At 41.5% G+C, this 144,179-nt stretch overlaps 2 long non-coding RNA genes across 2 annotated transcripts; both read left to right on the forward strand.

Annotated features, from left to right (window-relative positions):
* The first annotated feature begins 13,190 nt into the window (after window positions 1-13,190).
* Window positions 13,191-18,331, forward strand: LOC132593754 (uncharacterized). Its single transcript, XR_009559561.1, has 5 exons — window positions 13,191-13,367; window positions 13,451-13,544; window positions 14,791-14,876; window positions 15,262-15,526; window positions 18,233-18,331. It is a non-coding gene; the product is annotated as an uncharacterized lncRNA (long non-coding RNA).
* A 994-nt stretch (window positions 18,332-19,325) lies between these two features.
* LOC132593792 (uncharacterized) lies at window positions 19,326-77,532 on the forward strand. Its single transcript, XR_009559645.1, has 3 exons — window positions 19,326-19,402; window positions 20,965-21,222; window positions 76,864-77,532. It is a non-coding gene; the product is annotated as an uncharacterized lncRNA (long non-coding RNA).
* Window positions 77,533-144,179: the final 66,647 nt, after the last annotated feature.

Here is a 144,179-nt window from a genome sequence, read left to right on the forward strand (position 1 = left end):
TCTGTCATTTTCAAGATGACTTCACCCACAGATTATCACAGGGGCTTTCTCATAAAACCCAGCTTAGTGAGTTAATCAACCTGCGGGAGGTATTAGAGGACAGAATGGATGTACATTTCAAAGGAGCTTTAGCCCTAAATCGTCCCAAATCACATGTCTGAACAGTTTTCTTCTCCATCGCAGTTAACCTGTTGGTCACAATTTATTGAACAGCTGTTACCTACTTCGGTTCTGGAATAATCCTTGCCATCCATCTCTCGTCAGTTTAACAAATGCTTCCCTCTCTTCCTAAGGTTGTCTGTGAAAGGGAAGGGACTTCATTTCACTTGTAAAGATTTAAGTGTTTGAATGGTGGTTATCTTCCAGAATTTAAAAGAAATCCCATTCTTTGAAAAAAGAATCAAGAAGTATCAATATGTATCATGGGTAAATTTTATCTGGCATCAAAATAGTATAATAATAGCTAATAATTATTGAGTTCTTCCTGTTTGCCAAGCACTGCTATGTGCTTTACACAGAGAAATCATAATTGCCCTGTGAGTTTCTGTCTAGTGGTATCCTTTTCATTTAAAGTTTATTTTTATGAGGTGACATTGGTTACAGCATAAGTTCCACGTGCACAACATCATTTTTCTACTTCTGTACATGCTACAGCATGCTCACCACCAAAATTTTTGTTCCCATCAAAAGCACCATATGGGGCTTCCCTGGTGGCGCAGTGGTTGAGAGTCCGCCTGCCGATGCAGGGGACACGGGTTCGTGCCCCGGTCCGGGAAGATCCCGCATGCCGTGGAGCGGCTGGGCCCGTGAGCCATGGCCGCTGAGCCTGCGCGTCCAGAGCCTGTGCTCCGCAGCGGGAGAGGCCACAACAGTGAGAGGCCCGCGTACCTCAAAAAAAAAAAAAAAAAAAAAGCACCATATGGTACACCCCTTTACCTGTTTCACCTCCTCCTTAACCCTTTCACTTCTGGTAACCACTACTCTGTTCTCTGCATCTATGTGTTTGCTTTTGTTTGGTTTGGTTTGTTCGTTTATTTAGTTTTGTTGTTGTTGCTTATATTCCACACATGAGAGAAGCAAAATTTCATCTTTCTTTATGGCTGAGTAGTATTCCACTATATATAAATATATGTTATCCTTTTATCCATTGATGGGCACTTAGGTTGTTCGCAAATCTTGGCTATTGTAAATAATGCTGCAATGAACTTAGAGGTGCATATATCTTTTTGAATTAGTGTTTTCATATCCTTGGGATAGATACACAGAAGTGGGATATCTGAATCATATGGTAGTTCTATTCTTAATTTTTTTGAGGAATCTCCATAATGTTTTCCGTAGTCATTGACCAATTTATATTCCCACCAACAGTTTGTAAGGGCTCCCTTCTCTCCACACCCTCACCAAGACTTGTCATTTTCTGCCTTTTTGATCATATCCATCCTAACAGGTGTGAGGTGATATCCCACTATGGTTTTTTTGGGTTTTTTTTGCGGTACGCGGGCCTCTCACTGTTGTGGCCTCTCCCGTTGCGTAGCACAGGCTCTGGACGCACAGGCTCAGCGGCCATGGCTCATGGGCCCAGCCGCTCCGCGGCATGTGGGATCCTCCCAGACCTGGGCCCCTACATCGGCAGGTGGACTCTCAATCACTGCGCCACCAGGGAAGCCCCCCACTATGGTTTTGATTTGCATCTCCCTGATTATTAGTGATGTTGAACATCTTTGCGTGTGCCTGTGGGCCATCTGTATGTCTTCTTTGAAGACATGTCCATTCTGCTCCTCTGCCCACTTTTTATCTTCTTTTTAAAACTGTGGAAAGAGTTCAGTGGGTTTGGGCAACCCCCCTAAGATCTTTTAGCTGGTAAGTGAAGAGGTGATATTCAAAACCAGATTGGCTGACTCTGTAGTTTGCACTTTAATCCCTGTGTACACTTCGGTCCCAAATGTAAGAGATGCTCCATGATGGAAGCAGAGGAAACAGCCAAATCCAGTCCAGGTGCCTGGGCTGCATCATCAGACTTGGACTATATATAACGAATCATATATCAATACATAGTAAGATACACATTACATTATATTATATATACTGAGATACACATATATCTCACTATGCTATAACTTTTTCATCTTAAGAAATGAATAGAAGATACTGAATGATTGGTGCATCTCTGAACTCTTGAGTATAAGGTGACTGCTGGATTTTTTAGAGGAAGCACACAATTTATAGGTAATTCATTAGCTGTAAGTTCTTTCTTGGTTGCCTACTTTCAAGTATTTTTCAAGTGTCTTTTCTTACTGCAGTATAAACTCATGAAGGCTAAAATTTTGGGTCTGTTTTATTTGCTTATTTGTCACTGTGCTAAAATAGTGCTCTGTATGCGTTCAGTAAATATTTGCTGACTAAATAAATACATTGTCTCGAGCTCTTCCTGTTTGTAGCATCTGCTAACTGTCCCACTTAGTGGTTGCTGTTCTCTTGTGGTTTTTCATTTCTGACTATGAGCTCACTTTCAGTGGGTGTTAAGTCTGTTGGAGAATTATCTGGGCCCCCATTTGCGGAGCATTCATTTAGACAGATTTGTGTCTATATCTGCTTCAGAGAATTGGGAGAGTATGATTTCATTGATCCTAGAGCAGTTTTAAAATACTTATTTATTTAATATGCAGACCATATACTCTTACAGGGCGGGCCTGAGTTTTGCGTATCAGGCATGACTGTATGCTTTCTCCCTTCTTTCTTTGGCCAGCGGATAGAGTTTCTGTTCTGTTTCACATAAAGACTGGGCATTCGTACTTTTCTCTAACAGGTAGCTCTCATGTGCACAGGAACCCTGGCTGGTACTTCATGACCTTTTCTGATGCTAAAGATCTCTCCCCCAGGCATGGAATTGCAGATTTGGTCCTGATTCTCCCATAAATCCTTTAGGTTTGTCATCTCATTGCCAATGTGTTTGCTCTTCATCCCTTTATTGGATTAACCTCACTTTATGTATGAAAAAATAATAAATTTTGGTTAGGTTTTATCCAGCATTCTATTTGTTTTAGCTTGGAGATAGAGAATTCTTATGTCAGCTCAGTCTGTTATATTGAATAGAAATCCTCAGCAGCACTGTGCATAATGAAAGTCTTGCTGGGGATAATAGTATTAAAATTGTCAGTTTTCTTATTAGTTCCCACCTCAGTTCAACGCTGTTCTCATGATGGCTGGGGCTGTGTTCTACCCCTGGAGCACAGCACTGCACTCAGCACATTATAGGTCACAGGAAGTGTTGACAATTGGGTGAATCAGCATTCATGCATTCATTTTCTTTCATTCTTTACCCATTTTCTGATTCCCTGCGCCTCCCTCCATTATGGCTTTAGTACCTGCTGCCCCTCCCCCGTCCCAGCAGACTCCGGGATATGACCCAAGGCCTTGAGTATTTTTATTCAACTTTTTCTGTTTTTCCCCCAAACTAATATTCAAGGTACCATCTACTCCTGCTGCACCATGAGTGTACCTCCCCACAACTTTTGTTCTTTTCTAGAATAACCTGTGGCTTGGAATGACCTCCAAGCAAACTGGATTCTGAATTAGAGCGGGGTGCAGAGAATACAGTGTCTAGGTTGTATGGGATATAAAGGGTGAATGGCAAAAGGTGAGTCCAGACAACAGTTAGGAATAGACAAACCATGCCTAGGATGGAAATTCTAAGGGTAAGGTATTAGATGTATCTTGAGGGCACTGGGAATTTGGGGCTTATGCACAGAGAAGGAAACTAGAGTCTAGTTATTAGGACTGGGGTATAGAGTTAAAGCTAATGTGGCAGAAAATGAGTTGACAACAGAGGTAACTAGTGTGTGTGTGTACACATGTGTGCATGTACACATCCTGCTTGAGGCAAGAAGTTAAAACACACACACACGTATACATATATAAATACATATATTTTTTCTTTTTTTTTTTTGCGGTACGCGGGCCTCTCACTGTTGTGGCCTCTCCTGTTGTGGAGCACAGGCTCCGGACGCGCAGGCTCAGCGGCCATGGCTCACGGGCCCAGCCGCTCCGTGGCATGTGCGATCTTCCCGGACCAGGGCATGAACCCGTGTCCCCTGCATCGGCAGGCGGACTCTCAACCACTGCGCCACCAGGGAAGCCCTATTTTTTCTTTTAAGATTTTGAGATTTTGATGGTTAGGCCTTCAGGTACGTCAGACTCACTAGTGGGAGTAGAAGGATGTAAAACCTGGGAACCAGGTGGTCCTATTTGCACTACGTGCCATGAAGAATTCAGCCATGCGAAAGCATGGTTCCTTCCCTTCTCACCTCCAATCGAAGGTAGTTAGAACCACTTATGTGTGATCAGAGGAGGCCCTGGCTGGAAACAAGGAGGAATTGCCTTTATATGTGGGCTGAAAAGAAGAAATTGAGGGGGTATTTTTCTTTCCCACCTGCCCTGATTTTGCTGGGGAAACCTTATTAGGTTGTTATAGTCTCAGCAGATAAATCTGAGAATTCATTTTTATTTATATGTGTTTTCTCGGCATTTCCTCTGATAGACTTGAGTTGTAAAGAGAGTTATAAATGCTGTTTCTGCGGGCTCTTTTTACTGCACTGTATCTGTGTTATTTCAGAGGGGCCCACTGAGACTTGATTCCAGAAAGTCTGGTTGTTGGATAGAGGTCTGCTCCGTGTTAGCTGCAGCGCAGAGAGTTCTTGACTGGCGTTCTGGAGCAGCTCCAATCACCCAGAGCGGCCAGGGAAAGCAGCACACTGTGGACACAGCTCAGCTCAGTCACTTCTACGCACTCAGTATCTGTGGAGTTGTTCATTCATTCATGTATTTAATAGGAGTATGAATACAAATCTAAATAGAAACATATTGTATATGTCTGCCTATATACACATAATATACTTATATACACACACACATACACATACATGTCATATTATGATATGACCCAAACTGTTTCACGATCCAAACTGTTTTAAACATGTGGGACACAATACAGAACACAAACAAATAAAAACACTCTCTCCTCGTGGAGCTTACATTATTATAGAAGTTGGGTGTAGAAGTAATACACTATCATAATTATATCAATTGATCGATACATAATATAATTGCAGATAGAGATGATTGCAATAAGAAATAATGCAGAGTGGTGGCTTGAAGAGTGATGATGAGGAGAGAGAGGTGGAGGGGGCAGGAGGCTGTTTAGGTTGGAGCAGCCAGAGTAGGCTTCCCTGAGGACCTGAAATTTTCCCGGAAACCCGGGAACTGAGAGCAAGCTGTGCAAAAGAATGTTCTAAGCAGAAGGGAGAACCAGTAGAAAGGCTCTGGTGTGGGAACTGGCTTGATGTTTTTTCATCGCAACAAGATGGCCACCATGGCAATAGTGCAGTGACCACCAGGTGGGTCGTAGGAGGAGAGCAGGGGGAGACAGGCAGGGACAAGGTTATGTAGGATGTTGTAAGACCTTGTAACAAATTTTATGGGTTTTGAGTTTTATTCTAATGGTAAATGTTCTGAGCAGGAAAATGACATGAAAACATTTATGATTTTAAAGAATGCTCCGGAACTTGGCTGTAGGGGAGAAAAGTGCCGGCAAGGAACCAATTCAGAAGCTATGACGTTGATGCAGGTGAGAGATGAGGGCAGTCTGGGGCCAGGTTAGCAGCAATGGGAGTGATGAGTACTTTTTGTTTTTTGGATGAGGAAAATTAAGCTTAAGTTCTCGACCCAAGATCATAAGGTGGAAAGTTGGTGGAACAGGATGCAAAGCCAGGTCTATCAGACTATTTTGTTTCCACTGCAGCGTCCCTGAAACCTAAGTTTTACGACACAGGAATATGCTTATATGAGCAAAGACCAAGCATCCTAGTCAGTTTGAGCTGCTACAGCAAAGCATCACAGATCAGGTGTCTTATAAACAACAGAACTTTATTTTTCACAGGCTTGGGGCTGGAAATCTGAGATCAAGGTGCCATCACCATGAGGTTCTAGTGGGGTCTCTTTTCCAGTTTGCAGACCACCAGCTTCTCCCTACATTCTCACGTGGTGGAAAGAGCAGAGAGAGAGTGCTCAGGGGTCCCTTTTTTAAGGGCACTGATTCCATTCATGAGGGTTCCACCCTTGTGACCTACTTACCTCCCAAAGACCCCACCTCTTAATACCAGCACATGGGGTGTTAGGATTTCAACCTATGAATTTTGGGGAGCAAACAAACCCATTCAGTCTGTATGCCAAGGATGATATTCTTTATATATATCATTTCATATCTCATTCTTCCTAAAGGCTTAACGATCACCTATGGACTGATTGAGCTGACAGTGACACAGGTCAGTGTGGGTACTTTTGATTTTTTAAATTGCCTTGACAGAATTTTATTCATTTCCTCTCCTTTCCTCCGTCTCTCTCCCTCCCTCTTTCCCTCTCTCTCATGAAGAAATAGTGCCATGTTTTGTCTGAAAAACCTCTTCCACTTTAGCTTTAACTCTGCGTCTCAGGAATGGAGCCCTCAGAGTTGGCAGGCAGATCCTTGCCCCTTTGGCCGACGTGGCTCCTCAGTGTTGTGCACATTGGCAAAGCTGTAGCTTAACGGTTCCTCACGGTGCATGGTGCCGACAGCTCACAGATCAAGTGCTCCCTGAACAGTAGTGTTCCCTGACATGGTGGATCATTATAGTTTCATTACAGTCTTTTGAGTCAATGACGTGGGAAGAATGGGCTATCCTTTTCCGCCCCTTGGGAAGAGAGCTATTTTGGCTCCCAGTGGAACCACCTGACATTTTATCCATGTCCACCATTTTAGAGTTTCTCTGTCAGGCTCTAGTACCTGCACTGGGCTCTCGTATACAAGGAGCCACATTTTTTATGATTTTCAGTGATATAACAATTACCTTAGCATTTTCCAGTGCATTTATGGTGTGAGGAAAGAGCACCAAACTGATAAATCAGAATAGCTAGCAGCTGGTTGGGAGTCTGGTCATGCCATTTGCTCTGTGATTTTAGAAGAGTAACTATTTAATATTGTTATTAAAGTTATTCCTGCTCCCTCTAAATTCTGATTTAGAAAAATTCTACAAGCATTGATGTTAATATTTTTATCTGTGTTCTGTCATTTAGCAAAAGAGGGATGCTGAAATCCCTGTATTTGACTGTAGATTTGTCTATATGTCCCTTTAGTTCTGTCAATTTTTGCCTTGTAAAACTTTTTGAAGCTCCATTATTGGTTTAATACAGAGTATGATCATTACACCATCTTGATTAATGTAATCTTTAACCATTGTTAAATGCATTTGCTTAGTAATGTTCTTTCCTTTTGAAGTATACTTTGAAGACTATTAATAGAGTCACATTTTTTTCTGTCAAAGTTTTTACAATGTATTTTTTTCTATCCTTTTATCATCAGCCTGTTTGAAGTTTCTTGCTAATAACCGGTAACCAGGTCTTGCTTTGTATCCAATTTTACAACTTCTGCCTTTTAATTGGTTTGCTTAGTCTCTTTATTTTTAATATAAAGATATATGTTTGGGCTCAATTCTACTGTATTTCCTATTTGTTTTCTATTTATCCCATTTACTTTTTGTTTCTCTGCATCTCAGTCCTTTCTTCTATTTTTGAATGTTTAGTATTTAGTATCTTTAAGTTCTTGAATTTACCTCATTGACTTGTTATAGCTCACATTTTTCAGTGGTTGCTCTAGATATTATAACATGCACGCTAACATTTCACATTTTTCTTCAAACAGAATTATACAACCACATGAAAAAGGTAAGATTCCTATAATAGTATATTTACATTTTACCTCTCCCACTCCGAGTCAGGACGAAGGTGAAGTGAGTGAGGTGCAGACGTGACCCTGAGGGTGAGCGCCTCCTTCAGTTTTGCGTCCTAGGTGCCTCACTCCCCTCGCCCTGGTCTCAGCCCTCCTCTCGCCCTGACTGTCTGATAGTTTATGCTACGGGCCTACAAATTGCTATTATATTAATTTTAAACACTCAATGGTCTTTAAAGAAATTATAAAAACACAAAATTGTCTGTGTGTGTGTGCAAATAAACAGGTACATTGGCCCTTTTGTTACTTTTTAGTATTTCCTGAGATCTGACTTTCATATGGTATCTTTTAGCATTTTTGTGGTTTAGGTCAGGTGTAGAGAAATATTCTCACCTTTCATCCATCTGAAAGTGTCTTTACTTTGCTTTCCTTTTTTTTTTTTTTTTTTGCGGTACGCCGTCCTCTCACTGTTGCGGCCTCTTCCCTTGCGGAGCACAGGCTCCGGACGCGCAGGCTCAGTGGCCATGGCTCATGGGCCCAGCCGCTCCGCGGCATGTGGGATCTTCCCGGACCGGGGCACGAACCCGTGTCCCCTGCATCGGCAGGCGGACTCTCAACCACTGCGCCACCAGGGAAGCCCCTGATTTCCTTTTTGAAGAGTAATTTCGCTATATAAAAAATTCTGAGTTGATATTTTTTTTCTTCCAGCACTTTAAAGATCTCACAGTTTGACTATAAAATATGTATGTGTGATTTCCTTTGTATTTATATTGTTTGTGATTTGCTGAGCTTCTTGGTTCTGTGAGTTGATTTTTTTTCAAAAATTTTGAAAAATTATTGGAAACTCTCCAATTCTCTATCTTCTTTCCTCTGATACACCAATTACATGTGTTATATTATTAATTTTGTTCCAAAGGTCTTGGATGCTAGAACTCATTTTTACTGAATCTCTTTTTCTCTTTGTGTTTTATGTTGAGAAATGTCTATTGACCTGTCTTCTGGTTCAGTGATCCTGTCCTTGATGTACTCAGATTGTTTTGAAGCCCATGAAATAATATCATATTTTTTATTTCTAGCATTTCACTTAATCCTTTTATTAATTTCACCTCCCTCCTGAAATTCTCCATCAGTTCATACATGTGAACTTTTCCCACTAGATCTTTTAATATATTTTTTCATACTTATTTTGAAATCATAATGTGCTAATTCCAACATTAGAGCCAACACAGACCTGCTTCTATTGACTAATTTCTCTCTAGGTCATGAGTCATATGTTCTTACATTTTTCATATGTTCCTAATTTTTAATCACTTGCCAGACATTCTGTGCAAAATACAGCAGCTAAGGAAATAGATGATATTTACCTCCAGAAGAGGGCACACCCTTTCTTCCATCAGGCCACTCATGAGCTGGCCTGAGTCAGACTACTCTGAAGTTGAACTGAGTTTGGCTGCTGTGTGGAGAATGAAGTTAGGATTGCAGGAGCATGAGAGTGGCATCAGGAAGGCCATGTGGAAGGCTTTTCTGTTCCCCAGAAAAAGAGCGAATGGTGGCTGAAACCAGGGTGTTAGCAGTGGAGAGGACAGTGGTCCAATTTTAGGCATGAACAAGTGTGGGCAGAAATGAGGGCACACTGTGAGTACAAAGCATCCCTAACCTGGGACAGAACAGATGCGCAAGTGAGAAGGATGGAAGGACTGAGGAATGATGACCTCAGGGTTTACCGGCTGGCTCTGCCTCTTCAGGACTGATCACATGGCAAACACATCACCCATTTCTCCCACAAGCCCAAACACAAAAGATGGCACATAGTAGGTGTACACAAAAAAAAAGCCTACTGAATCACACAAATTCCGCCTGATCTGCCATATCTTTCAAGCCTACCTCAGTGGTCCCTGAGCTCTCTTTGACTAGCCCCATCTACCAGTAGCTTGCTGTAAATAAAAGATGTAAAATTATTTCAGGGGCAGCAGAGTGATTTTAATATCCTGTGATATTAATATCCTGTCAAAGACGCTGCCACCCAGTGAAACTCTATGGCTTGCTTTACTGAATTCTGTAAGAAGAAAAGCCACAGTGGCCTTGATGAATCCTCACCTGTAGTTCTGAGACGTGTAAATATTTCAAACCCCTTGTGCACACCATAATCCTGCCCAGTAAGTAGCAAATAGTTCTCAGTATTTTCTTTGTTCAAACTGCATTATACATTTCTGGACTTACAGATCATAACTCTGCTACCTATGCATGACAGGCAGGAAGATTAGCACAGAAAGGAACTGATAAAAATGTTTGCAGAGAGACATGTTCATTCTTAGCAAGACAGAGGGCGTTTGGGTCATGGTTATGAGTGTCCAAAGATGGGGGGTGGGGAGCAGGTGGAAACTAGATTGAGCGTACAGGGTCTGGAATTACTGAGCTGCTTTAAGTTACAATATATCCTCGGCTTTCCTCCGTTTACTGTCTCCTTACTAGGCAGGCTCTCTGTGAATGCCTCAAGCCACAGGGCTTTCCCTCCTCATTTTCTTTCCAAGTATTAGCAGATTACCCAAGGAAGGGCAGTTACTGGGCTCATGACAAAACTCCTTTAAAACCAGCCAAGCCACACTCTGCAGGAACTGCCACCTCTCTTACAATCAAAACCAGCGTCTTCAAAGCTATCCATGCGAAGCATCATTATTTGGGAGGTCTAGCTTCTGTCTGTCTCTGCTTCCACACTGGCCTCGGGGCAGGGTCATTGTTGCTTTTTTGAGCCTCTAGACCAGGAATGCACATTCAGTATAACCACTTATGTAGTGGAACAAGGCTGACACATGTAAGTGAGGGTTTACTAAAGGCTTGGTGTGAATCACAACATGAACACCGAAAGTCATGTACCACTCAACAATCTGGTTTTCGAGGTGTGGCTTGCTTCCTAGGGCTTACGGGCTATGTTTTTCTCACCATTCACAGACTCCCTCTCATGTGGTAGGTGTTATTTCTACACTGTCTCCCCAGAGCCTAAATACCTAAGGTCCTGGCAGTCTGGACCTAAAAGATGAGGGCACAAATCCAAAGAGAGAGGCAGGATCTTTGTCTCCCATCTGCTGAAGGATTCTTTTCTGAAGCCAGGGTTATATCGTGCAGTTCTGTCCTCATTTGTGCAAACTATTCTCATTCTTCACCAAAATTAGGTTCTTTCAACGCAAGGTTATCCAGAAAAACACAGTGGAAACCCAAAATTTTCCCTAGAGCTACCACAGATGCTGCAAGGACCAGGATTGAGAGTGAGTCTGGACCCCCTAAGAGTGGTTCCCTTTAATGAAATCTGCCCACATATTCATAACTCCCCACAGTGACTAATATCTAATGAGTACCAGTGATGGAGTCCATGTCCTCCAGATGAAGACACACTGGTGTCTAATGATGCTGGATTTGTGAGTTACTGAAAGAAGGGTACCACACACCTTAGGGAACCGTGGGACCTTCAGTAAGATGGTGTTAGGAGGCACTAGTTACAGGATTTGGACTTGTGTTAGGTGATTTGGGGAAAGTTCAAGGGATTTTCTCTGTTGTGTCTTGCTGTCAGGAGCTTGGAGTAATACAATGATTGGATGCCAATAATTTTTAATCTAGGCAGTAGGAGGAATGGAGTGGCTCACAGCGAAAAGCTAAGAGCTGTCACAACTACACAACTACTCCTTTTTTTTTTTTTAGTCCCCTCTTTTGGATGACGGTAGATCAGATCAGGCTGTAGGCATTTATTCAGGGTATCCAGATCTTCATCGTTGCCATCTTCTGCTGATCATGAATGTTTTATTGGTAATTGGGCTGGAATTCATTCCTCCTGTTTCTTGGTTGCAAGATAAATCATTGAATCATCTGGTATAAAAATGGCTTTGCAGTTGCATGTAAGGGTCTGAACAAGAGGCACTGGCCAATCGTAACACAAGGGATTACCAGAAACAAAATGGCTATCTGTTCTTGTAGGAGATCCTAAAGCCAGGAGCTTAGATTACCAAACCCAGGCTACGAGAACACGTCTCAAATCCCAGCTAGGGTTGTTCTAGAGCGCCAGACGGCTTTTTCTTTTCTCTTAGCCACAGACTGTTCTACTTGCCTGGCTATATTCATACAGGTGCAGCAAGACGTGTCTCTAGGTCAGACTCCTCCTTGGCTCGCTGCAAGAGCACGTGGCTGCATGGTCCTTCACCACAGCTTTTGCTTGTCAAGTCTTCAGGGAAGCTGCTGTGTCATGGATGACTTTTGGCTAGCTGCAAGAGCACGTGGCTGCATGGTCCTTCACCACAGCTTTTGCTTGTCAAGTCTTCAGGGAAGCTGCTGTGCCATGGATGACTTTTGCGTGGGTCAGAGATGACTTCTGAATTTTTTCCCAGCTGTAGTATTATTCCTGTCATAGGAACTCAAGCTCGTTATCAATTAGAGCTCAAGGTGGATCCGTTTTGGTCCATGATGTGGTCATGAAGAGGACCAGTTAAGTTAGCTATATCAACATGAGTGATCTTATCCAAGAAATCTCTCTAGACTTTTCTGTAATTCCAGTCTGTGCTTGTAGAAACACTTTTCCTTTAAAAACGCACACCTGTCACTCGGCACAAGCCACAGGACTGGTTGATCTTGAAAAAGCTATAAACGTGAGTTGGCACCCAACCAAAACCCTTCTGTTGCCTCTTTAGAGAGACAGGAAAGCATAAAACAATGCATTTCATTTTGAAAGAAAGGAAAGAGAATGGACTGTTTGAACACCTACTCCGTGCTACCTGCTAAGATAATTTGAATCATTTATTTTAATTCTCCCAACAACTTTATGAGGCTCAAGTGCTAGATTTTCAGGAAAAAGTAGGCAGAATGGACTCTGCTCCTTGTGTCTGCCCTGTAAATTATGCCTCTGTCGTTTGGAAGCAGCACTCATAATAATTCCCTTTGGGAAATTAACCTTCTCCTTGTCCATGGGATTCTGATGGAGTTCATGTCACCCGTTACTGCTAAGGGTGGGTGTACAGTCTAGAACTGACCCATCAGAGTGGCTGGTTTGATGTGGCACATGAGACCCAATTTGGTCTAATCAGAGTGAATCTTGGAAATGTCTTTTCAAGCAAGTTAGACAGGACTTTTTCCTTGTGGAATTCTAGGCAATAGGGATAATGTACATGTGGAGATACCAGAGGTCACCATCTCAGAAGCCCTCTGGAGAAAAACAAAGGAGCACAAAGCAGTGATGGAGAAAGTGTGGCACTAAATCATCTGAATATGTGTGAATATGAAGACAGCTGTGCTTGAAGCCATTTTCCACCTGACTTCTCAGTCCTGCAAGCCAGTGACACTTTTGTTTTCCCTTCAGCAATTTGGGTCAGGTCTTTTTCTCACTGAAAACCTGTAACCACGGAGTTGTTATAGGGGGTGGTGAGGAGGGTTGACATGGTGCAATTTCTTGCCTAAATTGAAGCTACTATTAGGACAACTAGAGTCTGACAAATTAGGTTGACTCAGAGGTCCATGCTCTGCCCATGCCTGGCGACACAGAGAGTGGAGTGGGTGCTCGGAAAATGCAGGTGAAAAGGAAGCGTCATGAAGAAGACATGAAGGATTGGTAAAGCTTTGATAAACTATGGTGAGTAGAATGTCCTTTGGCATTTTTTATTGTGCTACACTGTCCCTGGTGATCACAATCAAACTTGTCTCTCTCTGTGGCAGGAACACCATTCTAAGGATAAAGGCAAGCATCATCAGTAAACTGGGAGGCAAGCCACACTGCTCACGCGTTTTGCAATCCCTGGATTTTGAGATGGTCAGGCCTATTCAAGAGTCACTTTCTTTTTTTTTAAAAAATTATTTATTTATTTATGGCTGTGCTGGGTCTTCGTTTCTGGGCGAGGGCTTTCTCTAGTTGTGGCAAGCGGGGCCCACACTTCATCGCGGTGCACGGGCCTCTCACTATCGCGGCCTCTCTTGTTGCGGAGCACAGGCTCCAGACGCGCAGGCTCAGTAGTTGTGGCTCACGGGCCTAGTTGCTCCGCGGCATGTGGGATCTTCCCGGACCAGGGCTCGAACCCGTGTCTCCTGCACTGGCAGGCAGATTCTCAACCACTGCACCACCAGGGAAGCCCAAGAGTCACTTTTTTTAAGAAAAATTTGAATCATCTCAAGGGGAAATACAGTTATCACAGACTGACAAGCTCCCCACTAATTATGTTAATCTTACTCTATATCCCTAGTATTTAGCATGGTGCCTGATATATAGAAGATCCTCAATAAATATTTGTTTAGTGAATGTATAGGTAATTAATTCTACCTGGGGCATAACCTCCAAAGACCTCTTGCTCAGCTGTTTGCTCTCAATTTCCTGAGTCCAGCAGCTCCTTTCACTGATAAATGGTCTCATTGTTCCTTCAACTGTAGATCAAAGAACATCTGTCCTACAGGAAAGCAAAGTCAGTCTCCTAACAGTCTGGGTTTCCATTATGCTCCCAAGAGCAAGTTTGGATCACTCCCCAAAATGCTATGGATAACAATATGCTCTCCCTTCATGATGCGAACGGGGAGGGCAGCAGACAAAATATAAATAACGACCTGAAAGCCAGGTAATTTAGAATTATTTCATAGCTGATGAGCCATTATTCCTCCCTATCATCAATGCCTCTAAAACAGGCTCTCCTATCACCTTGTCCAACCTCCATCATAAAATTAATTACCTCTGGATAGACCCCATTTAATTGTTCATAAAATTGATCTTACTTCTCAGATTTTATGGCAACTAGTATGTCATCAACAAAAGTGCCTAGAATAAATGGGATGCTCGTTATCTCCCTTGAAATAAAATAAAATAAACCCATGATGGATGCAGGCGCATTTGACACCTGTGTCTCTTGTACTGTAATGGATAATTGCACAGCACCCCAGAGATCTCTGCTGGAAGGCTTCTTCACTTTCAGAAAATAGTAAAAAGGCATGTTCTTTCAATTAGAAAATTCAACGCATTTCATTTTTAAAAAGTGCTCTCGTTAATGCATTTGTTTGTCTCTCTGTTTATTCAGTTATTCAATCCAGAAGGAGTGTGGTTACAGAAAGAACGTGCAACTTGGAATGAGAAGAACCTGGATTCCAATCTTACTTCCTCCGTGTAATAACCATTTACCTCAGAAAAATTACCTTTTCTCAACTATAGGTTTATCCTCGGCAGATTAAGCATCATGATATTTATTTCATAGGCTGTTGTTAGGTTTAAGGGAGATGATGAATACAGAACACCTAATAAAGCCCCTGGTCCAAAGAAGACATTTAGTCAATGTTAGATGCTATTATATGACTATCATTGCTATTAATAAACCAACCAGGAAGCAAACATGCATTCAGTGAGGCAGCATGATAGAAAGAGGATGGATTTCGGTAGATCAGTGCTTAGATTCTGTGATTTATAATCTATATATCCTTAAGTGAGTTACTTAATCTCTCTTATCATCCACATCCTAAAATGTTAAGTGGGAATTTTAACATTTAACTTGCAGGATCAGAAGAGATGGTGGATGAGAGTGAGTCCAGAGCAGTGCTTGTTGTAGAGACCCTGCATGTACAGTAGCCCTGGCTTCGGCCTCATACTTCTCCTCCTGTGTCCATTCTGAGTGGCGTTGCTGAGGCTCCTAATATGCACCTGGAGTTTACTTAACTTGCTGAAGGTCTGGGCAGAAGGGCAGGACTCTGACCCGCGGCAAAGATCCGCGATGCCTGCAGCTGAACGGAGCTCGTGAATCTGATGTTTCCTCTGCATTCTTGGTAAGAACTGGTCCAGGAGGCTGGCCTGGTCAAGCGTCCACCCCTAGGTTGCTGGCCCAGGGAACATTTTCTTCCCTTTTGTCTGAAGCCTCACACCCTGTTTCTCAGCTCCTCAAACTACATGTTTCAGTTAATGGAAGTTATTTCTGTTCTAAGATCACCTTCTCTCTTTTAGCTCAAACTCTTACCCATGTGGTTCCATCTGTCTGGAACACAACGCTCTGCTTCCATTTCTATGGCCTTTCACGTAGATGTTCCTGTTCACCCCGTAGTTTAGAGTATGTGCTGTTTCCTCTAAACTTGGATCTTCTCCTAACCCCCAGGTCTAGGTTAGATGCCCTTCTTTATCTGCTTGTTATTCCCTTCCCATAATGCTTGCTGTGCTGCCTGTTCGTCTAGCTTTAATTTATAAACAAACTGTGTGAACGTACATGTCTCTCCTATTCATCCCTCTATGTTCAGTGTGGGCTTCCAGTAAAGACGTGTTGAAATGTTGGATAAACTATAGGCCAATATGGGAAGTTCTTAGGTCAGAGACCAGGTGATGAATCTTTGAAGGGTACCTCACTCAGCTCAGCCCAAACCAGATAATCCAAAAGCCTTGGTCAAGTGAGTCAAGGGAAATATCCCAGCTAAAGAGCCAGAGGTCAGAGAAGCTAAAGAGAGGTAGAGCAGGAAAAGCAATGGAAGCACCCGGGAGAAAAGACTTAGGCGGGATGTGGACCTCTGCTACTCATATTACAGAGTCTCCTGTTGGTTGTGGTGAGGGGCAGATAGGGCAAGTCTTAGAGGTTTTACATCAAGGGCTTGAACAAGGGGCTGAGAAGGAGAAAGAAATAGCTTCCTGTTGGCATTTTCCACATATTTCCACAGGAAGTAAATACACAGTATATTTTATCAAGGACATTCATTACAGAGAAAAGATGGTTTTGTGACTGAGTTTGGAATTTTCATTATGAGTTAAGCCATGTTAACTATAATATTGCCAGACATCTTAGAATCTTTACAATGCTAACATGAATTTCTAAGCTTAGACCATTTTCCAAACTACACAACCATATCATCTTTTTTTTAAAGGATAATTTCATTGAGCTTGTATCCCACGAGGCATTGGTTTAGAAAACACAGCTTTTTACCATTCTTCGCGGTTTGTATTATTTTTACGGCTTCTGTCATTTCAGGTGTTTATTTATACTTGCCTTGTTTTTAGAAAAGATCTAAAGCAATCAGTACACTAATGATCATTACAGTTTTGCTTTGTTGGGGGCTTTTTACACTAATGGTTTTGTTTGACCTGGAATTTAAATCCTCCTTCATGAATTCTACTGACTGAATCAGAGGTTATTACTTCCCTCTGGCAAAGAGAAGTAGCGAGAGCTACCTTCAGAAGGTGGAGAGATGAATGAGCATTTGCGGAATCTAGTCTGGGAGCTTTTGATCTAGGATGCCACAGACCCATGGAGACTCAGGGCAGGGCCAGGAAGGAGAATGGACATGACGTGGGAGATTTTGAGTCGCAGTGACTCAAAAACTTGCTTAACCTTCTGGGGTCTCAATTGTATTGAGTGCATGGCTTCAGATAACAATATCTATATTAAAAGGTTGTTGAGAAGATTAAACGAAGTGAAGTTTATGGACGCCCTAGCACAGAGCAGCTCTGTGAGTGCTGGGTGTGATGATGATTTGTTAATGGACAGAGGCTCATCTCTAAGGTTTCCTTCCATCAGAGTTTTGTGGCTCCTTTCTATTTGGGTCAATCTCTTATTCTTCCCTGAATATTCTCTTTCTCCATTTGCTAGTATAAGGTTTCCTACCTTTTCTCCGAGATGTCCCCAAAACCCTGAGGAAAAGTATAAATTTTGTCTGTACCTGTTCTGCTAAGGTAGTGTTCCTAATTCTTCAGCTAAGACAAGCTAAGTGCGGGGACAGGGATTTAACAAAGCTGCGCCCCCCCCCCCCCCCAGGGAACACCTGTACAATGTGCTGATGGATAGAGACAGCTTTGTGTCTGATTCCTGGCGTGGCGGGAAGAGGGAGGAAGGGGAAGGGACTAGCAGTTTTCTGCATAGAAATAAAAGTAAAATAAAATAGTACATTCTTCCTATGAGCTGCACACACCCAACTGGTCTCAAGCCAGTCACAGAAAGACAAATAGTGCATAATTCTACTTAAATGAGATATCTAAAATGGTCAGACTCAGAGAAGCAATGAATAGAATGGTGGTTGCCATGGGCTAGGAGGAGGGAGAAATGGGGAATTGCTTTTCAGTGGATATAAAGTTTTGTTACACAAGATAAATTCCAGACATCTGCTGTACGGCGCAGTACCTATGGTTAATGATAGGGTATTGTGCACTTCAAACTGTGTTAACCGGGTGGATCTCTTGTTAACGTATTCTTACCAAAGGGGGCAAAACACACAAAAGAGTGCAAGGACATTTTTGGAGGTAATGGATATGTTTAGTACCTTAGCTGTGGTGAGAGTATGCATATACCCAAACTCATCGAAATTTATACATTAAATGTGTACTATTTTTGTATATTTCAACAAAGCTTTAAAAACCCCACAGATATGCTCACATTTGTTCTAATGAAAAAATAATATTCCCTCTTCTATATTTCTTGCTAGTGAGGTTGTCTTCCCACTATTTGAGTAAAAATGTTGATCCAGGAAATTCTGACTTTGCATATCTCCCACACTCCACAGAGTTTTCTGCATTAACCCCCACGTGGAAACACGGACCCACCCACTGGAGGACTGTGAAGAGAAGATGTGAAGAGGTCTTAGCAGAGCATCTGGTATATAGTAGGTGCAAAAGAAATGGCAAGTGTTGCTGTTACAAAATGTGTTATAATATAGGATATTATTTTGTATCACATCGGGAGTAGGAAGGTATAGAAGCTATCTGTGCATGGAAAAGAGAAAGAAACAGGGAAATGGTCCCGTGGTACCCAGTCTGTGTAACTCAGTGTACCTAGGGCTTTACTTCTATTACCAGAAAGTTGAATTTGTAGGACTTGTGGAGTCTAATGAAAACCGCTTCATTGTTCTGCATCTAACTATCTCTCTTTAACCTATTTAGTATTGGCGATCCTTCCTCTGCCCTTGGATGGAAACTCAGTTTCCCGACTTTGTTGGGTATACCTAAAATCCAGTCTCAAGATAGCAACTGAAAATGTCTAGTCCCAGTGGATTATAACTCGGAAAGTTGAAATATGAGTGCTCACTCATATTCAGCGCTCTCCTTCCTGGGCACATAGGAAGACAGCATTTTCCAGCTTCCAGTGCAATTATGCTTGCTACCATGTTGATGAATTCTGGCCATTGGGAGATGGAGAAAAGCCACTTATGCCATGTATACCGTTCCGGGTCACTTTATAAAAGCCCATGTACAACACTCCAGCTCTCTCTTGCTGTGCTTCAGAAGCCCTGGAAGTCATTTGTTGAGGTAGTAACGATGAGATGGAATCTCAGTCAGTGAGGTTCCCTATGTGAATATGTGAAAGCGCACCTCCGCCCCCCAAACCCAGGCATACGCACACCCGCTGTTATAACTGAGACGTGCGGATGAGAAGAAATAAAAAAAATTGTGGTGTGAATTAATTGGAATTGTAGGTTTATTTGTTACCTCCTTATAGCCTCTCCTATCCTGACCAATTTTCTGAACTTTATTTATTTATTTATTTTTTTTTGCGGTACGCAGGCCTCTAACTGCTGTGGCCTCTCCCATTGCGGAGCACAGGCTCCGGACGCGCAGGCTCAGCGGCCATGACTCACGGGCCCAGCCGCTCCGCGGCATGTGGGATCTTCCCGGACCGGGCACGGACGCGCGTCCCCTGCATCGGCAGGCGGACTCTCAACCACTGTGCCACCAGGGTAAGCCCAGAACTTGATTTAGTTTTAAATCTTCTGCTCTCTACATGCTGCCAATGGGTTTATGCTGCTCATTTAAAACAAAAGAGGTTGGTATAATCCTCGTACTCTCTTTTCTACCTGGAATTTCTCCTCCTCCAGACTCATGAAGTAGTTTTCTGACCCCACCAAGCAAAGGGTAGGGAGGCTAGGGGAATGAGCAAGTTCTTACCTAGTGTTGTCCTAAGATTTTCTTATTTGGCAGATGACGAGAGTTGCCCTTTCCTTTGTGAGTGCCATGGTGAGTTCTTCAGAATCTCCCCTGCTGAGACCCCGCGCCCCTGCAATTCCTATGACGTGACTTCCTTCCCATATCTCCTCTGGGCTTCTGTCTTAGCAGAAAACTCCACATCTCATTACTGCTGAGTCTCATCAGCCTGGAAGGTGGCCCTTTGGGGCAGGAGTCCTTTGGAAATTACTCCAAGCTTCCATCCCTACCTCATTTGGTCCCAAAGCCCCACGCCTGTTTGATTGACTCTCAGAAGGAGTGCAATTACTTCCAAGATGTTACTCTCCATCCTTGAAGCCCAAGGTTACTATAACTTTCTCGGGTATAGATCAGCACCCATCCCTGGTTACATATCAAATCTGACTGTGCTCATAAAGCCCTCTTATCAGGCTCCTCCCCCTTCACATTCTCATTGGCCCCAAGGCCTTTCCCCAAAGCCCCTGTTGCAGAGTCCTCCTGGATCACTCCTCCACCTACTTTTTTATATCCACATTTTATGATAGTCATATAACCAATTATTTTTTCCATGGTGTTCTGTCTCCAATTCACTTTGGAATGTAACATCTGTTGAATTCATGCCTCATGAAGCATGAAGAGCACCATTTTAACATTCCTTTACACATACGTTGTCTCATTTAAACTCGATACGTGCCTTGTGAGTTATATTGACCCTTACTTCATAAGTGAGAAACAGAACTTTCAGGCAGGTTAATCAGGTCACATATGTAATTAGCCAGAGCGTAGGTGCCATGAGGGAAAGGAATCTGTCTTGTTCACTTTTGCATCACTGAATATAGAACAGTACCTGGCACATGGTAAATGCTTAAGAATTTGTCCCATATGAATACATGATATCAGGGATTTACAGATCTGTTGCTATTTACTCTATACCAGGTTACTCAATCTTGGCACTGCTGATATATGGGGAGAGTTAATTTTTGTTGCGGGGCAGGGGGAGGGCTGTCCGGTGTATTGTAGGGTACTCAGCAGTATCCCTGGCCTCTACCCATGAGATGTCAGTAGTGGCCCTCGCCCTACTTGTGACCACCAAAAGAGCCTTCAGACATTGACAAATGTCACCTGGGAAGTAGTCACAGGGTTGAGCACTGAAACTACACTGGTGTTTTTCCCACGTATGTCTGAGGTCCACGGTGGGTAGGAGGGTATTCTTGGACTTAACTGTATTTTTCAGGTTCCTTGCAATTAGGCATATCCCTGGGACCAGTAAGGAAATTTCTTCAAAGCCTCGTACCTGGGGACTCCTTATGCACGATTCCTCATTCTCTTTTACCCACAGGTTGGCTTATACTGAGATGAACACCAGGTGATTTTGTAAGTTGTATGTTGAAGGCCACTGAGATACAAGTTGGAAGAAATTGGATCCTGAATCAGTGCATAGGAGCCAGTTGCACAAGAGAGTTTCCTGGAGAATATCCATCTTTGGAATGTTTCACAGGAAGAGATGAACTTTTATTCTAAGCCAATGAGATTTGAGGATTCGTCACTTACAGCAGCTGGTGTCACCATAACTAATACACTCTTCACAGAGATTTACGTAAGTAAAAATATGAGTAGATAAAAAGAAAAAATACTTATTTAATTATATCTCAGGTGATCCTTGGAGGTGGCAAAACTTGAAAGTGATCCAGTAACGGATCAGTTAGACTCGACAGAGACGAGGATGTGACCACGACCATCGCACCTACCAGGGGTCCTTTTCTACTGAAGACTGTCCTGGTTGACTTCAGAAAACAAGGGAAAATATAATAAAACTCTTTTCTTTGACAGGACCTTAGGGATATAGTTTTGCCATAAAATAATTGAAATCCGTGTCATGCAGGTAGCTGTATTCCATTTTATATTGCAACATAACAGAGTACCACGAATTAGCAACTTGACATGTCTTCATTACCTCACAATTTCTGTAGGTCAGAAGTCTTGGTATAACTTAACTATACCCTCGGCTCAGGGTCTCCCAAGGCTGAAATCCAGGTGTCAGCCAGGCTGTGTCCTCACCTGGAGGCGCAACTAGAGTAGAATCTACTTCCAAACTCCATCAGGATGTTGGCAGCCTCATTTCCTTGTGTCTGTAGAATTCATGTCAGCTTGTGTCTTCAGAGCCAACAGTAGAAAGACACTAACATCTAGACCCCTGTATAAAGGATCCACGTGATTAGGTCCTTCTCACCCAGGATAAAATCCCCTTTGATTAACTTAAAGTCAATTGATTAGCGACTTTAATAATTACATCTGCAAAATTCCTTCACTTTGCCAAATAGCATAAATCCCAGTCCAATGTGGGTTAGCAAGAGAACTCTGCATTGTTAAAGGTATTTGGGAACCAAACTCTTTCCGTTTTTGGCTCCAGTTACATCCAACTTCTTCAAAATTTCTACATTAAGCCAACAGATGGAAACAGAATTGAAAATTATCTATGGACAATTTATATTTTAATGGCTCAGACCTAAAAGTATAAGTAAATTACTTCAATTCATATTCCACTGGCTAATTGCTGGGAGGGTGAAAAATGTAGTCTAGTTTGGGGCCCAAGGAGAAGAGAAAACGTGGAATGGTTTTCAGTTTACCCTTCTGGTCACTGCCCAGAAATCTGTTTCGTTCTTCTGTCACACAGAAAAGCTCTCATACCCTCCGCAGTAGAGCCAAGCCAGGTTTCTTCTGTCCCACTGCATTCAGCTCAAAGTCGGGTAGATGCTTAGCGCCCCAGTGGTTCCCCATGGATATGTCTCCTCATGGTTCAGTAATTTACAAATAAAAAGGAAGTTGTCTGTTTCCCCATCCTCCTCCTATGCAAAGACATTCTCAGTCAGAAAATGGTAGAATGGGAGGCTACAGCAGCCACTGGTCTGTGTCTTCGAAGTCCTGCAGGGCAGGCTTTAAGAAGGTCCTCTAACTTGAAAATTGGTGATGTTTCTTAGTTAAATCCTCCTCTGATGTTTGGGAGAATACTCATTGCCCCTCGTTCCCCATGGATTTTTTGCTCTATTCTCTGGGGGTTCTATTCTTGTTCATTATCCTCCAGGGTGCATTATTATAGGTCTGCAAAGTTTCTGTAACCCTGTAAAGCCCACTTCTGCAGGTGCAAGTATGGTATGGAGTCTCAAAGGCCCTTTTAGGTCTCAAAGAGTCAGAGAACCTTTGGTAGTGTTTTGACAATGTAATTTACCCCCAAACTTAGGAAGCTTCTGATCTGTTTCTCTCCAGTCAGTTACACGTGGCCAGTCATCACAACCTAGACACAATTCTGAAGCTTGATACACTTTGCTGCTTCCTTTTTTATGTCTCCTATCCTTCACTTAATGGGTTGACAGTATGAGGCACCTTGTGTAAAGCTTCTCAGAAGGTCTTGTGATGACTGGGCCCCTGACACCCACAGGAGTGGCCAATATTCTTAATTTGGATTTTCCTCCTTCCCTGCATGGCTTTCCTAGTCTTTCATTCTTTTTCAGATAAGACACGTGGACATACAACATTGTCTTGGGCTCTGTTTTCAAGACAACTAGGCTGAGACACTACTACTTTATGCAGAATGGCTGAGTCTCTGTGTGTCTTTGTCAATCCAAGCTTTTCCAACCTTGTTTCCTACTGTTGAGAGCCTAGAATACTCATTGTGCCAACTTTTTGATGTCTCAGACTTCTGAACTGTCTCTTTTCTCTTTCTTTTTCCTCTTACATAAAAGCCAACCATTGACCAAGCTCTTCACTTTTTTTTAATCCTTTCCTAATGTCAGCCACTCACACTGACCCCTTCTAGCTACTTTCTCTAGGGCTTGTGGGCTCAGCCATCCCATGGTCTGCCCCGAGTTAGAGCAAGTAGTATTTTTCCTTGAAAGCTTTATTGAGATAATTGTAGATTCGCATATAATTGTAATAAAAATCAATACTACATAGATATCCCTTGACTACTTTTCCCAGTTTCTCTCTGTAGCAAAATTTTGCCAAACTGTATTAAATATCATAGGGCAATGACTTTAATACAATCCTCTGATCTCATCCCAATTTTCCCAGTTCTCCTTTACACATGTATGTGTATGTTGAGATCTATACAGTTTTATCATCTTTGTAGGTTCCTGTATCCACCACGACAGTCAAGATATTGAATAGTTCTAACTACTGCTTCATGTTGGATCTCGCATGTTGCATTTTATAACTATCCCCATCTCCTACCATGGCCACCCCACTTGGCTCTGGAATGAAGTCCTGACCACTAGAAAGCTGTCCCTTTCTAAAATCTGGTCATTTAAAAATGTTCTATAAATGGAATAATACAAAATGTAACCTTTTGGAATTGACTCTTTTCACTCAGCATAATTCCCTGGAGACTTAACCAAGTTGTTGATTCCTTTTTATTGATGAGCAGTATTCCGTGAAACTTAGGTAACACACGTTGCTAACCGTTCACCTGCGGAAGCACAGCCAGGCTGATTCCAGTTTCTCGCCGTTGCTAATGAGGCTACTATGAATTCTCATGTACAGGTTTTCACGTGAACATAAATTTTTCTTACTCTGGGATAAATGCCCAGGTATGAAATGGCCTGGTCATATGGTAATTTTATATTTAGTTTTACAAGAAGCCAATAACCATTTTAATGAGTGCCTATACTGTTTTACATTTCCAGCAGCAATGTGTGAGTGATTCATTTTCTTTGCATTTTCTTTGGTATTTTTTGTTTTTAACTTCATCCATTCTGATAGGTATGTAGTGATAGCAGATTGTGGTTTGAATTTGCATTTCTCTGATGGTTAATAATGTTGAATACCTTTTTCATGTACTATCTGTTATGTGTATATCTTCAGTGAAATGTCTCATTTTTTTTTTTTAACTGTTGAGTTTAGAGAGTTCATTATATATTCTAAATACTGATTTTTGGACAGATATGAGGTTTGAAAATATTTTCTCCCAGTCTGTAAATTGTCTTTTCTTCCTCTTCACATGGACTGTCAAAATACAAACTTCTTAAAATTTTTATGAGGTCCAGTTTATCAATTTTCCCTTTATTGCAACATATTTTTAATGTCAAGTTGAAGAACTCTCAGATTAGCCCTAGATCCCGAAGACTTTCTCCTCTGTTGCTGTTGTTTTTGTGGAAAGTTTTATATTTTTATATTTGTCTATGATCAATGGTGAGTTAATTTTTATATAGTGTGTTGAGAGTAGGTTAGGATAACTTTCTTTCCTTGCCTGTGGGTGCCCAAATGCTCCAGTACTGTGTGTTTAAAAAGCTACCCTTCCTCCATTGAATTACCTTTCTACCCTTGTCAGAAATCAGTTGAGCACATTTATGTGAGTCTCTCAGTAGGAGCTCTATTTTGTTCCATTGACATGTGTTCCATTGATCTGTGTGTCAATCACACAGTCTTGATCGACAAGTCATTTCTACTTTACTGTTTGAGTTCATCCAGTGAGACTTTCCTGTTACTGCATTTTTTAGTTTCTTAACTTCCATTTGGTTCTTTATATAAAACTTTTATTCTTTTGCTGTAATTTCTATTTTTTCTTTTGTTTCAGGAGAATCTATAATTGAATTTCGAAGCATTTTTTACAACTACTGCCTTAACATCCTTCTCTTACAACGATATAATTCCCACGTCTGATTCGCCCTTGTACACCATCACTTGATTGTCGTCTCTCATTGAAGTTGTGATTTTCTTGGTTCTTGGTATCCTAGGTGATTTTCAGTTGCGTCCTGGACAGCGTCTGTATGTTAGAATGCTTTGGGTCCTAGTAAAATCTCTTCTTTTAGCAAGTCACCAAGTTTAGGTTTAGAATGCAGGCTTTGGCTGACTTTGTGGAGTATGGTTCTAGTGGCAGTTTAATCCTCAGAATGTGTGCAGCGTGGTTTTCATCTGCTTGGTTTGATGCTGCTGGGCCTTCCCTGTCCTGGCTAGTGCTGCGGAGGGTACAGAAGGCATTTCCCCAAGTCTGCTGTCGGATGCCTTCCACTGGTGAGGGGCGTGGTTTGGGTCCACCTACTGGACCCCAGTCCCACCCCCTCTGCTCCCCAGGTGTCTTTGAGTGGGAAGGGGGAATCTCAGTTAAGCCTGTGAGGAAAGAGAGGCTTCCTGGACACAGCCACTGGTTTTCTTGTCTTTTTCTTGTTTTATCCCTGACCCCTCAGAACCTTTCAGCAGAAAGAGGGAGTCTCAGGCCCAGTGGGGGAAGAGTTCTTTGTTTATCCTCTGGTTATTCATGGTGTCTGAGTGAGTAACCTGATGTATCCAGAGAGACTCTTGTTTGATCCGGGGCCAGAATGCGTCTGCCTGCATGTTATTCTGTTGGTGGGTCGGGGATTGGTGAACGCCAGGCCTGGGTGACCTTCTTCTGTTGGGCGAGAGAAGACAAGATGCTCTGCCCCTGAGCTGTTCTTCCAGTCTTGGAGCCCGAGCCTGCTGGCCTTCTTACACCTCTCAGAGTTCTCCTTGGTTGTCTCCTGCACCCGTTCTAGGGTTTATGGTGATGCTGAGTGAGGAGGGACAAGGAAAAACATATCTATGCCACTCTGTTCAGACCAGAAGACCGAGCAACATTTATTCCAAGATATCTCACAATCAGACCTTCGTTTCCCTATTTTATCATTAATTCCTCCCACATATGCACCTTATAGAATTACTGAACTTAACTGACTTTCTTGCCTTTGTTTGTTTAAATTGTTCCCTCAACCTGGAATGCGCTGTCGTCTCCACTTCTTTACAAATGCTCGTGGGATTTTGCGGAGTGTTTTCAATGATTGGGGAAGTCAGGGCCGACTCATTAAGGGTAGTGGATGCTAAGGTAAGGTATTTGGACTGTAGGCTACAGGTAAAAAGGATTCCCTTGCTGGCCTCAATCCTCTGAGAACCCTTATTAGTGGTTATTGAGGCTGTACTCTTCTGGGTTACTTGATTTGTAAAGAGGGAAGCACACCTCACTGCTTTGTGGTAGAAGTCGGTTGACATTCAGTTATTAGACTAATTCAAACTGTGTTTTCCAATGAATGTCTCAAGGGAGGGCTTCCGAGTCACTTTGGCTACTTAAGGTAGTCATCAGAGTAAATTAAGGGCTCAGCTCTCAGGCAGTGGATGCCTCTAAAATAACACCTGTTGGCCTCTCTTGATGAACAGAACACTCCTGTTTGCAGTCTGGTTTTGCTGCATAACCATAGAGACAGTGGTTCTTTTGTAAGAAAATAACAAGCCATCCAAAAAAACCTGCGATGCATTTAGGTACCTATTATATTTGAAACTAGAAGCTAGGAAGTGTATGAGAATGCTCACCAAAAAAAGCTCCTGTGTGCAGCACGTGTAAAATGTTTACTCATTCACGCACGTGTTTACTTATCCAGTCACCTCTGCGCTTATTGTTTCAATATACAGTTATATGCCAGTGATTTGGCTAAGTAGTGGTATCATAATAAACAAGACAGACATGACATCCCTTGGGAAGCTAACCACCAAATCAGAAGACAGGCTTCTAAAGAGATTCTTACAAAACCACGTGATCGAGATACACCAGAAATACATCTACGCGTGGAACAACTCCTACGGAGCACCTACTGAACGCTGGCAGAAGACCTCAGACCTCCCAAAAGGCAAGGAACCCCCCACGTACCTGGGTAGGGCAAAAGAAAAAACTAAACAGAGACAAAAGGATAGGGACGGGTCCTGCACCAGCGGGAGAGAGCTGTGAAGGAGGAAAAGTGTCCACACACTAGGAGCCCCTTCGCGGGCGGAGACTTCGGGTGGCAGAGTGGGGGAGCTTGGGAGCCGCGGAGGAGAGCACAGCCACAGGGGTGCGGAGGGCAAAGCGGCAAGATTCCCGCACAGAGGCTCAGGGCCGACCGGCACTCGCCAGCCGAGAGGCTTGTCTGCTCCCCCACCGGGGCAGGCGGGGCGGGGAGCTGAGGCTCCGGCTTCGGTCAGAGCAAAGGGAGAGGCCTGGGGTTGGCGGTGTGAACACAGCCTGCAGGGCGTTAGTGCACCACGGCTACCCGGGAGGGAGTCCGGGGAAAAGTCTGGAGCTGCCGAATAGGCAAGAGACTTTTTCTTACCTCTTTGTTTCCTGGTGCACGAGGAGAGGGGATTAGGAACGCTGCTTGAGAGAGCTCTGGAGACGGGCGCAAGCCGCGGCTGAAAGTGCGGAGCCCAGAGACAGACATGAGACGCTAGGGCCGCTGCTGCCGCCACCAAGAAGCCTGTGTGCGGGCACAGGTCACTATCCACACTCCCTTCCGGGGAGCCTGTGCAGCCCGCCACTGCCGGGGTCCCGGGATCCAGGGACAACTCCCCCGGGAGAACGCACGGCGCGCCTCAGGCTAGCAACGTCACGTCGGCCTCTGCCGCCGCAGGTCCGCCCCACACTCCGTGCCCCTCCCTCTCCACGGCCTGAGTGAGCCAGAGCCCCCGTATCAGCGGCTCCTTTAACCCTGTCCCGTCTGAGCAAAGAACAGACGCCCTCCGGCGACCTACACGCACAGGCGGGGCCAAATCCAAAGCTGAGCCCCTGGGAGTTGTGAGAACAAAGAAGAGAAAGGGAAATCTCTCCCAGCAGCCTCAGGAGCACCGGATTAAATCTCCACAATCAACTTGATGTACCTGCATCTGTGGAATACCTGAATAGACAACGAATCATCCCAAATTAAGGAGCCGTGTGGATGAAAGGCTCTTGGTGCTGCAGCCAGGAGTCAGTGCTGTGCCTCTGAGGTGGGAGAGCCAACTTTAGGACACTGGTCCACAAGAGGCCTCCCAGCTGCACATAATATCATCAAACAGCGAAAATCTCCCAGAGATCTCCATCTCAACGCCAGCACCCAGCTTCACTCATCGACCAGCAAGCTACAGTGCTGGACATCCTATGCCAAACAACTAGCAAGACAGGAACACAACCCCACCCATTGGCAGAGAGGCTGCCCAAAATCATAATAAGTCTACAGACACCCCAAAACAAACACACCACCAGGCGTGGACTTGCCCACCAGAAAGACAAGATCCAGCCTCATCCACCAGAACACAGGAACTAGTACCCTCCACCAGGAAGCCTACACAACCCACTGAACCAACCTTAGCCACTGAGGACAGACACAAAAAACAACAGGAACTACGAACCTTCAGCCTGCAAAAAGGAGACCCCAAACACAGTAAGATAAGCACAATGAAAAGACAGAAAAACACACAGCAGATGAAGGAGCAAGATAAAAACCCACCAGACCTAACAAATGAAGAGGAAATAGGCAGTCTACCTGAAAAAGAATTCAGAATAATGATAGTAAAGATGATCCAAAATCTTGGAAATAGAATAGACAAAATGCAAGAATCAGTTAACAAGGACCTAGAAGAACTAAAGATGAAACAAGCAATGATGAACAACACAATAAATGAAATGAAAAATACTCTAGATGGGTTCAATAGCAGAATAACTGAGGCAGAAGAACGGATAAGTGACCTGGAAGATAAAATAGTGGAAATAACTACTGCAGAGCAGAATAAAGAAAAAAGAATGAAAAGAACTGAGGACAGTCTCAGAAACCTCTGGGACAACATTAAACGCACCAACATTCGAATTATAAGGGTTCCAGAAGAAGAAGAGAAAAAGAAAGAGACTGAGAAAATATTTGAAGAGATTATAGTTGAAAACTTCCCTAATATGGGAAAGGAAATAGTTAATCAAGTCCAGGAAGCACAGAGAGTCCCATGCAGGATAAATCCAAGGAGAAATACGCCAAGACACATATTAATCAAACTGTCAAAAATTAAATACAAAGAAAACATATTAAAAGCAGCAAGGGAAAAACAACAAATAACACACAAGGGAATCCCCATAAGGTTAACAGCTGATCTTTCAGCAGAAACTCTGCAAGCCAGAAGGGAGTGGCAGGACATATTGAAAGTGTTGAAGGAGAAAAACCTGCGACCAAGATGACTCTACCCAGCAAGGATCTCATTCAGATATGATGGAGAAATTAAAACCTTTACAGACAAGCAAAAGCTGAGAGAGTTCAGCACCACCAAACCAGCTCTACAACAACTGCTAAAGGAACTTCTCTAGGCAAGAAACATAAGAGAAGGAAAAGACCTACAATAACAAACCCAAAACAATTAAGAAAATGGGAATGGGAACACACATATCGATAATTACCTTAAATGTAAATGGACTAAATGCTCCCACCAAAAGACACAGATTGGCTGAATGGATACAAAAACAAGACGCATATATTTGCTGTCTACAAGAGACCCACTTCAGACCTAGAGACACATACAGACTGAAAGTAAGGGGATGGAAAAAGGTATTTCATGCAAATAGAAACCAAAAGAAAGCTGGAGTAGCAATTCTCATATCAGACAAAATAGACTTTAAAACAAAGACTGTTAGAAGAGACAAGGACACTACATAATGATCAAGGGATCGATCCAAGAAGAAGATATAACAATTATTGTAAATATTTATGCACCCAACATAGGAGCACCTCAATACATAAGGCAAATACTGACAGCCATAAAAGGGGAAATCGACAGTAACACATTCATAGTAGGGGACTTTAACACCCCACTTTCACCAATGGACAGATCAACCAAAATGAAAATAAATAAGGAAACACAAGCTTTAAATGATACATTAAACGAGATGGAGTTAATTGATATTTATAGGACATTCCATCCAAAAACAAACAACAGAATACACATTTTTCTCAAGTGCTCATGGAACATTCTCCAGGATAGATCATATCTTGGGTCACAAATCAAGCCTTGGTAAATTTAAGAAAATTGAAATTGTATCAAGTATCTTTTCCGACCACAACGCTGTGAGACTCGATATCAATTACAGGAAAAGATCTGTAAAAAATACAAACACATGGAGGCTAAACAATACACTACTTAATAACGAAGTGATCACTGAAGAAATCAAAGAGGAAATCAAAAAATACCTAGAAACAAATGACAATGGAGACACGACGACTCAAAATCTATGGGATGCAGCAAAAGCAGTTCTAAGAGGGAGGTTTATAGCAATACAATCCTACCTTAAGAAGCAGGAAACATCTCGAATAAACAACCTAACCTTGCACCTAAAGCAATTAGAGAAAGAAGAACAAAAAACCCCCAAAGTTAGCAGGAGGAAAGAAATCATAAAAATCAGATCAGAAATAAATGAAAAAGAAATGAAGGAAACGATAGCAAAGATCAATAAAACTAAAAGCTGGTTCTTTGAAAGGATAAACAAAATTGATAAACCATTAGCCAGACTCATCAAGAAAAAAAGGGAGAAGACTCAAATCAATAGAATTAGAAATGAAAAAGGAGAAGTAACAACTGATACTGAAGAAATACAAAAGATCATGAGAGATTACTACAAGCAACTATATGCCAATAAAATGGACAACCTGGAAGAAATGGACAAATTCTTAGAAAGGCACAACCTGCCAAGACTGAATCAGGAAGAAATAGAAAATATGAACAGACCAATCACAAGCACTGAAATTGAAACTGTGATTAAAAATCTTCCAACAAGCAAAAGCCCAGGACCAGATGGCTTCACAGGCAAATTCTATCAAACATTTAGAGAAGAGCTATCACCTATCCTTCTCAGACTCTTCCAAAATATAGCAGAGGGAGGAACACTCCCCAACTCATTCTACAAGGCCACCATCACCCTGATACCAAAACCAGACAAGGATGTCCCAAAGAAAGAAAACTACAGGCCAATATCACTGATGAACATAGATGCAAAAATCCTCAACAAAATACTAGCAAACAGAATCCAACAGCACATTAAACGGATCATACACCATGATGAAGTGGGGTTTATTCCAGGAATGCAGGATTCTTCAATATACGCAAATCAATCAACGTGATACACCATATTAACAAATTGAAGGAGAAAAACCATATGATCATCTCAATAGAGGCAGAGAAAGCTTTTGACAAAATTCAACACCCATTTATGATAAAAACCCTGCAGAAAGTAGGCATAGAGGGAACTTTCCTCAACATAATAAAGGCCATATATGACAAACCCACAGCCAACATCGTCCTCAATGGTGAAAAACTGAAAGCATTTCCACTAAGATCAGGAACAAGACAAGGTTGCCCACTCTCACCACTCTTATTCAACATAGTTTTGGAAGTTTTAGCCACAGCAATCAGAGAAGAAAAGGAAATAAAAGGAATCCAAATTGGAAAAGAAGAAGTAAAGCTGTCACTGTTTGCAGATGACATGATACTATACATAGAGAATCCTAAAGATGCTACCAGAAAACTACTAGAGCTAATCAATGAATTTGGTAAAGTTGCAGGATACAAAATTAATGCACAGAAATCTCTGGCATTCCTATACACTAAGGATGAAAAATCTGAAAGTGAAATCAAGAAAACACTCCCATTTACCATTGCAACAAAAAGAATAAAATATCTAGGAATAAACCTACCTAAGGAGACAAAAGACCTGTATGCAGAAAATTATAAGACACTGATGAAAGAAATTAAAGATGATACAAATAGATGGAGAGATATACCATGTTCTTGGATTGGAAGAATCAACATTGTGAAAATGACTCTACTACCCAAAGCAATCTACAGATTCAATGCAATCCCTATCAAACTACCACTGGCATTTTTCACAGCACTAGAACAAAAAATTTCACAATTTGTATGGAAACACAAAAGACCCCGAATAGCCAAAGTAATCTTGAGAACGAAAAACGGAGCTGGAGGAATCAGGCTTCCTGACTTCAGACTATACTACAAAGCTACAGTAATCAAGACAGTATGGTACTGGCACAAAAACAGAAATATAGATCAATGGAACAGGATAGAAAGCCCAGAGATAAACCCACGCACATATGGTCACCTTATCTTTGACAAAGGAGGCAGGAATGTACAGTGGAGAAAGGACAGCCTATTCAATAAGTGGTGCTGGGAAAACTGGACAGGTACATGTAAAAGAATGAAATTAGAACACTCCCTAACACCATACACAAAAATAAGCTCAAAATGGATTAAAGACCTAAATGTAAGGCCAGAAACTATCAAACTCTTAGAGGAAGACATAGGCAGGACACTCTATGACATAAATCACAACAAGGTCCTTTTTGACCCACCTCCTAGAGAAATGGAAATAAAAACAAAAGTAAACAAATGGGACCTAATGAAACTTAAAAGCTTTTATGCAGCAAAGGAAACCATAAAGAAGACCAAAAGACAACCCTCAGAATGGGAGAAAATATTTGCAAATGAAGCAACTGACAAAGGATTAATCTCCAAAATTTATAAGCAGCTCATGCAGCTTAATAACAAAAAAACAAACAACCCAATCCAAAAATGGGCAGAGGACCTAAATAGACATTTCTCCAAAGAAGATACACAGAGTGCCAACAAACACATGAAAGAATGCTCCACATCACTAATCATTAGAGAAATGCAAATCAAAACTACAATGAGATATCATCTCACACCCGTCAGAATGGCCATCATCAAAAAATCTAGAAACAATAAATGCTGGAGAGGGTGTGGAGAAAAGGGAACCCTCTTACACTGTTGGTGGGAATGTAAATTGATGCAACCACTGTGGAGAACAGTATGGAGGTTCCTTAAAAAACTACAAATAGAACTACCATATGACCCAGCAATCCCACTACTGGGCATATACTCTGAGAAAACCATAATTCAAAAAGAGTCATGTACCAAAATGTTCATTGCAGCTCTATTTACAATAGCCCAGAGATGGAAACAACCTAAGTGTCCATCATCGATGAATGGATAAAGAAGATGTGGCACATATATACAATGGAATATTACTCAGCCATAAAAAGAAACAAAATTAAGCTATTTGTAATGAGGTGGATGGACCTAGAGTATGTCATACAGAGTGAAGTAAGTCAGAAAGAGAGAGACAAATACCGTATGCTAACACATATATATGGAATTTAAGAAAAAAAAAATGTCATGAAAAACCTAGGGGTGAAACAGAAATAAAGACACAGACTTACTAGAGGATGGACTTGAGGCTATGGGGAGGGGGAAGGGTAAACGGTGACAAAGCGAGAAAAGAGGCATGGACATATATACGCTACCAAACGTAAGGTAGATAGCTAGTGGGAAGCAGCCGCATAGCACAGGGAGATCAGCTCGGTGCTTTGTGACCGCCTGGAGGGGTGGGATAGGGAGGGTGGGAGGGAGGGAGACGCAAGCGGGAAGAGATATGGGAACATATGTATATATATAACTGATTCATTTTGTTGTGAAGCTGAAACTAATATACCATTGTAAAGCAATTATACTCCAATAAAGATGTTAAAATGAAAAAAAACCAAAACCACGTGATCAGGGCAGTGGCTTACTGTCCCTCCCCTTGCCCCCAGTCACCAGAGGCCCATGGAACCCCACAAAAATGTAGAGGAGATACCTACCTCAAAATGCAGGAAAACGGGGCATCATGGAAGTCCTAGAGGAAGTTTTAAAGGGTGAGTAGGAATGAAGGCAGAGAGGAAAGCACTCAGGGCAGAAGGAAAGAGAGACACCAAGTATGTTCTAGGTACTGCATAGTAGATGCCTCTGGGTGGGGGGGGAAGAGTTATTGACAAACCTTAATGGCTCTGATTTGCATAGTGTTTTACTGTTTACAACTTGCATGGTTTGATTATCACACAAAAATCCTTGATAATTAATTCCACTCAGGAGTCCCAATACACAAGGGTAATATGAGGCTCTGTTAAATTGAGTGCCTACCTAACTGCCTTCTTTCCTTCCCTCTTTTTTCATTGCATTTCCCTCTCATTTGTCCGTTAGTTTATTTGTTCCTCCCTCCTTCTCTCTCTCTTTCAACCTCCTTCTCTTCCCTCCCACCCACCCTGCTTTCCTTCCTTCCTTCCTCATTTCCTTATTGTCACTGTTGTTTTTCCCAAACAAATATTTATTGATTACCTGCTAAGTACCATGAATAATGTTAGGTAATGAGGACAAACCTGAACAACAACAACAATGATAAAAGAAACCAATATCTGACTTTATAAATTTTGCATTTTAGTCTAGAAAAAACATATTCAAGCCAACAGGCACGTACTTATACGTTTAAAAAGCATTGTGAACTAAAATACATGTTATGAAGGAAAAAATAGAGGTTGAAATAGTGTCCAAAAGAGTGGGTTTTACTTTGTTAAGTCTGCATAAGGAAACCTCTCCAAGAAAGTGACATTTAAACTGACACTCAAAGGAAGAAAGGGAGCCCCCCGGGACATGGCTGTAGAGGGAACAGTGTGTTCTGAACGTCAGCATGTAGAGCAAGATGGTCTGAGTGAGACTGGTGCAAACAAAGACGAAAGTGGCAAACAGAAGGCTGACCCTCAAGTTCATAATATTATTCTGCAAACTGTAAACCCAGGTCTATTGATGGCGCAGTCCTGGCTATTGGTTTTGTCTCAGATTAACCATCTGATACTGAGTCTCTCCTGGACACTCAAGAAGCTTCGGTATAGTCATGAACCAACAATTCAATTTATCCTAATCTCAACTACACTGGAGGAAGAAATCCCTCAGAATTCCCTCTCTCTCTCTTTCACACACACACACACACACACACACACACACACACACACACACACACACACACACACACACACACACACACACACACACGGGCGGGGAAGGGGAGAGGGGGGCAGAGAGAGAGAGGTAAAAAGCATAGGCGCGCTTATTCAGTTGGATTGTAGCTGGAGCGCTAGTAGGTACCAGCTTAGCTAAGTCAATCATTTTGTCAGATTTCCTTGGATAAGCATCGGTTTTACAAGAGGGTAGGTAGCAGGAAGGGCAGAAACCCTAGTCTGGAAGAGACATATGGAGGCACGAATCAGCATGATGTGCTGAGATGCTTGGCGTTAGAGTTTAAAGTTGCAGACGATGCAGCAAAGACTGTGTTTACATACAGTGCACAGAGTCACTCAGTTAGTGGCAGATGGGAGATTTGAATTCAGCTCGCTCAGTGACTCTAAGTCCAGGGACTTCGCCTCTATGGATCTTTTCTTGTCTTCAGTTTTCTTACAGGAATGAGGATGAAAATTTATCCTCCCTTTCTCGGGAGTATGACTTGACTATCAATTCTTTTTAAAAATGTGGCTACTCAAAAAAATAGGAAGCGCACGTGTGGCTCCCATTCTGTTTCTGTCTTGTGGTGCTGCACTGGCTTGTTTGCTCTAAGACAAAATCTGTCCACTGAAAATCTGAACCCTGGCACGTGCTCCGCTCAAAGCGAGTCCTGACACCACGGGGGTCGGGGCAAAGGTTATCAGAGAGTCTGGAACTCAAGCCCCTGCCCAGCTCTCTGGTGGCTCTCAGACCCTGGGCTCTGTTTCCTCATCTGTAAAATTCAGGTTGCTGTGAAGAATAAATAAAAATTTCGTAAAAGCCACTAGACTAGTACTTGCTATGGTGTGTGTTAGCTCCTGATATGAACAAGCTGTGGGACCTTAAGGAAGTGATGTAAGGTCCCCTGGTCTTTATAAAGAGCCCAGGGTGGGCAGGGGTGCAGCTCTGTCTACCATCCTGGCAGGAGGACAGGTTAGCTTTCCTCTGGGTCAGTGAGCCCAAGCTAGTTGTGTGAACTTGGGCAAATTATGTAATTACTCTCTCCTTTATTTTTCTCATCTAAATACGTGGGTGATAAAACCTCCTGGTTGTTGGAGAATTCAGTAAGGTTCTGAGCAAGCGTTTATCACTGTGCCAGGCAGACAGCAAGCACTGAGTAGATGTTTATGATGATGATGATGATGACGGTGATGACAATGATGACGATGATGATGATATCAAAAAGAGCTTAAAAGGAGCACAATTGCATTTGTTCCTCCGCCTCTTGATCACAACAGTGATGCAGCAGCATATGGCAGGTGTGACTGTGAAGCCCAACCAGCATGGCAGGCCCCAGGCTGAGCAGAGAGCCTCCTGCCCAGCGCAGAGCTGCTCGTGAGGCTGCTGGGAAGTGACAGGGCGTTTGCTAAGCGGGGGTCAACACCTGGTGACAGCTCACACATTAGCGCCTCTCCACAGCTTGGGATGCTGTCACCTTGTGGCAGTGTTTACGGGAACAGCTATGACTGGAGAAACTGGATGACCTGAGGAATCAGGACCGAGGCTAAGAGACTCTTCACCTCCTCCACAGACTGCACCACGCACGTGAACATCACCACTCTGGACACCTACGCCGCCTGGCTGCGGGTCACAGGTGCTGTCTTTGTACGGAAGGTCGGTGAGCACCGTGTTCATCTTTGCAGCCCGTCTCTGTAGCCGTCCTGACTCAGGCCCTCCTGCCTTTGACGTGTCAGCGCCTGTACAATGTCACCCTCACCACCTGCACCAGCCTCCTATTGTTCGGGAATGATGAGGAGATAGGGGACCCCAGAGGAAAACTAAAATAGCATTTTGATGAAAGTCTGACCGAGAGACAGGAAGATTTTATAAGTCCTCATTTCATCTATTCTCCCTCTACCTACCCCTGCTGATTTTCCAAATGTATGTGCTGCCCCTCTCCCTGCTACTGAATCTGTGCTAGCCACACTGGCCTTCTTGCTTGTTCCCCCAGCAAGCCAAGCACATTCCTGCCTCAGAGACTTTCCACTTAGTCTTACTGCCTGAAATCCTCCCTCCCCAGACGTCCTCATGTCCTGCTTTCGCGTTCTAGTCACTGTGTTCAGTATTATCTCATCAGTGAGCACTTACCTGACCTCCTTGCGGTGTATAACAGCAGCCCCCAGGCACCGTACTTAGCCCTTGTTTTCTTCCACTATAGTAGAACTTTGTGCAGGCAGTGACTTTGATTTTCTCAGTCACTGTGCCTCCGGAGCCAAGATCGATTTCACAAAATACGCGCATGATGACTATCTGTAAAATAAGTGGATAGAATGAATGAGGGCCCCTGGAGCAACGTCTTAGGGGGTTTCTCTACCTTGGGTGACATCTATATCCTGTCTACCCACCATGTGTTTTTTTAAAGCAGATCTTACTATATCAGTCCCCACTTAAGTGCCTTCAGTGGCTTCCCATTACACAGGAATGATGGCAAGATTGGGGACATCAGAGTAATAGAACTACTACTCTATAGTCTATATTTTTACCAAGTGGCATAGTAGTATTCAAATCTCCCTTTACCCCATCACTCTTTTCCCTGTGAAGTCCTGAGATGGGCACACATGGAGAAGAAAACAAAGAAAATTACCCTCTGTGTTAGCCCCTGACTTCAATGCAAAAACCATCAGCAAAGGACTAATATACAAGGCTGAACCTATGGAAAACTTCATTTTGCTAAAACTAAACATTTTTACCAAGACTAAGGCCAATTCTGCCTATTTCCCCATCTGTTTCCCAATCCCTTTTCTAACACCCAATCTGATGTCTTAGATTTTCTAACCATAATGTGAGGAAATAGTAACCCAGTGAGCACCCACCGATGTCACGGAAGAAGGAGCTAGAACCGTAAAGTGGTGATCCGTGTAGGAAGCTGCTCCTAGGTCTGACCTTTCCCCAGAACCAGCTAATGCATCCCACTTGGGGTTCGCCAAATATATCATACTCTTGTGGTTCAGACTGTTAAGTACTTTAGACACTTCACTTCTAGTTAAAGTGGCCCTCCAGAAATGTCCTCAATCTTAAACCCTATGTGAATCTAAAAGGCCAGAGTTGGGGGTGGGATGTGGTAAGAATGAGCGCTTTCTAGAAGTCACCATGTCTTTGAGTTTTTGTTTTCCTGTTAACCCCCTGGTCTTGATAGTGAGGTCTCTGGTTGATTGGTCAGGGTTGGCAACAGAAGTGTGTTTTCTCATTCTAGTTCTGGAGGCTAGAAGGCTGAGATCAAGATGGCGGCAGGGTTGGTTTCTTATGAGGCCTCTTTCTCTGGTTTGTAGATGGCTGTGTTCCTCAAGTGTCTCTGTATGATCTTCCCTCTGGGTCTGTCTGTATCTTAATCTCCTCTTTATATAAAGACATCAGCAGCACTGGACTAGGGCCCCACCCCAGTGACCTGATTTAACCTTAATTACCTCTTTAAAGGCACAGTCCTAAAAACAGTCATGTTCTGTGGTCCTGGGTGTTAGGGCTTCAACATATGAATTTGGGGGCTGGGACCCAATTCAGCCATCGAGGGATTCCCTGTGTCAGAACTGCAAGGTAAATAAGGGTAATATTGGCACCACGAATGCCTGAAATGTGAACAATATTAAATCACCCATTAGTGATATTTCATAGTAAGAGTAAACTCTCCAAACAGAAAAGCTCCATTCTTTTCAGAGAAGTTGAACTTTCCAAATCTCTTGTTCTTCATGTGCTCTCAGCTCCGGGTGGTAGAGTCTTACCCAGATGCCTGCGTGGAGTCTGGGCTCCATTTTCAACATCTGAAGCCATTACTACACCATTTCCACAGAAATGACGGATCCATTGATGTTCCTTCATTAAATCTTGGTTATTCCAAACTCGGGCTTCTCTGCCTCTTAAAACAGAAGTCATTTAAGATGGCAGATGAGTCCCTCCATTATCCAATCATTCCTCTCTCCACCCTTCCCTCCTTCATTCCTTATTGCTTCTTATTTTCAGGTTCTCTTTGCTTGTCACCTGGATCTTTACAGAAATCTCCTCTGTCTGCCATCACTCAGTCCATCTTTCCGGTGCAGCCAGAAGGGTCTTTCAAAAATATAGACAACATGTCCTTGCTTTAAAGACTTTCTTTAATTCTTCTTTACCTTTAGAATAAATTTCAAACATTTTACTGTAAGAGGCTCTTCATTCTCTAATGCCTGTCAATGTCTGCAGCCTCATTTCCTGCCAACCCCTCCTCAAAACATACATTCCAGCAATTTTGAGCTACTTCCCTTTTCCCAAATAGTCTACATTTTCCTCCTCATGTTCCCCATTTCACTGAAGAAATTGACAATATTCCAGGTTGTTCCAAATGAAATTCTGGAAGCAATATTAGATTTCTACTTTTCTTTCTTACCCCCCTCCACATACAAGAGCTTTCTAAGACCTCTAGATTTTATCAGAAGTCTGTCTTCATGTTTTCTGCCTTCTCCCGGTTTACAACCTCGTTATTTACTTTTATGAATTGTTGAAACAAGAGCAAAGTCAGACCCCATCTTTCCATTGTTGGTATTGCCACCAGAGAAACCAGTTTATACATCTGCATTGAGTGAGTCCCCATCGCCTTTGGTTAAACAGGTACTGACCTACGGTGGGGCCTGGGGTGAGCCTAAGCAGCTGATTCTCCTAACTAGAGAACCCACTGATGCAAGTCTGGGCACTTGGGTGGACAGGTGGGGCTGGCCTGCCATAGCCTCTTTGTGTGAGCCTTGAGTAACCTACTGAGAAAGAAAGAACTGCTGAAAAGAAGGCATGCAATGAACTTGATCTGGTAAGATGGCCTTAGCCATCAAAAGGAAGGCTGATTCTGAGGCCAGCATGGTGGCGGTCCGTGACCAGACCAGACCTACACCTCCTCTGTCTTCATCTCTCACCCCGCCCCCATATACACTCGGAATCACACACATACACACTCTTCATCCATGCTCTGGTGTCTTTCTGTTCTTCAAGGTCAAGTAATACTACTCTGTCTCCAATGTCGTATTATATGCAAAAAGTGCTCTCTGCAGGCCCTCTCTGCCCGTTTTCAAACCCAACTTTGCAACTGAGCCTCCACAGATTCTGCTTACCATTGAGAATCAATGTGTCCCCATTCTCTGGGGCAAGACGGATGGAAGGCAGGGAGGGAGGAAGGAACATACTCTGATTATTTGTCATATATCAAATTCATTGTCTACATGATTGTATTTAATGCTCAAAAGCATGCTGTACAGCTGTAATTCTTTCCCCCATTTTCAAGATGATCAAGCTGAGAGTGAGATATTGAATTGCTAATCTACTTACACGGCCAGTAGGTAGAAGAACAGGAATAAAATCTAGTCTTTTCACAACCAAAGCTGATGCTACTCTCTTCACATCTTGCATCCAGCTATAAGCTGGACATGAGTTCTTTCTGTGTTTGTGGAAAGCAGTGGAGCAGACATTGATGGTAGCTAACTCAACATCTGTTCCACACAGCCTGCTTTTCCTTTCTCCCCAGAGTTCTGATTTTGCTTCAACACCTACCTCTACCCCTTCTAGTGGATGGTGACTCCACGACCTGCCCCAGAGTTTAGATTCTGATTTCCCTAAACCAATCAGTGTATGACGTTCCCCTGTGATTGCTGGGACTCGGGGAAATGCCTTAATTATCACAAGATAACTGAAGGATATGTCCAACCACTCATGACTGAGGGAGGGATTTCTGGGCTGTCCCCCTGAACATGAACAAGGCAGCATGCATAGAAGCCATGTTACCTCTGGAAGCCCTCTTGGTTCTACAAGGGATGCCAGGATCCGATTCAGGAGGAATCTGGAGCTGAGGCTAGGAGAGAGGGATAGAGTGAGAGAGAGAGGGAGAGACTGATCGAAGGAATCCGAGTCTATGTTACATTACGCATGTGCTTCTGCTAGAGGCTGCCCGACTTCTGGGTTTCCAGTTATATGAGATAATACATTTCTTTATTGTTCATACTCGAGTTTGTCCAAGATTTCTGTTATTTGCCTCAAAAGCATTGAGTGCCGTGGGTCATCACGGGTCTTATTTGTCTACTTCTCTACACACAGCCACCAGCACTGTGACAGAGGACACAGGTGCTTCTCCTAACTAGAGAACCCACCTTGTCAGCTGGTTCCCTCCACCTCGTCCTCATGTCCTTTCCTAAATATCACTTCCTAAGGGAGACGCCTGCTGACATTCAGGCTGGATGAGAGCCCCTGATTATACATTCTTTTCACAGTCTGTATTTTTCCTCCTTGTATTTATCAAATCTTGACTGATTATTTGCGTGATTATTTACTGCGTGGGTCACTCACTAGATTATGAGCTTCCTCGAGGCAGGGCAACGTTGGGTAAGCTCTACCCTGTTTCTATAGCACCCAGCATGTTTCTGGGCACACAAAACATTTGTAGATCGAGTGATGAATGAATAAATAAATGAAGAGCCAGCCTTTAATAAATGTGTGCTGAATTGGAATTGAGGTTCAATATATCTGTACATAATGTGGCCTCAGCAGTGACACTGCCAATTAATATACACTGAGCACCTCGGATGTCTCCTGTGAATCTAATATATTGGTTTCACTCTGGTGTCTTTGAAGGTGGTGGCTGGAGTTCATTTGAAATGGTGTATTTGCCAATTTCACTTTATTTCCTCAGCCTGGATTTCAGAGGCAAGCAGCATGCCTTTCATTTATCCAACTTACCCAGAGCCTATTCAGTAGAACAATCAACTCCCAGTGTGTTCCACACTTGCTGCTTGTCAAAGCCTCTTACAGTCATGGGATGTAAGTAATCAGTGCAGTGTACTTGGCAACACACGGACTGAGAGGTTCAGAATTTTAATTTTGTTCTTCCTTTAAGAACGAGTCTCTATCTGGGCCAGCCAGAGTGGCCTTTCTGCTTTCATCTGTTCAATGATGAGAGAGCGTGGGGTCAGCCTCTAAGTGAAGCTTCCCTCTGCACTTCCCTCGTACCCTTCCCTTCCCTTCCTTTACTTCTCACTACCAGATGTTACGATGCTCAGTGATGAAGCCTTTGACTTATTCACCTCGGTCCCCAGTACCCCAGACAGGGGTTACAGTTCAACTCAGTTCCATATAACAATGTTTCCTGGAGGCTTCTTATGGACCAGACACCGTGGGTGGTGAAAACACAACAGGGCACATACACCCTGCAGCAGTGGTGATCAGAGAGGCTTCATGAAGGAAATGCCTGAGGGAATGAGTGAGAGTTATGCCCAAGACAATGTAGAGAACCCAAGAGATACGTGTGCTGTGGTGTGAATCAAGAAATGAATTAGATGGATGAAAGGACAGAGGATTATGAATATTAAAGTACTTCGAACAAAAATGAGTCGTCTGTCAAGTCACAGCATATGTCATATTTAAAAGAAACACCAGTCTGACATCTAAAAAGATACAGAAGTAATTAAGAATTTACCAGGTCTCTTAGTATAATGGAAAAGGAAGATCTGGCATAATCTTATATACAGTCTACCTATCTTGTCAAAATCCAGCATATAGTACGGTTATGACGCCCACTCAAGCCCTGCATTCTCAGTCTAACCAAATATGCTTTTGTCTTTGTTGCTCCCAAACTCTCCTTGGCCTTTGTCTGTTGTGGCCCTCATGTATCCCCTCCCCCTTCCCATAAATCCTGGATTAATTTGTTTCTTCCAGGAGTGGCTTGATGGTCTTTCTCATTAAACAAATGTAACCCTTTCTATTAGCTTCTGAAATATTTGTTCTTTATGTATTTTTTGACAGCATAATAAAAGACCTCTGTATCTAACTGGCAAACACAGAGTATTCTTCAAAAAGATGGAAAAGAGCAAAAGACTTGGTTACCTTTTGTCCCAGTGATGCCAGAGAGAAGATTAGGTTTGGAGCCCGAAATTCATTTCTCTTAACTCAGTAGTTAATTGCTGTGTCATCTGGTACCAGTTATTTTTGGTTTCCTTTAGATCTCATTTTTCTCATCTGAAAAATGGAACAGTGGGAAATGGCGTTGGGAGTAGTCCAGAATATGTCAAAAGTTCTTTCCTAATTCTTCTATTTGTTACTTGCAAAAGGTCAGTTAAAGTTGGAGATTCATAATGAAGAGTTCTAAGCCGAAAATCACCCTTTCAGATGATGACCTTGACGGCATCAACCGGAATCTGCAAAGGAGTGATTGGATAAATAGTTCTCTTGTTACCCAACAAAGGGTTGCCTCCAGCACACCCAGCTCCTGTGCTCCGGAGGTGATGACAACAGCACTGAAATCCCCTGCGGACAGGAAACGCATCGGTAACGAGAAGGGGTGGGCTTCACAATACGGCTTCCAGTCTCTGGAAAATACAGCTGGAGAGAATTGAGGTATTTGAAAGAGCATTTCATCTGGACTCAGGCAGACCTGGCTTGATTCCCACATCAGCTGGTTATTAGCTGTGTATCCTTGGGCAAGTTACTAAGCTTCTCTGAGGCCAAATATCCTCTCTGTAAAAGGAGAACAGTTGCTTGCCTCATGGTATCTTTACAAGGATTAAACAAGGTAACTTGGTTGGATATCCTGCTATGATACCTGGCTTATGAGTAGGTAGTTAAATATGAACAGAATGACAGATTAAAGTTACTTTAGTCTCAGTTTCATATAGGTCCTAATATAACAGATGTTAACTTTTAAAAGGAGAAGCAAGAGAGGACTGTGCTGTGCCTATAAAAGAAGGGAGCAGAGCGTGGCCCTTGCCTCTAGCCCAGAGTTCACCAGCTTTTTCTGTGAAGCACATGATGGTAAATGGCGTAGGTTTGTGGACCACTTGGACTCTGGTGCATCTATTCAGCTCTGCTGTTGAAAAGCAGACACAGCCTCAGACAATACATCAATATGAATGAGCCTGGCTGTGTTGCAATAAAACTTTATTACAACAGGTAGCGGGCAGGATTTGGCTGGAAGGCCATAATTTACTGACCCCTGCTCTGAACTATGAAAGATGTTGGAGCAGCTGAAAAAATGTTGGTGGTTAGAAGAGGGTTTTGGGATAAGGCCTCTCATCTACCTTAATATCTCACTCCATCCTCTCCACAACCAGGCTCAGTGTGGGTGGCGTGGGAAGCATTCTCCTTCCACCTCAGGTGAAAGAGGGGGGTTGAAGGGATCACTGAGAGAAGGGCTGTCAGTGAACTAGTGTCTGACTCACACCTGAGACTTTTAAATGGCAAGGGACTAGCTGACTCACGTCTCTAGGGAAGGAGAAAGTGGCTGAATTGGGACTGACGACTGACTTGAACTCTCGGAATTTCTAAAGACAAAGATTATGTCGTGGTCTCCCTTAGACCCACGTGGGCTCCTTGCAAGAGAGTTGCCTTAGATCTTGCTTGAGCGGGGCGAGTGCACTTGCGTAGAAGGAAACCAGAGGCATACCACAGGTGGCTTAAGACTAAAAGAGAAGCCCTGTGTGATCAGCTGAAATAGAGACGCATTGATGGACCTGGAGGGAAGGGCAAGGAGGGAAGGGAAAGCCACAGAGAAGAAGGAGCTTATCTGAGAAATTCACAGCTGGTTCCTGAAAGAGAGAGGTGTGCTTAAACACTCGCCAACCCCAAGGAGGACCTCAGTCCTCCCTCCACAGTTCAGTCAAGTGAGACATTTCCTACCTTTTTCCTCCTCTCCTTCTCCCCCATCCCTATTCCTGAGCCCTGGAGCGGTCTGGACTCAGGACTAGGAAGGTAGGATAATAAAAGAGCAATGTGGAGAAAGGAAAAGGGAGTCAACCATGAATCTTCCCCAAGTACAGGTGGCCAGCTGGCAGTAAGTCAGTTCCAGGAAAGAGAAGTATTAGCTACAACTTGAATGAAATTTAAAGTCTTGCTTATTTCACTGGAACAGACAAGTTGCTTCTTGATTACCTGTATGTTAATTACTCATACATGACCAGAAGGAGTATAAGACTGACCCTAAATGTAATCCAGGAGCACAGAGTAACCTCTGTAACCTCACAGAGTATATGCAGAGAGACAACAGAAGACTAACAATAAAGTTACTTTATGATTTATCCCACAAGTACGTTTTTTCAGTGAAATGCATACAAATTTTAGTATCCTCTTTATATCCAAGAATGTGCAACTTAGTCAAAACTGAGCCAGTAACTCTATACTGCATCATGGGTATTGAACTTTCATCCACTGAAAGAAGCATTTCAATGGAAATCTCCATTCCTCAAACACCATTATTAGATTATAAAAGCAGATTGTCAAACAGATTGGGAATCTAAGCTTAAGGATAAAACTTAGTTCCTTACCTTCAACACAGTAAATTTCCATGCTCTGGACTGAATCTATAAATGTACATTATGGCACGTTAACGTCTTAGAATGGCATTATTATGGTGCTGTAAAACCACAGAAGTCTTATTTCTTAGGATAGAGTTTATTAGAAACATAACCTCAAGATGCCCTAGAATCTAAGTTTAAAGCCTCTTAAGATCTTAGCATCACAGAAGCTTAGAAAAGTAGTCTTAGATTTAAAGAACCTTAGGATAATATATAGAATACCAGGAATTTAGAATTGTAGCTTCTTAGAATCACAACACATAATATCTTTTAGATCTTATAATCTAGGGATCATAGACTTGTTAAAGGTCAGAATCCTAGCACGTTAAACACCTGAATAATAGAATTTTTGAGAAATGCAATTCAAACTTGGTGGGATCTTAAGTGTTTCCTATTTTAACTTCTAAGATTAACAGAGATTCTTCTATGAGGGCGTTTCTCAAATAGCATTGCAATTGACATTTTGGACTAGATAATTCTTTGTTAGGGTGGGAAGGAGGGGTTACCGTCCTGTGCACCATAGTACGTTTAGCAGCATTTCTAGCCTTTACCCAGCAGTTTGCTGTAGCACCGCCTCCGTCGTAACAATGAAAATTATCTTCATCCACTGCCAAGTGTCCCAAGCACTGCTTTATGACACCTGCTGGATGACCATCCCTGAGGGAGGGAATTATCTTCTGAGGATTTCCCCAGCACTTAAAATTTAGTGTGCACTCTCTGCTAGGTTTGATCTCATTTGAACCTCACAGTTATTATCTTTCCACTTTACAAGCGAGAAGGCAAAGGTTTAGAGGAGTTGAGTTCCTGGGAGTCACACAGCTGATAAGGGGTTGGGGAAAGATTTGAAGTCACATATTGGACATTTCTCTAAATGCTGAAACTTCCCCACCTTTAGTGTTGGCAGTTCTCACTGTAGGAAAGCATTTCTTTTGTTGAACTGATTCCTACTTCTTTTTCTGGTCTTATTCATAACATAATTATCATATGGTTATGGATTTTCTACTAAAGGGCAATATTGTCAGAGGCAGACTGTAGAGGCAGACGCTCTTGAGTCCAGCCTGAGATCCACAACGTGTCATCAGTGTGGTCTCGGAAGGTCTTCACATTTTCTGCCTCTGTTTCTTCAAGTGGTATTTGGGTTCTTTACTGCTGTGTGCAAACTCTTCCAAAACTGTTGTCTTAAATCCACATCTATTTTAATATATTGCATAATTTTGTGGGTCAGAAACACAGGCAGAACTTGGCTGAGTTATACTTCTGTTCTACATGGTGTCAAAGGAGTCACTTGATGGTATTCAGTTGGCAGATGGCTGGTCCCGAGGATCCCAGACGAGTTTGCTGGCGTGTCTGGCACTTTGGCAGGAGTAATGAGGAGGCTGGGTGTATATGGAACTGTTGACCGAAAGGAAGGCACCAGTTTCCCGGCATGGCGGTCTCGGAGTGGTCAGACACCTTCCACGGTGGTTCTGGACTCCAAGAGTGAGACTTCCGACAATCAAGGTGGACTCAGTGTGGCCTTTGTATGACACGTTTCTGGAGCCACTGAGCACCTTGTGTGTCATTTCTCTATCGGCCAACACAGTCAGAGCCCACCCAGATTTGAGGGAAAGAGACATAGACCCTACCTCACCTTGGAAGGACTGTCTAAGAATTCACAGCCATGTTTAAAAACCACTGCACTTGTAAAAAGAGACAAGAATAATTCTTATCTCATTGAGTTGTGTGAGTCTTAGAAAAGCTATACTGTAAAATGCTCAGCATATAATGAATAATCTAACACGTGAGCTGTTTTTATTTACACGTGGCCTCTAATTACAGGATTATCTCTGTGCTTGCAAAATCACCGAATCCTTCTCCCTTTCCCAGAGCAGTGGAAACCTTGAGTGTTGCATGTGAGCCAGGGCGCTTAAGGACACCGAGTTAATTTAGACACAGCTCCCGCGACAGGGGCTGTGAGATAAAAACATTTCCATTTTAGAGGGCGAAGAGCTGCTTCCATAAGTGATTGAGGCAGAAGGGCTGGCCTGGATTTATTCATGTCCGTATTGGAAGTGACGGCACATGTGTGCTGCCCTTACGTAGCTACTGTGCTGGGCACAAGCAACAAATACACTTATGAGGCGAAATAATAAATCATTAGCAACTGTGAGCCTCTCCTTGCAATGAACCATAAGGGGGGAGGATCGCCCAAGCAATTCAAACTCAATTACTCTGCTCACAGGGTGTTTGAAATGGAAACAAATGAAGAAGGCAACCTCAGAGGCAGGGGGCATTCATCAGTGCGGCTGAATGGGCCACTGGTTAGATTTTGTTAAATGAAAACAGGAGGAAAAATAATAAGAGGAACCCCTCACATTTGTAGAGCGTGTCTGAGTTAGCAAATTGATTTGCTGTCCGTCATCCCCTTGAGCTGTCCTGGAAGGCTCAAAGGGCTAACTCCACTTTACCAGTGAGGTGACTAAAGTTTATATGCAACAGTGGCCTTGCCCAGCATTACAGGCTACGACTCCCAATCCCTCGGGTCCTTGCCTGGGCTTATTTCCAGTGTTCTGGGGTGGGTAGGATATAGTTATAGAGCAGGTGAGGCATTTCGTCTGCTGGAGACTCTGTCTTCTCTTTCCTCTAAGTGCCCTCTATTCTGCAGGGTCTCTTGAGGCCTGGGTCTGGAGGAGGGTTATTCCCCTGTAGTTGTGGCCCGTGGAGTTCCAGAGCTTATGACACAGCGACCGTGTTATTTGTTAGGACTGCCATAACACAGTACCAAAGACTGTGTGGCTGAAACAACAGGGGTTTATTTTCTCACAGCTCTGCAGGGCTGGAATCCCAAGACCAAGGTGTCAGCAGCGTTGGCTCTGCAGCCTCTATCTTTGGCTTGTGAACGACCATCCTTCTGTGGCTTCACGTGGTCTCCCCTCTGTGTTGTCTGTGTTCTCATCACTTCTTATAAGGACACTGGTCACAGGAGATTACAGCCTTCCTTAATGACCTCATTTTAACTTAATCACCTCTTCAAAGATGCTGTCTCCAAATACAGTCACGTTATGAGGTACTAGAGGTGAGGACGTCAACATATGAATTTTGTGGGACACAATTCAGCCTATAACAGTGACCTTCAGAGTGGACTTACCCACCTGTCTCCACACCCATCTGAGCACATTCATTCATGTGTAGCGTCCTGGTCCTAAAGTGATCAGTCTCTGCGTTAGGTAGGGCCTCACAGACAGCAGGGTACAACGAAACCACTAGCTCCACTTTAGAATCTCACTATGTGAATAATAGGCAGCTCTTTTTTTCCAGTTTGTAAACCAGCCTTTAGAATCTACACCTCTAAAATGATATAGTAGGAAAAGTCTATTCAGTACATAGTGAGAGAATGGCTCAGCTTCTGCTCTTCTTTTCATAGAGGAGAACAATCTAATTATGAGGACAGTCTCAGAGAGCACAGAGCCTAGGGTCCCAGAGACAGCAATCACTCCTTCTGGAAGGCTAGCTCAGAGGTGTCAGTTGTAACTGCTTCAGACCTACTTGTGACCAGAGGTCACCTGAAGAGACACAATGGGACAAGTCCAGTGTGACTCTGATTGCGTCTTTAGGATCAGGTGTTAGAAAAATCCTTGGTCAGTATCTGAGCTAAGCTCAAGTCTGCGGGAGGGCTCTCTGGTTGAGTTCAGCCTTCAGTGATAAGAAATGGAAATTGTGGACCATGGGCCTTATCTGAGACCATATCTAGAAGGGAATCATGAAACAGTCATTGAAGGCAGAAGAGAAGGGACTTGTGAAACCAAGTCAAAGGCAACCCCATTGTTTGGCTTGAACGATTGATATCTTACTGAAATGAGATGAGAGATGAGAGGAGAGAGGGTTTTAGAGAGGGGAAGATTAAGAATGGTATTCAGGTCCTTGAGTTACTCATTAGACATCCATATAGAGATGCCTCATGGGCAGCTGGGTATAAGAGTCCGGACTTCTAGGGAGAGGTCAGAGCTGGGAGCTCTAGATTAGGGAACCACTGGTGTCACAATGGTGCTTAAAGCCGTGGGCTGCTGAGATCATCTGAGGAGAGTGTACGGAAAGATTGAAAAATGTAGGATGGGGCAGTCCAGATCCTATGCTGACACTCTCACAGGCAGAGCTGGAATGGAGAAAGAACCAGTGAAGAGGCTGAATAAAAAGTGACCAGAAATACGATATGTAAACAGGAGAGGGTGGAGCTCTGGAAGTAACAACACAAAAGAGTGTTTTGAGGCAGAAGGAGGATTTACTATATTTAATGCCGCCATAACCTAATAAAAGAACAGAAAAGCAACTGTTGGGTTTAGCAAAACAGAGGACATTGTGTCCTTGATAACAACAGATTTAGTGGAGAAGTAGAGCCAAAATCCTGAATGACGTTACTTGAAAGGAGAAGGGAGGTAAGCAAGTAGAAATGGGGACTATGGTCGATGCTTTCGGTACTATTTTTGAATGAATGGGACTCATTTCAAATAACTATGAACTTGGCCGCTGCAGCATCACGCTGCCATTTCGCAGCTTTGCGTCCAAGGAGGGACGGCACTAGCCCTTAATTCACGTTCCCAGGTCCAATTCAAAACCTTCTCGCTGGGACCCCACCTTGGGATAATGAATCACGGCCAAGGACTCTGAAAGAACGTGGCAGCTTCCAGATACATCTCAATTGGGGATGGACGGGAAAGATGCAGGTAGGCAAGAGGAAGAGGGCTGTTCCCAAAATGGGGAGGAACGGTGCTGGTAGACAAAGCATAATGTAAGTTAGCTCATCGCGTCTACATGGCAGCCGCGTGAGGCGGACGGAGGTGTCACTCCCAGCGTACAAAGGATGGAGCCTCGGGCTCCTCCAGCTCATCAGTACAGAGTGTGAATTCACACTCACATCTCACGGGCTCCCAAGAGCTCGCGCTCATTCCAAATAATTATATGATGCCATACAGTGAAAGTCAACACTTAAATACTGAAGCAGTAGAAGCAGCTGTTTCTGGAAACTCTCCTGGCCCCTTTATGGTCGTGCCACGTGGGCACTACCTACTCTGCCCACACATAAAGGCCACCTAAGGGTCAGAAGAAGTGACATTCTTTTCTAGGAATATCAGAAGAGTTCTTTGGGTCCCTGGATTCTCATATGCCTCTATTAAAAATGCTAAACCTTGAGAAGTGATTTTTGGCTTAAAGAAACTTTTTTCAGCTTCTATTGGGTTGGCCATTCTCCCCTTCTGTTAATTTAGCAAACAGCATGAGATGATAAGTCTTCCTGACTTGGTCAGGCATAGGTTCTTCTCTACGCACTGGGGGAAAAAGGGAAAAGGGAAAAACCTGTTGGTAGGTTCTGTTTCATTATTAAGTGTCTGTGAGTGTCTGTGTGTATGGGTGTGTGTGTGGGGTCTGTTTCTTTAGGCAGCAGTATTATAATGCAATCACTTACACACAAGGGTAAACCTGTGACAGTGGCAGTACTATTATAAAAAGGACCATAATGACGAAAGTGATTATGTGTTATTTGGAGCCAATTTATTTTTATGTGACATAATAAAACGTGGACTCGATTTTGATAACCTACTCCTTTACATGTGCAGAATTGCTAAAATGTCAGGCCTTCTTCTGTATTTGTCCTACCCCGGTAATTTAAGGTAATGCTGATTTCTGTGGGTAGACTGGTAGGGGTGAAACAATTATAAAAGCGTTGGATTTGTTTCTTACTTAGTAAACGTTCAGCCTTCTGGGCTACAGTATAGTTGAGCTAAACCCTCTAATTCTCTATGGAAGGCTAACTCTTTCTCCAACACCAGCCTGTATTTTGGTTCTTGAAAAATGGGATTGGTCAGACCAAGTGCTGGGCTTTTACAGTGACTGCTGTGCTGGTCCATGGTTGTCTCTGGTCAGTATGGCATGAAGAAAGCCTAGTGTAGCACAAAGAAGATAGAGTTTGGATTCCAAGTTTGGAATAAATCAGGGCTGCTGCTGTGACTTACTAGATCTTTGATTCGGGGCAGATCATGGCCAATTTTGGACACGTTTTCTTATTGCTAAAGCTGGAATGATAGTACATAGGTTTAAGGGTCATTGCAAACTTTAAATAAATTGTGATACACAGTTATTCACAATAGCCAACATACAGAAACAATCCAGGTGTCCGTCAATGGATAAATGGGTAAAGAGGATGTGATATGTATTATATATATATACTTATATATGTATATATGTGCGTGTGTGTGTGTGTGTGTGTTTCTACATCCATCCCAATATCATGGATCTACTCCCCAAATTAGGCATTTCATTCTGGCTCTTGAGGCACTGACTCATACTTTAAAAATAAAACTCCATCACTCATCTCTTTCGCAGGATATGCCTTCTCATCAAAACTTTCCCCATCAGCTTCTGCTCATCACTTGGCTTGCCAGGGGCACAAGAAATGATAATATGATAACCTAACTACTATGTTCTCATTAGAACCAACAAGAGATAGGTAAATAAAGATCGTTCATTGACCTGTAAATCTGATTTTCAAGATGACCTTGAAAACTGTCAACCCAGATCTTCAGTCTCTCTGGGTTTCTGGCCGCTTGCTTTTAAACTACTGCTTGCTTTTAATCTACTTTGTGATTAGAGCCATTTACAGAGGTGCATAGTTTACAAATGAGAGAGTGTTCCATTACCCAGTCATTTGGTTCCCATTTACTTAGGAAATTCTGGAGTAAGTTTTCCTGTCATTTCTTCGGGCCTGATTAAATGCCTTTATATTCATTATACACATCTGTACACTAAGAATAGAATAAATAGCACTAAGTTTGTATTAAGGAGACCTTCATTCAAATCCTGGCTGTCACATCTGCTTGTGTGTGATCTTAATCGGGTCACTTCATATCTCTAAAATTGTGTTTCCTCAACTGGCAGTGAGCAGGTTGAGAGGATTCAGTGAGATGATTGACACGAAGGTGACTAAGAATGGCCATCACAAAGTAGCTATTAATAAATACAAATTGAACTTGAAACTCAGATTTATCTCTCTTCGTTCCCACTCCCTATTCTACTAATATGCTCATGATTTAAGGCAATGCCCTATGTCATCATTTTGGTTAATATATCCTATGGGTCAAACAAAGTACTGACCCATAATAACTGACTTTAAAGAAATCTAGTGTTTTAAATCTAAGGTCTGAGTTGGACTGGAAGACAAATGTCTGTGTTCAGATATCATTGCTGCCCATTCATTGCCTCGGATGAATTATCTGTAGGCCATGAAGGATCTCCGAATACAGGTCTTTCAGAGTTCGGAATATGCAACTGTCATTTCCTGTATTTTGTAAATGGTGAACTTGTTTCTTTTCATCGTAAGGCTGCTTCTCTAGATATTCCATAGGTGGGATGCAGTGTAACATTAACAGTGGTCTCCAGTTCTGGTAGACCATTAGAATTGTTTGAGAATAACCTTTCTTAAGTAAATATTTTCTGGGTCTATTTCCCATAATTACAAACATAACTCCTTATGTACGGGTTGGAGCTGAGAACCCACTGTTGGCAGTGCTCTCTCCGGCTGATGTGGATGACTGGCTAAGTCTGAAAACTGCTTAGTCAAGTGACCTTTATGATTTTCTACTGAACACACAAGCTTGAACAGCTATTCCTCAGCTTCCTCCATCTTCAAGCTGCCAATAAACCCACCCCTTTTTACTTTCAGCAGAAAATCTTACCTTTACTTAACTGAGAAAATTAGGTCCATCTCAAAAGAACTATTCCATCTTTCTTCCACCAAACTGACAGCAGGTACCGATATGGTCTCACCTCCCTCCTGCTGCAAGGATGCACTGTACCTACGTTGTCTGTTTCGCTCACTCAGATACTGCACGTATGATTATCCCTTCTTCCAAAACAAGAAATTCTTTTTTTCTTCTGGATCAATTCTTCTCACATACGAATATACTGTGATATCTTTTATCTTAAACATTTTTTAAATAAACCTTGTTAGACCCCTTATTACTCATTTTCAGTTTCTTTTTATAGCAAAACTACTAACATTTAAAATGTCAATTACTTTTGATTATCCTATACCTTCTGTTCTTTCCTTAAATCTTCCTCACTTGGCTTTTATAGTCTAGAATTTCTATAATTATGCTCCAAAGACCTCTAAAGACCTCTATCCTACCAGTTCTCTCATTCTCAGCTTTTAGGCTGTCAGATATCTCAGCAGTACATGATATCATAGGACTTTCCTTCTATTTGAAACATTTTTTTCCCATTGATTTTCTGAGATGCCACACCTTCTGGATTTCCTTCCATTTTATTGGCCAGTCCTGCTCAGCCTCTCTTTTGTTTCCTATTATGATTCCAAACACACCACATAACAGCTCCATGTGATGGCTTAACCATTTTCTAACATCCTTTGCTCTTATATTTGGCCCAAATTCTCATGGGTTCTCAGGTCCTGAATAGCCCTACCTATCAGACAGACAAACACGTTCTTTGCAATAGGTCAATAAGAGTGGAAGATACTGGGTTATGGGCCAAGACTGGGGGTTAGGAGGAGATAATAATTCCACAAACATCTATGAATCCATAGACTGTCTGAAGCTGACATTCCAAAGTTTTCCTTATCATTGTTTTTCTTTATTAAAGAAACAAATACAAGCTTTAGACGCATGCAGTCAGGCCACTCTTTTCCCTCCCAAATGTCTATTTTATACATTGTTTTATGCAAGAGAGGTGGAATTTCCTTGCTGAAGTTGTACAGAGAATGGCGGAAAAGCCAACCCATTTCCACTACTGGGGTTCAGACATACAGAGATCTACCTGGAAGACTTGGAGCAGACGAGAAAGCCTGAGAAGTGATTTACCCTGAGGAGCACTGAGGCGATCCGATTGGCACCAGAGATTCAGAGAGGAAAGCTGGGACCAGAAGAGGAGTTGGTGCTGGTATTGAAGTCTTCTCCAGGCTAGCACAAGAGAAGATGATTGTCCCAGAGGAGAAATAAGAAGAATATGCAAATCAAAGTCAATCACTTATTCATTCAGTCAACAAACGTACACTAGGAATTGCAAGGTGGGCTTCCCTGGTGGTGCAGTGGTTGAGAGTCCGCCTGCCGATGCAGGGGACACGGGTTCGTGCCCCGGTCCGGGAAGATCCCACATGCCGCGGAGCGGCTGGGCCTGTGAGCCATGGCCACTGAGCCTGCGCGTCCAGAGCCTGTGCTCCGCAATGGGAGAGGCCACAACAGTGAGAGGCCCGCGTACCGCATAAAAAACCAAAAAACCAAAAAAACAAAGAATTGCAAGGTGCACTTGTGGTATGTCAATGAATAAAACAAATAAAATGCTTGTCCTCATGCAGCTTATATTGTAGCAAAAGAAGACAGACATATGACACATAATAATTAGGTAAATTATTATACAATGATAAATGATATGGATTTTTTTTTTCAAACAGAATAGCATAAGGAGAATGGGGGCAAGTTGCAGTTTTTTTTTTTTTTTTTAAACATCTTTTTGGAGTATAATTGCTTTACAATGGTGTTAGTTTCTGCTTCATAACAAAGTGAATCAACTATACATATATATATATATCCCCATATCTCCTCCATCTATGTCTCCCTCCCACCCCCCCATCCCACCCCCTAGGTGGTCACAAAGCACCGAGCTGATCTCCCTGTTCTATGTGGCTGCTTCCCCCTAGCTATCTAGTTTACATTTTGTAGTGTATATACGTCCATGCCACTCTCTTACTTTGTCCCAGATTACCCTTCCCCAGCCCTGTGTCCTCACGTCCTTCTCTGTCTGCGTCATTATTCCCGTCCTGCCCCTATGTTCTTCAGAACCATTTTTTTTTACATTCCATGTATACATGTTAGCATATGGTATTTGTTTTCCTCTTTCTGACTTACTTCACTCAGTATGACAGACTCTAGGTCCATCCACCTCACTACAAATAACTCAATTTCGTTTCTTTTTATGGCTGAGTAATATTCCACTGTATATATGTGCCACATCTTCTTTATCCGTTCATCTGTCAGTGGACACTTAGGTTGCTTCCATGTCCTGGCTACTGTAAATAGAGCTGCAATGAACATTGTGGTACATAACTCTTTTTGAATTATGGTTTTCTCAGGGTATATGACCAGTAGTGGGATTGCTGGGTCGTATGGTAGTTCTATTTGTAGTTTTTTCAGGAACCTCCATACTGTTTTCCATAGTGGCTGTATCAATTTACATTCCCACCAACAGTGCAAAAGGGTTCCCTTTTCTCCACACCCTCTCCAGCATTTATTGTTCGTAGATTTTTTAATGATGGCCATTCTGACCAGTGTGAGATGATATCGCATTGTAGTTTTGATTTGCATTTCCTAATGATTAATGATGTTGAGCATTCTTTCATGTGTTTGTTGGCAGTCTGTATATCTTCTTTGGAGAAATGTCTATTTAGATCTTCTGCCCATTTTTGGATTGGGTTGTTTGGTTTTTTGATATTGAGCTGCATGAGCTCCTTGTATACTTTGGAGATTAATCGTTTGTCAGTTGCTTCATTTTCAAATATTTTCTCCCATTCTGAGGGTTGTCTTTTTGTCTTGTTTATGTTTTCCTTTGCTGTGAAAAGTTTTTAAGTTTCATTAGGTCCCATTTGTTTATTTTTGTTTTCATTTCCATTTCTCTAGGAGATGGGTCAAAAAGGATCTTGCTGTGATTTATGTCATAGAGTGTTCTGCCTATGTTTTCCTCTAAAAGTTTTATAGTGTCTGGCCTTCCATTTAGGTCTTTAATCCATTTTGAGTTTATTTTTCTGTGTGGTGTTAGGGAGTGTTCTAATTTCATTCTTTTACATGTAGCTGTCCAGTTTTCCCAGCACCACTATTGAAGAAGCTGTCTTTTCTCCATTATATATTCTTGCCTCCTTTATCAAAAATAAGGTGACCATATGTGTGTGGGTTTATCTCTGGGCTTTCTATCCTGTTCCACTGATCTATATTTCTGTTTTTGTGCCAGTGCCATACTGTCTTGATTACTGTAGCTTTGTAGTATAGTCTGAAGACTGGGAGCCTGATTCCTCCAGCTTCGTTTTTCTTTCTCAAGATTGCTTTGGCTATTCGGGGTCTTTTGTGTTTCCATCCAGATTGTGAAATTTTTTGTTCTAGTTCTGTGGAAAATGCCACTGGTAGTTTGATAGGGATTGCATTGAATCTGTAGATTGATTTGGGTAGTAGAGTCATTTTCACAATGTTGATTCTTCCAATCCAAGAACATGGTATATCTCTCCATCTGTTTCTATCATCTGTAATTTCTTTCATCAGTGTCTTATAGTTTTCTGCATACAGGTCTTTTGTCTCCTTAGGTAGGTTTATTCCTAGGTATTTTATCCTTTTTGTTGCAATGGTAAATGGGAGTGTTTCTTTAATTTCTCTTTCAGATTTTTCATCATTACTGTATAGGAATGCAAGAGATTTCTGTGCATTAATTTTGTATCCTGCTACTTTACCAGATTCATTGATTAGCTCTAGTAGTTTTCTGGTAGCATCTTTAGGATTCTCTATGTATACTCTCATGTCATCTGCAAATGTGACAGCTTTACTTCTTCTCTTCTGATTTGGATTCCTTTTATTTCTTTTTCCTCTCTGATTGCTGTGGCTAAAACTTCCAAAACTATGTTGAATAAGAGTGGTGAGAGTGGACAACCTTGTCTTGTTCCTGAGCTTAGAGGAAATGGTTTCAGTTTTTCACCACTGAGAACAATGTTGGCTGTGGGTTTGTCATATATGGCCTTTATTATGTTGAGGTAAGTTCCCTCTATGCCTACTTTCTGGAGGGTTTTTATCATAAATGGATGTTGAATTTTGTTGAAAGCTTTTTCTGCTTCTATTGAGATGATCATATGGTTTTTCTCCTTCAATTTGTTAATATGGTTTGTCACATTGATTGATTTGCGTATATGGAAGAATCCTTGCATTCCTGGGATAAACACCACTTGATCCAGGTTGCAGTTTTAAATAAGATAATTAGATGGGCGTTCATGTTAGTAATCTTTGAGATATTACCTCATCATTCAGGTCTAGGGAACAAGAGAAGAATTGTTTTGCTACAAGCGTATACTTTTTCACATAGGCTTTAAGGGAGGGTCAAATATCTCTCTCCAATATTCCAAGACAAGGATGATTAAGTGAAGATATACACCTAGACTCAGCGATATCGTGAGGAGCAACCAAACTTGCTGTGGGACCAGCTGAAGAGAATTCTCCCCTGAGGAGAAGGAACTGTCCCCTCTGTCTTGCAGCGTTCTGTTTATTTGTTATGACACATGAGGAGTGAAAGCGTCAGTGGCCTAAGTTATCAGCTGGGAAGTAAGGGGAAGTCTTAGCTTGTCAAGGTAGCAGGATAAATGCGATTCCAGCTTGAGTTCAGCAACCTCATCTCTGGCTTAGAAGAGAATTCACTCAGCACAACAACTGGAGTTGGATCAGCAAACCCAGCTCTTAGCACATCCTCAGAAGATGACAGCCATATCAATGCTTTTGGGAAATGATAGGGAATGGGGGCATATATGCTATTTTCTCTGTAGAGAATATCAAGTAAGGGGAAGAATAGGTTCATGAAGACTCTGAATAGTGTGAATTTGATCTGGCTAAAATTGTGTTTAACTTTAATATAACATAATTTTTTCTCAAGGTCTAATGTGGCTTAATGACACCTTGTTTATGGATACATAAATACACACACAAAACAGAAGTAACATGCTTCTTCGGGCTCTGGATTTAAATATCTGGAAAGAATTCCTAGTGATATATTTATCATTTAACAAATTATATACTGAGTAGCTTCTATATGCCACTTATTAAGCAAACTGAGGTTTAAGAAACGTTTATCATTTTTAGTGTTTCAGCACCCAAGATTCTTCTAACATCGTGCAGCTTTGCTTTTGGAAAACAGCGTTTCTCCAACTATGTGTAGTCTTGGTGACAGAAAAATGTCTACCTTTCCCTGTCCATGTCTTTGGGAGACAGCCCCCTTCTCCTCACACTGGTGAAGCCAAAACTCTGCTGTGACGGTGACCCCGTGTCACTTAAAATGATGTTCTCTCCAGAGTGTTAGAAATTCAAGCCACTGATGGACGGACATAGGGACTTACGCAGTGACAGCAACAGTGTAGACACTTCCTGCTTCACAACCAACTCTGCGGTTCCCAAGAACTCACTCTGTACACTTTTGTTCCTCTAGCTCCTCAACACCTTGGGGAGGTATGGACACCTGCCTACAAGGGGCTCAAAGGCTTTGCCTAGTGTTGTCTAATTTTCATCATCCGGTAGCATGTTCTCAAAATATTTATTCAGTAAGTATTTTAAGGACCTACTTAGTGTCAAGCAACGTGTCAGGCCCTATTGGATGCATTGAACCTCTTATGGCATCACTTCCCACCCTCGGGAAGCATACAGTCTAAGCAGATAGATTATATATTTGCAAAAACAATAACCATAACAGTCACATGTTAAAAAAAAAAAAGAGATGCTTAGGAACAGGAGAAAGTACTGTGGAAAGCCATAGGCATAAATAAAATGTCCAGATGGGAGGGTCAGGGGAAACTGCGGTGTAGGTTTTTGAGATGCAAGTGGAGTGATTTCATCCTGTGACACTGGGAGCAGGTGCCACAAGCGACAAGAGGAAGACAGGCCATATTTTACTGGCGTGTCAGGCCACCCCTCTTGGGAACACAAGCGTTGTTCTCTGCACGCAGTGTTGTTTTTCAATCGAGGGCCTTGAGAAAAGCTTTCCTATAACTTTAACTGGATCATAATATATATTGTTTCTAAAGTCACAAAGGCTGTCCCTTATTTTAAAACTTATAGCAGTACCTTGAAAGTAAATCCAAGAGTAACACAAGGTTGTAACTTTTCCAAAAGGCATAGATTCAGGCAGCCAAAGTAAGTGATTAGTTAAAACAATCAGGCAAAATAAAGAAAAGCTCCTGACTCTCTCTAAAGGGGAGGGTCCTTTATACAGGGAGGTAAATACAGAGCACCAACTTTAACTACCACGGAAGACACCTGGAACCAAAGTTTAGAAGGATGTTAGGGGAAATGTTGAATTAACTTTAAGAACTTGAAGTTGGACCTATTCTCCCAAGGCATATAACTTCTTTGCTCTCTTTATTTTGGGGAAAACAGAAACAATTAATATTCCACGACTGTGAGCTATTTTTCTTACATAAGTCATACTAAGATATGGGTGCCATTGCCTAGAAGATAAATTATACACTTCACAGTAAGAGAAGATAACGGGTAATGTTTGCAACATATCTATGGATGCACTTTCTACACCAGAAATTAGATTTGCCTGTTTCAATTAGAGGGTATAGAAAAATCTATCACTTAGTGTTCAAGAGGTAAAAGAATTATGAATAGAGGTTTCTGTGGTACATCATTTCTGCTCCCTATGAGGAAAGGAAGCCATCAGAATGGTTTCCCTTTTGTAGGCAGTTGCTTATTTGAACCCATGGAGTTTGGATGAGGGTTATAGGCAAACGCTTTAATATTCATTCATTTATACAAGTAGGTAAAGCCAGGCAAGGACCTGGTACATCTCCCATGTTTCAAATAATTTCCTCTTTGCCAGAGTGATGAACTGGATGTAGGCAATATCTGAGCGTCGCTTAGCAGTATGTTGCATAAAGCAAAGGAACAGTAACCACCATCTGACTGCTTCTTACACCTTAGCATCCCATGACTCTCCCTCATTGCATTTAAAATAATTTTTTAAAATGAGGCCTTATCCAGAGAAGGAGGTCTTCTCTACTTTAGGGAAAGTTCCGTAGTTATCAGCTCTTGTGTCAGGGTGGTGGGACAGGGTTCTGTAGAACCACATGGATTCTTCTCCAACATCCTGAGCAATGGTTTGCCCTCAGTGAAGTTCTACAGGTGAGTTCAGGGTGACTCAGGAGGGCGTGAACAGCACAGCACCTATTCAGAAAAGCCAAGGTCACTTACACAAAGGATCCTCTCTAGCAGTAAGTCATTCATGAATACGCACTGGGCAGGGTGTCTCCTGAGGTCCTTCTTCTGTGTAGGACCTTAGTCCATTCTGCTTGTAAATGACAAACCCAATGAGAAGTTGTCCTGTGGTGTGTCATAATCTTCCCTTTATTTTCTTTCTGGATGAAATAATGGGATTGCCAATTTGTGAACTGAATAACTGAAGAACGTTGGCAGCTCATGAGTCAGAAAACCTCCCTTTAGAAATGATTCTTTAGGGTGAACAATAGAGGCTTTCACTTCTTCCTCATCACCTGTCCTCCCATTGAATTGGGAACGTTTGGGAAATTCCCTGAGGCCCTGCTCCCTTCGGGGGGGTCCTAAACCAATCAGAGACTACCTCTTTTCTAGACATCAGAATGAAAAAAGGTTATTGTTCTATTATTATTATTTTTAAATTTAATTGATACTTTTTTTTTTTTTTTTTTTGCGGTACGCCGGCCTATCACTGTTGTGGCCTCTCCCGTTGCGGAGCACAGGCTCCGGACACGCAGGCTCAGCGGCCGTGGCTCACAGGGCCTAGCCACTCCGCGGCATGTGGGATCTTCCCGGACCGGGGAACGAACCCGCGTCCCCTGCATCGGCAGGCGGACGCTCAACCACTGCGCCACCAGGGAAGCCCTATTGTTCTATTATTGAAAAGCAGATAACTTCAAATATTTATGATTATTCTTTGTAGAAAATATTATAAATATCTCTCCAACCACAGACTAGAGACCATAATCTAAGTTTTTGGAATATAAGGGGAGGCTAGCTTTTCAGAGAGAGGAAAAATCAAGCAGAAATAATAGTAATTTACACCTCTACGGGAATTATAGTTCACACTGTGATGTCACATGTATTTTTTGATCTTTCTCACCAGTACTGGGTAAGGCAATCCAAGATTATTGTTTCAGTTTTACTGCTACAACTCAGAGAGGTTAACAGATTTCTATAAGGTCACATAGTCAGCTGGCAGTGAAACTAGAACAGAAGAAAAACATCTTCTGGTCTGAAACCCTGTGATTTTCCTACTATCGCCCCAAAATAGTGAAAGAAGTGGAACACTGTTTTGTTTTTACTGTTGTTCTGTGTGTGCCATCATGAAAAAAGAGAGTTTGGACATTTTCTAAGGAATTCAGTATTACTTAGAGGTAATTTATATGCTGGGTAGGTTTTTGGGTTTTGATATCAGAATTCTTGGATTTAAATTTCAAATTCTATTATTCATTAGCTATGGAAACTTGAGCAATTAAAAAAAATTCATTATCTTTATTTACCTTAGCTATAAAATGAGAATAACCATAGTACCTACCTCATAGGACCACTGTACATTCAATTAAATAAAAATACATATAAGACACACAGCAGTCTTGAGTAAAAGGTGACAGAGGGGTAATGGTAATGGTGGTGGTGTTGATGGTAATGGTGGTGGTGTTGGTGGTGATGGTGGTGGTGTTGGTGGTGATGGTGATGGCACTAGTAGTAGCATCAGTAGCAGCAGAAGCAATACTCAGTATTTAGTCAATATATCAATATAGTCAATATAGTCAATATGTCGGTGTAGAAACTGATATATTAAGAGGAGACTTGACTAATATAATTTTAAGTTTAGCAGAATATTGTGGCCCCTAGTGTAGTTTTTCCTGCTCTGGGAACCAGAACCTCTGGAAAGATGGACCCTAAAATTATGGGGTCAGGAAGAAAGAATTTTCCAATTCTTGTTGGGCCATTACCCTTGTGAAGGGCTATTGTTTTTTATTCTGTTCTTGGCATTAGCAAGTGGAGGTAATTTCATGGGTTTGCACTTAGTCCTTCCTACTATAATAGCTCTTGGGTGAACAGACGATGTTTTCTTTTTACCAACTGATAAGTATGTCCACACTGATTTTATATATATATATATATATATTTTTTTTTTTTGTGGTACGTGGGCCTCGCATTGTTGTGGCCTCTCCCGTTGCGGAGCACAGGCTCCAGATGCACAGGCTCAGCGGCCATGGCTCACGGGCCCAGCCGCTCCGCGGCATGTGGGATCTTCCTGGACCGGGGCACGAACCCGTGTCCCCTGCATCGGCAGGCGGACTCTTAACCACTGGGCCACCAGGGAAGCCCCACACTGATTATATTTTTGAGAACTAGGGAAAGTACTACTGGGAGGGTTTGTGGTTTTAGTGAACTCACTGTGGTAGATATATTATTGTTCACCAAGTCTCCCAGTTCCTTCCCTGTAATGCTTCTTCTTATGGGATGATTTTCCTTCCCCATCTTATTGGTGCTATCATGCCTATGAGATGCGCATTGGCCAATGAAATGTGAGCAGAAGTGATATGTGTTCCTTTTGCCTGTGTCTCTCCCTCCCCGCCCCCCCCAAAAAGCAGCGATTTCTCAGATAGACACCTTCTCGCCAGCTTTATCCTATATGTAAGACTGTGAAGCAGAGGTGAGGCTGAACTATGATGTGTATATAGCATGACTGAGAATAAATCTTTGTTGATTTTGAAGTTATATGTGCAGTATAATTTAATCTGACAGATATATCTCACTAGATAAATGAGATACTAGGGTGCAGACCACATTTTAATTGTCTTTAAATACTTATTATCTACGTTAGTTCCTAGAATATAGTAGGTACTCAATAAAGCTATTGTTTAATGACAAATAGAAGTGTATCTACTAATATTGCCTTAGTGTGCAAACCCATAGATATTTCTGAATTTTGAAAGATTATGAAGTTTTATCTTTCAGTTATTTGTAAATAATGTGAATAACCTAAGATCTTATGCACAACAGACATCCAATACATACTTATTGATTTTCTAGAGCCAGCTATGCCTTAACCTTCCTGCCTTCTGTGGCATTTGATTACGTATTGCAAGAGACTCTGAATTCCTCACAGACAAGAACCTTGTTATGCTCATATTTATTTCCCCGTAACCTAGATCATCCTTATCACGTTTGTCACAACTGTGCAACCGGCATTTAATACATACTTGCTAAACGACTGACTGAGTGATTATAAAGAAATGTATTTCCCACGGGTATATTTTAAGTTGACAGGCATGATATTATTTAGAAAACGGGTGGGACATTTCCATCTCAAATAGTATCAGTTTACTCTCTTTAACTAAGAACTAGCCAGTGATCAGAGATTGACCTTATAGAGTCAGTCGTGTTCATGATATTGAGTGTCAGATTGTCTGTGGTTTTATTGATTAAAGGTACCTTGTGGAATATAGACTAGTTAGATAATTTTGGATAAAGAATTTTGTCACTATTGTTGTTGGTGTGTATGTGACTATGTGTGTTTCTACCTAATGGATAAACACTCCCTACAATGGGGAATTGCAATTGGTATATATATATATATATATATATTATATATATATATATATATATATATATATATATATATATATATATAATATATATATATATAATTTTTGCGGTACGCGGGCCTCTCACTGTTGTGGCCTCTCCCGTTGTGGAGCACAGGCTCCGGACGCGCAGGCTCAGCGGCCATGGCTCATGGGCCCAGCCGCTCCGCGGCATGTGGGATCTTCCTGGACCGGGGCACGAACCCGTGTCCCCTGCATCGGCAGGCGGACTCTCAACCACTGCGCCACCAGGGAAGCCCGCAATTGGTATATTTTTGATGACTAATCTCTGCTAAATTTAATTGTAGGAAATACAAGTTGAGAGTGAATTTACTCACATTTATAAAATTTGTGGGGTCCATATGGGTGAACAGATTGCTTTATTCACAGGTTGTCCCATGTAGGGGTTAGAGCCAGAGATAAACATCCCTCTCTCTCTGCCCTTGATGTCAGAAAGAATCAGTTTGCAGCAGCCGGTGCTCATGGTAATTTGGGGCTAACCACATGGGCATCAATTACGAAGATGTACCTGTGCCTGGACGACTGGAATGGCCTCTAACCTGTCTCCTTGCTTCCTGCCTCCCTAATCTAATTTCTTCTTCATTGTACTGCCAGATTCAGTTTCCTAAATCACCATTTTTATCAGGTTATTTCCAGTCTTCAATGGCTTCATTTTGTCCACAGAATAAAACCCAAGCACCTTGCATTGATATTCAAGGCTTTCTGCTAATCTTGCTTCAACTACTCTTCCTGGGCTACTTCTCATCTCTCACCTACACAAACTCCAAGTTGCAGCTGAAATGATCACTCAGTATCTCCTTCTGCACCTTATCTGTCTCCTCTTCTCGATCATGTCATTACTTCTGTCTAGAAAACACTTCCCATCCTCTTCACAGTCATTTAGTTGATAAATATCGAGTACTGAGCTATGGGTCTGGCCCTGTTCTAGCCACCAGGGATACAGCAATTAACAAGACAGCCAGGGCCTTGTTCTCTTGCAGCTTATAAAGAAATCTATTCTAATTTTTAATTAAAAAAATTTGTTTTTTGCTGTGTTGTGTCTTCGTTTCTGTGCGAGGGCTTTCTCTAGTTGTGGCAAGTGGGGGCCACTCTTCATCGCGGTGCGTGGGCCTCTCACTATCGCGGCCTCTCTTGTTGCAGAGCACAGGCTCCTGACGCGCAGGCTCAGCGGCCACGGTTCACGGGCACAGCCGCTCTGCGGCATGTGGGATCCTCCCAGACCAGGGCTCGAACCTGTGTCCCCCGCGTTAGCAGGCAGACTCTCAACCACTGCGCCACCAGGGAAGCCCTATGCTAATTTTTAAAATAACCTCAAATCTTTCCACTAGGGAGTCTCCTATGGTTTGTTCAACTGGAACGGTTCTTTCTTCTTACAAAAAAATTTTAGCATCTATTATATGACTCAATGGTATGTTTGTCTTATCTCTACAATTTGGAAAGCTCCTACAAAGGAAAATCATAAACATACCTGTATATTTCCACAAACATATTTTCTAGAACACGGCACTTCTCAAAAGTATTTATCATTATTTAAAAATTATTAACAAAATGAATCAATACTAGGTAACATCCTTTGAACATTTACTTTGTACCTAGCATTGTACAGTATACTTCAAACACATAATCTCACTTCCACAACCACCTGAGGTGGTACGTGTTATTTTTCTGGCTTAATGAGAAACTAAGGCAGGCAGCATGGAGTTCGTTGGAAAGAGTGGAGCATTCCTCTCCTAAACAGTGCTCAGTTCCTCTCTTTAACTGTAGAACTAGGCTGTAATCTGACATTGACTTTATAGAGTCAGTGGTGCCCATGGGAGAGGATGTAGGGTGACCCTGGCATTATTGATCTACGGAATCATGTAGACTAATTCTTCTTTGAAAAAAGTTTGCCTGAAAAGCTGTAATGGCCAACCTAGGCTTCAAATTCAGGTCTATTTTACTCCAAAGCCCACACATTTCCCCTATACCACTCTGTTGAGTAAATAAAAAGAATGGAAAGGACACAAAGGCATTCACTGTAGCAGATGCTCTTGGTGCCTTGACCATATCCCCTAAGCAATGACCTCTGAACCCAGAAGGCTCTTTACTCTGTATTCTTGTGGGGATTTTATCTGGCCATGAAAGCAGTGACAAGCTGCATGTGTTGCAGAGTTAATGTCCTCAAGATCGGTCCTCATCCACTATCAGACAGAGAGTTACTACATAGACAGCCCACCCTCCTCCCTCCTTAGTTGGGATGATTCTGAAGTACGATCTACACTGTATTCCACATTTCTTCAATGCAATTTAGGCTCCAACTTCCCATAGGGGCAACTTGCTTGATAATGCACCCTGTATTGACTTGCTTCCCTTCCCTATATCACTTCTCCATTTGTCATCAGTGTTTCTTGGAATTCACCCCCATCCCGCCAATACACACACACACACACAGACACACACACACACACACACACACACACACACACACTCACTCACTCTACTCGTCTCAGAATCTGTTTCCGGAAAAACCCAAACTGAAACAAATTCTTGCCTCAGAATCTGTTTCTGAAAAAACCCAAACCAAAACATCTGCCTGATTCTCAGTTGTCCATGGTTGTCCTGTCACGCCTACCTGCCCTCTCCACTGCCAACACACCCACCTTTGCTCTTTATGAACCAAAGTCCTGTCAACTGTAAGCTGGGTTCTGATTGGCTCCAGATTTGAGCTCTCAGCCAGTGTTTGAAAAGCTCTCTTCACCCATGGTCATGATTTTAGAGATGTTTACTGCTGTTCTCTCACAGTCAATTGTGCCAGGCTGGCTCTAGTTTCAGGGAACTCAAAGAAGCCTGGTAATGTGGATTCTTCGGCTCTTTTCCTCATGTGTGGGCAGCCTTACCCATGCCTAGGGCAATGATTTCTTTTTCCCAATTCTGCTCTCTTTAGGGACAATCTGTAGGTCTGGTCACATGACTTACTGATGGGGAAGCTTAACCATGTTACTAGCCCTTCCTAGGCCTTTCTTTGCTGCAGAATCTGAGCCTGCTTCTGGTTCTCCAAATATCACCTTGGTCAGACTTAAAGGATTTGTAATAAGACCAAAATAATTGTGTACAAGCCTTACCTACAGATTTGAATCCAAGGATAGTCCCTCTGGGTGGAAGAATTTACCGTGGCCCTAGTCTTGGTGCTTTGATCTGGGGCACTTACAAGGATGAGCCACTTTTGTCTTTCCAGTGTATTTCCACTGACCTCCTCTCTGCCCAGGATCATGTGCCACATTCTGATGAACACTAATTACCTCGTTCTAAGAGGCATTATGGCAGGGTGGTAAGGACATGAGTTCTGTAGTCAGACTTGGGCTCGAACCCTAACAATTGCCCTTACCAGCTATTAAACCTTGAGCAGGTAACTGAGACTTTCTGATCCCCCAATTGCTTTATATAAAAGCCAAGGAAGCACCAATGACCCCAAAGCACATTTCAAGGATGAGGGATATATTTTGCATGTTTTTGTTGATACATGTTGAACATTCAATATTTGCGAGCTATTATTTAGTCATATATCTGATATTTTTGGAATAACAGTCTTGAGTTTTATTTTTAAGCATTCCTAATAACTTAGGGAGCCTTGCATCTCTCCTGGATAATAAGAAGAGTTCAGGATTTAGATCAACATTTGTGGAAGACACAAGGCCCTAGTTCAGTGTAGACTAGAGATGATTTCAGAGATCAGAAGCACAGTCATATTCACCTCTGACACAGCTGAGCAGTGAGTAATGGCTGACTTAGGATGTTTTGCTGGGAGGCTATGATAAAAATTATGGAGTTGTCAGTGGCAGTGATTTGGGTTACATCTTTCCTTTGGTCATTGTTTATTGTGCCAACCTTGGGTGATCTTCAGATCCACTCAGTCTGAAGCATCCATCATCTGACATCATTCTGGGCTACGAAGGGGTATAATCTAGTACCTTCTCCCTCTCCCTGGACGTCAAGACTCATCACTACTCTTTCTCCCAGCAAACAAGTTGCATTTTGTACCATGTTACTGGATATTTTGTTATTATTATACAGTTTTCCAAAAGATTAAAATCCTGCTTGCAAGATATACGAGCAATGAATTTAGGAAACAAATGATTTTGCTTCTAATATCTTTTCTGCCTCTCTGTTGCTGTATTAATGTGGCAGAGACACTTACCCCCTACGAGGTTTGGTTTCCTCACCACGATACTTGCTTCCATATGATGTAGGGTTGCTATGAGTGATAAATGGGACATTCATGATGTAGTGCTTCATAAACTACAGTCACAATAAGACAATTTTAAAAAAAAGAGAAAGAGGAGGAAAATAATGACGAGGGAGATGAATAGGATTGATGTAATGCAGATTCTTTCTTTCTCAGTGGTCTTTAAAGTCCAAGACCAAGCTAACTCCCATCAAAGAGGAAGATGGTTTATTTAATATTTAGATTCATTTTGTACTAATTTATTAGTAGTATTATTTTGCATAAATGTATTGATTACTATGTCTAGTTCTACTGAGATTAGATTTATGGAAAGAAGCATAGGTGTTTTTTTTAAGTATCATTTTTCCTATAGATTCATTTTATTTGCTCTTAGATGAAAATTAGTTGCCCTTACAGATTGTCTGAAAGAAAAATAAAGAACCATGTTGATAGATGGTTCCACTTGGAATTAGTAACACTCCCCTAACCAGACAGTGAAGGATATGGTTAAATGGGTAGAGACTTCCATTATAGTCATCAGTGCCTGGATATAATTAGATTGTGAAGAATGTAGTTCAGCTAAAATGTATAGGAATAATGTCAAGGTATCTGGGACTTAGGACCAAGTTCTTAAGGTAAGTATGTACTTGACAGGTAAGCAGTCCTGTCTTTGGCCTCTTATCTCTTTCTACCCCTTTTCCCATTTCCCCCTCTTTCTGCACCGATTCTTCTCTCCCTTCTTGTCTGACAGTAACTCCCCTTATGTCATATTTTTCTATGTTATATTCTATAGACTTCTTTGTCTAGGTAGATTTCTCTCAATTTTTTCCTGAGACATGAAAGACCACAATTTTATAGAAGGAAGGCATCAAAGTTAAAAAAAAGAAGCTGAAGAAACAAGGATTTAAAAACACTGATAAACAAAGAGACAAAATATACTGAGAATTTCAAAATTATCTACTCTACTCCTAAGTCAACTCTCAGCTTGGGTAATTTTGCTCCCCAGGGGACATTTGACAAATGTCTGGAGACTTTTTTTTTTTTTTTTCCACAACTGGAGATGAGCTACTGGCATCTGGTGGGTAGAACCCAGGGAAGCTGCTGAACATCCTACTATGCACAGGGCATTCCCACAACAAAGAATTAACCAGCTCGAAATGCCAATAGTGCTGAGGTTGCAAAACTCTAATTTAAACAGTTCAGGTTTCTTAAAAAAATTTTTTTTACGTTTCTTAATCATAGTAGGCACTTGAAAAAACCTATAAAGCATAAAATAAATAATTATTCTCATTTACAGGTAGAAAAACAAAACCATAGAGGTTGAGAAATAGGTGAGATTACACAATTTTAATCATGGGCCTTTTTCTTTTTAACTCAGAAAGCATATCATTTGAATCTAAATGCTTATAATTTCATCAGACGGTTACACACACACACACAAACACATGTGAATGCACATACACATATTGAGAAGCAGTCTTATAAGGTGATTATGTACACAAGAGTGGGAGTCCAGCATCCTGAATCTGCATACAAGCATCAGCAAATGCCATCTTACTGGAGTGAACAAGTATCATCTCCCAGAGCATATACTATATTTATCTATGAAATGTGGTTAGTAATACTACCTTCCTCAAAAAACCGTGACGAGGATTAAATAGGGTATTCCCTGTAAAGCAATGAGAAGAGTGCTTAGAAGCACGAAAAGTATTTGTTTTTATTTCCATGGCACACGTTAACCTAGCCATATTTGGAGCAATGCTGGAGCACAATGTCCAGCCATTAGCAATATTGGTTTTTGAATTATCAAGACTAAAATACCAATGTGGTAAACACCATTTTTAGAAAAAATGAAGTTTCCATTTTTGTCCTAACTAATGAACATTTGAATCTCATTGTGCTAATTAAACCAAGACATTTCTAAACCTCTATCATTGACCTATGGAAATAGAAACCAACCAACCAGATATCACATAAGAAATACTGGTAAATTTGTTATCTCTGAGGCTAGGTCCATCTCATCATTTTATTCTATAACCTACTGAAATAAGGAGATTTCTGTTGGGTTATAGACAATGACATCTTTCACTATATTCTCAGCTACCCCCTCAGAGTAGCCCTGTACTTGTTTGCAAGTCCCTTAGACTTAGAAAGGCAGTAAAAGGACGGGTTAGAATGATGAGTACAAGTCCTGCTGCTGCTGTTATCAGAAGTGTGACTCTGGGCAAGTCAGCTGTCTTTTCTGAATTTAGTTTGCTCATTAGGAAAATGGAGATAATATGGTAGCTACCCTATAGATTCTTGTGACAACTAAGTCAAACAATCTACGTTAAGTTCCCAGAACAGAGTTTACCACGCAGTAAATGCTAAATAAATGTAACTATTAAATAAATATCTTAAAATTCTGGAAAAGCTATGAGAACAACAAACAGACAAAAGTGAAAGTGAGGGGGATGTTTCTTAAGAGATTACATAAAGGATGTCACAAGTTTGATGCCCAATCCTTCTGTCTCAAATTCACTACCCATTATTATTATACATTTAAACCTAACGCTGTTATGAGCAGAGGTCTTATCACATAGGTAACTAAAATAAGCTGTATTTGTTTGAGTTCAAGACTGTCTACTGTAAATTTAGAGATGATATAGTGGAAATCCTGATGGTGCTATGTAAAGATAAAGGCAAAATAACATGGAATCAGTTAGCGACAGATTATATAATCTGAAGTCCATCCTGGGAGCATATTACAGCAGCATGTGATGAATGACGTGTGCATGATCCTATGTCATTATGCAAGTGGTATGCTTTGCTCAGGAACTTCTTTTTTTATTTAGTTATAATTAACATACAATATTATTTCAGTTTCAGGTATATGACATAGTGATTTGATATTTTTGCATATTATGAAATGAACTCCACAATAAACCCAGTTACCATCCATTACCATACAAAGTTGTTACAATATTATTGACTACGTTCCGTATGTGTACATTACACCCCCATGACTTATTTATTTTATAGCTGCACTTCCCCCAGCTCATGCCCACTCCAGCCCCAGCCAGCCTGCCAGAACCACCAGAACAGTTGGTACAGAAGATGCTCCTCCAAGACCACAAGACACAAGGTCACTCCTCCAAGACCAGGAGGGGTAGCCGTTTCATCTAATTCATAGAAACAAAAACTGAAAGTCAAAAAACAAGAGGATACAGGGCTTCCCTGGTGGCGAGGTGGTTGAGAGTCCACCTGCCGATGCAGGGGACACGGGTTCGTGCCCCGGTCCAGGAAGATCCCACATGCCGCGGAGCGGCTGGGCCCATGAGCCATGGCCGCTGAGCCTGCGCGTCTGGAGCCTGTGCTCCGCAACGGGAGAGACCACAACAGTGAGAGGCCCGCGTACCGCAAAAAAAAAAAAGAGGATATAGAGAAATATGTTCCAAATAAAAGAACAAAATAAAATCCCAGAAAATAAATCTAATGAAATGGAGATAAGTAATTTGCCTGATAAAGAGGTCAGGAAAATGGTCAAAAGGATGCTCACCAAACTCAGGAGAAGCCTGGAGGATTACAGTGAGAACTTCAACGAAGACGTAGAAAATATAAGAAAGAGCCAATCAGAGTGGAAGAATACAATAAATGAAATTATACACACACACACACACACACACACACACACACACACATTAGGGGGAATCAATAGCAGATTAGATGATACAGAAGAACTAATAAGTGATCTGAAAGATAGAAGAGTGGAAATCACCCAATCTGAACAGCAAAAGGTAGAATTTTTAAAAATGAGGAAAGCTTAAAGGACTTCTGGGACAACATCAAGAATACTAACTTTCACATTACAGGGGTCCCAGAAGAAGAGAGAAAGAAAGCGATAGAAAACTTATTTGAAAAAATAATGGCTGAAAATCCCCCTAACCTGGGGAAGGAAACAGACATCTAGATCCAGGAAGCACAGAGAATCCCAAAGAAGATGAACCCTGAAGAGATCCACACCAAGACGTATTAATACCTACAACCTAGAATACTCTATCTAGTAAGGTTATCATTCATAATTGAAGGAGTAATAAAGATTTCCCAGGAAAGCAAAAACTAAAGGAATTCATCACAACTAAACCAGCCTTACAAGAAGTGTTAAATGATCTTTTTTAGGCAGAAAAGTCCACAACTGGAAATAATAAATTATATAAAAGGAACTTCATTTAAGAAAAAGGCAGGGGATTATTTGACTTTTATAATGACTGTCACCAAACTGCTAGAAATGTTTAAAATGTCACTTTGTGGGTTATATTCTGCTTCTCTTGAAAAAAAGTATATAGCTTATTTCCAATTAGCACCAGATAGAAGGTATTTTTAAAAATATACTTGAAAGATTGAATGAAGTTTTATCTGATGCTAACATTCAAGTTTAAGAACTGCTCATATTGGAAGAGTGGGAGGCTTGTTTGTCATTTATGATGCTTCCTCTCATGTAGGGACTATCCATTAGTATAACAGTTCTGTGTTCTTTCCATCACTCACTGACTCTTTCCTGGGTAGAATGTTGAGGAAATGAAGTGAGTTATATGATTCACAATTTGGGGAGAGGGCACATGTGGTTTTATTCTTTTTGTTTCCCTTCCTTGTGAGCTTTTGCCTATTCATAGAAATCATGTACTCTCAATTTGTCTCAGCCTTGTTGTAAACTAATTGGTAAAGATCCCAAACGCGCTATGAAAGTTTCATCCATTTAATCTTTTATATTCACTCAAATCAGTTCAGAACTCAGACAGGGAAAATATATTATTTATTAAGATCTAGTTCTTTGCTGGGTGCCAATCATGTGGGATTTTGATCTGAAGGGTCATTGTTGCTTATGGAAAATTTTCCATTTGAAAATATCCCAAAATGTGGAGATGAACCAGAATAATTCCAGAAATGAAAAAGAGTGTTGCAAAAATTAAGGAATAACTGACAAAAATAAGTCATGGAGGTTGACGTTTTTCCAAATATATGTAAAAAAATGGAATTTATTGATGCCTTTGATGAGAATGAGTTAGAATAGTGGTGGAGGGAAAAATGGTGTGACAACACGACAGAATGAGAGATGAGTGGGAGGAGAAAATTTATGTGAGAAATTTTGCTTCAAAGAAGAGCAGAAAAATATGGCAGAAGTGTCTAGGGATATGGACTCAATGTACTATTATTTTTTAGATGGGAAACACTATGGTATATTTGTATATTGATGAGAAATAATTGAGTGGAGAGAAAAATTGATGATGTAGGGAGAGAAACAATCATTAGGATTAGTGAAAGAAACTAGTGCTAACAGATGACATATTGCATGATTCCACTCAGGTGTAATGTCAAGAACAGACATATTTATAGAGACGTAAAGTAAATTAGTGGCTGGCTAGGTTTGGGTAGTGAATGTGGTAAATGTGAAATGATTTCTAACAGATTCATGGCTTCTTTTGGTGATGAAGAATCTGTCCTAAAATTAAATTTTGGTAGTGGTTGCACAGCTCTGTGAATATATTAAAAACCAGTGAACTGTACACTTACATGGGTGAAGTGTATGGTTCATGAACTATATCTCAATAAAGTTATTTTAAAAAGGAATGGATGGTGAACAAACAAAATGTTAAACATTTGAATACAACTACTCATGCACTGACAATTCAAAGTAATGACAATAAAGCTCAATATGGAGTGTTATAAAAATCAAGAAAGAAATTTGATCTGAGGCAAGGTTAATATTGGCTTTGTAAGGAGGTGAATTGGATTTAGTCTTAAAATACATACATTTTCTAGGAGAATAGTAAAGATATTGCTTAAATTTAGACTCTTAAGATAAAGGTACAGGTTAAATTTTTAGAGTCATCAACAAAATGATACAAATATATTATGTTATACACATTCAAAATTAGTAATTAAAATTTTAATGAGAAAAAAATCAGTATAAAAGAATCCAACAAGAAAGGAAAATTTAAAGCACTATCATAATAAAAATCAAATAGAAAACAATAAGATGTTAGAAATAAATTCAAATATATCAGTAAGCAATTAATATGAATGGTCTGATTGTCTAGTTAAAAGAGATTAGAAAGAGTTAAACTCTTGGCAGATTGGATGAAAAAAAATTCAGCTATATATTGCTGTAAGAGATATATCTAAAACAAAAGAATAGAAACAGGTTGAAAGTAAATGGATTGAAAATATACACCAGGTTAGAACTGTGTTCATATGCAACTAACAGAAATCTCATGTGACAGTGGCTTATATAAAATAAAACTTTATCTCAATCTCACATAAATTAATGCATCGCTGGGTGGTTGGAGTTTTTATGGTGGCTTAAAATTCCTCCGGGACAAAAAAATAACTTCCTTATTCCCTTTTGCAACCTCTTAGGTGAGAGACCTTGTTATCCAGGCATGAGATGGAGTCCAAACACCCACAGTAGAAGCATAGAAGAAGAAGGAGGGTAGAAAGGGGGTAACACCACACAACCGCTTTGTTTAACAGGCAGTTCTCAGAAGCTACCTTTCTGCTTAAACGGCTTATGTTCCCTTATGTCTGGTGAGGAATACAGTCTTCATGGATGATTCAATTACTTTGGGGACAGGATAATGAGGGACAGTCATCTGTTCTTGCCAAACCAAGGAAGAGGTATAATAAAAAGCATCCTGCTAATCCAGATTACTATTATACAAAGTAGACTTAAAGTGATAAAGCATTGATAGAGGTAAAGATAGTCAAGTTTGAATAATAACATCTTTAGATATTAAATTCGACACAAGTAGACTACAGTTAACTGAGCTTTATTTACTCACATGTGTCAACTTACTCAACAATGAACTCAAATGATGAAATGATGACATTTTACATTTTCAGCTCCCCCCTCCACCCCGCCATCTCTGTCTCTCTCTCTCACCCTCTCTTCTTTGTGTAGGTCCTTAGTCCCTCATTCTGAAAACATTTGGAGACGAAATAAGCATCACAACAGTGAGAGGCCCGTTTACCGCAAAAAAAAGAAAAAAAAATTTATTTACAAATATTTTATTTTTATTTTTTGCGGTACGCGGGCCTCTCACCGCCGCGGCCTCTGCCGCCGCGGAGCACAGGCCCCGGACGCACAGCCCCAGCGGCCATGGCCCACGGGCCCAGCCACTCCGCGGCATGAGGGACCCTCCCGGACCGGGGCACGAACCCGTGTCCCCCGCACCGGCAGGCGGACTCCCAACCACTGCACCACCAGGGAAGCCCCAAATACTTTATTTATAAAATTAAATGAATTAAATAAATAGGTAAAGGATTTAAAACATGTATATAGCACAGTAAAAGATACTCATTATCATTACAGAAATGCAAGTTAAAACCACAATGATACCTCCACTACACAGACACTAACGAGGATACAATTAAAAAGCCTGATAATATCTCTTTCTTTCTTTCCACCCCTTTGATAATATCAAGTGTTGTCAAGGATGGGGGGGGACAGTTAGGGGGAGGGAATTAAGAGGTACAAATTACTAGGTATAAAATACGTAAGATACAAGGATATATTGTACAGCCCAGGGAATATAGCCAATATTTTATACTAACTTTAAATGGAGTATAATCTATAAAAATTGTTGACGTACTATACTGTATACCTAAAACTAATGTAATAATGTAAATCAGCTATATTTCAATAAAATTTTTTTTAATTTAAAAAAAATGATTAAGACATTAAGGAAATTGTTTTGAGGTTTTTTTAAACAATCCTGATTAAGGTAAGGATTTAATATTAAGGGAACAGAATCAGAACACTTCACAGTATGATTGAAATATTATAAAATATTTATATGTGCATAATAATCTACATTAATATCATTTCCATATCAAAGTTTATATCAAACATGCTATCTCGAACCTCTGGTTCCCAGGTCTGAAACTGCCTGCATGACCACTAACTAGCTCCTCTCTTTTACCCAGCTGTGACTATTTATTTGAACTCTAACAATGGCTCTAATTTTATAATCCCAGCCTTGCCTTGGGTCTCCTGGCTCAGTTTCCCACCTTTCCTTTGAGCTCTGTCCACCTGTACTCTGGCCATGATGGTGGCCCCGCCCCCGGCCCCGCCTGGTACCAATGTACAGATGTATAAAGTATAAACGCTGTGCGGTGAGGCGCCTTTCCTCCCTCCTCATTATCTCTATCATCTTGGAATAGGTGAACAGCCTAAAGTCCTTAGAAAGCCTATTGTAGTTTAAAAAAACAAACAAACTTCCTAGGAGGAGATGAGAGTAGATAATCTAATGGGTCTTTTTCTTTTTTTACTGCACATCTCTGTGATGGAAGCAAATGTAATTTTTATGTAGTTATTAGAAGGAACGTTGAAACGGGGATCATCTTGTAGCATTATATTCCCAGGCACTCGTTCCAACTTCTCTCTGCAATCGCTGTTCACCACTCTGGTGTAATTGCATAGGTCATTTGAGGAAATGCATAATTATACCTAAGGTAATGTTCCCTCATGCATTATTAAGTTATGAATTTTTCTAAGTAGATAGAGGGAGGGAACTAGGTGACTGGAAGAGAAGTCACAGAATATTGGATGGGAAGGGGCCTGGGGACCAGTCTCATCTCCTGTGCAGCACTGCACTCCTGCCTGGAACATCCTCACTAAAGGCTCTGACCACATGGCATCAACATTTATGTTTGTCTGACGGTCTCTCTCTTTAGGTGGAGGGCCTCTGGAAGGTGATGACTGGTCTAATTCCTCTGGATTTCCTCAATACCCAGCACGTCGTCTGGCACAGTGTAGAAACTCAGTGTTTCCTGCCGAGTGAATGTTGAGGACATTTCCAAGAAAGAAAATGTGAGATGGATTTTCTTTGACAGATTATGCTCCATTCAAAGACATCTGGGCCAGTGAAAGACAGCTTCAGAGTCTGCTTGCACCTGAGTTTTCACAAAGGAGTGATGAATGTAGAATGGAATCAAGTTAGACATAGAGACAGAGCTGGTTCAAATAACTTGGATGTTTGCCAGCTTGTTACTTAACCCTCATCAGTATCAGAATGTTCAAACGTAAAACATGGATCACAGCACCTACTGATTAGGTTGTGTCGGGTTCAAATGAAATAATGCATCTGCGAGATGCAATGCTGGGTTCAGATAGGCGCTCAATAATAATATAACTGATGATACTTACCACCTGTCTTCTAGGCATGGCACAAGATTATTTACATTCTATGAAGCTTTTTCTTCAACCAATGGCCATGCATTAATCAGTTTTGACATGCCAAGCAGTATGAGAGGTTCAAGGGTACAACAGTGACCAAGGCACCGTCAAGTGGGGAAGTCAGACAAATAAACTTATCTCAGCATCATCCACTGCAGTTAGCCTCCGCCACATTTATAAAACAAGTAGTTTTTTTTTTTTTTTTTTTTTGTGGCTGTGCTGCGCAGTTTGCGGGATCTTTGTTCCCTGACCAGGGATTGAAGCCGCACCCTTGGCAGTGAAAGCCCGAAGTCCTAATCACTGGACCACTAGGGAATGCCCTAAGACAAGTGGTCTTTGATTCACTTCTCCCTTTAATAGTTTAACTCCTTAAAGGAGGGAATATACTTGCAAATTAACCAGATATAGGTTGAGTTATAATATTCAAATCACCTACATTAGAGCTTGGCCCATAATCAGTGCTCAGTAACGTTAGCTATATTATTGTATAGGGAAATGCATACAGACTTCAGTTTTCTTATTTGTAAAATTAAATTTGTAAAAAATAATCATTAATTACAAATATGAAACAAAATAAAGCTGGAAAATGAGAAGGAGGGTGGCAGGGGCTCTAATTCTCTATCGACAGCCAGAAAAGACGTCTCAGAGAAGGTGACTTTTGGGAAAAGAACTGAATTAATAAAAAGAGAAAGAAAGAAAAAATTTAAGTAGGAAGAGCATTGTAGACAGAGGAGAGAGTACTCAAGAAGACACGGAGCATAAGAATAGCTGGTGAGCTCAAGGGACATCACACAAATGATAGCAAACTGTCTGACATACAAGAGGTGTACTCAATAAGTACTCAAAATGTGAAGTTTTCACCTTATATAAATTACTTTCATGTAGATTACTTTATTGATCTTCATACCTGTTCCAAGATGGTGTTGCAGAAAAGAGACTGAAAGGGGGTTTGTTCCAGGTTTCACAGCTACTCTGTGATGGAAGAAGGCTTGGACCCACAATTCCTAACTCACCTAGTCATTCTTTATGTGGTAACTGAACTCCCCACTTTCCTCCTCTGTTCACATTTTCCAACCAAAATCTCTGAATCAGGGTCCTCCTTCCTGTCTTTAAATACTGAAACTGTCAGAAGACAATCTACCTATAAACAAGATGTTAACTTACATCTCCTAGAGCTGTAAGCCCTATCTTCCACCCATGCACCATATTCCCCTTTGAACAGACATGCTCAGCGCAAATTTTATCAAAGAAAAGAGACTTGATTACAAGGTGTTTAAGTTTTTAACGGGGCAAGGATTTCCTTCCATTTCTTTATATCGCATCCTACTGTGGCTACTTTCTCCTTCTCCACTACGTCAAAGCCCTCTGTGGAGCAATAGTGTCTGCAAGGTTACGGCATAATCGCAAATTATGGAGGTGGCCGTTGGACTCACATTTCCTACCTATGGGTGTTCACGCTGGTTTATTCTTGGCAAAATGGGGCTCATAAACAGGCCTCTGAAATAGCTCTGACAGAGAAAAATGCTTGTCATGTTTTGGTCCAGATGCTCTCAGGGATCAAAGGCTCCCTGGATATGAGCAGTCCCCTTGGAAGCCGTGCAGTTGGCTTTGCTGGACTTGATTCTTCCCTGAGTGTCAGGGACAGTATTATCCGAGCATCCTTCTGGACGCACAGAGAGAGTCATCTTTGCATTCTATATCCTCCTATGTCAAATGAGTGAAAAAAGGAACAGAAATATCTAAGTTTGAATCCAAACACAATCTCTTCCTAACTATATACTTTTGAGCAAGTTATTTACTCTTAGGTTCTGTTTCTACAACTGAAAGTAGACATAAAGTATCTATTTTTCCCCTCCTTCCCTCCCTCCCTCCCTCCCCCTCTCTCTCTCTCTGTCTCTTTCTTTCTTTCTTTCCACCCTGTTTTAATTTTAAAACAACTCTTTTGGTGCATCTGCTCAGGAAGTAATGAAAAGCTCTCCTCTTCCCTCAAGAAGTAAGAAACAGGTCTTGGGATTTTTGAAGACTGAGCCCTCCCTGCCCTGGAGGAGACCAATGATTTTGAGAACATTGTTGCTGATGATTTTAATACCATCTTTTAAAAAGGATGGCATTTTGAACTAATTATAGATTCAAATTGCAAAAATAGCACAGAGAGGTTCTATGTACCTCTCACCTCAGTTCCCTCAATGGTGGCATTTTATGTGTCTGACAATATCACAACCAGGAAACTGGCCTTGGCATGATAAAATAAAATACCTACTTTTAGGGATTCTGTGTAACGCCCATGTTCTAGCATTTTGGTGCCCATGTTCTAGCATTCACTTTTACTTTCTGTGGAACTCCCATCTGAGGGAGTTATACACAGAAATACAGGATCTCTTAGTGTCTGAACAAATACCTATTACAGCAAACGAGAGGATCTTGGGTAAAAACTGGATTGTAGAACATGGTTGAGGCTTGAGGTTTAAGTGATACCCTGTCTTCCCTTCCTTCTCTTTGACGCCCATGCAGTTTCACTTCCGAAGACAATACAACATACACAGAAGTGTTAGACACATGGCTGGGTCTGCCCTGAGGAAGTACGCACTGTCTCAAGTTGCTGACCACTTAAATGTCCAGAGCATGCATACAGAAGCATCCTTTAGGTAGCCATTCACTGTCAGAGCAGAAAAGGGAAGAGAGAGAGGGATGGTGACATTTAAAGGCAATAAACCTGTTTCTGGAAAAGTATGTAGCCTAATATATTAATAAGTATTCTGACTTTCAACTTCTCCTCCATTGGGACAGAGAGTTCCAGCTGAGGGAAGATGTGTGGAGAGAAGGGCAGAGGGAGAATGGAGGAGAAGAGAGGGGTTTCTTCATCACAAACCTCATGGAATATCAAAGAGTATTTTATGAATCAATGCACCGAAGACACTCAGCACAGCATTGGGAGCATAGTAGTTGTTCAATAAAAAATAATGTTGTTCTCCTGACTTATATCCTCTTTAAGAAGCTGATCCCAAAATAGTCAAAGGATCCCAATGTTGGAAGGTAACTCAGAAAGTAGCTAGTCCCATCCAGTGAAGACTTTCCTTGTCTGGAATCCTCTTCAGGTTGTCTGACATTCTCTTCTAGACTGACTCATGCTCCTGAAGTGGAACTCCGGGGTAGAAGATAGAGTGGGCTGGTTCATTTAGCACCCATCCACGGTCTCCTAACAAATCTTTCTGTGCTGGAGAGGCTGACAAGATAAGAACTACATTTCTGAGACACCCTTGCAGCTAGGGTTTCATGTAGCTCCTAGATTCTGCAAAGCAAGTGCACTTTCTGAAACCTGGAGGCTGACATGAGTCACCTGATCTCCTACTCTGAGACAACTGTGGTGATGTTTCTAGCATCCAGTTACTGAGTCCCAGTTGCCCGTGATGGGCAGTGATGGCAGTGGTGTTTCTGCTAGACAAGACTTGTGATGTGCCGAGCTGCTGTATTTATGGCTGTGTCGCATCATTCCCAGGAAATCTGATCCCCCCCCGAGATTCTGTGAGTGCTGAAATATACTAAATATTTCTTCTCTTGCTTAAGATAGCTAGATTGATTTTATTTTTTAAACAAGGACCCTGATTAATATACCCTTCAAAGGCTCTATATTATCTCAACAATAAAATGTGATATATTCATGTGACAGCCAAGTGTCTACCCCCTGGGACATCTCCTGTCTCATCTCTCACCCCCACCCACCCCCTGACCTTTCATTTCACATTCTGCCTCAGAGTTTCATGAATATCCCCATTCCATTTTAAGGGAGGTTTGGTTTAGATAAATTTGGCTTTTATTGAGCTCTGCACCCTCAGACTTTATGTCTCTTAATTCTCTGTGTGTCTGTGTGTAAGAAATCATTACTGGACACATTATTTCCAGTCATTTATCTAATAAGCTTTAGGTTTACAGAACAGTACGGAGTTTACAATTAGATTGAATAAGAATGGGGAAAAGAAAAGAAAGACATACATTAGAAATATATAATTTTATATAAGTTCTCTTTGAAACACATCTGCAAATCAGTCATCAGGAAAATTTTTTTCTTAGGAGGAAATGCTGGAGTTCGAACCTGAGTTTTGGCCAAGAGTCGGTCATTTTAAAAGAAAGAAAGAAAACAACCTCTGCAGAAAGATTTCTAAGCAGAGGGAACAACAAAGGCAAAGACTCTGAGGCAGAACAAAGGTTGCCGTCTGTGAAGAATCAAAGGAAGGTCCTTGTATCTAGAAGATAGGGCAGGAGGATGGTGTGCATGGTAAGAGCTACGTTCAGGGAGAAAGGGAGGGACTGGGGAGGTAGAGAATGAGTGAGCAGTAAGAATTTAAATCCTGACGTCCTGAATTAGAATAAACAATATAAATCCCCTCTCACGTGACCATGCTCCAAAATTTTGAAGGTCCCCATCACCTTGGACTTGGGGCCACTCTCAAAGAGAAGCATGGTAGAAGGTGGTTGAATGACTGCCTGGGTGGGCCAGTGAAACTTGAAGGATGTGGGAGGCCAGAGTGTTTATCCTTGGAGGAGTGACAGTACCGGGAATGAGGCTTGCTGGTTGTTCATCCTCCTAGGAAAAATCTGTTGAGTTTGTGACCAAAACCATTTTATAGGGTCTGGAATGGATTCACCTCCTTTCTCTGAAACACACTGGGAAAATCTACTCTAATAATTCCTCCTCTTTCTCTTCTTCTTTTTCTTTCTCCTTTGTGTTACTAGCTACCTCTGTATTTGTTTCATTGGTATTATACCTAATCACAACTTTGTAAGGAATGCATAATTATCCCCATTTTACAGTTATGGAAACTGAATCTTAAAGAAGCTAAGTAGCATGCGAATGAATGCAGTTAGTAAGTGTTAGAGTCGGTATGTGAACTCACTACCCTTCTGGTTTCAAAGTCTGAGGTTTTCTTTCTGTACATCATCATGGCACACTTTCTTTTACATGAGGGACTCTGCATATGCAACTCTTTCTGGTTTGTTATCTTTGATTTCTCTACGCATTCCTATTTCTTACCCATCTGTCAAAACTCAGCTTAGATATCACGGCTCCTAAAAGCCTTTCCTGAAGTCCCCTTAAACCCTAGGTTTTTTAGGTGCCCCTCTATGTGGTACCTCATAGTCTCCCCTCTATGTGTGGTGTCAATCTGTCAAAGCATGTATCACATTTAATTAAATTTGTCAATTTACTTACTAGACTGTGAGTTCTTTCAAGGCAATGATTGTGTCCTTAATCTCTGCACCCAAAGCTCAAAACTTTTCGAGCTTTTTCAGTTCATTTCTCTTGAGCAAAGATATTCTCTAGAAACTGGAGAGGGGGCAGGAGCCACGAGGTATACACAGAAATGACTCAGCTGTGGCTTTCTAAGGGTATCAATCATCCTCCGCTACCACGGGGCTGCAGAGCAAATGGTCTCAAAATGATGGATTAAAACAGCAATTCTTTATTGTTTATGAATCTGAGTGTTGGCTGACCTAGGCTGAGCTCCAAATTGCAGGATTAGTCTAACTCCACTCTGTGTGTCTCTCATTGTTTGGGGAACAGTGACTCCTGGGCCATGTTCTTCTCCTAGTAATTGCAGATGCTCAAGAGAGAAATCACATTTCAAGTCTTTGATCACACTGTGCTTGGTAACATCCGATTGGCCAAAGCAAGTCACGTGACCAGAGCCGACGTCAGTGGAAGCAGGAAATGGATACTGTGCCTACTGACAATGCAAGGAAGATGGGAGGAAATATTTACTTTATAATGTTCCAAAGTAAAAAACTAAAAAATAGAAATGCATTGATGTACCATTTATTAAGATTAGGATCTAGACTATAACACATTGGGATCTTCTTTGGTGAGGATTGTTCTCTGTTTGATGTGTTGGGGAAAAACTTTCACCTGGAACAGAGTAACACACGGTGGAAAATAACTATGATTCACTTTTATTGGGCACCTGCTAGGTTGCAGAACCTGCATAGGAATTGCATAAATATATGGGCTTTGTCCTCAAGACTCCCAGCCTGGAAGGGAGGATTGACACGTAAGCCAACCATTTCTATGCTGTGTAAAGTCTTCCTATTAAGAAAACACTCAGGATTCCAAGGAACGGAAATTCTGACAATGCATCCAGGGAGATGTGCTGAACAAGGCAAAGTCAAAAGGGAATAAATTTAACTTCTCATCCTTTTGAATTTCTTTAAAGAACCTTCCAGAGAGTGTTTGTCTCTGCACCCCCAGCTCTTATCTGACTACCTGGCACAGAATGTGCACTCAGAGAGCGGTTATTATAGGATTGGTGGGCGAAGCAATACTTTCAGGATGGCTGTGAACTCTCAACATAGCCCTCATTCTTCTCCTTTTACAGACGAGGAAACTAAAACCAGATGGCTGATGTAACTTTGTAAGGATCACACAAATATTTAATGATGAAGCTGTACGTAGAACCTGAGGCTTGTGGCTCCCAGTCCAGTGATTTTGTGCTAAAAATTGCATGAAAATTACCTGACTCTAGTTTTCAGTGGAATAAAAAATAAATTATACAGCTGGGAGCTGTCTAGCAGTGACTGCAACACATATACACTTTTTGTAAATGTTTGTGGAATTGAACTAGAAATTGGAACGATTCAGAAAGATTCTCTGGTTTATCTAACTTCTCAGTTTTCTCTGAGAGGGAAAGTGAGTGCAAGAGCTGGGAAATGACCTTTGCCAAGGTCACGTGGCTCATCAGCCACAGGCTACAGCAAGAACCCTGAGCCCTCTGCCTCTTGATCCAACACTCCCTTTCCTTATGTTTGCCACTGGGATGTGAATGAGGTCCTGGAGGCTGCATCTGTGGGTAAAGAGGCATGACATTGTTTAAAGCCATTCCATTGTAAGCTCCGTCTGAGGCAGCTGAGTAGGAAAAGATAGTAATTCGAGTTGTCAGGGCCCTTAGAAACCTGCTCTGGGGTGTTGTATTCATAATGGAAAGAATTGTAATGCTTGAATGTGGTTATTCTTGGGCCCATTCTAAAACCAAGAGTGTATGTTCTCAGCAGGCTTAATGCAGACAATTACCGTTAAACACACACCCCCAGATAAGCTAAATTTCCAGGACCTAGTAAATATTTCCATGTTCACAGTCAGTGTGCTCAAACTGGGCGCTGTGTAAGGCAGAGGGCATAAGGCAGAAGGCAGAGGGGAGAGAGAAAGCAACTGCAGACTCTGTTCCTTTACCATCATCTCTGGTCCTTGTCTTCCTGGGTCACTTGTAACTTTGGGTGGCACAGAAAACACTCCCCAAATTCTCTAATGGTGTATAGCCAGACTGAGCCACTCACTCTGTGATTTCTTTCTCTGTAAACTTATTTTAGTCCCAAATGACCTTCCAAAGGGAAAGACACTTCATCAACAGGAGGCTGTAATGAGCCTCATTTGCCACTGCAGCTACGTGGGAGGGAAGACAGCAAATCACAAACAGGAGGAAGCCTTATCTTCTCTCTAGCTGCACACAGTGAGCTAGCTAGCTTACGCCCTTTTCTGCATCTTCCACTCTTTCCTTAATTCATGAGTGCTTTTCCTTTCTAGAGAGAGAAGAGAGAAAAACAGATACTATAACAACATTGAATTCATCCCAACTTTTCAGCAGAGTATAAACCTAAAGGCTTACAAAATGAGTGTATCTGCAAAGAGCCAGGTTATTCAGCTGAGCTTTTCACCCTCAGATGAGAAACTGAGTTCTAGAAGGAATAAGTAGCTTGGACATAGTCATCCTATAAGCTTAGTGCAAAGCAGTGTTTAGGTCTCAGTGTTTCTGCATCTATGGGCTCTTTGCCCCCACGCTTAGCTGATGTCAAATTTCCCTAGATTATTCCAGTGACATTAATCAATATATGGGTTGATACACATTGAAGTTCTCTTACAGAAATGCTTTCAGAGTAATTTCATAAGACACACATGAAACCCTTCCCATTGTATCCATAGTGCTTATTTCACCCCAAAGACACTTGACCACCCAAGTTATTCATTAACTGTGCTTCTGAGAAACTTGTCTTTTTGCTCCTCCGATATCAAATGCATCTTCAAGATAAAGAGATTTGAGGCCATGGAAGGATGTTTGAATCCATGTTCTGAAGACTCAGGGGAGCCCCCCAGTCATGATAAGGAAGTGGCTTCCTTTGGAATTATCTCCAGTTCTGCTGGGGCCAGCTTTCCCTTTAGCATTAGCAAGTCCTGGGTATGAAGCTCAGTGCTGTGAATTTATTTTAACTTTTTATTTTATATTGGAGTAGAGTTGATTTACACTGTGTTAGTTTCAGGTGGAAAGTGATTCAGTTATACATGTACATGTATCTATTCTTTTTCAAATTCTTTTCCCATTTACGTTGTTACATAATATTGAGCAGAGTTCCCTGTGCTTGTGGATTCTGGGCAAAGTACTATTCTGCCTCTCAATTCTCTGGTCTGAACCATGGAGGTCATGATAGCCCCTCAAAGAGTTGATATGATGGTTATTACGCTATCTGCCCATCTTCCCCATTCGTTAATCATTAAAGGCGGTGGGTGTACAAATTCATTTTTATTATGCCACTGACTGGCACTGCCTTACAAAGGGTAGGCATTTGTATTAGTTTACAATTTGGGGCTATAATGAGTAGAAACTGCCTTCTGCTGGTTTAAGCAACTTGAGGCACTTATTATAAATGTTAGGGCTCATTCGTGCAACCTAGGGGTGGTACATAGCTGAGCTTCAGGAACCTGGGAACATCAGACAGCCCAAGAAGACAGCTATGAAAGGAACTCTTTCCCATGAGCCCCTACTCATTTGGAGGCCTTAGCATTGCTTCTGCTCCTTTGTGACTTTCCCCTCTGCTGTGATAGGACCATGTAAGTCTCTCTTGTTCCTCTAGCCTGATGATCTCTGTATATATTCCTATGGCCTCCACAGAGATCAAGTTTCTTGTCGAGTTTCTACTTCCCACCTTTAGGGGGACTGAGTACAAACCAGGCTGGATAGACCCTAGGACAGTGACAGGCAGTAGAGTTTCAGGGGTGTTATGAGGTTAGTGCATGCTCTGTGGTCTAGATTAGGTGGGACTATTTCTCGTTTTCTTTTTCTCTTTGGTATTGCTTTTATACGCACACGAGAGATCAAGACACTTGGGGCTGCTGAACCGACTTTGGCTTTCTCATTTGTGCACACTCTCTGCCATTGCCTTGGTGTATCCTTTAAAGCCTGCCGCTGGGTCCAGGTCTACTGCCTCAGGCAGACCAGGACTGGAGCAGATGGCTCTCCATTTTCATCTCATGCACCAAGATAAGCTCTCTGGCTGCATCGCACCTGCAAGGCCGTCAGGAGCAGCAGATGGTGTTCAGTTTTGCCTTTCTTCACATCAGAATAGTGAGACCTGAGTTTCTAGCTTAATCATTATGGAAAAATGCCCTAACTTGCCTTATGAAAAACTTTTGTTCAGCAAAATGTAGGCCTTCCTGGTATAGACAAAACAAGGTCACCAAATGGTTTAGTTGAGTTTACTGATTTCTACCTGGGGCTTGAAACATAAGCACTGCATAATAAGTAAAGCTTAATTTATCATGCTCTGCATATATTTCCTTTCCAGTAATGGAAGTGGTGGAGCCAGAAAAAAACAGGTTATTTCTAAATTCCTGGCCAGAATACCAATAGGGTACCATTTTAATCACATCCCATCTCATTATCCACATCACCCTCCATCAGAACAAATATCACAGTAACATTTTACTAGTCTTCCATTGAATTTTGAACTCTCTATTGCCTAGTGCATTTTCTGGAAAAACATGTGTTCAAGAAATGTTGAATATAATTGTGAATAAGTGAATAAATGAATAAAATTACCTAATTACCAGGACTTTTTTTTTTTTTTTTGGAACATGCCAATATGGCTTACTGGAAAAATTTTAACTCAGTGATCCAATGTTCAGGAATGTGAAGCATGTAATCATGCTTGTATTTGACATTTGTTTTGAATATCACATTCATATATTAGAAATTAAAAACTGGGGAAAGAACACAGAATGATGGAAATAAATGAGGAAGCATTTAAAATTTATCAAGAGCTAATGATCGATGCTTCATTTTTATTAAAATATTCTATCTATCTATCTATCATCGCTCTACCTACCTATTTCTCTATCTATCCATCCAGCTAGCTAATTGGAGAACTTCATTTAGATTAAAACATGTAGACACACAAAGGGCCCAACATCTTGCATGACATCCAGCCATGGCAAAACTCAGAACTCAAGGATGTGGGTCTTTATATCTCTCTGATGACTACTTCTTATGTGTTTTCAAGCCCCCAACATTGACAGTATATCACATTAGCTCATAATAAACATGTTTTGAGCTCCTTTCTCATAGTCCAAGGGAAGTGAATGGCCTCCCTTTAATCTCTGCAGCCTTCTAAGATGATGTCTTCGTATTTGCCTCTGAACAACACAATAACTGAAATGAAAAATACACTAGAAGGAATCAATAGCAGAATAACTGAGGCAGAAGAACGGATAAGTGACCTGGAAGATGGAATGGTGGAATTCACTGCCATGGAACAGAATAAAGAAAAAAGAATGAAAAGAAATGAAGACAGCCTAAGAGACCCCTGGGACAACATTAAATGCAACAACATTCACATTATAGGGGTCCCAGAAGGAGAAGAGAGAGAGAAAGGACCCGAGAAAATATTTCAAGAGATTATAGTCGAAAACTTCCCTAACATGGGAAAGGAAATAGCTACCCAAGTCCAGGAAGTGCAGAGAGTCCCATACAGGATACACCCAAGGAGAAACACGCTGAGACACACAGTAGTCAAATTGGAAAAAATTAAAGACAAAGAAAAATTATTGAAAGCAGCAAGGGAAAAATGACAAATAACATACAAGGGAACTCCCATAAGGTTAACAGCAGAAACTCTACAAGCCAGAAGGGAGTGGCATGATATACTTAAAGTGATGAAAGGGAAGAACCTACAGCCAAGACTACTCTACCCAGCAAGGATCTCATTCAGATTTGTTAGAGAAATCAAAAGTTTTACAGGCAAGCAAAAGCTAAGAGAATTCAGCACCACAAACCCAGCTCTACAACAAATGCTAAAGGAACTTCTCCAAGTGGGAGACACAACAGAAGAAAAGGACCTACAAAAACAAATCCAAAACAATTAAGAAAATAGTAATAGGAACATACATATCGATAATTACCTTAAACATGAATGAATTAAATGCTCCAACTAAAAGACACAGGCTTGCTGAATGGATACAAAAACAAGACCCGTATATATGCTGTCTACAAGAGACCCACTTCAGACCTAGGGACACATACAGGCTGAAAGTGAGGGGATGGAAAAAGATATTCCATGCAAATGGAAATCAAAAGAAAGCTGGAGTAGCCATACCCATATCAGACAAAATAGACTTTAAAATAAAAATGTTACAAGACACAAGGAAGGACACTACATAATGATCAAGGGAGCAATCCAAGAAGAAGATATAACAATTATAAATATATATGCACCCAACATAGGAGCACCTCAATACATAAGGCAACTTGCTAACAGCTCTAAAAGAGGAAATCGACAGTAACACAATAATAGTAGGGGACTTTAACACCTCAGTTACACCAATGGACAGATCATCCAAATAGAAAATTAATAAGGAAACACAAGCTTTAAATGATGCAATAGACCAGATATATTTAATTGATATTTATAGGACATTCCATCCAAAAACAGCAGATTACACTTTCTTCTCAAGTACACAGGGAACATTCTCCAGGATAGATCACATCCTGGGTCACAAATCAAGCCTCAGTAAATTTAACAAAATTGAAATCATATCAAGCATCTTTTCTGACCACAATGCTATGAGATTAGAAATCAATTACAGGGAAAGAAACGTAAAAACCACAAACACATGGAGGCTAAACAATACGTTACTAAATAATCAAGAGATCACTGAAGAAATCAAAGAGGAAATCAAAAAATACCTAGAGACAAATGATAATGAAAACACGATGATCCAAAACCTATGGGATGCAGCAAAAGCAGTTCTAAGAGGGAAGTTTATAGACGTAGAGTTGACTATAAACATAGAGTTGTCTATATAAGCCTACCTCAAGAACCAAGAAAAGTCTCAAATAAACAATCTAACCTTACACCTAAAGGAACTAGAGAAAGAAGAACAAACAAAACCCAAAGTTAGCAGAAGGAAAGAAATCATAACGATCAGAGCAGAAATAAATGAAATAGAAACAAAGAAAACAATAGCAAAGATCAATAAAACGAAAAGCACCAATGTAAAAAGAAGGAAAAAACTGGATGCATTAGATTTCATCAAAATTTAAACTTGTGTGTTGCAAATGATGCTATCAAGAAAGTGAAAATATGACCTGCAGAATTGGTGAATATATTTGTAAATCTTATACATGATAAGAGACTTGCATGCAGAATTTTTAAATAATTCTTACAACTCAATACTAAAGATATAAATAACACAATTAAAAATGGGCAAAGTGTCTGAGTAGACATTTCTCCAAAAAAAGAAATATCAGGCCAGGAAGCACATAAAATACGCTTGACATCATTAATCACCGGGGGAATGCAAATAAAAAATTACAATGGGATACCACTTCACACCCACTACGATAGCTATAATCAAAAGAATAGATAATAGCAAGTGTTGGAGAGAATGAACAGAAATTTGAACTTTCATATGTTACTGATGAAAATGTAAAACGGAGCAGCCACTTTGAGAAACAGTTTAGCAGTACCTCAACATATTAAACATGATTTTATCATATGACCCAGCAATTCTACTCCTAGGTATATGCTCAAGTGATTAAAAGCATATGTCCACACTATTACATGTACACACATTTTCATAGCATCATTATTCACAGTAGTCAATAACAGAAACAATACAAATGTCCATCAACTGATGAATGGGTGAATAAATGTGGTATATGCCTACAATAATATATTAATGAGCAATAAAAAGAAATAAAGTTCTGATGCATGCTACAACACGGATGAACCTTTAAAACATGTTGTTATATTAAAGAAGTAAGTTACGAAAGGCCACATGTTGTATGATACATTTATATGAAATATCCAGAATAGGAAATTCTATAGAAACAGAAAAGAGATTAGCGATTTCCTAGGGCAGAATGAGGGGGTGATGTAAAAATTGAAGATTGACTGTTAATGCACCCAGAGTTTCTTTTAGGGTTAGTGAAAGGTTCTGAAATTATATTGCTATGATGGCTACAAAACTCTGAGTATTCTGTAAACCATTTTAAATAGGTGGAAAGTTTGGTATAGGAATTACATCTCAATAAAACTTAAGGACAAAAAGGTAGAGAAAGGAAAGAATGAACATGTATGGTATTCAAAGGATCTGAGAAGTTCATTGCTTCAAGGATGTAGCAGATGTTTCTACTGTTTATGATTATCTGGTTCTATTCGGCTGGAGACCAAGGGATATCATAGTTTCCTGCTCCCGGGCCATGAGCAGGGCCATGTGACTAGTTCTGGTCAATTAGTTGTGAGAATGAAGGTTACATATTACTTCCAGATCAATCATTAAATTTCAGTGTGAGATCCTTCAGCAGACTCTTCCCCTGCTACATCATCCAAGGAGACTATGTCCCAAAGGGGGCAGCTACAGGCTGATGAAAGTTTTTAGAGCCTGGTTCACTGGATATGAAGAGTAACTCAGACCCACAACAAAATTTGCATGAAATTTTCAAGAAATACACTTTCACGTGTGTGTGCTGAATCACTGAAATATGAGAATCGTTTGTTATTGTAGCATAATTTATAATATCTGACTAATACAAGGGCAAATACTAAGGGGAAGCCTGTAGATAAATAATTATTTACTTGGTTTGCAACCCCAGAGCCCTAGCATGGAGCATGTACAAATCTGCCTAACATTTTGGCTAGTGGAAAAGTGGCTATTAAAATCTCTCCCTCCTGGAATCTGTTGGGTCTTCTGAGGACGAGTGTAGCCTGATTTTAGTTGGCTGAGGGTGCATTTTATACAATTTGATTGAGACTAAGAGGAACGGTTTCACATATATATCTCTTGATTCCAAAGGGCTAAAGTTTATCACATATCTAATAAGTCTCCATTTTCTATTTCCACAGTTTTTTTAAAAAAAATCTTTCCTTTAATCAATGGACAAAGGTTTGTGACAGATGGGGATTAATTTGTATCAAAGATCTATATTTGCTGAATGTGAATCTGAGACAAAAAACAGAATCTTTCTAAGATTCATCCCCTTGTTCTGTATAATAAAGATAATAATGGCCATTTCATAGTATTTGTGGGGAAGTCAAATAAAGTTCATGGTAGACACTCAACAAAAGGCATATGGTAAAAATAACGATGATGATGATGACGATGGTGATGGTGCTAATGACGATAGTTTTAGTATGAGAGAAATAGGGCAAAAACAAACAAACGCTTGGCAATGGAATAAGTACAGACATTAAAACCATACAGAACCAGACTCAAATCTTAAGACCTCAATTCTAGCTAGGTGACTTCGAGTGATTGTTTAAGTGGTCTAATCCTCTGTGTTTTTATCTCTGAAATGGGGAATTTTTTTATTTTATACAATTTTTAAAGATTACTTTCCATTTACGGTTATTACAAAAGACTGGCTACATTCCACGTGTTGTACAGTACATCCTTGAGCCTATCTTACACCCTACAGTTTGTGCCTCCCACTCTCCCACCCCCATACTGCCCCTCCCCTTTCCTTCCCCCGACTGGTAACCACTAGTTTGTTCTCTATATCTGTGAGTCTGCTTCTTTTATGTTGTATTCACTAGTTTGTTGTATTTTTTAGATTCCACATACAAATGATATCATAGAGCATTTATCTTTTTCTGTCTGACTTATGAAATGGGGAATGTTGATAATAACATCTACCTCATGAACTTGTTTTGAGAATTAGGAAGAACATATAAAAATACCATTCTCTGGATAGGTAGGTAGGTAGATAGATAATAGTTAGATGATAGATACAAATAGATTGGTATACATACATATGTATAACCTGCACATAATGTATATACATATAATTTGTAATCATATACATATAATTGTTCACAGTACTTTTACTCATAAGTGTGCTTTGTTTAGGGAAATGGTCATCAGAGGACAAGTTCTTTTTTGTAAGGCGTATGTGCATTTGGAGTTTTTGTTTATCATTTTTCTCATCCCACGTTCCTGATATTACTGGTGAGAGAGGAGAGAATGCCTTGCTGTGCATCAGGTGCTTCATTCAAATGTCATGGCCACTATACCAGGTTCCATTTAATAAATTACTGTTAAGGGTACACTGAATGGCATCATAGTACCTTCAAATCCATTAAGAGGCAATTTACTAATTCTACAGGAGGATGGATCAGGGATAACAGTGGCATTACCTGTGTCCCTGGAGTTCAGGACTTCTCCCAACATTCATTTCATCCAATTAATCCAGATAGCTATTATCCCCATTTATACAAATGTATAAACTCACCATAAGATCAGTGAGAATGTGTCAGGTCCCATTAGGAGGCTATGTTGCTACCTGATATAGAATCCAAGTGGCCTTAACTTCTGTCTCTGTTCTTACTATCAGACACCTTAGGCTGTTCAGCCACGTTCTTTGTAAAAGTCCAAGACAAATTTGAACGAACACAAAACAAACTGATGCTTGGAATTACACTGTTAGTTACTCTAAATACATTAAGCCTTAACGTGGGGGACCAGGATAGAAAAGGAAAAATGTAATCCTAGAAATGGTACCCATGTAAATAACACTCTGAAATTTACAAATCATTTACACGTAACTCTCTCCTCATTTATCCTTCAAAAGAATTTATAGTTTAATCAAGTCTTCTGTTTTTACAAATGAGAAATCTGAAGACTGAGCTTGGTGATGTCTGTTAAGGTGACACTCCTAGGAATTTTAGGAAAGTCAATATCTTGAGGCAAGTATTAGATAATCTAGTTTAGTTTTCAGATGTTCCAACTGCCCGTATTAATCATATCCAAAACTCACCTTGACTAATTCCTCATCAGCCTCTTTTCTTTCCAATGGCATTTCCTTTCACTTTCTTCTCATTCACTACTCTCTGGACAGATTAGTTTTATTGCTGTTTCTACAGAGAACCAAAGTTACACCTCAAGGAATTTATACTTTTCTAAAAAATTGAGGTAATATTGGTTTATAGCATTATACAAATTTCATGTGTACAATATTATATTTGACATCTGAATATAGTACAGGTTGCTCACCAGCCAAAAGTGAGTTTTCATCCATCACCATACAGTGATCCTGTTTTCCTGTTTTACCTCCCCACAGCCTCTTCCCCCCCGGTTGTCACTACTCTGTATCTACATGTTTGTGTTTGTCTGATTTGGTTTGTTCATTTATTTTACTTTTTCAAAAATACAGGTTCCACATATGAGTGAAATCATATTGTATTGGTCTTTCTTAATCTGGCTTATTTCACTTAGCATAACACCCTCAAGGTACATCCCTGTTTTCACAAATGGCAAGATTTCATCTTTTTTAATAGATGAATGGTATTGCATTCTATCTATCTATATCTATATCTATATATATATATATACACACACACACATATATATATACATATATATATGTATGTCTGTGTGTGTGTGTGTGTATATATATATGCCTCTGCCTACTTTTTAATCAGGTTGTTTGTTTTTCTGTTGTTGAGTTGTATGAAATATTTATTTATATTTTGGATATTAACTCCTTACTGGATACATGATTTACAAATATCTTCTCCCATTCTCTAAATTGTCTTTTCATTTTTTTGATGATTTCCTTTGCTGTGCAGAAGCTTTTTAGTTTAATGTAGTCCCATTTCCATTTGTTTACCTTTGCTTTTAGTTCTCTTGCCTGAGGAGACATATCCAGAAAGCCATTGCTAAGAACAATGTCAAAGAGCATACTGCCTGTTTTCTTATAGGAGTTTTATGGTTTCAGGTCTTACATTCAAGTTTTAAATCCATTTTGAGTTGATTTTTGTATATGGTGTGAGATAGTGATCTAATTTTATTTTATTTTTTTATATGTGGCTGCTAGTTTTACCAACACCTTTTATTGAAGAGACTATCCTTCCTCCATTGTATGTTCTTTGTTCTTTTGTTGTCAATTAATTGTCCATATATCTGTGGGTTCATTTCTGAGCTCTCAATTCTGTTCCATTCATCTGTGTGTCTGTTTTTCTGCCAATACCATGCTCTTTTCATTATTATAGCTTTGTAATATACTTTGAAATTGGGAAGTGTGATACTTCCAGCTTTGTTCATTTGACAAGATTCAACCTCATTCATGTAAACATTTTCCATAAAATTATTATAGAAGGAATGTATCTCAACATAATAAAAGCCATATATGACAAACCCAGAGCTAACATCATACTCAATGCCGAGAAACTGAAAGATATTCCTCTAAGGTCAGGAACAAGATGAGCATACCCACTCTGGCCACTCTGATTCAACACAGTATTGAAAGTACTAGTCAGAGCAGTTAGGCAAGAAAAAGAAATAAAAGGCATATAATTTGGAAAGGAAAATGTAAAACTCTCACTATATGCAGATAACAAGATTTTATATACAGAGAACTCTAAAAGCTCCACCAAATAACTATTAGTAATAATAAACAAATACAGTAAAATTACAGGGTAGAAAATCAATATACAAAAGTGTACTTTGTTTCTCTACACTAACAATGAACCAGCAGAAAGAAAAATTAAGAGAACAACCCCATTTATAATCACAACAAAAAGAATACCTAGGAAAAATTTTAATCAAAGAGGTAAAAGACCTGTAAATATAAGACACTGTTGAAAGAAACTGAAGAAGACACAAAGAAATGGAAAGATATTCCATGCTCATGGAATGGAAGAATTAACATTGTTAAAATGTCCATATTACCTAAAGCAATCTACAGGTTCAATGCAATCCCTATCAAAATCCTGTGACATTTTTCACAGAAATAGAAAAAAAAAATCCTAAAATGTATATAGAACAACAAAAGATCCTGAATAGCCAAAGCAATCCTGAGAAAAAAGAACCAAAGGAATTTACATTTTATCTTTCCTCTTCCTGAAAAATTCTTCCTCTAGATCTTCCTCTAGTAGTAGATGGCTACTTCTTACCATTCTCAGAGTTCAGATTACACATTACCTTTTTGGACCAGACTTCCTTGCCTACCTTACCTAAAGCTGTTCCTCTAGAAACCTGTGCATATTACAACATTCCTCTCTCTTTTTGATTCTGGTCTTTATAACAGACTTTTCTATCCTGTTTATTCATTCATCCTCTGCCTCTCTCTGCTAGAATTTCATTCCAAGGGAGCAGGCACATTGCCTACTTTATTCACCATTATGCTCTCAGTATGTAAAACAGTACCTGATACATAATAGATGACAAATAGTTACTGAGTGAATGAAAGGGTATGTTGACTTTTAGGGGTGAAAAGCCAAGAATAGTTGTCTTTGTAAAATATAGGAGAATTAATAAACTTATGTTTAGCCTCAGGGGTCAGAAACAGGCTTGATGGATGCGGTTCTAGAGAGGTAATAGAGTTTAACTCTCCCAAAAGAAAGAACTTTATAAAGTATTGTATATCCGTATCAAAGAAATAGGCTGTCCTATACAGTGGTTAGTTAATGATGGATGAAATGTTAAAGGAGAGGAGAGACAAGCATCCTCAGATGCAGGGTTGCCCGTATCAGGCAGTGGTTATACTAAGGTGGTCTCTGTTCTACTTTCTCACTTCTGGAGCCTGTAACTCTAAAGGGGCATTTTGTATAGAGAATGTTGTTTTATGGGACAAAGGCAAGTAAGTAGGCAAACATGCTAATTGTACTTTATTATTTTTCACTAAAATCACGCAGATCATAAGATTGCATATGGGAATTGCATATGATCTTCTTTGCAAACGCCTTATGCTGAAAGGGAAATTTTTAACAGCATATTAGATTTTACTTTACAGTAAATATGCAATTACCCTCAATTAATCAGTGGTTTCAGTTGCAAGTAACCAAAAATCTGAATAAAAATGGCTTAAACAATAAGGGCTTATAATATCCATATAAGTGGAAGTCTGGGGATAGTCAGTTCCTGGCACTGATATAACAACTGTGTCACTGAACCTTCACGTTTGTATTTCTGTCTATTCCTGTATTTTCTAGATGGCTAGCTCTGCCTCTCAAGTGGTTTCACAAAGAATAAGTTGCTAACATGTTCTGAGCATTAGAGTCTCACATGTAAAATATTAAAAATAATAATGGTACCTCTTTTACTGCATTGTTACTAGAAATAAAAAAAATAATGTATGACCAGGGCTTTGCACTGGTCTTTGCCTTCAAGGGCTCTACCATTTCACAAACTTTTATGATCACTCCACTCCTCTTACATTTAACTACTCTCTCAGCACACCTATCTCATCTTTTTTTTTTTTTTTTTTTTTTTTTTTTGGCGGTACGCGGGCCTCTCACTGCTGTGGCCTCTCCCGTTGCGGTGCACAGGCTCCAGACGCGCAGGCTCAGCGGCCATGGCTCACGGGCCCAGCCGCTCTGTGGCATGTGGGTCTTCCCGGACCGGGGCATGAACCCGCGTCCCCTGCATCAGCAGGCGGACTCCCAACCACTGCGCCACCAGGGAAGCCCCTGTCTCATCTTTTGTTTATACACAGCTCTTTGCTTTATGGTGTAGGTCTAGTCATTCTCCTGCAGAAGTTTTTTCTGAAAAACCCACAGTATTCATCCTTCCATGTCCTGCCCCTCCCCCTCCAACATGCCCAAACTTTACTTATAGCTCTGAATATCCTCAGTCTTGGGAAATGATTAGTTATTTAAAACATTCAGCTTCAATGTCAGTTCAGTTCAAGTCACTAAGTGTTTATGGTGTAACCACTACCTGTGAGGCACAGGGAAACTTCTGTGAAGCCCCCTTCCAATGCCTGTGAGTATTTGAGTTCTAGGAATATGTCGTAGGTTGGGCTTTCTAGAAGCAGATGATAACCTGAAGTTGTGTGGGGCAAATGTTAATCAGGGATCATTGCCATGAAAGGAAGGGGGGAAAGGCAGAACTGTACAGAGAAAGAAGTCAAATTGTGATGCAACCAGACAGAGCTTCAGCCAGTCTAAACTGAGTAACGCTAGTCAGAATCATCCCGCGCTGAACCAAAACGGCAGGCACTTTTTATGCCTCCCTCATCCAGTCACTAAAGTGGGTTGCTCAAAGGACATGATCTCAGCCAGACAGCTTTGAAGGTGTCGACAGCTGGAGGCTGTCTCCTGATCACACTCCCTGCAGCTGGGCTATTTCTCATAAAGTATTGCCCCCAAGCTGGCACAGGATATTTCTATGCTCTTTCAGGCTGGCATCTTCTGGGTGGGAGAGTATGTGGTATGACCAGTATAATTCCATTGCATTGTTCCTACTTTCATACCTCCTTTGCTGTAAAGTGAGTCCCACTAGCAACATTATGTGGGACTCCATGCTGGTGGATCAAAAGTCCTCAGATAGTGAGTGTTGACTGAGGCCCTCTGGGAGGTAAGGAAAAATCTTGAAAGTACCTGAAATAGAGGTATAACAAACTATTGGCCCCTCCAGGAGAGAAGTTAATGTAGTTAATTTTCTACCAAGTGGTTGGATCTCCTAATGGAACTGTGCCATATAAGGACTGAAATTTTGCCTCTGTTCCTCGCATGTTGGACAATCAATAGTGAGAGCAGCTAGATCAGCCCTGGTAAGTGGGAGCTCATGGTGTTAAGACCACGGGTAGCCTTCATCTATTCAAATGTGGTCCTGTGGCCAGTGTGACAAAACGGAGTGGCTGATGCCAGCGGCTGAGTAACATCAGCTACTGGATGCATTGTGTTTCCTCACCTATTTAGCATCTTTTCGGTGGTGGATGCTCTCCTGTGAGCAGTAATATATAACAAAACATCACACTTCATGTTTACTCCATCCACGGGTATCTCTGTAGTCCGTCTTGTTCCTGATCCTTCTTCAATCTTTTATGACCAGATTCACACTGCCAGTGAGTGTGTGTCTGTGTGTATACACATACATATACATGCTATATTTAATCTCAACCCGAGTGTCTTTCCACTCACAGTATATGATGATGTGCACTACTCAGAACTTTGCTTATTGGGAGGATTGTTCCTCATCACTGACTTTCAGTGAAATCTTTGCAGGAGGCTACAGTGAATTTTCCACTCACTTTAGCTTGCACTGCCATTCTATACCAGCAAATCCATAAACTATGCTTGGGATTTTCCCTTCTCCTCCTTTATTGGGTTAAGCAGACTCAACCGTGCACAGTGGTGAAATGACGGAGCAGTGCTCTTTTCAGGAGACGTGGATGTCATGGGTGTGGAGGCTAACTTTTCATGCTGTTCGCTTATGCTCTGTGTCCCCCTCAGGCTCAATCCTGGATGTAAAACTTTTGTCTTATAGTGAATGGTGGTTGGGCTTGCCTGGCTTCAGTTCCTAGTGTATCTGACAGAAGCCAGTTTGTACTGGGCAGTTTTGGCCCAGACTCTCATTTAATGTGCTATGGTCAGATGTTTTGTCTCCATGTGGAGTTGTTTCTCAAAAGCTTATAATTATTTGCTGCAGGTGGTTTGAATTTGTTCCTGAATTCTAGTGGCTTGTGTTGTATTTTTCTCATTGGATTTTGCCAAAACACCCCATGGCATATTTTCCCACCATTGACATTGCCAATACCACAGGGTATACCAGATCATATGGCCCAAGCAACAGGGCTCCTTACACGTCAGCCTGGACCTGCTGCAGTAACCCTTTCCTTCTCTAGGTCCCACTTAAAGTTGATAGTTTTCTGTGTCACCCAGAAGATGAGCCAATGAAACATTTCTAGGTGTGAACCCTGTCATATTCCAGAACCCAAAGAGGCCCGCCAGGAGTGGAGATTTCTTCTTCACAGTGGGAGGTGTGAGACGCAGTAATTTATCTTGTACTCTGGAGGCCATGTTCCCAACATGTGATCTCATGCCCTCCTGACAATCTGACCCTTAAAAGTGTAGTTATGTCTAGCCTCCAAGTCTCTGTGGGGCTTATTTCCCACCCCTGAGGCATGTGTGTCTTACTACCCTCCCGCTTGTTAGCCATTGTTTGCTCATCCAGCACCATCAACCTGGTGTCATCAGTGTTATGGACTGAAATGCTCTTTGGCAGACTATCCAGAAAGTCTAGGTCACTTTGAACTTCATTATTATGGCAGTGAGCAGGACAGTTAACATAGTCCCAGGGCAAAACTCTGTGTGTGGTGTTTGTGTGTGTGTGTGTGTGTGTGTGTGTGTGTGTGTGTGTGTGGTTTCATGCAAGTGCAAACTGTTATGATGTACCTTCTGATAAGGTAGGAAAGAACACAATATCCAAATCCACATGCCACATATTCAAGGATGTACTGATCTGCTCTCTCATAGACAGTATGTCTCTCATGGTGACTCCAGTTGGGGCTATTCTTGGTTGAGCTGCAGTAGCCTTCAGTTATCCTCCAGAATTCCTCCAGTTTCTATGTTGTGCATCCCGGTTAATTAGAGAAGGATATCACAGGGATCATGACACTCCTGTATCGTTTCAGTCCTTTAGAGTGGCACTAATCTTGCTTTCCCCCTAGAGTGCGATACTTTTTCTAATTTACTACCTTGGACGGGAGAAGAGGACATTGGTAATTTCAGTTTCCCACTGGCACTCTCCACTGTGATAGCTTTACCCCACGGCCCACGGTCACAATATAGAGATTGCGTCAACTGCCAAACACGTCGATCCCAATTTCAGGGACCAGAGAAATGACCACTGGGTGGTCTTCTGGATGCCTTGGACACTGTAAGCTGAATGTTGCCCAGTACTTAAGGACATCACCTGACACCCATAGGACCCTACTCTAACAGAGGAACCATCATGATGGTTAGTTTTGTCTGTCAATTTGGCCAGGTGATAGGACCTAGTTATTGAATTAAACAATAATTTAGGTATTACTGTGAAGATATTTTACAGATGTCATTAACATCTACAATCAGTTCATTTTAAGTAAAGGAGATGGGTACTATTTCCTCCATATGTCTCAAATGACTAATACACAGTGCTCACTGGTTGATTCCTTTCCCCTATGCAACCTAATTCACCAGTAAATTTTTAACAACTGGACCACAGCTTTATGTTAGGACCCATCTGTACTTCACCTTCTACTACTATTGGGCCCTCCTTGCCAGCCAGGTGGTGAATGATCCTGCTTCAAAATTCTACCTTACCACCTGCTTTCTTGCATCACTCTCAGTACCAACAGTCACAGATTGAGTTCACTGAAAGCAAATGCTGAGATGCTATTTGGAGTGTAAAATGTTCATTAGAGATAAATATCTGCGAAAGAAATGGGAATCGAGGAAGCAGGATTAGATAGAGGAATAATTAAAACTAATGTAGGTTTAACAAAGCCTTGGTTAGCCAGGAGCAGAAGTCTGGAGAGAGTATTTTCCATCAGAGCCATCCTGTGAGGGAGGAAAGGTGCTGGGCCTTAATGCCCACTTCACTCAGTCACTGGATGTGGGTCGGTCTCAGAAGGGCAAAGACAAGGCATCCTCTCTCTGCAGCTGAGACACAACCCTGAGGGGATGATGGCTGACACCCTCTGCTGATCTCATTCTCCACTGACTGGCCAGCAGCAAGTCATTTCTTAAAGGAGAGTCAGCGGTGCATCCCCTTATCTCCCTGTCTGTTCACTTTCTTATTATAATGCTCACCCTACTTCATCTATTGACCTGTTGTATTTTTCCTGGTAAGCCATGATTCTTTTGAGGGAAAATTTTTATTTTAGAGATTATTGTATCTTCAGGTCAATCACAATGTTTGTGCGTAACACGTGATTGTTGAACACGTGAAATTCATTGATTTATTCCCCAAAATCTACTGGGAAGAAAACTTTCTACCAGTCAGAGTACTAGAGGTGGTATTAGAAGTTGTGATGATATGTTTTGTATGACCTCTACCATAATGAGGCTTATGGTAAGAAAGGATAACAAGAATCTAAAGAAATTATGGTACTGGTTTTGGAGCTGAATTCTAATATTGTTTATGCCACGTTCAAGTTACAAAACTTCAGACAAGTTTTTTAGCCTGACTCTCAGTTTTCTCATTTCTTCAATAAGGATCATAAGTTTAATATGCATGTTTATTCTGAGAATTAGACATACTGTATGTAAAATAACTAAACTTATTCTAAGCATTACAGATAGCGATTTAAAGTAATTGACTCATAACAGAAGATAGTCTCACTTTGGATTGTCCAAAAGTAGACTCTGAAACAAGGACTTTGAGGCAGGTAGACTTTGGGGAGGTGATCCTAGAAGGAGGGAAAATGATACAGAGGAGGGAGAAAAGCCAAGGCACACTCGTGGGTGGGATTCTTTTGTGGGCCTCTGGGGTTCAGGCCTGCCAGGACCTATTAAAGAAACTGTAAATTGTCCAACCTCAGACCAGAAAGACTGGAACTTTCATCCACTGACTCCCATCCCACATTGATTAAACATTGTCCCCTGGGTTGTCTACTCCTTCTGTCCTTGGTCTGTGACTGCCTCTGGTGGCGTGCGCTCCAGCTCTCACGGAGCTGGTGAAAGCCCTTAGGCAGAGGAGAGAGATGAAAGATCCAGATGCCTGAGGTTGGTAGCTGCCCGCCTGCCGGGGACCAGAGCTCTAAGCAGACTCAGATGAGCTGCGGGGTGTGAAGTGAGGCACCCCTGGCATCTGCTAAATTCGCCAGTAAAGGGGAGCAGCTCTTGTTACTGTAGTCACTGCTGCTACTGATTTTGTTTTCTTGATTATTACCATTATTGGCACTACTTTTATTATTATTTTACTTATTAAGAAAGTATTAGTGGCTAAAGAAAATGACCTGTACCTGCAGAATAACAAAGAATGTGTCTTTTCTCTAGTTTTCCTTTCAGAAAATTGGGTGATGCCAATAATGGAGATTCACTTCAAATAAAAATGGATAAAATTTTCAACATTCATTTTCCAAAGGTAACCAGAACATGGGGCCCAGAACAGACAAACTGGTCCTAGGGTTAATTACTATGGTTTCTCTGTTATTCCACCAGTTTTTTGCGATATAGTCGCTTCTTTCTTTCTTCCTCTGCATCTGTTTGCTGGAAGCCAGTGGTCTGGGCATTGTGCCCAGTTTGATTTAATTTTGGTTTTCTACTTAGGCAGCATCCTAGCTGTGGTCTGGAGATGACCTATTACAAATTGTGTTTAGGCGTTTTTGTTTATTTATGGTGGAACAAGTACAGAAAGCTTGTGCCCAGCCGGTTTGGATAATAACGTTTAAAATAGGAGAAATAAAACTAATAGCAAATGATAATACATACAAATGTGTGATTATACAGAACACTAGTGCATGTTTACATGCCTTCAAATGGAGCTTTGGATATAATAACAGGACATTGCTGTCTTATTTCTAGTCTTTTCCATCTCTCCCCATAATAACCTGAAAAATATAAGAAAGGACAGTGTAGTGGCATGTAGCCATGACGTGCCATTGGAAAGCACTGGGTAAGCACATGCTGGGACTGGCACTGAGCTGGGAATTTATAGAGGGCTTTAAAAGATGCAGAGCCGGGGACTGAGCTGGGATCCAACCAAACTCTCAAGCCGACAAAGGGTCAGCTGGCCTTACAAGGAGGCAAGCAGACCAGCTGTATCACATCGTGTCTGTAAAGTTCTGCTGAAGCTTTTTTAGTTTGTGGGTGGAATCTGGACTATATCTTACAGTGTTCCTGGGAACTTCCAGGTATTAAAATGTCCAGTTCCACCCACGTAATCTCGCATCGAATTTAAAGCTTTTCTCCGCCCCCTAGCTTGTTCAGTCTCAGACTAGAAACTTACATTCGGGAAGAGGCCAGGAAGGGCATCTTCACCTATTCATTCCATTTTTTTTCATCTCCTCCTCACTCTCTCCCTGTGCTGCCTCTGATCTTCCAGGGACAGAGCAGGGACGGAGGAGAGGTAACGGGAAGGCGGAAATGCTATTTCATGGCCAGCAGGGCTGTGTTTTGCAGATGTTCAATGAGAATTATTCCTTCTTGGCACCTCCCCAGGTGGAAACCTGTTCAAAGTGGAACGTCCCCAAGCAAGAAGGCCTGGTTCATCCCCTGGCTGCTCTGCTGCTTCTATCTTATTCTTCTCTTTTGGTTGTTATCCTAGTCACTCCAGCAGATACCTTTTGCCTTCAGCTTTTTTTATGCTTGAATCAGGTATGAACCCGTAAGTCCCCTGAATTTCAAGGAACACACATCAGTTCTCTGATTAATTCCCTTGAAGCTCTTCACTTGCTTTAAGGTGAAAGGGCAGAAAGCCCTCCTCTTCCCGCGTTGAGCAATAATTTACAGACCGGCAACCCTGGCCAAAGTAGGTCTTCCAGCCTTGTTTTGTGCTGCTCTCAGCCTATTGAAAACCAGTGTTGTGGTTGGACCAGCCTGTGTGGTTCTTACTATGATTGCCCCCAAGCAATAATCATCAGAAAACTTTGAAAAAATAGAGGCTTATTACTCACAAGACCTGGAGGACTACACACAGCACTACAGCACATCGAGGATTATTCAGCAAGGGCGTGAGGGGAGACAGAGAGAGAGAGAGAGAGAGAGTTAGAGCACCTGGGTTTTGCTTTTATTGCGGTCAAGGGTGTAGGCCTAGGATTTTTCAGGCTCATTCTCTATGGGTGAATTTAAAATGTAAGAGTGGGAATTTAAATCACGGGAAGAGAAAAAAAATTAGCCCAGGGCTCCCCTGGTGGCGCAGTGGTTGAGAGTCCGCCTGCCGATGCAGGGGGTGCGGGTTCGTGCTCCGGTCCGGGAGGATCCCACGTGCCGCGGAGCGGCTGGGCCCGTGAGCCATGGCCGCTGAGCCTGCGCGTCAGGAGCCTGTGCTCCGCAACGGGAGGGGCCACAACAGTGAGAGGCCCACGTACCACACACACACAAAAAAAATTAGCCCAAATGGTCAGTTATTGAAATCAACCAAGATCTCTAAAACGAAGAAAGCCTAAATCAGGGGACAGCATCTGGCTCTCTAGGCTGTGGTGATGTTTATTCAAGAGCCCCTCTTTGAAATGGTGCCTCCTAGATACAGATGCCTTTGACAAGTCAGGCACTTGCATTACAAAAAAAAGGAAAAACAAACAAACAAAAAAACAACTACAAAACAATGGTCAGGGCTTACACTACAAGTCTCCAGTCTCCGACCTCCTTTACCTTAGTAAGATGGGCTAATTCTGATACGTCTGCGAGCCCTGCACTACACTGGTGTGCTTAGAATCAGTTATTCTGTTGTCAGCATTTGCGACTTCCGCAGAACCTTTAAGACCACCGGAAGAGTCATATTTGATAGCTTATCATGAATAGACCCACGATAGGAATCAGAGGAGTGCATGTACGGAGGTTCGTGCATGTGCTGGCTTCACTCCCACAACTTCGTCTTAGGGACACCCTAAGCTCACTAGGATACTTTGAGGGGTCTTGCCTAGAGTTCTGCACCAGTATAAGGTCATGGTATTACTTGCCTGGAAAGCAAGGAAAACAACAGTTCACCAACTGAGAGGTGGTGTGTAGCACAGATCTTCAAAGCACAAGACTGCTGAATCCTAGATTTGTTGAGTTTTAGCTAATTTTTAATTAAAATTTTTAATTTTAATAAAATTAAAATATATATTAAAATATTTTAATTTTAATAAATTGAAATGTATTGAATCTTTCTGTGCCTCAATTTTATCAATAAAATGAAAATAATAATAGTACTCACTTTACAGGTGGTTCTAAAGATTAACTGAGATCATGTATATGAGCTACTTAGAATAACATACATAATACATGTTCAATAAAAGTTAGCTGTTACCTGGCTTAGGGTTTGAATACCACCCCCTCTCCACCACAACACACACACACACACAAACACACACACACTTTCTAGTATTATTTTTAAGTTACGAAAGAAGGCACTCCTGACCCAATGGCCTCTGTCTCACGCTTGTTCTGAGCCCACTCGCTTGCTTATTCAATCAGCATCTCTCATCTCTGGTGATGACTCACTGTTACGATGACTGGTTTTGCAATTTGTTTCTCCTACTCCCCAGAACACTTTTTTCACTATGGCTGAGCACTGGTATCACCCGTGGGACACTTTAGGAAAACGGAAATGTCAGCGTTTTGCCCCCGATCGTCAAGCACTACTCCTGGGCAGACGTTTTCCTTTGTGACTCTCCCTGACAATGGTGACGTGCTGCCAGGCTTGAGAAGCACTGAATGTCTCATGTGTGTTTCGCTACTCCTGCTTTTCACAGAACGAGCACCATTTCACAATCCTGTTATCTACATTGTAATGATGCCTCACCACTCTCGTACAAAAGAGATGGGGCGCAGCCCCCATTACTTTGAAACTCTTTACTCTTGGGCCAAGCACTTCTTCCCGCACAGTTCATTCTATTTCTTCCTACGCTGACCTCTCAGCTTTTCTCTTGCCCCAGACCCATCTCCAGCTCAGAAATTTTGCCTCAGCTTTTCATCTTGCCTCTGATACATGAAATCAGAAACTTTTTTTTTTTTTCTAAATTTGCTCAGTATTTTGACCTCTCTGGCGAGGATTACAGACCCTTTAAAGTTGAACTGACCCTAAAGAATAGTCCAAGATAGCACAACCTTCTATTCCAGAATTCCATTTACTGGCTCTGTGCCTGTAAAATTACCTGTCAGTTACCTGTCAATGGGTTTACTCTGTAACTGTCTTTACCCACTGTTGGAAAATTCTATTTTTGTTTTGTCATTTTTTGCACTGAGTTATGCTGTTGTTTCAGCATCTGCCTTACCTGGACCTGACCCATTAAAGCAGTCTTTCTCAAAATTTAATGTAATATGTATGAATCACCTAGGGAGCTTGTTAAAATGCATATTTAGATTCAATATGTCTTGGGGTGGGGCTCAAGATTCCTGCTTTTTAACAAGCTCCCAGGTGGTGCAGATGCTGTGATGCTCCGCGGTCCACACTTTGAGTAGAAAGCCTTAAGGCTGCTGGCTCCCAGCTTCTAGTTCCCCCTCTATTAGCTTCCTTCAGACTCACATTGGTCCAGACCCCACTTTGACCAGAGTTGACAAATGCATCATGGCCGTTAGTAAACAGCATGGTCAGGATTTAACCCTGGGTAGCCTAGACTTTGCTATCTACGGTAAGTAGAAACATGTTTCTCAAAGCTTGGAATAATAATCATAGCTCATATTTACCAAGCATTTACAGGCCAAGCATTGAACAAAGTGCTTTACATTGATGATTTAAAAAAAAATTAAATCTCACAACAGTTCTGTGAAGTAGGCACTACTGCTATCCCAATTGGTACTTGAGGCCTCTGAGGTTAACTAACTTGCGTGAGGTTTCACAGGAAGTGATGGGGTTGAAATTCAAATCTAGGAGTAAGATCATTTTTTCAGATAAATGCAATTAATTATTTGTGTGTGTGTTCATAATATTGTTCCAAATACATACACATAGGCAGAATATAAGCCAGTTACATGAATCCAAACTGGTGTTCATTACCTTTGCTGCATCCCTACGCTGTCTGAGATGATACACGAATATGTATTTTAAAATTAGCTTTTTAAGAAAAAAACCCCTGCACGATAGCCTCAGCCCTCAAATTTTCATCTTGCATTTCTTTTTTTCTTTTTTTAATCTTCAAAAAGTCTGAGTTCGATTCTTAAGTTAACCCCTTACACAGCTAGATATCAGCATCCGTATTTGTTACAGAGGTGGGGATTTTAACCACATCAGAGTAAACTAAGGATTTTTCTAAGTCTACACATGTGTCCACCCCCGTGAGATTCTGATACAGACAGTCTGGGCTGGGGTCCAGATATCTGTCACCCAAAATACCCACAAGTGATTCAAATGTATACTTTGGTGGAGAGCTCCTTCACTAAATGATCTCTAAGCTACTTATTTTTACATTCAAAACGAGCTGTGCCACTAATCCCCAGTAAGCTGTGTGCTTGCTTTCAGTGTGCAGCTTTTGTCTTCCCTGTAGAAGCAGGCAGTGCTGGAAGAAGCGTGTTTTGTGTCTGAAATCTTCTCCATTGAAGCTGAATGATTAGTGAGACTGCTGCTCTCCTAAAGCAATCCCAACATGGAGTGCACTGTTGGTCAGGTGATAGGTGGCTTAATTAGCAGGAGTCAATGCATAGCTGCTAGCAGTCTGGGGCTCTGTAAGGCTGTCGAGAGCATCTGTTATGACTTTACGAAAGCTGGAGGGCAGGAAACCATGGGGAGTAGTCTATTTCTAGGGTGTGTTTCTGTTGATGAAATTGTCTGCATGCAGAATGAGCCCATTGATCTTTATTTGGAAAGTCTTGAGAATCTTCTTTGCCTGAAAGCATGTGGTAGGGTTTCACTGTTTATCAGCAGAGACTGTAATGGGAGTATTGAGTGGCACATGGTACAGCTATCTTGGGTTGGCCATGAAACTCTTTTCTTATTCCTCATCCAAAGATTCATATTCTTTCTCTCTCTCTCTCTCTCTCTCTCATATAATCATAAAATATTAGGACAAGAAAGGTCCAGATAGGTCACCTAGTATACTGGTCCCTGATTTCTGACCAAGAGATAATTATTTTTCTACCTTTTATCATTACATATATACAGTTTTCCCATGTTTGGACATTCCAGCAATATATGTTTTAAAATCTCCAAAATGATTCTTATACACAGCCAATTTTGGGATTCTTCATGTTACAGATGGTCAAGTTGAAGCCCAGAGAGGTAAAAATCATTGTTCACATCTAGAAAGTAATAGAATAGAGTCTAGGTTACCTGATTTCCCAGCCCATTTTCCTTTTCCATACTGTATCATTTCCACTTCTTATCACCCATCAATTACTGCACTAGGACCTTTCTGTAGTGCACATTAGATAGTTTTCTCCATCTAGTGCCCCATTTTCTTGGGCAATATCTCATCTCCCATGTAGTAATGTGATTTTTGTGTGGTGACCAATCATAGGATCTCATCCTCTAGCACCAGGTTGGGTGTGTAACCCAGACGGTGCCAGTCATTCATTCCTCTTTTCTCAGCATGTGGTCCAGGGCTCTGCCTGTCATCAAGCTCTACCAACAGAGCCCTTCCTCTGGGCTCTTCAATTTTGGGTGGAAAGTACCTGTCTTTTAGGTTACAAAGACAAAAGATGAAGTTAGGGGATGCCACAGTAGATCTTTGGAATAAAGTGAAAACCTGATTTATTATAACTGATTTATTCTTATTATGGTAACTTTTACATTGATCTATTGAAAAAGAAGTGACAGGAGTCAGAACTTGATTTTGTTATAAGCAAGATCCACAACTTTTCATGTGAATGAAACTGGCTACGTCATTTCAACCTCCCAGAGTTCATCCTTAATCTGGAAAACAGTATAATAAGACCTGATCTTCCACTCTTACAGAGTTTTTGAGACAAGAAAAGTAGATCTTGTCCATGGGGATATTTTGCAAACTTAGACTGCCCTCAAGATTTTCCCACCTAAGCATAGCAGTGCTCTCTGTAAAAGTCCCTGACCAAAATCGGGAAATAAACCTAAAAATACAGAGCTCAAAATCTGTTAATAAGCAATGGAACCAACAGAAGAGAAACAACAAAAAACACATCCTCCAGCATACTGTGATATAAAAGAAAAAGCAATTACCAGAAATGAATGTGTGTTCAGGATGACTTCCTTCGTTCAAAAAGAAAATGGTCCACAGCCAGCCCACCAGAACATGGGATATACAGCCAGCTGCTGAATGGCAGTGTGATTCTGCCCCCTCCATTTTATAGCCATGATCGATGAGTGATAACATTAGAATGGAAAGAAATGGCTGTAGGTGTACATCAAATGTTCAGTGAGCCAGGCGACTTGCATGGGTGTTTGATTATATGCATTTATTTAGAGTAAGTACGGGAGGATAGAAGAGGAGAACCATGGTGCCAGAAGATACAGACCTAGGGACAAGATGGTATTGAAGTTCCCAGATGAGAGAGAAAATACAAAATGCATGCTGTTGGGCCACCTTTCTAACCAGCCTAGGGACCGGCTATTCGTTATTTTTCTTCTCTTATTTCACAGCAGCATTTGGTAATTAACCTGTTATCCTCTCCTTTGTGGCTGCCATTAGCTACTATCTTCTTTGAGAACTAGTTTATCCTGAAAATGGAAGGCACCAAAATCAACTCCATAGGAACTCTGAATTGTAAGACTGCCCAAGATATAGTAGTCAGAAATTTGATCCACCCTTCTCCAGGACCATTGGAAATCCATTTGTTTTTAGAGGACTGGAGGTTTTGCTCTTCCATGGAATTGCAAAGGTACAGAAGTTGCCCACAGGAGTGGCAACAGGAAGAACTCATTTAACTAAAAGAAGGAGAGAGGGAGGAAGGAAGGGAGGGAGGGAGGGAGGAAATACAGAGTTATGAACAAGAAACTTTGCTAAATGTTCCAAGGATGTGTAAGTTGATTCCTTAAATCAAACCTCTATTGAGGACCCACTGTGCACGCTGTTCTACGTTCTGGGAATACAGAGCTGAATAACGCGTCTTTGCCCTCAAAGGGTTCACCTTGGAGCAACGGGACAGATATAAGCACATATATCCAAAAGCAACTGATAAGGACATTTGTAGAGGGAGATTCTGAAGGAAAGGTGTCGGAAAGCTTTCTGAAAGAGCTGACTTCTGACCTGAGTTTCCCAAGATGACAGAAAGAAAAATGTATTTCTAGACATCTGTCACCTTTTGAATCCTGAGCCCTAACAATTCTGGAGCCATCTTCGGTCATCTTTGTAAACCCAAGACCTAGTATATACTGCAGACATTTAACCAATGTTTTTTAAATTGTTCCTGGAAATTTGCTTTGTACCCCCGTTCTGGTAGCTGAATACGGACACGCACACACACATACATATGGCGAGTTTGTAACATTTAACCATTAAGACTAAGGACAGGCATGCCTTCACTTCCCCTCATTTCCAGGCTGTGTTCCCCTCTCCGAGTGTGTAGGATCAGTTTAGCTGTGTCTTCCTTTCGTAAAGCTAGAAGGTTGACAGCATGCTTCCCACTGGCAAGGATCCTGAAAAGCCAGCTTCTATTAACCATTGTATTTCCCTCCTCCTCTGCCCATATTTCACTTCAAAGAACTTGCTGACCTTTCTGTGGTAAATGTGATTCACTCTGAAATTTAAGGGTCAAATGAAAAAGAAGAAAATCTGATATTTGGACTCACCAGCCAGTAGGTTCAATAAGGCCAGAGATCACCTTAAAAGGTAATATATATCACCCCAAACCGAGAGTGTTTTGACTCATGGTGACTGTTTGGGCAATTTAAAAAAACATTTTTTTCCCCAACCAATTTGCAGCTGGTATTTTGGAACTATTCCTTCCTTTATATCCAAATCAGACAGAACTTGAACACAGTTAGTTAAAATTGTGTTGCATTTGTTACTTCTATTAGGCCTTAAGAAACAGAATTGGATTCTAGATAAGCCTCTGTCATTCATTCTCTAAATGACTTTGATCTAGTTCCTTAATTTTTTTTCCTAAGTTATTTTATCATTAAGATGGAAATTGCTACAACAATTAAGTTTTGATCAGCTACTATATCTAAGGCCCTGGGCTAGGTACTGAGGCCTCAGGTGTGAGAGAGACAGATAAGAGCTTAGAATCTAATCGAGGAGCTAAACAATAAACGATATGATTTAAGATGGGACTGAACATTAACTGCAATCATATACAGGTACAACGTCTGGTGCATACACTGAAAACCTGTGTTAAAGCAATGATTCTTCTATTTACAAGCTGCATGAGCTAAGAAAAATTGCTTCATCCTGTCTAAAATGAGGAAAATAAGACATTAATTCAGCAAATACTTATTGAATTTTGTCTAGATAATGGTGATACAATATTGAAAAAGGAGACATGAGTACTCCATCCCTGGGCTTACATGCCATAATTTATCTCAGTGTTTATTCTGAGGACCATTAATGAAAATATATACGAATGTCTATTTAAACTTATAAATAAATGTAATTATTAAATGACTGTTCAAGATATTGGGCCTCTGTTTCATTACGTTATATCTATGACCTCTGTTTCATTACGTTATATCTATAGTCTTGTTAAATTCTGCCCTTTGCACCCATGAGTGATAACAGCTCATTTACTTGTCATGAAGTAGCAATCAGTATTAACCCAGGCTTTTTCACAACCTCACAGCAGTGATGTTTTCTGTCCACTTTAGTGACCCTGAGCATTACCAGTTCAGATGGGTCTTCTGAACCTTCGGGGGAAGAGAGTATGATATAAGTAGTTACAGTGAGTGCCTATATGTGCATTTTGTTTTTTACATTTGAGAGTTTTAAAAAATCTTAGTCTATGTCTCTCACTAGTGGAAGTTTTCTATTAAGTTGATTATTACAGAACAAAGACAGGGCAGGATGGGGTGAAAGGAGTTCCCAGTGACCATAGCGATCATCTAGAGCCAGGAAGGCGGAGCCATGGCCCTTCACGGCTCCTTGCTGACATGAGTAGACAGTGATGGGGCTTGTCTACCACAACCTGAACATGGTCTCATATTTCTCAACAAAGTGCTCTAGGCAGACACCCCTAATTCAGTGGAGGAGGCATGTGCCTTGAAATGTAGTTTTTGTCCCTGTTCTGGTGCAAGACTCTAATTTTGCAATTGAGGAGAGATGAATTGTTTGTGATTACATATCAGCTGATAACAAGGAAAGCACCTGAACCCCAATTTAGTGCTCTTTTTTACATTTTTTTCTATTTTTGTTTCTTTCACCACAACACCTTGATCCTTAGTCACAACAGACAACAGCTTCTATTACACACACACACACACACACACACACACACACAGGATGGTCTAATATCACAGCAAGCTAGACACTGCCTCTTCAGCTTTTACTTTCTCCTACATCCAACACTAATAACATCAAATCATAGATCACACTTTTTAGAATCACTGAATAACAGAAAACTCCATCTGAGTCACAGAAATTAAGATGATTTCACAAAATTCCTGATACACGATTGAAACTAATGCCATTGGTGCCCTGCCTATAATCCCTTAGTATTTTGTGATGCTAGATCAACTTCCAATAGCCAGCACCCATGATTCTTCACCTGTGGTCATTCCCCGGCTGCAGAACCTCCCTCTGTCTATGTGAGGGCTGGGCAGGAAGTGTTGGGGACCTAATGCCTCCTGGGTGAAGCCCTGAACCAACTGGCTGACAGGAGGTGTTGGTTCAGTACTCCAGCTCCATTGTGACTTGGATGGCATGACTCTGGGGTGTGTCCTACACTGGCTCACCTGTTTTCCAGCAGGATTAAGCTCTGGTTGCCAACTGTGGTCATTACTTCCTTGTTAATACACCTTTCCTTGGCTTCTTCCCTCCCCTGACTCATTTCCCCATTTGCTACTGCTGTTTCCTGAGATCACTTGCCAAGTGAATTACTGACACTCAAATCCTTGTCTCAGAGTCTGCTCCTACAGATCCCAAACCAAGACAAAGATATATCCACACAACAAGTTTGCTAAATGTATACACGAGTTAACTCCTGTTCCGAGGCTGGGCACATGAAAGTAAACAAAACAGAACAAAACCCCTGCCTTCACTGTGGTACATAAGCGCGTGTGCTTTTCGCTGCTTAGTAGTTCTCTCAACTGAAGAGAGGAAGACAGAGAAGGCGTAGCTTTAGACTCCTGCTAAAAATTAAAGAGGGCTCAAAGCACGATGCACAGTGAGGACATACCTTCGTATAGCGGTGTGAAGTGTACAAAATCTTTACCTGTAATTCCTTAACAACAGTCAGAAAACCTGAAGAGGCAGGTTGGGTAACTATCACTCTTACCATTTCACAGATGAGGAAATTGAGGCTTAGAGACATGATTTAGCAGGTAAGTAAGCCTCAGGGCCAGGACTCAAGTTCACTGCAATATCTCTCCCACCTCACAGTTCACGTCATTGTAACCTCTATAAAAAGAATGTGAGGACAGTGCTGCATATAAAATGATTGCTTCCAGTAATCCTGGCCTGTGACTGAATTGTAGTTTCCTTACCTTCTTTTGAAGTAGGCAGATTAGGTCACTGCTGGGAAGAGTTTCTTCCACGGCCCATTGATTTGCTTTCATCGGGCATCTTTTCCTGGCAGAATAGTCTGTCGATGATGTTAGGTAGATGCAAGTTCTCAGGCATTACAGAACTCTGGGGAAGTGAACGAAAAAAGGGGAAAAAATAGCTATAACTTAAAATAAGAATCCCAGATGTTTGGTGTGTTTGTGTATGCAGGGGGGAGGTTACCATGGAGCTCAAGGCCTGGCAACACATTTTGCATGATACAATGGAACAAGCCCTAGGCTGGAACAGGTCCTGATGCATCTCTCTCTGACCATCATAGTGATCACCTCCTGTTAACCATATCTAATCATGGGCCAATCCATGCACCCTTGTGCCCTCCAGGTTCATTCCAGCTCATGGGTAAAGTTTAACCTGGATGGGAAATTACCAGCAACTCAACCTCACTATCTGGTACCAAATGGAAGTAAATATTATTGGCAATATTCGTTGAACGTATTATCCCAAGGATGATGAAAATGACAAGAGGAATAACAGCGGCCACTCATTAGTCACATCCTCTATGTAAGACACGGGGCTATGCAACTACATTTATTATTAATCCCCAAAGCTAAATGCTGAGGTATAGGAGTCTATCTCTGCTTTATAGACAAGACAACTGAGACCGAGAAACATGAAGCAACGCGCTCAGGATCACACGGCACATCAGGGAAAGGGCGTGGACTCAAACCGTGGTCCGCGCTTTTCTCTGGGAATGCTTTCTGTGTCTGCATTCTCTTCCTTCTCACCCTGTTGACCCAGTTTTTAGAGGTTTCTTCTCCCCTGAATGATTCCTCATTGCCTTTCTGGTTTTTCTCCTCTAAGCATCTCACTTCCCATTTTGTACTGAGACCTTATCCCAAGGTGGCCCACTTAACTGAGACACGGATACACACAACTAGGTTAGTTTCCCAAATATCAAATTCCCCTCAGTCCGGGTCTGCATTTCCTTCTCTATGCTTAGTTACTAGGTCACAGTATGTATCTTTCTCCTGATACACGACATACTAAAACTAGGAGGTACGACTCTAATAAATGTGAACCATTAGGCACTGTAGGTCTCTGTTTCTGCATCTTGGGACAGAAGGGTATGTAGGTTGACTTCCTTTTGTACATTAAGGTACATCTGTACATAAGTATATATTGAGCACTTACTGTGTAATGGACGATGCTAAAGAGAGGTACAATTAACATTAAGTAGACCTGGCAAAAGAAGAAAGTATTGTGAATGGAAAAACCTGGGAAGCATCTGACTTAAGATTTTAGGATTGAGATTCAGTAGGTGCAGAAGTTAGACATGTGATCCAGCCTGAGAAAACATGATGGACAAATGCAGGGAGAACACAGGATAAGCTCAGAGGGCAGAAGGTGTGGAAATGTGGTAGAAGACGATTTATTGGTCGAGAATGGATAGAAACAGGAATCTCATCCAAACATCTTATTTAATAGATGGGAATGCTTGAGAGTCACTGGAATTTAGCAACTCATCCAAGGAACTCATAACTGGCTCATTTGAGCAATATAAGTAAATAGTCCGACCAGTTGTTTTTGCTGGATTGACTACTTCATCCTTACAAGATGATTAAGTTAAAAAGCTCTTAGGGTTACAGAAGATGACACACTTCAAAGATTGCAAATAATATAAGAAATCATGACTGCCCGTGAATACAAGTATGGGTGTTTCTGCGGCTGCCTTAGTTGGCAACGTGGCTCATATAGTCTACTGAGTTGTCAAAATTAGACCCTACTTTTCTAATTAACCACTCCCACAATCAAATTTTTGTCCATGAATTCTGAGTACAAAACAAGTACAGAATACTGATCGGTAATCCAAGGAATTCTAAAGACTAGTTTGTATGAACTGGCTTTTCCTCTTTGAGTAACCAAAGTAAGTGCTCCTGCTACACTTGCCCCAAATCCCTTATATCTCACACCATTTCACAGTGGGAAGGCTTAGTTTTCTTTGCATCAGGAAGGCCTTGAGAATCTAACAAAGGCTTTAGAGACTGCGTGGAGACAGAATCCAGAAAAAAATGCACTTAGTTAATTACACACAATATATATCCTTTGAGTTCACATCTATATGTACCCACAAAGCATATACATCCATATGAAATATTCCATCCACTTGGAATTTATAAACTCTGGTTAAGAACTCCGATTTTATACACTACAAAATGAGTTCCAAAAATTCATGCAAAATTTACATCTCAGTGTAGCAATGAGAAAACTGAGGTATGAAGTGTCTTTCCCTCATTCACACAGCTGGTACTTGGTGGAGCTAAACATGGTTCCAGGACTTTTGGTTGGGTTCCATGACACGGTTATTATCTCCATCATCCTTGAAAAATCTTTGATAGATTATGGCAGGTAAGAATAAGTAGGATGTAGTGCAGAACACATTTTATATCTGATTGTAAATGCAGCTAGGGTCAGAGATGAAAGGGCATCTCTTTGAGCTGTCTTTTCTGAAACTGGCAGGATGAGCTTTTAAGAGTGTAAATTGGGCACATGCAGAGACCCAACAAGAGCACTGCATCATGTGTAAGCTCACATCCTGGTGTTCTTCAAATATTCATTTGCTTCCCTGTGTTGAAACATCAATTAACCATAAGTCAGTTTCACAATCCCATTACAGTGTTGTTCCTTCGGCTTACAACTAGGTCTCTCTCGTTCAGGAGACAATCAATGAAAGATAGATTTGCCAGGCTTAATTGAATCTTCCATATTCAAGTCTGCCTTCTCCATTTGATAAGAAAAAAGATATTTGAAGAGGCTTTTGTCTCCTGAATGTCAAAATCTCTTAGCGGGGCTTGCAGAATTGTTCAATTAGTTCCTCTCCTGGGCCACAAAGCTGCCTCTAACTCATATTCCGAACCAGGCCTTGAGAATTGTAATGACGCAGGGCATACCTTATTCACCTCTGTACCCCTAAGTTCTAGGGAGCGAGACAGGCAGTAAACAAGTAAATAAGTAGATAATTTAGTGGCAGGTGATAAGTGCTATAAGGTCAGGAGATAAAGCGAGATGGGGAGTGGGGATTTATTTTCTGTGGGTGCTCATGGGACTCTCTCTGCAGTGTTCTTATTAAAGCCAAGACCTGAATGAAGGGAAGAAGGTAGCCCTTGAATATCTGGAGGGAGAACATTCCAAACAGGACACAGGAAGTATAAATGCCGAAGACAGGAACATGCCGGGCAGGCTTGATGGAAAGTGAGGAGGCCGTGTGGCTGGTGTGTGACACATGGTAGGCTCTCAACAGACATGAGAAAACCACCATCTTAAACAACACTTGGACATAATAAACCTGCAGTGAATATGTGTTGTGTGGATAACATGTGTACTCTCCCCACAATCTCAACACACCTAAGTATCCGTAAGTGTTAGCTGACTTCCCAATCCGGTGATCTTGTTAAATGTGCTTTGTAACAGGAGCTAAAACTGCTCGAGCAGGTGCTCTGTGTCGAGGCATGGTCCTAAGTATTTTATATTCATTCTCTTTTTTAATTCCCATGCTAAGTATGTCAGATGAGTATAATTTTTCTAATTTTATAGACAAAGAACCTATAGTGATAGAATAACTTACCCGTGCCCACTCAGTCACTGAGCTATACAAACTGCAAGCTCAGATTCTGCTCAGAAGTCCCTGCTTTATCACTCACTACATTGCCTTTCCAGGAGTCAGATGGAAGAAATATTCTTCTCTAGATGGTAGAGATCTTTAAAGGAGGTGGATCCAGTTGCGTATAATATGGATTATGGTAAGTTCTATTTTCTTTGTCAGTCAAAGTCTGGCAGGAAACAGACATCACATTCAAAGAAGTGTTTGACAAGAGTGAGATGAAGGGACGATTTTCTGAGGTGTGGACATAATGATGCGAACTGATGAGGCACAGGGAAGCTTCTAGACACTAGCTACTGAGGGAAGCCACTGAAATGGCCAGAACCCGGTGAGACTCTTGAAGATGTAGTAACAGATGCATCTATGGGAGAGAGGTCACCAAAAAGGAGATTGCCAGGGTGACAAATTCATCCTATTTAGCTTGGGACTTTCCCAGTTTTATATGGCAAGTTCTGCATCTTGAGAAACCTCTCAGTCTACAGAGACGATTGTCATCGGTGCCGACCCCAGGCCAGCAGGGCTGGAAAGATGGGAGGGGTATGTTCTTCTACTGCGCTCTCTTCTGCCTGTTAGTCCTCAGTCCACGGCTTACACTGGCCACACCCAATGGGAAGCTCGAATGCAAGGGAGTCTGTATGATTCAGTCTGTAAAGGTCAGCTTGAGGGAGCTCAGAGCAGGGCAGAGAAGGACCAAGAATGGACGTGGGAAATGCTCGTGGGAGTGCAGTAGGACACAGGCTGTCTGTTGGGCATGAAGGACCACAGGGTACAGTAGTTGCCTGTGTAAGATCATGAGATGTTTACAGCAGACTCACTCCTTAGCATGATATTCATGGCCTTGTAACGTCCCCAGCTTAGCTTCCCAGTTCACCCAATGTGTTATCTGTGTACATTCATCCTACAGCTAGCTGGCACTAAACATCCTTCATCACGGATGCATTCATTCACTCCATGGCCTTGCTAATTCTGCTCCACCACTGTGATGTGTTTCTTACCTCTGTCTCTGGCCAGTTTGCTCATTTCGTAGACTGTAACCTAATCTTTCCACCTTCAAGCCACAAATGATTGTTTCCCTCTATCCTCCCACCACAGTTTATACTTTGCAGATTCCTACCACTTACTTGTCTTGTCATGTGTCTCCTGAGCATCTCTCAGAATTTTCCCTGCGATCACCCAGATGGGAGACTCTGGTCAACAAGTGACCATATCTTATTTATCTTTGTATCCCAACCCAAACATAGTATAGTATGTTATACAATGTGTGCATTCAATCAATTTTTGTTCTGCATAGAACTGAACTGAAAAACAAAGTGTGGCAGAGAGAATGTCCTCAAGTTTCCACAGGCATCCTAAATGGCTTGAGAAATGTAATGAGAAGAGTAATGTAGGTTGCTCTCAGGACCTCCTTACATGTCTACTCTCGTGAAACAAAATTCTCACCTATCTATCAACAGGAAATGGGTTTGGCTGAGAGAAAGATAATTTTGGAGGCTGTTGTCTTGAAATTAAAACCCAGTGTGGGGTTCAAGGACAAACATTGAATCTTGCCAACAGTGGCGCATTTGTGGAAGGGTTTCACAGCTCTTCCAGATAGAAAAGAGATTTATACCACAATCAGCCAAAATGTACATTGATAGGTTAAGGAGAGGACAATTTATGCTTCCATGATTTGTAATGAGAAGTAAGGATGTGTTTTAGATACATTAAGCCAATGTCTTTGCCCTGTTCTAAATAGTGCAAGAGAATATGTTACTTATTATGCATTTATTTAGCAGCTACCCATTGGACATCTATACTCCAGGTGATGCACTAAGGTGAGAGAGGGAATAAAAACCATGGAGTCAGGAAAGAAGCATCTGAGTCCTGGCATCACTACTTCTAGGTGTCTGAACCCTGGCATTTCACTTGACCTCTAAGAGCCCTGTTTCCACATCTATGAAGCTGGGATAAGAGTGAATCTCCTGGTTCTCAGGGCTGTTTTGAGAATTAAACGTTGGAGACTCTAAAGTTACATAAAGTTACATAAACATGACCCTGTAATTAACAACTCAGTGACACTACATCTCAAGTTCCTTGCAGTAAAATAAAGACAGTGGTACCAGCTCTCTTTAAATCACAGTGTGGACCACAGATTTAAAGACATTATTGCATATGATGAAAACATTTAAACTACAGAAGAAAGACATTATAACTGGAAAGTCTTGTGGAGCAAAAACAATACCTTTAGAGACCCGAGAACCTGAATATACAACCGTTTCTCTACTTATTCACTGCGTGGGCTGGGTGAATTTCTTAAGGTTAGTCTTAGTATCATCATTTGTAAAGATGAGATGAGAATACATGCTTTACCTGGTTTAGGTAATGAGCAAATGAAATTATAGCTATAAATAAAGGGCATGGAACACAGTTGGCCTTCAATAAAGTACAGCAGTTCTTTTCTTCGATTGTAGTATTTTCACTTTTTTTAACAAAGATATTCAGCATTTGCCATGGACAATGCATAGAAATTGCTTAGGGTCTTTCACTTCGGCTAATGTAATATGGGTACATTGAAGGCAAAGTCATGTAGATGGATTGTTCAAGAAATGTAATATCTCCAATTAGGGGTGGAATTCCTTACAGGCAGTTCCCACCTTCTGCCAGAACCCCTTACAGCTCTGCATTTTACATTAGCAAAACTTTCACATCCATCATCTTTATGACACAGAGCGGGGCTGGCAGATGTGTTCTGTAAAGTGTCATACAGTAAACATTTTCACTTTTCAAGCCATGTGGCCTCTGTCACAACTACTCAACTTTGTTATTATAGACAACATACAGGTGCGTGAGCATGACTGCATTTCAATTAGACTTTATCACAAGAGAAGATGGGTGGCTGGATTTGACCCACGGGATACAGTTTGCCAATCCCTGGCACAGATGACATGTAACATCCTACAAGCCAAATCACCACATGCCAAGCCAACGAGCATGACAAAGAGCACAGAAGCAGCTATAAAGGATTACGTGTTTTCGTAGGAGGCGAATGGGTTTCCCATCAGTGATTAGAGCAGCCCAACATTATCTCTAAAGAGGGATTTTCCCTGGTACCTCCCACACTTTATGCATTGCTTGGATTTTTCCAGTGGGAAGTAAATCAAAAAGTAACAAAGATAATGCGTGGTATTTATGATGCATTTGCCAAACTCTCCTTTTTTTTGGTGACACGGTCTTAGAATTCTAAGGACTGAACTCTAAGCAATGCACGACAGGGAACAGAGAATCCTGTGTAACGGCGATCTCAGGGTTTAGGTCACATAGACTGGGATGAAGAATCAAATTATGTGGGGAAAGGGAAAAGAACATTAGAAAATGACCTGGACTAGGGCAAGGACAGAGACACTATCTTGGCTACTTCTGACTCAGGGTGTAATCTGTATCCAGCACCAAGCACAGACCTTCAGACAGAGAAGGTACCCATTTAGGGCTCTGCCGCCAACATGCTTGGATCCAAATCATACCTTGGTCACTGATCAGCTATGGATTTATGGACAAGTTATTCAAAGCCTCTGCACTTTAATTTCCTTGTCTATAAAATAGGAATTAAATAGTATAGGTTTGTAGTGGGAATTCAATTAGTAAATCACATGTAAAGTATTTTGTATAATGCCTAGCATTTGTTAAGCTCTTAATAAATGTGTACTGTTACTGTTCATCAAATTAATGCGTGAATGACTTACTGAATGACTGAATAATATACCGAATGATTTTATGTTTTAGTGAGGAGAGAATGAACCTACCCCAGGGAATGCAGGGCTTGAGTTTACACCTCAGTTCGCAGGCCCTGTGTTGGACAGGGCTCCATCATAAACTTGGTAGCTGCAGTTGTATCTACGTATAGTATGTATGTATGGTCAGCTCTTTTTTCAACTTCCTATTGGGCTGGGAGTCAGTTAAGCTCTGGAGAAGAGAGAAATTGGCCATCCCCGTGTGTTCCCAACAGTCTTGACACAGGGCTCATAACTTCTTTGTATTTTCCAAAAAAAGAAACACAGTTGTATCAAACATAGTAGTCACTCTGAGTTTCACTGACATTTCCATGGGAGAGTGAGAGAGTAAGTTCCCATCGCACACCTCACAGCAAGCAAATTCACAAATCCCGTTTAGACATTTACCTTCTTCCTAAAAGTCACTGTTGGTAGTGCCAACAACAGAATAGCCACTTCTGTTTTCATCCATTCCTGTTCAGTTCTATCCTCTGAGATCCAGGAATTTCCACTGGGGAAATTCCAAGTCTCTAAATCACCTAAGGTTTTATGATACCAATGAGTTTAACAGCATAGCATCACATCAGCTCCAAACCTGCACACCCACGAACCAGAACCAAACACCTGAAAATCTTCAGGTTATTGAGATTCCCACAGTAATTGTACACTTACACTTTTAATCCATTTTTAATAATTAACAATTTTATATTAAACAGGATTTTATTTTTCTATAGATGTATTTCCTGTTTAATTTGCTGAGTCCTCACTTAGAGTTAGACCTTTATTCAAAAGCCACGATCTTGGTGAACTAGTAAATCAGCATGGAAGTTTAGAAGGAGCCATATAGTAATACTGCCCACATTGCAACCCTGAATCCCCTTCTATCCGTATGAGCTCAGATGAGTTACTTAATCAATCTCAGTCTATGATTACTTATCTATAAAAAAGTGACAATGGTAATAATACCCCCTTCAAGATGCTGCTGGTGGGTCTTAGTGGCATTGTCTCTGCAGAGTGATTCTCCCCATGCCTCGTGCACAGTGCCCCTTAATAAGTGTAAGCTTTGATTACAAACTGTCTCTTTTGTGGTGAATTCCCTAACCTCTATGTGCCTTGGCATGCTTTAGCAAACTGAGTATGATAAAACCACAAAACATTGTTGTAATGATCTATCTAACAGGTCAGGCATTGCAAGATGTTTACTATTTTGGTGGAGGATGGTTTGGGGGACATTAGAGCAGGGGTGAACCAGGCTTACCCAGACAAGGTGGCTGCAGGGTGCTCCTTACAAAATGTAAAGTAACTAAAATATTTTCCTTTTACCATCCAACATCTAATCACTCTGAAGAGGAAAGAAAACAATGCATGGAAAAGCGATGTTCCCTGGCTGGCATCTAATGTGGATCAGCCCAGTGCCAAGATTTTCTGAGATATGTGGTCATCAGGGGCCCCTATGCTGCAGACTGGGATGCTTTTGTGCACAGCACTCAGGCTTGTCCTAGGCCTGGTTCTCATTACATCATTTTCTCCTCCAGTACTTCTCTCCATAGGCTGCCGGGCAGGAAATAGACCCCAGGTAATTGGCCGCATTAAAACAGAACACCCAGATGCCTACTGAAAAGGAGATTTTAAAATTAGATTCTGCTTCAATTAGGAGGCTATGTTCTCATTCTCTTCCTCAAGCCCCACTCCCGTTCGATGCAAAGCTTGGGTTCTGGAAACAAATACACAAGACTCTTACCCTAAGGCCCACCATGTCAGAAGTGGAAGGGGACTCCGGGCTAGGCTCCCACCTACTGAGCCAAGCCTACCTGTGTACTTCAGGGATTCCCTTCCTCTGTCTCTATCCTTGCTCAGGTCTCTGTCTGAGGTCGCTCAGACATCTGCTGCTGCTGTGGGGTCAGGAATAGGAAGGGGGCGGGGCAGGGAGACTGTCCCTAAGCTCGTCGGCATCCCCACTAAAATGATCCTATTCACCGGGGCACAGGTAGTGATTTTCCTACCTTGACTCACTCATTAAACTCTTCTAGCTGCTTCAATACATTTTTCCCCGAGGCCCCTGTCAGCGATGCTGCTTCTCCCGTGATTAGAGCACAACTGATTGGTCTTCTGGACCTATGGCTACCCTTTCCTAATGACCTTATAATGGCTGCTGGGCTTCTTCAAGCCACCCGACAGATAAAAACGATGTTAATTATGCAAACCCAAAATAATGCCTTCTCATTTGGAACCATGTCTTTTTCCTCCTGTCTTGTAAGAAGTAGAGCCAGGCAACAGCAAGATAAACGCTGATCTTAGATGTATTTCTTAAACGTTTTTAGACTGGTTTGGAGCCAAGCTCCAATACAGCCGTGCCTTACAATGGGGATGATAATACTCGTTTCCTCACCGATTACGTGTTGACTGAATTGAACTAAATGAGTTATATGAACAACTCTTAGGAAATTATCTTAAAACACTAATTTTGTGGGCTTCCCTGGTGGCACAGTGGTTGGGGGTCCGCCTGCTGATGCAGGGGACACGGGTTCGTGCCCCGGTCCGGGAGGATCCCACGTGCCGCGGAGCGGCTGGGCCCATGAACCATGGCTGCTGAGCCTGTGCGTCCGGAGCCTGTGCTCCGCAACGGGAGAGGCCACAGCAGTGAGAGGCCCGCGTACCGCAAAAAAACAAAAACAAAACCAAAACACTAATTTTGTTAACTATCGCCACTGTAGCTCCTAACAAATAGAGTTTCCCTCACCCCATGTGCAGCATAGTGAGCCTGTGTGTGGAGGGGAGGTTATTGAGGGGAGAAGACACGGGAGTGATTAAAGGTGAGTTATTTGCTATTGATTTATCTGCATTTTGTTCAGAGATGAAGAGAGCTTCACAAGGACGGGGCAGGTGACTCAGCATTTTTGGTCATGCATCTTGCAGGCCTGCTAGGGACTTTTCCATAAGCCCAGAGCACCCGATGGTGATGGGGTTTGGAGGTCCAGGAAACTAACCAGAGGCCTGAGCTGAGCGGGTCCCTCTCAGCCCGCTGCCCCCTGCTTTAGTTCACTCACACCTTCACTTCCCCTTCTGAGCTGCACACCCCCAGGTCTCGGGAATGTTTTAGGAACTGGTTCACATTCCTGAGTAACCAGGCAGCCTACGGGCTCCATGATCTGGGTCTTGTCACAGATTCAGGTGGTTCCCCACTTTCCATCCCCGGTTTGCTCTTAGCAGCTTTTGCGGTAGAACAGTAAGTTTAAAACGAATGAAGACACGATATTCTCTATGTGGTCCTTGGAGTGAAGAAATTCTCTTTGCCCTTAAGTGCAGCTTGCCCGGGTAGAGGCGAGCATACCCTGCCTCTCAGTTGTCTGATATTTCGGTGGAATTTGCTTCTGTGTGTTCTCATTTCATGCTGAATTCTGACTCCTACACACAGAGCTCCCTTTAATTGTGCTTTTAGTTTTGCTCAGCCGGGAAGGGCTTTCTCTGTGACAGAGGTTTGACCAGGACTCCTGCTGGGTTTTGTTTTGGTCCGTTTGTTTATTTTTTAAATTAAATTTTATTGGCGTACAGTTGATTTACAACGTTGTGTTAGTTTCAGCAAAGTGAATCAGTTATACACATACATATGTCCACTCCTTTTTAGATTCTTTTCCCAGGTAGGTCATGACAGAGTATTGAGTAGAGTTGCCTGTGATATACAGTAGGTCCTTATTACCTGTTTTGCATACAGTAGTGTGTATAAGTCAATCTCGCTGTTTTTATCCATCGTTCTTGGTGATTAGTTACTAGTATTTCTCTGCTCTGGCCCATCAGTTTTCACACATGTAGTGCCTTAAGTCTACACTTAGGAGTAGTAAACAGAATGTTTTTTTTCTCACTGCTTCAGCCTTCCTCACTTCCTTACCTTAGCTACTAAATACCCCATAGGGGAGCAAAATTTGCTCGCCCAATATCTCTTGGGCCTGCAGATTATTTCAAGCTGAAAATTATCAAGACCCCAAAGACTCAGGAAGAACCTTTGACCTTCTCCCTCCCTGCCTAAAGAATGTAGATGGAGGACCTGTTCTAGGAAGGGAGCTGTCAGCATAGATCACTGAAGTGTGAACTAGGTGTGTAGACAGGGAGGAACCTAGCAAAGTCTGCTTGTTAAAATGCCTCACTGGGTCCCATTGCCTCTGCCTGGCCCAGCAAACCTTTGTTTACTGAACACTTGCTTTTCCACGTCCATTGCCTTCCTCCTCTTTGACATCCCAAACCACTACCCGCAATATTCTCCTTTGTCTTTAGCTGAAGTTGGTATTCCCAGCAAACCTTTATTTACTGAACACTTGCTTTTCCATGTCCACGTCCATTGCCTTCCTCCTCTTTGACATCCCAAACCACTACCCCCAATATTCTCCTTTGTCTTTAGCTGAAGTTGGTTTTGAAGCTAAAGGTTCTGGCCATTTGTATGAGTTACTCAGTTTTCCTGGGTTTCTCCCATGTATACATGTTATTAAGCCTCTGTTTGGTTTTCTCCTGTTAATCTGTCTCTTGCCAGTTCAATTCTTAGACCAGCCAGAAGAACCTAAAAGGATGGAGGAACATTGCTTCCTCCCTGACAACCCTTTAGGGCACCGTTGCATCACTGCAGTTCGTGAAACTGGTTTACACTCCACTTCCCTCCCCTGGCTACTCAACGCTGCTTCTCAAAGGGCCCAAGACCCAACTGTGCAGAGAATTAGGACAGCTTCTGTTTCTAGTGACTATTATGAAGAAAAGGCTCCCAACCCCATGCTCACCACTGAAGCCTGGCCTTTGTTTCATGGTGACATTCTGTATGAAGTCTGGAGACCATTTGAAGGATAGAGGGGAGCCATGAAAAAGCAAGCAGAGGTAAGAGTCAGGGGGAGACTAGAAGATGCTCTGCAGCTCTCTTTAAGATGGAGGAAAGGGGGGACTTCCCTGGCAGTCCAGTGGTTAAGACTCTGCGCTACCAGTGCAGGGGGCCCAGGTTCCATCCCTGGTCAGGGAGGTAGATCCCGCATGCCACATGGTGCAGGCAAAAAAAAAAAAAAAACAAGATGAGCGAAGGAATGGGGGAGCCTCTGGAAGGTGGAAAAGGTGAGGAAACGATTCTCCTCCAGAAGGACACAGCCCTGCTGCCGCTTTAACTTCAGCCCGATGAAACCCAGTTTGGATTTCTGGCCTGCAGCACTGCATAAGCATACATCTGTGCTGTTCTGATGCTGTGCCGTAACTTGCTGCAGGCGCCACAGCAAACCGATGAACTTGCCCCGTCTCTTTTTGCCTGTAAAGATTTTCATTACGTGCCCATTTGTTGTTTCCCACCATAAAGCACAGAAGGCAAAGCACATGCCAGTACTGACCTCATTACCATCCTACGATATTGGGGTGATAAAAAGTTTTAAGTTCTTTTTTGCCTCACTTTTCCTTTTTTCTTTTTCACATCAGTTTCAAGGCTGACCTATCCACACACCAATCCTTGTTTCTTCTCTATTAGGAAAATTATTCTGCATTACTTGAGATAAATTCAGTGTCTAAACCCAGGATAAACGGAATAACCTCAAGAAATGCTAATATTATTCCATAGTCCTTCTTAAGAACTAAACCCTCATTTACTTTCTTGTTCTCTGTAGAAATACACTTTAATATTTTTTTCCTTCTTCTCCGGCTTCTCCCATTCAGTGCCTGTATTGATTTGTCTTCTTTTGTCCTTCCTTAAATAGTGTGTTTCATGGCTGGGAAAGTCCCAGTTTTTCACACAGCCCTGCTCTTTACACAATGAAAGGGGACTCTATTTTTGCAGCATTTAGGGTCATAGACTTCTGAGGTATCCTTGACTTTTCTTTCTTTTTAATAATCTACATCTGACTCCTCAATAAATCCTGTTGGCTTGGCTTTCGTATTTACCCAAATCTGACCAATTTCTCACAACTTCCTCTGCTATCACTGAGCCAGCTTTTGTCTCTTACTTGAATCATCACAACTACTTCCCACTTGCTCTTCCTGCATCCACACTTGCCCCCAGCGCTATGGTGAACCCAGCGGGCTAGGGGATCCTTTAAAACGTTGAGTCCCGTTCAGGCCCCTGTTCAGCCTTCCCACTCCTCCAACTCACTCAGGGCAAAGCCACATCTTCAGAGGGGCTTCCATTGCCCTGCACCATCTGGGCCTTCTCCACTTTCCTGACTCACCTTCTACTTCCCTCTCACTGGCTCGGCAGTGGCCGCAGAGGCCTTCTTATTTACCCTGGAGCATGTGAAACACGCTTCTGTGTCAGGGCGCTCACACTTGCTACTTCATCTTCTTGGCACATTCTTCTCTCAGATACCCATGCGGTTCACTCATTCACTTCTTCTAAGTCTTTGTTCAAATGTCCTCAGTTAGGCCTACGCTGATCACCACATTTAAAATTTCAGCCTCTGTCTGATATCATTACATGTAGAATCTAAAATTAATATAAATGAATGTATATGCAAAACAGAAACAGACTTGCAGGTACAGAGAACAAACAAATGGTAACCAGTGGGGAGAGGGAAGTGGAGAGGGGCACATTAGGGGTATGGGATGAAGAGATACAAACTAATATGTATAAAATAGACAAGCAACAAGGATATATTGTGTAGCACAGGGAATTACAGCCATTATCATGTAATAACTTTTAATGCAGTATAATCTATAAAAGTACTGAATCACTATGCTGTACTCCTGAAACTCATATAATACTGTAAATCAACCATATGTCAATAAAATAAATAAATAAATAAACTTTCCACCTCCACCATGGTACTTACTGTACTCTGAAGAGTCTATACGACTTACTCTCATCATATTTATTATTGGAATGCCCCCATAGAGCAAGGACTTTTATCTACTTCAATTTCACAGTTGTTTACAATGTCTAAAACAATGCCTGGCATAGAATAAGTGGTAAAAATAAATAAATACACTTTCCCATTCCATACATTTTCCTTGGGCAACACCATCCAGCTTTATATATACTGACCTACACTGCTTCCATCTATACTGAACTTTTCCTCATCTTTCTCAACATGGCCTTAAATAAAGGAAAGACACCACCACTTGCCCAGGTGCCCAAATCAGAAATTAGGAGTTTACATCTGTTTCATTCAACCAGTAAATGCTCATTGCATTCCTCTCTTCTATAGTGCTATAAATCAGAGAAAACTTTGCAGCAAAAAGAAAGCGAGAATTCTCGCTTTCATGAGCTGATAATTAAGTAGGGGACATCTAATCAGAAAAGACAGGACCCACTCAGTGGAGACAATATTTACTTTACATTCTTCCAATTTTCATGTGAGAAGGGTACTTCCTTTGCCAAAAGATTAAAGGATAAGAGTGATAATGACAATAAAATAATATTACTGACAATATTAGCAAATACTCATACTGCACTGACTGTGTGTTACACTTTACACATACTACATCTAGTGCATATTTTGGTTCACTGAGTCCTCAGAACAACCCTATGAGATGGGTGGTATTTTTGTCCCCATTTCACCGATCTGCAGGCTGAAGAATAAGGAGGTTCCATGGTTTGTTCAAGACACAGAGCAAGTTAAGTGCTAGAGCTGGATCTGAACCCAGACATCCTGGTACCAGGGTCCGACTCTTCACCACTGTAAGAGTGTTCTGTTCCCTTCCTCACATCAGTCTGTTGGAAATGGAATCAGGTATTTGTTTTTTTGGAGGAGGGGGGCGTTTGTTTAATACCTTTATTTTATTATTTTATTTTTTAACATCTTTATTGGAGTATAATTGCTTTACAATGGTGTGTTAGTTTTTGCTGTATAACAAAGTGAATCAGCTATACATATACATATATCCCCATATCTCCTCCATCTTGCGTCTCCCTCCCACCCTCCCTATCCCACCCCTCTAGATGGACATAAAGCACCGAGCTGATCTCCCTGTGCTATGTGGCTGCTTCCCACTAGCTATCTATTTTACATTTGGTAACATATATATGTCCATGCTGCTCTCTCATTTCGTCCCAGCTTATCCTTCCCTCTCCCCGTGTCCTCAAGTCCATTCTGCGTCTTTATTCCTGCCCTGCCCCTAGGTTCTTCAGAACCTTTTTTTTCTTTTTTTTTTAGATTCCATATATATGTGTTAGCATACAGTATTTGTTTTTCTCTTTCTGACTTACTTCACTCTGTACGACAGTGTCTAGGTCTATCCAAGTCTCTTATAGCGTTGTGGTCGGAAAAGATACTTGCTAAGATTTCAATTTTCTTAAATTTACCAAGGCTTGATTTGTGACCCAAGATATGATCTATCCTGGAGAATGTTCCATGAGCACTTGAGAAGAAAGTGTATTCTGTTGTTTTTGGATGGAGTGTCCTATAAATATCAGTTAAGTCCATCTTGTTTAATGTGTCATTTAAAGCTTCTGTTTCCTTATTTATCTTCATTTTGGATGATCTGTCCATTGGTGAAAGTGGGGTGTTAAACTCCCTGACTATAAGCAAAAACTAACACACAACTGTAAAGCAATTATACTCCAATAAAGCTGTTAAAAAAAAAGTCCCCTACTGTTACTGTGTTACTGTCGATTTCCCCTTTTATGGTTGTTAGCATTTGCCTTATGTATTGAGGTGCTCCTATGCTGGGTGCATAAATATTTATAGTTGTTATATCTTCTTCTTGGACTGATCCCTTGATTGTCAGGTAGTGCGCTTCTTTGTCTCTTGTAATACTCTTTATTTTAAAGTCTATTTTGTCTGATATGAGAATTGCTACTCCAGCTTCGTTTTGATTTCCATTTGCATGGAATATCTTTTTCCATCCCCTCACTTTCAGTCTGTATGCGTCCCTAGGTCTGAAGTGGGTCTCTTGTGGACAGCGTATATACGGGTCTTGTTTTTGTATCCATTCAGCTGGTCTATGTCTTTTGGTTGGAGCATTTAACCCATTTACATTTAAGGTAGTTATCAATATGTATGTTCCTGTTACCATTTTCTTAATTCCTTTGGGTTTGTTATTGTAGGTGTTTTCCTTCTCTTGTTTCCTGCCTAGAGAAGTTCCTATTTAGCATTTGTTGTAAAGCTGGTTTGGTGGTGCTGAATTCTCTTAGCTTTTGCTTGTCTGTAAAGGTTTTAATTTATCCATCCAATCTGAATGAGATCCTTGCTGGGTAGAGTCATCTTGGTTGTAGGTTTTTCCCTTCTATCACTTTAAATATGTCCTGCCACTCCCTTCTGGCTTGCAGAGTTTCTGCTGAAAGATCAGCTGTTAACCTTATGGGGATTCCCTTGTATGTTATTTTTTGCTTTTCCCTGGCTGCTTTTAATATTTTTTTTTGTATTTAATTTTTGATAGTTCGATTTATGTGTCATAGTGTGTTTCTTCCTGGAATTATTCTGTATGGGACACTCTGTGCTTCCTGGACTTGATTGACTATTTCCTTTCCCATATTAGGGAAGTTTTCAACTATAATCTCTTCAAATATTTTCTCAGTCCCTTTCTTTTTCTTTTCTTCTTCTGGACCCTTATAATTTGAACATTGGTGCATTTAATGCTGTCCCAGAGGTCCCCGAGACTGTCCTCAATTATTTTCATTCTTGTTTCTTTATTCTGCTCTGCGGTAGTTATTTCTACTATTTTATCTTCCAGTTCACTTATCCGTTCTTCTGCCTCACTTATTCTGCTATTGATCCCTTCTAGAGAATTTTTAATTTCAGTTATTGTGTTGTGCATCATTGTTTGTTTCCCTTTTAGTTCTTCTAGGTCCTTGTTAAACGTTTCTTGTATTTTCTCCATTCGATTTCCAGGATTTTGGATCATCTTTATTATCATTACTCTGAATTGTTTTTCAGGTAGACTGCCTATTTCCTCTTCATTTGTTTGGTCTGGTTGGTTTTTACCTTGCTCCTTCATCTGCTGTGTATTTCTCTCTCTTCTCATTTTGCTAAACTTACTGTGTTTGGGGTCTCCTTTTCACAGCCTGCAGGTTCATAGTTCCCGTTGTTTTTGGTGTCTGCCCCCAGAAGGTAAGGTTGGTTCAGTGGGTTGTGTAGGCTTCCTGGTGGAGGGGACTGGTTCCTGTGTTCTGGTGGATGAGGCTGGATCTTATCTTTCTGGTGGGCAGGACCACTTCCGGTGGTGTGTTTTTTTGGGTGTCTGTGAACTTATTATGATTTTAGGCAGCCTCTCTGCTAATGGGTCGGGTTGTGTTCCTGTCTTGCTAGTTGTTTGGTAAAGGGTGTCCAGCACTGTAGCTTGCTGGTCGTTGAGTGGAGCTGGGTCTTAGCGTTGGGATGGAGATCTCTTGGAGAGCTTTTGCCGTTTGATAGTACATTGGGCTGGGAGGTCTCTGGTGGACCAATGTCCTGAACTCGGCTCTCCCACCTCAGAGGCTCAGGCCTGACACCCAGCCGGAGCACCAAGACCCTGTCAGCCACATGGCTCAGAAGAAAAGGGAAAGAAAGAAAGAAAGAAAGAAAGAAAGAAAGAAAGAAATGAAAGAAAGAAAGAAAGGAAGGAAGGAAGGAAGGAAGAAAAATTTATTAAAATAAGAAATAAAAAAATATTAAAAAATAATAATAATAAATAAAAGAAAGAGAAACCAAACCAAAAAACAAATTCACCAATGATAACAAGCACTAAAAACTATACTAAAACAAGCAAACAAACAAACAAAACGGACAGACAGAACCCCAGGAGAAAAGGTAAGAGCAAAGCTTTGTGTGACAAAATCACACAAAGAAGCTTACACATGCACACTCACAAAAGGAGGAAAAGTAAAAAAAAAAATATATATATATATATAGATGTAAAAGAAGAGAGCAACCAAATCAATTAAAAAAAATCTACCAATGATAATAAGCTCTAAATACTAAACTAAGACAAATATAAAATCAGAAACAAATTAGATGCAGAAAGTAAACCCCAAAGCTACAGTTGCTCCAAAAGTCCACCACTTCACTTTTGGGATGATTCGTTGCCTGTTCAGGTATTCCACAGATGCAGGTACATCGAGTTGATTGTGGAGATTTAATCCGGTGCTCCTGAGGCTGCTGGGAGACATTTTCCTTTCTCTTCTTTGTTCTCACAGCTCCCGGGGCTCAGCTTTGGATTTGGCCCCGCCTCTCTGTGTAGGTCACCTGAGAGCGTTTGTTCTTCACTCAGACAGGAAGAGGTTAAAGTAGCAGCTGATACGGGGTCTCTGGCTCACTCAGGCCAGGGGGAGGGAGGGGCACGGAGTGCGGGGTGGGCCTGCGGCGGCAGAGGCCAGCATGACGTTGTACCCGCCTGAGGCGCGCCGTGCGTTCTCCCGGGGAAGTTGTCCCTGGATCAGGGGACCCTGGCAGTGGTGGGCTGCACAGGCTCCCAGGAGGGGAGGTGTGGAGAGTGACCTGTGCTCACACACAGCCTTCTTGGTGGTGGCAGCAGCAGCCCTAGCGTCTCATGTCCGTCTCTGGGATCTGCGCTGTTAGCCAGAGCTCGTGCCCGTCTCTGGAGCTCCTTTAGGCAGTGCTCTAAATCCCCTCTCCTCGTGCACCAGGAAACAATGGTCTCTTGCCTCTTAGGCAGGTCCAGATGTTTTCCTGGACTCCCTCCCGGCTAGCTGTGGTGCACTAGCCCCCTTCAGGCTGTGTTCACTCAGCCAGTCTTCTCCCTGGGATCTGACCTCTGAAGCCCGAGACTCAGCTCCCAGCCTCCGCCCACCCCAGCGGGTGAGCAGACAAGCCTCTCAGACTGGTGAGTGCCTGCCGGTCGGCACCGATCCTCTGTGCGGGAATCTCTCCACTGTACCCTTTGCACCCCTATTGCTGTGCTCTCCTCCGTGGCTCCAAAGCTTCCCCCTTGCCTACCCCTGTCTCCGCCAGTGAAGGGGCTTCCTAGTGTGTGGAAACCTTTCCTCCTTCACAGCTCCCTCCCAGAGGTGCAGGTCCCGTCCCTATTCTTTTCTCTGTTTTTCCTTTTTTCTTTTGCCCTACCCAGGTATGTGGGGAGTTTCTTGCCTTTTGGGAAGTCTGAGGTCTTCTGCCAGCATTCAGTAGGTGTTCTGTAGGAGTTGTTCCACATGTAGATGTATTTTTGATGTATTTGTGGGGAGGAAGGTGATCTCCGCGTCTTACTCCTCTGCCATCTTGAAGGTCCCCGCGGAATCAGGCGTTGGAAGCTGAGAACATTCTGAGTTTTGCTTTTTCTTCTTAGCTGTGCAAACAAGAGCCCCGAAATGCTCCCCCTACAGGCTTCTGGTTTCTGGTAACACTCCCTCTTCTCTCTTCTTCCCTGAGCTCTATGGGAAGTCACTGATTTTTGCAGTTACTAATTTTAACTTGCTCTATCAGCTTTCTGGTACTTGGGTGACCCATTGCGTGTACTTGCTCCCCTCTATTTGAAATATTCATTGTGGTTTTATTTTACTGACTGGACTCTAACTCATCTAGATTTATGCACGTCTCTGTTCTCACAAGAACTCTACCCTCTGTACACAATTATTCCCACCTTATATTTTGGAGAACCAAGGTTCAGATAAACTATTCCACGTATTTTTCAAGGTCATAGATAGGCTTTATCCCCAGGACTGTCTACTTTCGATATCTGTGCTAACTTCTTGGATACGACGGTTGGCATTTTCAAATTAAACATTCAAGGACCTACTAATTCCAAGTGGGATGTCTGTACTTAAATTGTCCTCTTCAAAGCTCTACTGTTATCCCCAAAATGTTTCAACATTACACAGCATTTTCTTTTATTTCATCAGTGGTGAAATATCTTCAATCTTTCAAGTTTTGAAAGAATATGTATAGTTAAGAAAAAGTTGACAGAGCTGGATCTTGAGAATAAAATGATCTTATTATACTTGAAAACATCATTGGAATTAAACACATGATGTAACTACAGAATGACTAAACTACATTTCCTATGAGATGAATGAATTGGCTCTGAATTCATTTCCTGAGATCCAGTTAAGTAGCTAACATTGGTTAGAAACACTGGGATAGAAACACTGCATTATGAAGACAATTCTAAAGAGAAGAGTCCATGTGGTTTGGGTGAAATAGTCTTTGTCAGAAAGTAATTTGAAGGAACAAATGAGTGTCACTGTGTGTTTGTTAAATACTGGCGTTGCTCTGTATATATCAGACACACGTCACAGTGTTGTAGGTAAGAATGGGAAGGTGGGTGAACTTGCTCTGGGTTCAGGCACAAGTTCCCAGGATGCCATTGAGGGGAAATGCTGGAAAACAAGGGAACATACAACTAAGTTGTACAGCAGAGAATCATTTTCATTCTATTCTGTCCGTCAGTCCTTAGCAGCCGTGGTTCACTCCCACAGTCTTATTAAAATGTCATTCTTCACCCACTCTTCAGGAATTGTGTACTACAATTCATCTTTCTTAGGGAAGTAAATTAAAGGCAAACAGAAAGGGCGGGGCTTGGCTCAGTAAGAAAAAAGATGCAGCTCTCCTAGTCACAATGCCCGGGGAATGTTTGGGTGCCAACCCACCCTCTCTTTTCAAAAGCTTCAGGAACACAATGTCTATTTCAGTGCTGTTGAAAATGTAGTGTCTTTATTCCACCAAGACACAGCTCATGCAGGGAAGAGAAATGAACCAGCAGATAAATAAGGACATGAGGAGACAGGCAGAAGGAATAAGGAAGCTGGTTTCTTGGGAAGTACCTTATTACAGCAAAGTGGGAGGGCATGATGAAAACAGAAACAGCGTTGAGAAGTAGGAAAAGAGACAAAAGAGAAATTGTTGATGACTTGGAGATGTTTTTCAACCATGAAAAACAGGCAAGAAAAGTTTCTGATAACCACAACGATTGTGCTGGGAAATAGTGGATATTAAGTGGGAAAAGGGTCAGCTGCAAAGGCAGTATGTTGGGTGGAGATGGTTCCTTTTTCAGATTTTATTTTTGGCTGTGCTGCACGGCTTATGGGATCTTAGTTCCCCGACCAGGGATTGAACCCGAGTCCCCGGCAGTGAAAGCACAAGTCCTAACCACTGGACCGCCAGGGAATTCCCTTATTTTTCTGATTTTAGAGTGGGAAGTCAGGGTGTTTTGTGAGAAGGTGCTGATGGAAGCAGAAAGCATTTAAAGCATATTCTAGAAGAGGTACTAGGGAAACAGACTAGGTTCTCACATCAGAAAGACTCAATATGGACACAAGTCTGAAAAATAGGGAGCAGACTGGGCTAAGGATCATATTCTTCACTGACCACGTGGCACCAGGACAGGCTGTAACTTATGTGGGTCTCCCCAGGGCTCCTCCCCAGTCCTGACTGCTGGGCAGCTGTACCAGCCATTCGTGGACCGCACCAACTATGGTTGGCCAATACCAGGGACTCACTGGTTTTACTCCGTATATCTCTCCTATTTAGTACAATTTCTGGGACAGTCTGACGACTCACCAAAGAAGTGTTAAAAAGTAATGGAATTACTCCTATTATGTGCCCCTGACCCCACATGATACCGTGATATAATTAAAAATGTACACTTGGCCTTCCTTGCTGGCTCCTGAGATAGCTCTGGAGGGGTAGAGGTGAAAGAAGTGTCTTTTGTTATTCGTACCAAGCGCCTCTCATCCACATCTGAGCTGATGCTAGTGAGGTCACTTTTGGAAAGCTCCTAGATGAGGGGTTGGCTGCCAGAGGAACCAACCATTTGATTAGAGATGGTTAGAGGGTTGGGACTTCCAGCTCCATCCCTCCTCCAAGGAAGGGAGATGGGTCAGGGGTTGAATTACTCAGTGACGATTAATGATTTCATCAATTGTGCCTAGGTAAAGAAGCCTCCATAAGAACCCTTACCAAAGCCATTTGGAGAGCTTCTGGGAGAGGACGGACCTGGAGAGGACATGGAGCCTCTGTGCCCCCACCCACAAACCTTGTTCTGTGCGTCAATCCCATCTGGCTGTTCCTGACTTGTAATAAGTCAGTAAACAGTAAGTAAAATATTTCCCCGGGTTTGGGTTTTGTGAGCCATTCTACCAAATTATCAAGCCGGAGGGGAGGATTATAGGAATCCCCAAATTATAGCCTGTCAGCCAGGACTTCAGGTGACCTCCTGGGACTTGGGATTGGCCATCTGGAGCCAGGGCCAGTCCTGTGGGACTGAGCCCTTAACCTCTGGGGTCTGTGCTAACTCTGGGCAGTTAGTGTCAGAATTGTTCCATGTGAGGGAAAAAAGCCTACACATTTGGTGTGAGTGGAGGAAAGCCAGTGTTTTATTTTGTTGGGTAAGGCCTCCGTCCCTGAGTCAGAGTGAGTGGAGTACAACTTTGATCCATCTCAAAGGCATAGCCAGGTGCCTGCCAGCCAGGCTCAGAAGAAGAGAAAGCAGGCATGGCCAGGCACCCAGTGATCTGACAGCTGTAATAGCTCTGTTGGGCTAATGGGCTTCTCTTAATGCAGAGAGATCAGCTTTGCGATTTGCTCAACAGCCCTGGGCCAGCTTTGCGGAGGCCATGCTGACGGCAAGTTGGAGCAAGGGTGTGGGGTAAGTGCGTCTGTGTGAAGAGCCTTCCAGAGCTCCCTGCACTCCCATTATTTACTGAGGCAGCTCCCTGAGCCTGGATAATTGCCCATAGAAAGCACTGATGCCGGTAATTACAACTAGCCAAGAGGCAAATGTGGCCTCTGAGAGTGACCCTGTTGGCCTTGGTACCCATTTAAAGAAAATTCCAGTATGTCTCCATTGCTGGGGCACAATTTCCCCGTCTGAGTGTGTACAGCTGTTCTCATGGCTCTTGTTTTCCCATCTTCTCACCCACAGCCCCATGACTAGGCATCTCCTAGAGCTGTACTTTCTTACTCTCTCTCCCTCCCTCTCTCTGTCACATGCATCTTAGTTCCCGAAGAAGGTTCTTTACTCTTTCTTCCACATTCCCCAGAAGAATTAGCTGTCATGTCAGTAGGAAGGGCTCTGGAGTCAGACAGAAATGGGCTTGGAGCCCTCCTCTGCCACTTCCACGCTATGTGATGTAGGGACAGTCACTTCACCTCACTGTGCCTTAATTTTTCCATCTGTCAGATGGGGTAAGGATAGTCCCCCTGAATAATGCAGTGTTGTGAGGATTAGCTGCGTTAGTGCAGGTCGGGTGTTTAGAACAATGCCTAGCACATAGTGAGCCGTCTGTAAAGGCTGGATACTAGTTCCCAGAAAGTTAGGCTTTACTTGAAAGATTTACGTTAAGATTGTTAAAATGTACATTTTATTATAAGTCAGGTAGGGTGAGGCCAACAGATATGAAGACAGCTGGTGGGGACCACATGGTGGGGAGGGAAGCACCAGGGTCAGTCAGGAGGCAGGAGGTAGAATGTGGGCAAGAGCTTTCGTTGTGGTTTCTGTGGGAAGGAAGAGGTGAGGCAGAGTAAGTCGGTTTATGATGGGCTAATTTGAAACATGTCAGTAGACACTGGGGAGTAGGGCTGAATCTAGTTATCTGGTGCCTGGTCCTGGGTGATTAGGGCAGGTGAATAGTGGCCCAAAGTATAAGAGTCCCATAAAGGACGCAGTTGGGGTGTGGGCTTTGCATTGGTTAGTTTGCATATGAAAGGCACATTCACAGGCATATCATGTAATATCTCTAGGAATTGATTAGCCCTGGGAGGGGCTATCTCTCCACGGTCAGCAAGGTCCCAGATGTTAAAGTATCAGAAATAAAAAAGCATGATTAACACATGTCTTTACTCAGATGTGTCCAGAAATAAAAGGGAAAATCAAGGAAAACAGCCATCACTGTGTACCTACGCCACAGTGTCTAAGAATCTTAGGACAGCTGCTTCCTCTCTTGTCTAAAGTTCATCCTCCCTCCCTCTGAGATAACACCTCTCAGAATCCTTGCTTTGCTTCTGACAACAGAGTTAGTGTTCACAATTCAGTATGGAGCTGACCGCTAATTTTGAACGTTTTCTTCATGGTAAGGACCTGTTCTTCTATTCCTGGTCTCCAGCCTTGTCTTCATGAGGTTTATTTTTGTTCTTCTCTGTTTCTACACAACAGTAAGAGTGAGCTCTTAAAAATGCAAACTTAATCATGGCATTCCTCTGCTAAAAATGATCTCCCATCGCTCTCAGGAAAAAGCCAGTATCCTTAACTTGGTCCACAAAGCAGGCTCAATCAGGGTCCTGCTTTCTTCCTCAACATCAACTGATACCACTCTTCTTATCACTGTCTGCTCTGCAGCTGCACTGGTTTTCGCTTCCTTTTTTCCATGCATCACGCTCCTCTCTACCTGAGTAATTTTCCATATATTGTTTCCATCAACTGAAGATATATTCTCACTACCCTGCTCTGCATATTCCCCTGGCAAATTTCCATATATCTTTCAAACTCAGTAATTGTTCCAAGGAAATCTTTGTTGTTCACCCCAGACCAGGTCAGACCCTTAAAGTTCACTGCCATAACACCATAACACGTGCCATAACACGTATTTCTGCTTTATCATGGTTTAAATTAAATAGTTAAATTTAGAAAATTTTAATTTGGGTTTTTTTAAATGTCTTCCTGTTGACTTATAAATTATATGAAGCCAGGGTCTACGTGTGTCTTATTTAATTGACAATCCTCAGTGCACAACGCCTGGCACGTATTTGGAAAACACCATAGACATTTGTCTTGAATCCCATTTTAAAATATTGTAGAAATTATTGTTAAAATTAATTTCTTCTTCTCTTGTGACTCCATAATAATTTTCTCGAATCCGTCCTAGAGACCTGAAGGTTTTTCATTTGTAAAATAATAAGGTTTAAAATTTGTACTTCATAGGACTATTATAGAATTTAATAAAAGCATGCATATGAAAACGTGTAAATGGCAATGCATTATACAAATGTAATGGGTATTATTACAAAGAGGTAATCAATGAGACTTTTAAAAAAAAAAGTTGGTCTTATTTCAGGTATTCAACTCTATGATTTACATAAATTGTTCATTTCATTGTGATTTATTTGAAGATAATTGAGAGCAATAAACTATTATGACCTTTGGGTTTATGATATAAAAAATAACTGTTTATACAGAAAGGATATGATATCCAATTTATTTCATCCCCTCTAAGTGAGATGAACTGACTTGAAGAATGACTTGGGCTTTGGCGTCCTGTGTTACTTTATACGAGTACTTAAAATCCTAGAGCCCTACTGACAGAGCCCTACTCCTGATGACTACTATTGAACTTTAGGAGTTGGTAATAAACTTTGATACATGTAAAACCTATTTTTGTTGGCATAGTTTGACAGGGCAGCTCATCTTTTGTAACTAAAAGCAGTCATGAGGTTTGAAGAGCCAAGTGTTCCCTCTTGGGGGAGGGTATTAAATTTTAATGAGGATCTTTTTCCAGAATGGTTGAGAATTTCCTGATGATAATGTCACTACAGGGAAAACGACCTTCGCAGAAGGTGTCTGTTTAGTGCGATGGAAACATAGTTGGGGAAGAATGTGGGAAATCTGGACTTCCTTCTTGTATGGCCACTGTGACCCACCCTGTGGGTCCAGGTAACACCTTCACTCCCGTAATTTAAATCTCACATGGTGAGGGTTGTAGTACTAGAAGCTATAACATTCATTTAGCAAATATTGAACCCTACCTCTGAGCCAGACATGGTGTGGGAATCTGGTGGTAAAAGCTTCTTGTCAAATACAAAGTTATGTCGATAACAGAAATCCCAGGACACAGAAAACATACTTTGTCCATTTTTCCTACATAAATTACAGAATACTCCTTCACACAGTCCCCATATTTTGCAATCTTTTACTAACAAAAATATATTTGTAAATGAAACTTAATTCCCAGTTTTACTTTAATATTTTACTTATAAAACTAATATAAGGGCATTACAAACACCCGAAAAAATAAGAGAAATACATACACTAACGAATAATATCCACACTAATTTTAAAAAACACACTGATCTTCACACTAATTAAAAAGAAACAATACTATTACTAATACCCAAGCCATAAAAAATTAGTTCCAGATCTGAATTTTCCTTTCCAGTCCATTCTATATGCATATGCACACTCTGTGTGCATATTTTAAAATCTACGCTAATTTTTTTTTTTTTTTTTTTTTTTTGCGGTACACGGGCCTCTCACTGCTGTGGCCTCTCCTGCCGCGGAGCACAGGCTCCAGACGCGCAGGCCCAGCGGCCATGGCTCACGGGCCCAGCCGCTCCGTGGCATGTGGGATCCTCCCGGACCGGGACACGAACCCACGTCCCCTGCATCGGCAGGCGGACTCCCAACCACTGCGCCACCAGGCAAGCCCTGTGAAACATTTTTAAATGCATTGTCTCACTGGATGTTCCCAGCAGATCTTTGAAGTAGCTGGATTTAGAATTATTTCTATCTCCATTTGACAAATGCACCTGAGACTCTCCAAGAAACCGTGACAGAAAGTGTGAGGGCCAAAGCTGACTTTTAGGTATTCAAAGCTTTGAATAAGTCTGAAAGTCAAAGCTGACTTTTAGACTTATTCAAAGTCCTGCAAAACCTAATTCTTGCAGGACTTTGAATAAGTCACACACACTGTGGGCCAATATGCTTACCTACAGGAGCAACAATGGTTCACATTTCTCAGGACTGCTTTGAAGGTTTAATGTGATGAATATAAAACTGCAGAGAACTGTGCCCATCTTAGTATGCTTCTGATGCTAATGGGATTTGCTAGAAGTAACTGTTGTATTATGAAGTATTTAGATGATGGCTATGATGACCCACATAGGATCTATCCTTTGTTACACCCACATATGCCTCATAATTCCACGTACCCAAGTCTCTCACCTCTGTAAGCTCTGCTGAGCCACTATAGATTTATTATCTTTTTTGGTGCCTTTTAGAGGTCTGGTCTACTCCCCACCTCCAAAAAAAAAGTAGTCATGCCACATAATAATGGAACTCTAGATGTCTTCACATGACGGATTCTTTGTGTCCAGAACTTCTCACCTTGACAGCAAGAAATTCCTAGAACTTCTTGCTTTCTGGCTTTGTGAGTCCTTTTTCTGATCACCCTCTGACCTCACTTCTCAGACTCTCAGCACAACTTCTTTGGCCTTGCCTGTTGCTTCTTCTCCTCCACCTGATTTCAGTTCATTCCTTGGCTTTGTTCCAAATAATTATTTGGAGTAAATTGCTTGCCAATACAGCTCTATCTAAAATCTCAGGATTTAAAATGATCGTGGAGGCTTTTAGGCCAATCCACTATCCTTTCCAGTATGTCTGATAGGTAGCTAGATGTATTGTTTAAACGTCTCTACACACAGGATGCCCACTACCTTATGAGATGGTCTTTTTTTACCACTATGCAGGCCTAATTGTTACAGGTTAAAAATATCTTTTCTCATGTTGCCTTCTGCCTGGAATGATCATCCTTATTTCTCTGACTTCTCCAAACTTCAGTCTTCAAGTTTTAGGTCCCATTGACTTCAAGTAGACTTATGCATTCCTCCTTCTGTGATCTCTGTGCACTTGTTAAAGCCTTAATTAGAGCTCAGATCACATTATGCTAGTGAAATCATTTATAGAAAAACCCAAGTATTTTCATCTCATTTGTCTAAATAACACCTAAAACAGTGCTGGAAGTATAGTCCATAGATCACATTGAATGATTCAAGAATAAATGATTGGGCTTCCCTGGTGGCGCAGTGGTTGAGAGTCTGCCTGCTGATGCAGGGGACACGGGTTCGTGCCCCGTTACGGGAAGATCCCACCTGCTGCAGAGCGGCTGGGCCCGTGAGCCATGGCCGCTGAGCCTGCATGGCCGGAGCCTCTGCTCCGCAATGGGAGAGGCCACAACAGTGAGAGGTCCGTGTACCGCAAAAAAAAAAAAGAATAAATGATTGACTAAATTGAATGTATACAGGAATGAAATAAAATGTTTGTCTCCGAATGTGACTCTCTGTGAAAATTAGACTCTCCATTTGGAAAATGTGATCTTCTCTCCTGAATAAATTGAACAGAAAAAAATATGCCAATATACCATACTGAGTGGACACTTTATACGTTAGACCATAATGTGTAAAGTGACCTCTAATTTTAAAATGATACTTTAAAAACTGTAAAATGATGTACTTAAGTTTTGCAACATAAAATAATGCCACCATAATCACCGTCTGCCTATGAAACTGCTGAGCCAGATTAAGTCTGACGTTAACAAGAATTCTAACAAGGCACTAACTAGTGAAATCACAGATAAGACCCAGGAACTTCAGCTCCTAAAAGACCAACAGGGTAACACAGGTCCTAATAAGAGAAAGCCAGAAATATATTTTAATTCTGTTGAGTTAAATTGTTTTAAGAGAAATTCAAAGAAGGAAAAAAAAGTGAAAGCTAGCAAAGGGAAAGTTTGATTCTATAAGATGATGAGCAATGGGGCCCAGTGCTTCATAGACTACGGTTTGCAATTCATCGTAAAGAAAAATATCCTCGTCATAGTTATTGTTATTATATAAACTACTTTGTCTGTGGCATCAACCTGATGTGGAGACTCTGGCACTCAGCACAGTCCCGTCTTTGCAGTGCACTGTGTTGTTATGCACACTTCATGGAGTGTATTACGAGGCTCAGAAAGGTTAACATTGAATACACGCTTAGGGTCTCCTAGCTACTGAAAAGACCAAAGCTAACTCCAGAATGAGTCGTTTTTTCTGAGTCACACTGCCTTCTTAAGTGTATTACTGCAAGAAGAATCGTATTATTTTTCTGTCTGATACTGGCTAATACAATTCGGGTTGGGTTTGGCTACGATCATTTGGTGGCTTTGATGGAAGGGAATCACAGGACATGTGTTATGGACTTGGGTACGGGCACCATCACAGGAAAGACAGGGTCTACTGTATTCTTCCCTCCTCATTCTGTATAGTGTAGACATACACCAGCTGCGTGTCAATCAAACCATTCACTCATGCACTAAGAGTCGTAAAGTGTTTTACCAGTAAGACAATACAGCTAAATTATCTCATATTTTCTCACACAAGATCTCTTATTAGATAGGGATTTTAGTCATTTTTATGAGTCAAGAATATGAGTATATGGGAGTTTAAGTGATTCGGTCAGAAACAAGTCTACTAAGTCGTGGACCTTGACCGTAGCCTCCCCTTGTAAATTCACTAGCCATTCCATCTCCCTTTCTTTAAGGGCTTACAAAGTGTAAAGCATAATGCTAGGCATACTGGAAGAAAGAGAAAATAATTCAGAATGTCTGCCCTTAAGGAGGATTGTACTGTCTTCTAGGGGCATTTTAACTAAGCATTTAAGTTGGCTTGAACTGTATCAGCTGGAATAGTAGTCCGGCGGATACAGTTCAAGGCAGTCCCAGGGCCAATGCCATGTGCTTCGAGGAGCCTCTCACTGGTTTAATGCTCTACTGTTCTGTCTTGAAATGGGTAATAATTATGGAACAAGGAACCCTGAATTTTCATTTTGTGCTGGGTCCCTCAGATTACATAGCTTCTCCTGGATAGCCCTTAATCCAGGCTGTCCTCCCGGATAGCCTTGACTCCACAGGGAGGATGAAAGTCAGAGGGGTAAGAAGCCAGCAATATACTTCCAAAGGTCAGTGAGTCTTTTCATCTCTTTCCAATTTTTTTTTTCCTGCTTGTGCTTCAGCTTGCATACTTTCTATTCCTATGTCTTCAGGCTTTCTGGTTCTCTGCTATTATCTACTCTATTATTAAAATCATCTGTAAGATATTTCATTTCTGATGGTACATGGTTTTTATTTCAGCTTGAGAAGTTCAATTTATTCTTTTTCATATCTTCCATTCATCTCTTCATTGTGTTCATATTTTTCTTTAAATACCCCCAAAAGCATTTGTATTGCTCTTTTTATATAGACCTTATTTGCTAATTCCGTCATCTCTGTCACTTCTGAGTCCATATTTATCGGATTATTTTTGTGTCTTTATATGGGTCATTTTACCGATGCTTTCACTTCTAGCTATTTTACACTTAAATATTTTGATTTTGAATTTCAGTGTTAGTTGTCTTTTTATAAAGAGCGTTGAGTCCAATTTTGGAACTCAGTTAAGATACTCACAGAATTTTTTGATTTTTAACGCTTCTTTTTTTTTCCTCTTAGAGCAGCCTTAATCTAGGTCTACTTTACCCTTACTTAATATGTGGCTCTCTGGAGTTCAGCTTACAGCTCCTTAGTATATGCCTTTTGCCCAGATTTAAAGGAGTTTCACTCTACACATGACCAGCTTAGTATTCAG

The sequence above is a fragment of the Globicephala melas genome, chromosome 17 (genome assembly GCF_963455315.2).
Source record: "Globicephala melas chromosome 17, mGloMel1.2, whole genome shotgun sequence".
Classification (NCBI taxonomy): domain Eukaryota; kingdom Metazoa; phylum Chordata; class Mammalia; order Artiodactyla; family Delphinidae; genus Globicephala; species Globicephala melas.